Source organism: Carassius auratus, chromosome 29 (assembly GCF_003368295.1).
Source record: "Carassius auratus strain Wakin chromosome 29, ASM336829v1, whole genome shotgun sequence".
Lineage (NCBI taxonomy): Eukaryota > Metazoa > Chordata > Actinopteri > Cypriniformes > Cyprinidae > Carassius > Carassius auratus.
In genome coordinates this window covers 19934441-20056968 of record NC_039271.1, presented here as the reverse complement: position 1 = coordinate 20056968, position 122528 = coordinate 19934441, and the positions used below count along the sequence as shown (strand labels likewise).

Sequence of the window (122528 nt, the reverse complement as noted above, 5' to 3'; positions counted from 1 at the left end):
ACACCTGATCCAGCTAATCAAGGTCTTCAGGATTACTAGAAACTTCCAAGCAGGTGTGATTTGGAGCTGGTTGGAGCTAAACTCGGCAGAGCTGTGGCCCTCCAGGAATTGAGTTTGAGACCACTGCTTTATAGGTTAGCTCATTCTTTTAATGTATATGAATTCAGAGTGACCCAGACTACCACTGTATTAATATTCAAGGCATTTTACTGTATAGTTTTGGAGAAAACTAAAAGCAAATTCACCCAAAACATCAAAATCCATTGTTGCACTTACACTTTTTCCCATTTTCCAAAATTCATAAAAGGTGTTCCTTTATAGGTTAGCTCGTTCTTTCAAGTCATATGTATTCAGAGTGACCCCTACTATCACTGTATTAATATTCAAGGCATTTTACTGTATAGTTTTGGAGAAAACTAAAAGCAAATTCCCGCAAAACATCAATCTCCATTGTTGCACTTAAACTTTTTCCCATTTTCAAAAATTCATATAAAGTGTTCCTTTATAGGTTAGCTCATTCTTTTAATGTATATGAATTTAGAGTGAACCAGACTACCACTGTATTAATTATCAAGGGATTTTACTGTATAGTTTTGGAGAAAACTAAAAGCAAATTCACCCAAAACATCAAACTCCATTGTTGCACTAAAACTTTTTCCCATTTTCCAAAATTCATAAAAGGTGTTCCTTTATAGGTTAGCTCATTCTTTCAAGTCATATGTATTCAGAGTGACCCCTACTATCACTGTATTAATATTCAAGGCATTTTACTGTATAGTTTTGGAGAAAACTAAAAGCAAATTCACCCAAAACATCAAACTCCATTGTTGCACTTACACTTTTTCCCCTTTTCCAACATTCATAAAAAGGGTTGATTTATAGGTTAGCTCATTCTTTTAGGGTTGCTTTATTCTTTCAAATCATATGTATTCAGAGTGACCCATACTATCACTGGATTCATTTTCAAAGCAGAAGCAGAGTCCTGGAGAAGACCTAGGACACGCTGGAGGGACTATGTCTCCCGGCTGACCTGGAAGTGTGACGGTTGGGTTTAGGATAAACACACGGAGAGGACAGGATCCAATAGCAAGGTATGGGTTTTATTAACAGAAGGGTAAATACAAAATAAACAGTCTTGATAGACAAACAAACCAAAAGAGGGAACCGGATGAAACGGGAAACTCGGAGGAACGAGAAGGTAGGTGAAGTCTCGGGAGACGAGAGCATAGACACATAGGATAAGGACTCCATACAGACAACAGAGAAAGACAGCTCTATATAGGGAGACTAATGACAAAGGATTGTCAGCACCTGTGCGATTTAATTGGAGTGCAATTACTGTGACGACACGACCAGACTAGCGGAATTAAAGTGCCTATGGTGAAGTGCCTAAGGAGAAGTGAGCTCACTAGGGGACACCAACAGAGACTGACAGCGTGACAGGAAGAAGTGGCTTGGGAGAGGGAAGTCTGGGCGTCTCTGCTTAGACTGTTGCCCCCGCGACCCGGCCCCGTATAAGTGGAAGATGATGGATGGATGGATGGATGGATTTACATTTAGTCATTTTGTAGACGCTTTTATCCAAAGCGACTCACAATTTCGGGATACATAAAGTGATTCTTCTTAGAGGCAAACAGACACAGGAAGTGCTTGTAATACCAAGTTTTAGACATTGTTCAAATAAGTAAAAGCTAGAAAAAGAAGGAATAAATAGAGTTGTTGTTTTTTTTCGATGAAGCCAAGTAGTTTTGAAAGAGATGAGCTTTCAGCTGTCGCTTGAAAATTGTCAGGGATTCAGCATTCCTGATAGGGGTGGGATGATCATATTTTTTTTTTATTTTGACTGTATGGTTTTGAATAAGATTAATGGCAAAATCACTTAAAAAAAAAGTTCATTCTACCAGTTGCACCATTACCAATTTTCAAACACCCATAAGGTGGAAATAGGAAATACCCTCCTGATACACTCAACCTCTTCTTACATTTTAATTATTAGTGTCACATTTAATTAAGTTCAAATCTTAATTTTAACCATAGAAAATGATTAGGTTAATTACCTCTGAGAAGTCCTTATTTGTGTCCATGGTTTATAATTTTTAGTTAAATTTCTTATGTCTTTGCTTTTATAGCCCTGATGTTGTTGTATTGTTAATGGTGATTATGCTTGAAAAGCAATTATTTGTTTTGCTTTGTTTGTTTCCCATAATCATAAGTCTGTTGAATAGGTTTGCTTAGCTGCAATTTCTTGTTTCTCCTTACATGTAACTGATCGATTATAATTGTATTAAAACGGATTTTAGAATGATCAATCTCAATTAAAATCCATTGATACAACAAGATACAACAAGATTACACATGGTAAGCTAGGTGACAACACAAATTTTTTAATTTTTAATTTTACTAATCTTTATTTTATCATATTCTTTGTACTTTTATAAACATTATGCATTTTATATAAATACATGATATTTATATATATTATACATTTATTTGTGGGTTTTTTCTTCTTCTTTTTTTGCCTTTCTTGTTTTAGAAAACAACTTTGTGCATCTTAAGGAATAATAGCACTTTGGGCATACTGTTGTATATCCCATCAGACTGCACAACAGTGCCTAGTGTGGCTTCAACACCTGTGAACAATTATTGACTGTCTTCTGCACACTGATGCGTACACCTTAAATCATCTTCTCATATTAGGTTTTTGTTTCACTGCATAAAAAATTACATATTTGCATTTGTATCTGTGAAATGTCATAATATAGGTTAAATAATCCCTATCACATCTTATTTCGGTTTTTCAGTCTTGATGAAACTCTTGTTTAAGTTCCATTAGGTTGAATTGCAGCCGTCCGCACGTGGCTGTCGTGCTGTTTTGTGTTAATTTTATTATTAAAGCTTATTTTGAATGTCCGCTGGTTCCCGCCTCCTTCCCAAGATTCAGAAGCTTTTATAGTGTTACACTGGTGCCGAAACCTGGGAGGAAGGAGGGACGCGCTGCTGAAGATAACTTGTCGCTGTGGTGAGTCTGCGGTGCCATCGAGCAGGGCGAGGGAGTGTGCCGCCGTGGACGCTTGAGGGAGCGGAGGAGATGGCACCGTTCGCCAGGGGCCCGAGCCTGCTGCCATCCCCCGGAAAGGGGATGAGCAGAGAACGGGGACTCCTCCCGGCTGCCCAAAACTGGGAGAGCCGTCGCCATCCACTGGGCGGCGGAGGAGTGTCGTGCATTTTGTTGTTTTCGATGATTTTGCTTTTAGTTTTCTCAAGAACTATACAGTAAAATGCCTTATAAATGAATACAGCGATAGTTATGGTCACTCTGAATACATATGACTTGAAAGAATGAGCTAACCTATAAAGGAACACCTTTTTATGAATGTTGGAATAAGGGAATAAATGCAAGTGCAACAACTGAGTTTGATGTTTTTGGTGAATTTGCTTTTAGTCCTTTCAAACATTATACAGTAAAATAACTTGACAATGAATATATTGATAGTCAGGGTCACTCTGAATACATGTCCACTGAAAGAATGAGCTAACCTATAAAGGAAACCTTTTTATGAGTGTTGGAAAATGGGACACAGTGCAATTGCTAGGATGCATTTAGTTTTTTGGGGGGAATTTGATTTTAGTTTTCTCAAAAAATATACAGTAAAATGCCTTGAATATTAATACAGCGATAGTCAGGGTCACTCTGAATACATGTCCACTGAAGAAATGAGCTAACCTATAAAGCAAACCTTTTTATGAGTGTTGGAAAATGGGACAAACTACAATTGCTAGGATGCATTTTTTTAGAGTGAATTTGCTTTTAGTTTCTCAAAAACTATATAGTGAAATGCCTTGAATATTAATACAGTGATAGTCAGGGTCACTCTGAATACATATGACTCGAAAGAATGAGCTAACATATAAAGGAACACTTCTTTGTGTAGGAAACTGGGACAGTGCAATTGGTAGAATGCATTAAATATATATATATATATATATATATATTGTAACAAACAAATCTCCATATTCATCGGGAAGAAGGAGGCGGGAACCGGCGCACAATCAAAAAGCATTTTAATAATTCATAAATAAATACAAAACGGCGCACCAGCCCCTCACGGACGACTGGTGCGCACAAATAAAAGCCAAAACATAAAGTAATGTCCCAGGCCTGGTCCTCTCTCGTCCTTCACGGTCGTCGCTCCAGTTTTATATCCTTCCATCTCCTACGTGGGACTCGATACTAGCGGTGGGGCTCAGGTGTAGCTCATCTCCAATCACTACACCTGGCCTCACTCCTCATTCCCACGCCTCTCGGCCCCGCCCCACTCGCCACATACCCCCATCGCCCCTCGCAGGCCGGGGGGTACTCCCGAGACTGCGCTCTACTCCCCCCCCCCCTTCCCTCCGGGGGAGACCGCTCACGGGGACCTGCGGGAACCTGGGGGTAGGACAGACGAGGCGAGAGAAAAGGAGATGGAAGGAGGAGCGACAGGGACGAGAGAGGGGAGAGAGGAAAAAAAAAAAAAATCCGGTTCCCAGATGCACTGCTGCTCGGCCCTCCACCGGCTGGGTGATCTCCTCCGCGGTGCCCGGCGGTGGCACTGGACGGCCCTCGGCGGACGGCACGACACTCCTCCGCCGCCCGGTGGACGGCGACGGCTCCTCCGATTTTGGGCAGCGGCAGGAGTCCCCCGTTCCCTGCCCCTCCGGATTCCGTCACGGAGGCGGCAGGCTCCGGCCCCCTGGCGAACGGCGCCGACTCCTCCGCTCCCTCACGGACGGCAGCCGCCCCTCCTTGTCGTGGGCGGTCGGCAGCGAGCTCGCCCGTCCCCGGCAACTCGCTCCAGCCCACCGCCTCGAGCGTCCCTGGCGGCACATACCTCGCCAGCTCGAGGGCACCGCGGATTCACCACAGCGGCGAGGGATCTTCAGCAGTGCGTCCCTCCTTCTCCCGGGTTTCGGCACCACTGTAACAAACAAATCTCCATATTCATCGGGAAGAAGGAGGCGGGAACCGGCGCACAATCAAAACTCATTTTAATATTCAAAAGTAAATACAAAACGGCGCACCAGCCCCTCGCGGACGACTGGTGCGCATAAATAAAAAGCAAACATAAAATAATGTCCCAGGCCTGGTCCTCTCTCGTCCTTCACGGTCGTCACTCCAGTTTTATATCCTTCCATCTCCTACGTGGGACTCGAGACCGGCGGTGGGGCTCAGGTGTAGCTCATCTCCAATCACTACACCTGGCCTCACTCCTCGTTCCCACGCCTCTCGGCCCCGCCCCACTCGCCACATATATATATATAAATATAAATAAATATATATAAATATATATATATATATATATATATATATATATGTATATATATATATATATATGTATATATATATGTGTGTGTGTGTGTGTGTGTGTGTGTATATATATATATATATATATATATATATATATGCACATATACACACACACTGAAACATGAAAAAAAACAAAGAATGAAAATCATTAATATTGTAATTTATAATCTCTAATAAATGATTTAAAATGATTTATGTACAACACAAACGTTTATATACAATAATGAGTTAAAATAAGCGAAAGTATAAAGGAAACGTGTGTACGACAGCTTCTTTACATGCATTTTGACTGCTCTCAGCACCCGTACCGTAAGTGCATGATTACACGCGCAAAGGAAAAAAAAGTGCGGCTGGCTTGACCGTGTATTTTCAAAGCGCGGCTGGCTTGACCGCAGTGGAGAGCATAATGTGATTTCATCTGCGATACTTTGAGTAATCGCACGTGTGTGTGAAGCTACACCAAAGAGTAAGTTCATTTATTTCGTTATACTCTGTGTGTTTCGTGAATGTGTCTTTGTATGCTGTAAAACGCTCACTGTACATATTTCGCCGTTTGATACTGACATCCGACATGCATTGCCTATTAATGTCATAATACTGTTATAATATCTCATCTGTTCTGATTGATTACAGGCACACATCAGAGCAAACAAGTGAATAACCTGCACTAACCCGACTAACAGAGCTCTTATTTTATTTCATGTGTGAGACTATTTTTGGGTCGAGTAGTACTGCAGTGTTGAAATAAACCTCGAGGTCTACACGTACCTGTGGCCTGATTAAATGTATTCAAGTTAGTCTGTTGGAGTATCCTATTATAATGTTCTGTATAGCCAGTGTTTCTGTTATATATATATATATATATATATATATATATATATATTAGTGCTGTCAAAATTAGCGCGTTAACGCATTCGATTAATTTGAAATATTTAACGCGTTAAAAAAAAATAACGCAATTAACGCGGTTGCAGTTTTTTTTATTTCCAGTTGTGGCCTATGTGTGTTCAACGTGCAAAGAAATATGGATAAGACCAAGGAAGGACTTTTAGACGGAAAGTTTCAGTATAAAACTCTGCCGGATTACTCTTCAGTCTGCCACAAGAAACATTACTCTTCATTCAGTCTGCCACAAGAAACAGCAACATTAAAATCATGAACTCAAATGTCATTGTTTAAAAAACAAAAAAAAACATTGACTGTAACAGTGCGTAAATCAGACCTTTCTGTAACGCTAACGTTAATAAGCTTAAACAAAAATAAACGAAATAATTGTGTAGCGGAGTATTTTTTGTACACAGTGCCGCGAACTGTCAATCACTCCTGTGCGCGTGCATCACTGTCCTTGCAGCTGCAGCAACTTGCGCTCTCTCTCTTCATCAAGCTTTAAAACAAAAAGGGGACAAAAAGATCATATTGTTTTTGTGCATAGGCTATAGATTAATTAGATAAATGAATATCTAAATTTGTGCCTTGCCGTCTACGGTATTTTTTTAGAACTTAGAAAAAAGATGCTGCAGCCAATGAACCGCCAGCGGGGGCTGCAGGACGACTCAACCTCCGCAGACAGTTTTTAATGTTTATCAGACAATAAATACTCAAGATTTTGCTTTAGTGTATAACTCACAACGAGTTTCACACACCTTCTCCGGCCACGTTGAGTTGTTGACACTTAACAGTGGGAAAAGCGACACATGCGCTATTCACTTGTATAACTTAAGGGTGAATGGGTAATGTAGTTTCTGCTCTGGGTGGGATGAATTAGGAAGCTTGCATTGTGAAGGGCGCTCTGAAAATCGGCAGTGCAGGTGAAAGATTAAAACCTCTATTAAAACAGATGTCCAAATGAGCGTACCGATACGCTACAAGCACGTTCTGGGCGCACGGAGAGGTGGCGGTACGCTCAAGAGCTATATTTGGAAGTGGCAGTACTGAGTACCGGTGCATACTGGCCCACTTAAAGCACTGGCAATGACTATACTTTGGAATTTTTTTGCAGTCCACTTAGAATTCAACATGGAAATCATTTTTGTTTTTTATTGGCATTGATTGTTTTGAAATTCAAATGGTACTTACATGCCTGTGTTTTTATTTCTGTAATAAATATGGCTTTCAAGCCAACAGTTAATTTGGAGGATATTGATGGTTTATTGCAGGTATGTTGTTTACATGAGAAAATCTGTGTTACAAGTTAAACAAAAATTCCAATAAACAATCATATTTTGAATTTAAATAGTTTCTTTGTCTTGAGTTTACATTAATTATTTACATTTTACATTTACATATCCAAAAAGTTTCAGTCTTTTAATTGCGATTAATCGCGATTAATCGCGATTAATCGCGATTAATTTTAAAAAATTGTGCGATTAATTAGTTAATTTTTTTTAATCGATTGACAGCACTAATATATATATATATATATATATATAAGATACATACCTACTGAGAAGAACATGTTTTCTTGGAGTTAAAATGTTAATCATTTTGCATTGTTTTGAAAGTTGTCTTTTCAGTTTGAGTTATTCATAAAGAAATTACTTCTGTACTTGTCATAGTAATGTTTAATGAATGTAACTAATATTTATATAATCTACAATTGAATTTTTATGTTTTTAATTTGTTCAGAAGTGTCAAAATAAAAGACTAGAAGTTATTGACCTGGATTTCATGTTACTATTAACCGCGTCAGAGAACTGGGAACATGAAAGTGTGTTCTTAAATTACTGAAATATTAATCTCAGGAGGAGTCGGGAGAACTGGGTTTAGCCAAACCAAAGTGTTTGGGAATCGCAGTCCAACAATGTTGAAGATCAGAAATGGACTCAATTGTACAGTATGTATTCTTGTAAAATAAGAAAAACACGTTCGAAAAAGATTTTCAAATGTTAAACATGAGTAACACAACACTGTGGATCATGACATTTTGGATGCTTTCACACACCATTCTTAAAGGGATAGTTCACCCAAATATAAAAATTATGTCATTAATAACTCACCCTCATGTCGTTCCAAACCAGTAAGACCTCAGTTTATCTTCTGAACACAGTTTAAGATATTTTAGATTTAGTCCGAGAGCTCTCAGTCCCTCCACTGAAGCTGTCTGTACGGTCTACTGTCCATGTCCAGAAAGGTAAGAAAAACCTTTAAGCCCAATAAAGTGAAGACAATGCTAAGTAAAGTCGTAGTTTTTGCTTTTTTTGGACCAAGATGTATTTTTGATGCTTCAACAAATTCTAACTGACCCTCTGATGTCACATGGACTACTTTGATGATGTTTTTCTTACCTTTTATCTTTACTTAGCATTGTCTTCACTTTATTGGGCTTAAAGGTTTTTCTTATCTTTCTGGACATGGACAGTAGACCGTACACACAGCTTCAATGGAGGGACTGAGAGCTCTCGGACTAAATCTAAAATATCTTAAACTGTGTTCTGAAGATAAACAGAGGTCTTACTGGTTTGGAATGACATGAGGGTGAGTTATTAATGACATCATAATAATTTTTTGGTGAACCAACCCTTTAACCAAATGCATACATAAAATAAACACAATATTACAATGTATAGTTGCACAAAAGGCTTCAAATGCAGAAGCGAACTTAACTGTGCTGGTCGTGAAGGTGCAGCTCCGTTGTGAATGCACTCTTCCGGTAACAAGGCGCTGAAACACGGAACACAAAGATTCCATACCATTATTTAACAGTAATGTTCTTGATATATCATGACAGAATTGCCCTGCTCATGTTGCATTTCACTGTATTTAAAATTTTCAAAAAGATTCCAAATAAAATTTCAAGCAATTAGAAACTATCTTGGCAAACGTGTCTCTGTAGGAAATACTGCATTATTTATTGGCTTTAATATATCAACAACATTTTATAATCACTTCAATAGCGATAATATTAAAATTAACATTTATCGGCTGATTACCAATATGGTGGCTGATCTATTATGCATCCCTACAGAATATCTTTAAATCTTTTAATAGAATCACTTATAAATGCTAAAGCAGGAGTTTGTGTGTAGTTGTCTGATGGGAAAGTGATTCGGTACATATTAGATATTTTTTCTTCTGACAACAATTGAACAAAGTTTCTTGTGTGTTTAATGCTGACTGTGATACTTCACAACTCTAAACAGCGTTTGTGTTAACGTGACTAACTTTATGTATTTGAGTGAAGACAGCTTGTGATTTTTTTCTTCAATTATTACTCATTCGAAAATATTGTGCCTTATTATTTAATGCAATAATGCACAAAGCTTGTCAGTTGCTTTCAGTTATTTAGCTGAACAAAAACACTACGTAATGCTGCTTGATATCTGTTATCTACTTAATTCATTATTGTAAGCACAAACATGTTTTCCTGTCTACTGTTATTTTTCTAGTTATGTATCTGCTGATTAATCTAAAGTCTCACTCATTCACAGATATTGACTAACTTCCAAAATAAGCTTCCAAGTATAATGTCTGTTTGATTATCTCAGTTTTTGTGATTGTCAGTTTCATCTAGAGTCAGTGGACATCAAACTGTTCATATCCATCATGGATCAAACTCAGACATCTGGAGATAAAGATTTGTTTCCAGGAATCAGGTACTATGAGTAACACATTTAATGCTATAGAAAAACGTATGTTAAAATTATTCTCATAATGAAGAATTAAATATATCCTGTTTTAGTTCAGTTTATCAGAAGAGATCAGAAGTAGAGTCCAGCTGTGTGTCTATGAAGAGTGACGCGTCTATGATTGAGCCAATGAAGTTTAACAGTGGAGATTCACAACCTAAACTCAGGTGAAGCATCTGTATAAATATACGGTTATAGCATGGTATTTTATATTATCACATATCATCACAGTTAATTTCACTATTTTTGTATGAACACAGTGTATGACTTGATTCTAAATTCTTATTTAAAGTGAATTTAAAATAATTAATAATGATAGACGAATATATTTACATTTAATCATTTGGCAGATGCTTTTATCCAAAGTGACTTACAAAGGAGAACAATAGAAGCAATCAGACCAATAAGAGAACAACAACAGTATACAACTGCCATGACAAGTCTCAGTTAGTCTAGTACAGAACACCTAGCCTGAGTTTTTTTATTTAAGAATATGATAAGAAAATGTAAGTACTAGTATTAGTTGGTTAAGTGCTGGTGAAATAGATTCTATTCACAGAATTTAGATGTTTTTTGAAAATTATTAAACACTCAGTTGTTCAAATTGAGTTCGGGAGGTCATTCCACCAGCTGGGCAGAGTCCAGGAAATGGTCTGTGAGAGTGATTTTGAACATCTTTGGGATGGCACCCTAAGGCGTAAAACTTCTGGAGGGCACATAAACTAGTGAGTTTATGTATGTTGGTGCCATGTTAGTGGTCGTCGTGTAGGCAAGCATCAGTACCTTGAATTTGATTCAAGCGTCTACTGGTAGCAACTGTAACCATGATGAGGAGAGTAGTAACGTGAGCTTCTTTTGGCTCATATAAGACAACCCTCGCTGCTGCATTCTGGATCAGTTGCAGAGGCTTAAGTTGGGTGGCTTGTTCTGACAGGGTCTAAAAGGGTCTGGAAGGGTCTAATCTTCCTAATGTTGTATAAGGCAAATCTGCAGGACCGGGTCGTTGTAGCAATGTGGTCAGTGAAGCTTAACTGATGATCCATCACAAGTCCTAGAATTCTGGCTGTCCTCGAAGGAGTTATGGTTGACGAGCCCAGCTGTATAGAGAAGTTGTGATGAAACAAAGGGTTAGCTGGAACCACCAGCAGTTCTGTCTTAGTAAGGTTGAGCTGAAGGTGGTGGTCATTCATCCAGCTAAAAATGTCACTCAGACAGGCTGAAATGCAAGCAATTACCTTCGGGTCATTTGGTTGGAATGAGAAGTAGAGTTGAATGTCCTCAGCGTAGCAGTGATAAGAAAAGCCATTCTTCTGAATGACAGATCCTAATGAAGTCATGTAGATGAAGAAGAGAAGTGGTCCCAGTATGGAGCCTTGAGGAACCCCAGTAGCAAGTTGTTGTGACTTAGACACTTCACCCCTCCAAGACACCCCGTAGGATCAATCAGAAAGTTAGGACGTAAACCACAGGAGTGTGGTTCCAGAAATTCCATTCTTTCTGAGGGTGGACAGGAGAATCTGGTGATTAACGATGTCTAAAGCAGCAGACAGGTCCAGTGAGATGAGTACTGGGGATTTTGAAGCTGCTCTTGCCAGTCGCAGGGCTTCAGTAACCAAGAGCAGGGCCGTCTCAGTTGAGTGGCCACTTTTGAAGCCAGATTGGTTGCTGTCCAGGAGGTTGTTCTGTACAAGGAACATAGAGAACTGGTTGAACACAACTCACTCAAGCGTCTTTGCAATGAATTTAAGAAGGGATATTGGTCTGTAGTTTTCTAGAAGTGCTGGATTTAGAGATGGTTTCTTAAGCAGTGGGCTTAACTGAGCCTGCTTAAATGCTGAGAGAAATGTTCCAGAGTGAAGAGAGAAGTTGATAATGTGAGTAAGTGAAGGTATGACTGAACAAGAAATCGCTTGAAGGAGATGAGTGGGGATCGAATCAAGTGGACAAGTAGAAGGATGACTGGACAGGATAAGTTTAGAAACTTCCATCTCTGAGAGTGGAGAGAGGGAGGAGAGAGGGTGTGCATTAGTCGTTGTAAAGTTATCCTCCGTCTGTAGTGTGTAGAACTGGTCACTGATGGTTTTTGTCTTATTTGTGTAGAAAACTGCAAAGTTGCCAGCTGAGTCGATGGAGGAGGTGGTGGAGGAGGATTAAAAAGAGAAGAGAAAGCTTTGAAGAGTGTCCAATCATCACAACAGTTGATAAATTAATTGTGGTTGTATGATGTTTTTGCACTGAAGACATTTGCAGAGAAGAAAAAGTGGAGAGACTGATACACATTGAGGTGCCATTTTCTCTCTGCAGCCCTGAGTTTAGAGCGATGTTCATGGAGAACATCGGACAGCGAGGGGGCAGATGGGGCGGTGCGTGCTGGTCTACACAACAGTGGGCAAAAGTTGTCCAAGCAAGAGGTTAGAGTGGATCAAAGAGTGTCCGTAGCACCGTTCATGTCCAGAGATGAAAATGAGAGAGTGAAGGAAGTGAGGATGAAACCAAAGAAGATCGAGATGGAGAGGGTGAGCATAGGTTCCATCGAAAGGTGACCTGCGTTGGAGTGTGTGCCGCTTCAGGAGTAAGTGTTAGGTTAGCAGTAATGAGGAAGTGGTCTCAGGTTTGCAGTGGAGCAACTGAAGAGTTGTCTATGGAGCAACAGCATGTGTAGATGAGGTCCAGTTGGTTGCCTGATTTGTGAGTCCCTGTAGTAGACACTCACTTGAGATCATGAGGCGAGCAGAGTTTTGTAGTCAGCAGCTTAGGGTTTATCTAGGTGGATGTTGAAGTCACCAAGCAGTACCAGAGGAGTATCATCTTCAGGAAATTTTGATAGCAGCACATCCAACTTCTCCAAGACGTTTCCCAGTTGACCATGGGGACGATAAATGACCACAAACTGGATTTTAACAGGATGGGTTACAGTAATTGCATGTGATTCAAATGAACCGTTACCTGTAGGTGATGGTTGAAGATCAAATTTCCATTTTTTTGATATAAGGAGATCAGTACCTAATTTTTTACCTCATTTTTTTAGTCTCCAACAGACTAACTCTCACAGTCGTAAGAGGTGTTTGGGAACAAGTGAACTTAGTGGAGAGGGCTGTGGAAGTGGCAGTGTCTTCAGGTTTGATCCAAGTCTCAGTTAGTTCCATGAGGTTAAGTTTGGCAGGAGTGGCAATAGAAAAAACAAAATCTGCTTTGTTAACAGCAGACTGGCAGTTCCATCGACCAACTGAAATAGAGACTGTAATAGTAGAGGTCAAAGGGACAGGCCGTACATTTGTCGGTTAGGCCTTCCTTCGACATACATAGCGTGCTCTCAGAGTGTTAGTAGTGCTAGTAAAGGTCTGAAAGCACATAGTGACTACAAGTGACCTAAATAAGTACTTAATAACAAGCTATACAAAAATTTAAGAAAGTAGTGTAATGAGAAAACAAGGTAAAACGCTTACTAACTAATGTCCTTATCTGTTCTTTATCTTCTGACAAGGGCTTCCAAAACAGCTAATTAACCCTCTATGGTACGCAATATGATATCAGTGAGGAAAAAAATATTTGTTATGTTTTTCCTGCTTAAAATTGGACACTATAACAGTATCAATAAACATAATAATTATTTTTAAATTAATTTATTAATTAAAAGTTTGTTGCCTCAAGGCAACATTGTACCACAATGGACAAATTGAAACAATTGACATTTTCATGAAGAAATATATATATTTACTGAAATCATAATTTTCTTAAACTAAACACTTGAACAAACAGATTTATCAAGTTTTTAATGAATTACAGATTTCATATTTAATAAAAAGTAACATTTATAATCCAGCTATTATCCTCAGGCAACATTGTACCATCTGGGACACAAAACCATCATATCATCAAATTATGATATCAAAACATTACAATGGGTGTTGTTTCAAGTTAAAACATTAACAATCACCATAACATTATCCTAATATGAGCCTTATCCTAACAAGCATGCACATGTACACACACAAGGACCTACATGTACACAAGCACATACACACAAAATCTCCTTCCTCACTAATGGCACCTCACTGCTTGTGAAAGCTGAGGAAACAATTCCTCTCAACACATTTTGAGCACTGCACTTTTACAATGCCTGAACAACCTGGGTATTTGCATCTCCCCTTTCTTTCAACCCAAACAGGCCAATGACCAGTCTGAACAATGCGAACCAGCGTTGATGGTCGTGGATCTACAGGGGTTTTTGGATGCTTTTCAGGCGGTTCTTCCTCAGTGTGCGGTGATGGTCTCCCTCTTCTCTTCAAGGTCTTCTTCTCCATACAGAGACATTCTGCAACTTCAGCTTTGAATTTTGCAAGGCTGCTCACATCCTTTGGGGGGATGCCACGGTCTCTGCTGTCTCTCCGGTAGAGGAGCCACTAAGAGTACTCCCTAAGAGTAACCCCATTATAAATGGTCTCCTTTTCCTAAAAAGCCCCCCTTCCTTTCCTTTTCCTGTCCTATGTTACCACTAGCGCCTATGTCAGGCTGCATATTGCAAGGAGAGATACACCCAGTGTACACCTCAAAGTTGTAGACCATGCCACTGCTATCAGCAAGAACAAAGACTTTATATCCCCAGGGTTTTGGTTACTGTTTCATGGCGTGTTTCCCCATGAATGGGACAATTTGTTCATCCACACAAAGATTTTCATCAATTGGGATCCCTTGGAACTTCTCCAAGAGGGATGTCAGCAGTGGGTGCACCTTATACAGCTTGTCATAAGCTGGTTCTCCAATATACTTGTATTCAAACCTAGTATGCCTGGTATGGCCTTATGTGATTCCATTATGGTACAATGTTGCCTCAAGGCAACATGCAGTTTTATGTAATTTCCTTTGATATATTTGATGATATATAATGTAAAGTTTTTGAAAATACTTCTTTACTTACAAATGAAGGTGATTCAGATTTTTTGTAGCTGATTATCTGGACAGAATTTAGTGAAAAATGCCTTTTTCTTTGGAGAAAATATGGAGCCATGTGACGTGCACGTGTGCTGAAAGAGGGAACAAAATGGACCCATGTGGGTCATGTGACTATTCTTTTGCATTTTCAGTGGTTAAATACGAGTTCCCCTCCCCTTAGAGAGCACTGACCATTAACATTTTATTAAGTTTTTATATGAAAAAAGCTAAAATAGACTTTGTTGCCTGGAGGCAACACCGTACCATAGAGGGTTAAGTATATGTATATTTTTTAATATCCAGCAATTTAATGGATTATCTTTAATCTGCTCTGTTTTAGTTCAGTTTATCAGAAGAGATCAGAACCAGCGTCCAGCTGTGTGTCTATGAAGAGTGACGCATCTATGATTGAGCCAATGAAGTTTAACAGTGGAGATTCACAACCTGAACTCAGGTGAAGCATCTGTATAAATATATGATTATAGCATGGTATTTTATATCAGCATATATTATCACAGTTCATTTCACTATTTTTGTATGAACACAGTGTATGAACTAATTATAAAATCAAATAATTATCATAAAACTAATAGTTTTGTTATATGCAGTAATTTAATGGATTATCTTTAATCTGCTCTGTTTTAGTTCAGTTTATCAGAAGAGATCAGAACCAGTGTCCAGCTGTGTGTCTATGAAGAGTGACGCGTCTATGATTGAGCCAATGAAGTTTAACAGTGGAGATTCACAACCTGAACTCAGGTGAAGCATCTGTATAAATATATGGTTATAGCATGGTATTTTATATCATCATATATTATCATAGTTAATTTCACTATTTTTGTATGAACACAGTGTATGACTTGATTCTAAATTCTTATTTAAAGTGAATTTAAAATAATTAATAATGATAGACGAATATATTTACATTTAATCATTTGGCAGATGCTTTTATCCAAAGTGACTTACAAAGGAGAACAATAGAAGCAATCAGACCAATAAGAGAACAACAACAGTATACAACTGCCATGACAAGTCTCAGTTAGTCTAGTACAGAACACCTAGCCTGAGTTTTTTTATTTAAGAATATGATAAGAAAATGTAAGTACTAGTATTAGTTGGTTAAGTGCTGGTGAAATAGATTCTATTCACAGAATTTAGATGTTTTTTGAAAATTATTAAACACTCAGTTGTTCAAATTGAGTTCGGGAGGTCATTCCACCAGCTGGGCAGAGTCCAGGAAATGGTCTGTGAGAGTGATTTTGAACATCTTTGGGATGGCACCCTAAGGCGTCGTTCACTTGCAGAGCGCAAACTTCTGGAGGGCACATAAACTAGTGAGTTTATGTATGTTGGTGCCATGTTAGTGGTCGTCGTGTAGGCAAGCATCAGTACCTTGAATTTGATTCAAGCGTCTACTGGTAGCAACTGTAACCATGATGAGGAGAGTAGTAACGTGAGCTTCTTTTGGCTCATATAAGACAACCCTCGCTGCTGCATTCTGGATCAGTTGCAGAGGCTTAAGTTGGGTGGCTTGTTCTGACAGGGTCTAAAAGGGTCTAGAAGGGTCTAATCTTCCTAATGTTGTATAAGGCAAATTTGCAGGACCGGGTCGTTGTAGCAATGTGGTCAGTGAAGCTTAACTGATGATCCATCACAAGTCCTAGAATTCTGGCTGTCCTGGAAGGAGTTATGGTTGACGAACCCAGCTGTATAGAGAAGTTGTGATGAAACAAAGGGTTAGCTGGAACCACCAGCAGTTCTGTCTTAGTAAGGTTGAGCTGAAGGTGGTGGTCATTCATCCAGCTAAAAATGTCACTCAGACAGGCTGAAATGCAAGCAATTACCTTCGGGTCATTTGGTTGGAATGAGAAGTAGAGTTGAATGTCCTCAGCGTAGCAGTGATAAGAAAAGCCATTCTTCTGAATGACAGATCCTAATGAAGTCATGTAGATTAAGAAGAGAAGTGGTCCCAGTATGGAGCCTTGAGGAACCCCAGTAGCAAGTTGTTGTGACTTAGACACTTCACCCCTCCAAGACACCCTGTAGGATCTATCAGAAAGTTAGTAAAACCACAGGAGTGTGGTTCCAGAGATTCCATTCTTTCTGAGGGTGGACAGGAGAATCTGGTGATTAACGATGTCTAAAGCAGCAGACAGGTCCAGTGAGATGAGTACTGGGGATTTTGAAGCTGCTCTTGCCAGTCGCAGGGCTTCAGTAACCAAGAGCAGGGCAGTCTCAGTTGAGTGGCCACTTTTGAAGCCAGATTGGCTGCTGTCCAGGAGGTTGTTCTGTACAAGGAACATAGAGAACTGGTTGAACACAACTCACTCAAGCGTCTTTGCAATGAATTTAAGAAGGGATATTGGTCTGTAGTTTTCTAGAATTGCTGGATTTAGAGATGGTTTCTTAAGCAGTGGGCTTAACTGAGCCTGCTTAAATGCTGAGAGAAATGTTCCAGAGTGAAGAGAGAAGTTGATAATGTGAGTAAGTGAAGGTATGACTGAACAAGAAATCGCTTGAAGGAGATGAGTGGGGATCGAATCAAGTGGACAAGTAGAAGGATGACTGGACAGGATAAGTTTAGAAACTTCCATCTCTGAGAGTGGAGAGAGGGAGGAGAGAGGGTGTGCATTAGTCATTGTAAAGTTATCCTCCGTCTGTAGTGTGTAGAACTGGTCACTGATGGTTTTTGTCTTATTTGTGTAGAAAACTGCAAAGTTGCCAGCTGAGTCGATGGAGGAGGTGGTGGAGGAGGATTAAAAAGAGAAGAGAAAGCTTTGAAGAGTGTCCAATCATCACAACAGTTGATAAATTAATTGTGGTTGTATGATGTTTTTGCACTGAAGACATTTGCAGAGAAGAAAAAGAGGAGAGACTGATACACATTGAGGTGCCATTTTCTCTCTGCAGCCCTGAGTTTAGAGCGATGTTCATGGAGAACATCGGACAGCGAGGGGGCAGATGGGGCGGTGCGTGCTGGTCTACACAACAGTGGGCAAAAGTTGTCCAAGCAAGAGGTTAGAGTGGATCAAAGAGTGTCCGTAGCACCGTTCATGTCCAGAGATGAAAAATGAGAGAGTGAAGGAAGTGAGGATGAAACCAAAGAAGATAGGCGAGATGGAGAGGGTGAGCATAGGTTCCATCGAAAGGTGACCTGCGTTGGAGTGTGTGCCGCTTCAGGAGTAAGTGTTAGGTTAGCAGTAATGAGGAAGTGGTCTCAGGTGTGCAGTGGAGCAACTGAAGAGTTGTCTATGGAGCAACAGCATGTGTAGATGAGGTCCAGTTGGTTGCCTGATTTGTGAGTCCCTGTAGTAGACACTCACTTGAGATCATGAGGCGAGCAGAGTTTTGTAGTCAGCAGCTTAGGGTTTATCTAGGTGGATGTTGAAGTCACCAAGCAGTACCAGAGGAGTATCATCTTCAGGAAATTTTGATAGCAGCACATCCAACTTCTCCAAGACGTTTCCCAGTTGACCATGGGGACGATAAATGACCACAAACTGGATTTTAACAGGATGGGTTACAGTAATTGCATGTGATTCAAATGAACCGTTACCTGTAGGTGATGGTTGAAGATCAAATTTCCATTTTTTTGATATAAGGAGATCAGTACCTAATTTTTTACCTCATTTTTTTAGTCTCCAACAGACTAACTCTCACAGTCGTAAGAGGTGTTTGGGAACAAGTGAACTTAGTGGAGAGGGCTGTGGAAGTGGCAGTGTCTTCAGGTTTGATCCAAGTCTCAGTTAGTTCCATGAGGTTAAGTCCAGCAGGAGTGGCAATAGAAAAAACTAAATCTGCTTTGTTAACAGCAGACTGGCAGTTCCATCGACCAACTGAAATAGAGACTGTAATAGTAGAGGTCAAAGGGACAGGCCGTACATTTGTCGGTTAGGCTTCCTTCGACATACATAGCGTGCTCTCAGAGTGTTAGTAGTGCTAGTAAAGGTCTGAAAGCACATAGTGACTACAAGTGACCTAAATAAGTACTTAATAACAAGCTATACAAAAATTTAAGAAAGTAGTGTAATGAGAAAACAAGGTAAAACGCTTACTAACTAATGTCCTTATCTGTTCTTTATCTTCTGACAAGGGCTTCCAAAACAGCTAATTAACCCTCTATGGTACGCAATATGATATCAGTGAGGAAAAAAATATTTGTTATGTTTTTCCTGCTTAAAATTGGACACTATAACAGTATCAATAAACATAATAATTCTTTTTAAATTAATTTATTAATTAAAATTTGTTGCCTCAAGGCAACATTGTACCACAATGGACAAATTGAAACAATTGACATTTTCATGAAGAAATATATATATTTACTGAAATCATAATTTTCTTAAACTAAACACTTGAACAAACAGATTTATCAAGTTTTTAATGAATTACAGATTTCATATTTAATAAAAAGTAACATTTATAATCCAGCTATTATCCTCAGGCAACATTTGTACCATCTGGGACACAAAACCATCATATCATCAAATTATGATATCAAAACATTACAATGGGTGTTGTTTCAAGTTAAAACATTAACAATCACCATAACATTATCCTAATATGAGCCTTATCCTAACAAGCATGCACATGTACACACACAAGGACCTACATGTACATAAGCACATACACACAAAATCTCCTTCCTCACTAATGGCACCTCACTGCTTGTGAAAGCTGAGGAAACAATTCCTCTCAACACATTTTGAGCACTGCACTTTTACAATGCCTGAACAACCTGGGTATTTGCATCTCCCCTTTCTTTCAACCCAAACAGGCCAATGACCAGTCTGAACAATGCGAACCAGCGTTGATGGTCGTGGTTCTACAGGGGTTTTTGGATGCTTTTCAGGCGGTTCTTCCTCAGTGTGCTGTGATGGTCTCCCTCTTCTCTTCAAGGTCTTCTTCTCCATACAGAGACATCCTGCAACTTCAGCTTTGAATTTTGCAAGGCTGCTCACATCCTTTGGGGGGATGCCACGGTCTCTGCTGTCTCTCCGGTAGAGGAGCCACGAAGAGTACTCCCTAAGAGTAACCCCATTATAAATGGTCTCCTTTTCCTAAAAAGCCCCCCTTCCTTTCCTTTTCCTGTCCTATGTTACCACTAGCGCCTATGTCAGGCTGCATATTGCAAGGAGAGATACACCCAGTGTACACCTCAAAGTTGTAGACCATGCCACTGCTATCAGCAAGAACAAAGACTTTATATCCCCAGGGTTTTGGTTACTGTTTCATGGCGTGATTCCCCATGAATGGGACAATTTGTTCATCCACACAAAGATTTTCATCAATTGGGATCCCTTGGAACTTCTCCAAGAGGGATGTCAGCAGTGGGTGCACCTTATACAGCTTGTCATAAGCTGGTTCTCCAATATACTTGTATTCAAACCTAGTATGCCTGGTATGGCCTTATGTGATTCCATTATGGTACAATGTTGCCTCAAGGCAACATGCAGTTTTATGTAATTTCCTTTGATATATTTGATGATATATAATGTAAAGTTTTTGAAAATACTTCTTTACTTACAAATGAAGGTGATTCAGATTTTTTGTAGCTGATTATCTGGACAGAATTTAGTGAAAAATGCCTTTTTCTTTGGAGAAAATATGGAGCCATGTGACGTGCACGTGTGCTGAAAGAGGGAACAAAATGGACCCATGTGGGTCATGTGACTATTCTTTTGCATTTTCAGTGGTTAAATACGAGTTCCCCTCCCCTTAGAGAGCACTGACCATTAACATTTTATTAAGTTTTTATATGAAAAAAGCTAAAATAGACTTTGTTGCCTGGAGGCAACACCGTACCATAGAGGGTTAAGTATATGTATATTTTTTAATATCCAGCAATTTAATGGATTATCTTTAATCTGCTCATTTTTAGTTCAGTTTATCAGAAGAGATCAGAACCAGTGTCCAGCTGTGTGTCTATGAAGAGTGACGCGTCTATGATTGAGCCAATGAAGTTTAACAGTGGAGATTCACAACCTAAACTCAGGTGAAGCATCTGTATAAATATATGATTATAGCATGGTATTTTATATCAGCATATATTATCACAGTTCATTTCACTATTTTTGTATGAACACATTATAAAATCAAATAATTATCATAAAACTAATAGTTTTGTTATATGCAGTAATTTAATGGATTATCTTTAATCTGCTCTGTTTTAGTTCAGTTTATCAGAAGAGATCAGAACCAGTGTCCAGCTGTGTGTCTATGAAGAGTGACGCGTCTATGATTGAGCCAATGAAGTTTAACAGTGGAGATTTACAACCTAAACTCAGGTGAAGCATCTGTATAAATATATGATTATAGCATGGTATTTTATATTATCACATATCATCACAATTCAGTCAAGTTTTTTGGATACAGACATAACAAAAAACCTTTGTGCACTTATAAAATAAAGATAACAAACAAGGTGTGCTGTCTGCAGCCTGTCTGCGCTGATCTTCATTTACAAACACGTCATTAAAATGAAGTGTAACTCAGTGAATACTCAACGAAGAGACATGAGAGAGATATCTATAGAAAGCCTGAAATGTCTACTTTTAAACTAAACAAGTGCTGCCAAAAACAGATATTCTGTGATAAAGTAATCCATATGAAAACAACGTGATATCTGTTTTTCATGTCTCCCTTCGTGACCACGCCCCCGCGCTGAACGCGCTATTCAGATTCAAACTGAAGCGCGCGGCTTGAATACACCCACACAGAAGAAAGAGCAGCGAGACTGTTCTTCAAGTTTTTATTTTATTTTACTGTTTGCTTCGCGATGAGAGGAATAAGACATAATTCACCCCAAAAAGATGTGATGTGGTTGAGGATTTAAGAAATGGATTTCCTCAGAAAAAAGAATGAAGCACTTTATTCAGCAGAGATCATAAACATGAGTAAGTCTCTTTTTATTTATTTACTTGTACTAGTTTTCACATAACGTTTAAACATTTTACTAGTTAGACTTTTCCCAAATACTTTTTCCAAACTATAATTCCTGACTAAATGTATAATCAAGTGAAACATTATGAAGTCTCAATAACAATATACAATACTATACCATTCAAAAGCTTGATGTAAATAATATAAATGTGACAAATAGAGATAACTCTAACAAATGTAAAAACAATGCAGTTCTTTCAATTTATTCCCCCTAAAAAATATTCTGAGCTCTTTTCAACATTAATGATAAAAAAATAATAACGATGATAACAAATGGGTTTTTTTTTTGCTAGAAAATAAGATTGTTAAAAGGATTTCTGAAGGATTGTGTTACTGGAGTAAGGATGGCAAAAAATTTTTTTGATTTGATTGAGCTTTGAAAATAAACGGTTTAACTGCTCCCCCAAGTGGATATTAAATTATGTTGTGGGATAATTAAATATATTCTTAATAAACTACAAACATAAAATTATATACTTTTATTTTGTTCTCACATTCTTTCTTGTAACTCCTCACCCACAGTTGCTCAGCTGACTGAGGCTCATTATGCAGCTCATTATGCAGGGCTTTGTCTTCTCAGGTGTAAATAATGATATTCATGATAGTTGACGCCTACTCCCATATGACTTACCAACAAAAAGTGTCTTAGAAATTTAAAATCAATATAATTGTTTTCTGTGAGTGAGTAAACAAGATGATTTTCACATAATTTAGAAAGAAAAATTCTAGGCTACAAGCTCCAGTTCTCAACAATCCCGGGAAACAATGTTATGTATGTGTTTTATGGTCTTATTCGAGTGATTTAACATTTTTAGTTTTTCCACTAACCACGCATAACATTTTTCTCAAAAATACAATCATGTACATGCATGCATTTCACATATTATTATAGCCCAGTTTGTGCTGATTACGGTGATATTAGACTTTACCCATTTAAAATATAAGAAACTGAAAAAAGCACAAATATCAGGACATGACAAAACTTCTCCAGGCCCCAAAAATACCCTTAGACTCCAGAGGGTTAATGGATTATCTTTATTCTGCTCTGTTTTAGCTCAGTTCATCAGAAGAGATCAGAAGTAGAGCCCAGCTGTGTGTCAATGAAGTTTAACAGTGGAGATTCACAACCTAAACTCAGGTGAAGCATCTGTATAAATATATGATTATAGCATGGTATTTTATATTATCATATATTAATCACAGTTCATTTCACTATTTTTGTATGAACACAATGTATGACATTGTTACGACCCTGTTTAGGGACCAACATAAGAAAGCCATTCTAAAGGCAACAAACACCACAGTGGCCAGGGCAAAAGTTTAAGTTTTATAACAGGTAAAATTAATAACAAAAACAGGAAAACAGCAAAAGTGTATAACAAACGAATCCTAAATAAGGACTGGTGAGCTAACTAATTTAAGTTACCACTAACACAAGAATCAAGGAAACTTCCTATTTCCCGAGGAAGAAATCAAACAGCAAAGGTCTTCCGGGTCAGCTCACTTACCCATGCTTTCTATGTACTCTGTGGTAACTAAACAGTCAGTCTCTCACCATCCTTAAACAAAAGAGAACGCGAAACAAGACTAAACACAAAATGGAGTTTCCTGGGCAAGTCTCCATTGAAGTGCAGCCGCTCTTAAATAGGTAGAGGCTTCAGGTGTTTGTAATGGTCTCCGCCCACATCCAATTAGAAGCTGGACTCAGGAAAGGAAAAAGAAAAAGAGCAGGGCCTCGTAACACCCCCACCCTTAAAACATTAAATATAATTTAATCAAATTATTTTTTATGAATTGAATACTCCAACTATAAATGGAAAAATCCAACACAGTCAAATAAAATTTAAATTGTGTATTGGGACATTTGGTCTAAGATGTGTCAAATCTTCGAAGTCATACTCACTTGGCAGTTGCTTGGACAGCTCAAATAATGGTGCAGGCAGGAAATGTGTCTGGACAGTTCATAGACCTCTCATCAGTACTGTAACAGAAATGAGTCGAACCAGACAAATTAAAGAGTCCATCAAAGCTGTGCTTTGAAACACGAGCCGAATTCCTCAGGAAGTCATAAATCAGTTCTACTGCCACAAGAACCAAGCAAGATGACCAACCAACTTGTTCACACAACAGCTTTCAACATTAACACCACTAGAACAATTATTTACAATTTCAATTCGAAGAAGAGAAATTTGGTGTCAAATTTGTTGTTCGTAATTGAAATGCAACGCTGGACATCACATGGAAACCCATGAGTTAAACACTTCCATTGACTTCCCCAACCTAGCAGAACCAGACTGAAATTCCTAAGGGGGGGGGGGGGGGGTGGGTGGGGGGGGCTTTAAACCTCTGTCTCTACAGAACATCCCTATGTCATGAGAATGGCAAAGAAACTGCTTTTTGTACATGGACCAGAATAAACTCAAAAAGACTTATAAATCAATCATTCCATCGCTTAACTCCATATTCATTTATATGTAACCAACACATTCGACTATCATGTATAATCACTTATTGTTTATGTCTTTTGATAACTAAAAGGGTATATAGTCATGTCTAGTATTGATATAATCGAATCTGCTTGCTTGATATTATCCAGACAATAATTTATTTGTCCCATGTATCATATTCTTGTAATAGGAATCATGTCCAAAATTAAACCCTGCAAGGCAGGAAAATTCGGACCACATGCTTGGTAAGATAAACAAATGATTTATGATACCCCCGAGCCAAGACAATATCTGATTGGTCAAGACAACATTTGAGGTGTGGCCAACAGGCCACTTTAAATACCTAGGACACCATGAAATCTGGCTTTTAGTCTGCTTTTAGTCTCTAGATATGTTTCTGCTATTAGCCATGTATGTTGCCATCACTATTCTTTGAGCGCAGTTGCAGCGTGCTTCAGCCTGCACGCATTCTGCTAGCCACGATGAGAAGGAACACAACCTTGTCTCGTCAAACTTTATTTCTTTTCTTTTCCGTTTGAAAGTTTCGTGTTCTGAGTTAAGTTTTGTAACGTTGAGTCTCCAACGCCTGACCTCGGGTGCCCGTTCAACTTCAACCAGCGCACACGACTCTGCACTTTCAGCCAACGCCCAACAACCACGGGCTTTCCAAGACGTCACTTCAGAGACTGAACTTCCAGCCAATCGACGACCTCGGGATAGCCCTTTCACAGAGACTCCTTTTTCACAGGAGACGCAATAACTTTACCTCCAGACTCTGGCATTTGTGCTGGTGTATCTAATATAATTTTAACCTCATTGAGGAACTCCGTGTGAGCGTTCATTAAGTGATTGATGGTTGTTCATGTCTATGCAATTTAACGTATTGCTGTATACTTGGGTATCCATATTTCCATTCTCTTAATCTCATTTTTCCCTAACTTTCGATCTTCCTGCAACTTGTATGAATGTGTGAGTGCGTGCGTTTATGTGTTAGATTAGTTTATATGTCTTAGATTTATCTAATAAAGCCTTATTCATATTGAAAAGAGAAGTATCTTGTGTTTTGTGCTTACAAGTTAATGTCTTAAACTGCCGATCTTGTTACTGTGCTAATTGATAGTGTTTCACTATAGTTTGGATATTAGTATCCAGCGCAGATTTGATGTTAAACGGCTCGTTCACTGAATCGCAGGGCGTCTTGGTGACCAGCCGTGAAACAGCGATTCTGTTCAAATTCCCTTTAAAATCTTAAATTATTCCCTTTGAGCTAAATTGACCCGTTTCCGTTACAGTACTCTTAGCAGACAAGGGACTATATTAAGACTCGGGTTTAGCCAGAACCTTACCTCCTGCTAAAAATAAGACACGCACTCAACAAGTTGTTCAGGCCTGACCCAGCAACTCCAGACACCAAAAAGGACTTAATCTCATAAAATCTTAACAAGGACTTTGTGTCAGAGCCCTTTTTACTTTCAAACTCAAAAAGATGGCGGTCTAGGTAAGAAGATACACACTAGAACTAAGGTTTAGAATGGTGCTTCCAAAACCTGCCGTTCACTCAAGAACATTGCCAGGAAAGCAATTCTTAAATTCCTCAAGAATTACCTTCTCTCCTAGAGGAGCAAAATCTGTAGGACTCATGGTATCTTCGAATTGCAGTTTTAACAGCCTCAATCCAAAATCTGGTCAGAAGGGAAAGAAAAACTTGAGCCACCAGTTAAAATGCATTGAAGCAGTAAGGTCCATACACACTTAGCCCAACAAAGTTACAACTACACGTTCAAAATGAGTATAGTTTTTCTAATATTCTTCTATGAAGGGAAGGACCAAACAAATGTTTACAGACAGCGAAGTCCTCACTAGCTCAATTGTTACAGGCGGTTTGACTATTACTGCTCAAAGTTGTAATTTTTCAAAAGCAGGAGTTATCCCGCTCTCCTGCTCCAATTTTCCTGACTCCAGTTCTAACCTTCTCAGCTCAGTCAATTGCAATTTGTTTTTCCTTTAACCTCCATTTCTTCGAGTTAAAGTTCCTTCACGTCGAGACTTCAACAAAGGAGTCTTTATGCAAATCAAACTGCAAAACATTTTTGAAGCAGCATCACCCGAAGATTCCTTTTGATCCAATATAGATCAACTTTGTCTCATGGTAGCCTTAACTACCAAAAATACAGTTTTATCAGAATCCGCAATTTGCTTAAGTTCTGCTTTCCAACGTCTATTACTTTACTAATGAAGGAGACTGCAAAAAAAAAAAAAAAAAAAAAACCTTCTCCAAATCCTCCATAAAACTTGTCTCTACAAAAGGTAGTAAGAACCTAGTGTAAAATACAGATAAGCAAATACAAGAACTTTACCCCATGAAACACCTACAACCCATGGCCACTCAAAAGTAGTTTCCACAAAAAGAACGGCTAAAATTGGTCAAAACCCACCTTTCAAACTACTAAATGCAACCAAAGAACATGCCCAAAGTACTGTAGCCATGCATCAAATACAAAAGCATGAAACAGTACAAAAACAAAAGTAGAAATGCAATACACAGAAGCATACTACAAACAAGCAAAAATAGCAATGCATCAACTTACAAAGCAAGCGACACGACACAAGTAGAATTGCCTCAATCTCTTAAAGAAAACTACAAAACACAAAAGTAGCATTGCATAAATATAAATATCACAAAGCATTCTACAAAACTATAGCAATTTATGTTATGACCCTGTTTAGGGACCAACATAAGAAAGCCATTCTAAAGGCAACAAACACAACAGTGGCCAGGGCAAAAGTTTAAGTTTTATTACACAGGTAAAATTAATAACAAAAACAGGAAAACAGCAAAAGTGTATAACAAATGAATCCTAAATAAGGACTGGTTTAACTAATTTAAACTACCACTAACTCAAGAGTCAAGAAAGCTTCCCATCTCCCGAGGAAGAAATCAAACAGCAAAAGTCTTCCAGGTCAGCTCACTTACCCATGCTTTCTATGTACTCTGTGGTAACTAAACAGTCAGTCTCTCACCATCCTTAAACAAAAGAGACCGCGAAACAAGATTAAACACAAGAGTTCCCAGGGCAAATCTCCATTGAAGTCCCAGCCGCTCTTAGATAGGTAGAGGCTTCAGGTGTTTGTAATGGTCTCCGCCCACATCCAATTAGCAGCTGGACTCAGGAAAGGAAAAAGAAAAAGAGCAGGGGCTCACAACAGACATGATTATAAAATCTTATTTAAAGTGAATTTAAAATAATGAATAATGATAGATGAATATATTTACATTTAATCATTTGGCAGATGCTTTTATCCAAAGCGACTTACAAATGAGAACAACAGAAGCAATCAGACCAATAAGAGAACAACAACAAAGTCAAAGTCACCTTTATTTTATAGCACTTTAAACAAAATGCATTGCGTCAAAGAAACTGAACAACATTCATTTAGAAAACAGTGCCTCAATAATGCATAATGATATTTAAAGGGATTTTATCATTGAATTCAGTTATGTCATCTCTGTTCAGTTTAAATAGTGTCTGTGCATTCATTTGCAAACAAGTCAATGATATCGCTGTAGATGAAGTTACCCCATCGAAGCAAGCCAGAGTCGACAGCGGCAAGTACCCGAAACTCCATCGGTGACAGAATGGAGAAAAAAACTGGGGGCCAGTTCTCCTCTGACCAGACGAAACCAGTAGTTCAATTCCAGGCTGCAGCAAAGTCAGATTGTGCAGATTGTCATCTGTTTCCTGTGGTCTTGTTCTGGTGCTCCTCTGAGACAAGGTCTTTACAGGGGATCTGTATCTGGGGCTCTAGTTGTCCTGGTCTCCGCTGTCTTTCAGGGCAGTAGAGGTCCTTTCTAGGTGCTGATCCACCATCTGGTCTGGATACGTACTGGATCCGGGTGACTGCAGTGATCCTCTGATCTGGATACAGACTGGATCTGGTGGCTACGGTGACCTCGGAATAAGAGAGAAACAGACAAATATTTGTGTAGATGCCATTCTTCTAATGATGTAGCAAGTACATAGGGTGTTATGTGAAGTGTTTCCGGTTCCGGTTTACCTAATTAATGCAGCCTAAAAATCCTTTAACGGATTTGGATATTAAAAGCATATTAGTATGTTATGTGTATGCCAGGTTAAAGAGATGGGTCTTTAATCTAGATTTAAACTGCAAGAGTGTGTCTGCCTCCCGAACAATGTTAGGTAGGTTATTCCAGAGTTTAGGCGCCAAATGAACAACAGTATTCAACTGCCATGACAAGTCTCAGTTAGTCTAGTACAGAACACCTAGCCAGAGTTTTTTTGTTTTGTTCACCTAGCCAGAGATTTTGTTTTTAAGAATATGATAAGAAAAGGTAAGTACTAGTTGGTTAAGTGCTGGTAAAAAAAAAATATTTAGAAGTTTTTTAAAAACACTCAGTTGTTCAAATTGAGTTCGGGAGGTCATTCCACCAGATGGGCAGAGTCCAGGAAATGGTCCGTGAGAGTTATTTTGAACATCTTTGGGATGGCACCCTAAGGCGTCGTTCAATTGCAGAGCATAAACTTCTGGAGGGCACATAAACTAGTGAGTTTATGTATGTTGGTGCCGTGTCAGTGCTCATCTTGTAGGCAAGCATCAGTACCTTGAATTTGATTTGAGCGGCTACTGGTAGCCATTGTAACCTGATAAGGGTGGGAAGTAACGTGAGCTGTTTTGGCTCATTGAAGACAACCCCTTGCTGCTGCATTCTGGATCAGTTGCATAGGCTTAAGTTGGGTGGCTTGCTCTGACAGGAAGGGTCTAATCTTCCTAATGTTGTATGAGGCAAATCTGCAGGACCGGGTCATTGTAGCTATGTGGTCAGTGAAGCTTAACTGATGATCCATCACAAGTCCTAGAATTCTGGCTGTCCTGGAAGGAGTTATGGTGGACGAACCCAGCTGTATAGAGAAGTTGTGATGAAACGAAGGGTTAGCTGGAACCACCAGCAGTTCTGTCTTAGTAAGGTTGAGCTGAAGGTGGTGGTCATTCATCCAGCTAAAAATGTCACTCAGACAGGCGGAAATTCAAGCAATTACCTTCGGGTCATTTGGTTGGAATGAGAAGTAGAGTTGAGTGTCATCAGCGTAGCAGTGATAAGAAAAGCCATTCTTCTGAATGACAGATCCTAATGAAGTCATGTAGATGGAGAAGAGAAGTGGTCCCAGTATGGAGCCTTGAGGAACCCCAGTAGCAAGTTGTTGTGACTTAGACACTTCACCCCTCCAAGACACCCCGTAGGATCAATCAGAAAGTTAGGACGTAAACCACAGGAGTGTGGTTCCAGAAATTCCATTCTTTCTGAGGGTGGACAGGAGAATTTGGTGTTTAACGATGTCTAAAGCAGCAGACAGGTCCAGTGAGATGAGTACTGGGGATTTTGAAGCTGCTCTTGCCAGTCGCAGGGCTTCAGTAACCAAGAGCAGGGCAGTCTCAGTTGAGTGGCCACTTTTGAAGCCAGATTGGTTGCTGTCCAGGAGGTTGTTCTGTACAAGGAACATAGAGAACTGGTTGAACACAACTCACTCAAGCGTCTTTGCAATGAATTTAAGAAGGGATATTGGTCTGTAGTTTTCTAGAAGTGCTGGATTTAGAGATGGTTTCTTAAGCAGTGGGCTTAACTGAGCCTGCTTAAATGCTGAGAGAAATGTTCCAGAGTGAAGAGAGAAGTTGATAATGTGAGTAAGTGAAGGTATGACTGAACAAGAAATCGCTTGAAGGAGATGAGTGGGGATCGAATCAAGTGGACAAGTAGTAGGATGACTGGACAGGATAAGTTTAGAAACTTCCATCTCTGAGAGTAGAGAGAGGGAGGAGAGAGGGTGTGCATTAGTCGTTGTAAAGTTATCCTCCGTCTGTAGTGTGTAGAACTGGTCACTGATGGTTCTTGTCTTATTTGTGAAGAAAACTGCAAAGTTGCCAGCTGTAAGAGTCAACTGAGGAGGAGGTAGAGGCAGATTAAGAAGAGAAGAGAAGAGAAAGCTTTGAAGAATGTCCAAGCATCACAACAGTTGTTAATTTAGTTGTGGTCGTATGATGTTTTTGCAGTGAAGACATTTGCAGAGAAGAAAAAGAGGAGAGACTGATACCCATTGAGGTGCCATTTTCTCTCTGCAGCCCTGAGTTTAGAGCGATGTTCATGGAGAACATCGGACAGCGAGGGGGCAGATGGGGTGGTGCATGCTGGTCTACACAACAGTGGGCAAAAGTTGTCCAAGCAAGAGTTTAGAGTGGATCAAAGAGTGTCCGTAGCACTGTTCCATGTCCAGAGATGAAAATGAGATAGTGAAGGAAGTGAGGATGAAACCAAAGAAGATCGAGATGGAGAGGGTGAGCATAGGTTCCATCGAAAAGGTGACCTGCGTTGGAGTGTGTGCCGCTTCAGGAGTAAGTGTTAGGTTAGCAGTAATGAGGAAGTGGTCTCAGGTGTGCAGTGGAGCAACTGAAGAGTTGTCTATGGAGCAACAGCATGTGTAGATGAGGTCCATTTGGTTGCCTGATTTGTGAGTCCCTGTAGTAGACACTCACTTGAGATCAAGAGGCGAGCAGAGTTTTGAAGTCAGCAGCCTAGGGTTTATCTAGGTGGATGTTGATGTCACCAAGCAATACCAGAGGAGTATCATCTTCAGGAAATTTTGATAGCAGCACATCCAACTCCTAACCAAGAAGTTTCCCAGTTGACCATGGGGACGATAAATGACCACAAAGTGGATTTTAATATTGCAAGTAACAAGTAATTGCATGTAATTCAAATGAACCGTTACCTGTAGGTGATGGTTAAAGATTCAATTCAAGTTTATTTGTATAGTGCTTTTTAAAAAAACAAATCGTTACAAAGCAACTTTACAGAAAATTATGTTTCTGCAATATTTAGTAGTAGCTAGTTGTTTGTGCACATTTGACATAATTTCAGGAAAAAAATAATAATAATACAAGACGTAGTCAGCTAGACGATGAACTATCAATATTATTAATTAAGTTATTACATGATTCAGTCACACATTTAGCAATAATTGTTAGTTCTGTTTGTTGATTCAGGGTTAGCATCATCTGGGGTCCTCTGAGGGGTCAGCATCATCTCTTCTCAGGTTTTCTGGATCCAGAGTTGAGCTTGTGTAAATCCTAGTTACCATGGGATGTGAATCCCGTGGCGAAACATAGAAACAAAATACAGACATCATTAGCATAGCTGCTGATCCAACAAATTAAAATTAGTTTAACCCAAGCTAAAGAATAAAAATGCACCTTTGACCAGATGCAACTACATTTACAATTAAAAAGATACATTATTCGAATGCTTGGCGAAAGAGATGTGTTTTTAATCTCGATTTAAACAGAGAGAGTGTGTCTGAACCCCGAACATTATCAGGAAGGCTATTCCAGAGTTTGGGAGCCAAATGTGAGAAAGCTCTACCTCCTTTAGTGGACTTTGCTATCCTAGGAACGACCAAAAGCGTTTTTTGAACTTAGGGTGCGTGATGGGTTGTAGCGTGGTAGAAGGCTAGTTAGGTATGCAGGAGCTAAACCATTTAGGGCCTTATAGGTAAGTAATGATAATTTGTAACTGATACGGAACTTAATAGGTGGCCAGTGCAGAGACTGTAAAATCGGGGTAATATGATCATATTTTCTTGACCTCGTAAGGACTCTAGCTGCTGCATTTTGGACGACCTGTAGCTTGTTTATTGATGAAGCAGGACAACCACCTAGAAGTGCATTACAATAGTCCAGTCTAGAGGTCATAAATGCATGAACTAGCTTTTCTGCATCAGAAACAGATAACATGTTTCGTAGCTTGGCAATTTTTCTAAGATGGAAGAATGCAGTTTTTGTGACATTGGAAATATGATTTTCAAAAGACAAATTGCTGTCTAATATAACACCCAGATTTCTGACTGTAGAGGAAGTAACAGTACATCCGTCTAGTTGCAAATTGTAATCTACAAGATTCTGTGTAGTGTTTTTTGGTCCAATAATTAGTATCTCTGTCTTACCTGAATTTAATTAGAGAAAATTATTTGTCATCCAATCTTTTACATTTTTAAAACACTCTGTTAGCTTAGATAATTGGGAAGTTTCATCTGGTCTCGTTGAGATATATAGCTGAGTGTCATCAGCATAACAGTGGAAGCTAATTCCGTATTTTCTAATAATATTACCAAGGGGCAACATGTATATTGAAAATAGAAGGGGACCTAGGACGGATCCTTGTGGCACTCCATATTTTACTGATGATAAATGAGATGACTCCCCATTTAAGTAAACAAAATGGTAGCGATCGGACAGGTAGAATCTAAACCATCTTAGAGCCTGCCCTTGAATACCTGTATAGTTTTGTAATCGATCTATGAGTATGTCATGATCTATGGTGTCGAACGCAGCACTAAGGTCAAGTAAGACTAGAAATGAGATACAGCCTTGGTCTGAAATTCTTCATACAGATCATTTTTATGCAGGAAGGTGCTCAATTGAGCAGACACAACTTTTTCTAAAATTTTAGACATAAATGGAAGATTTGAAATTGGCCTATAATTTGCCAGTACACTAGGATCTAGTTTTGGTTTCTTAATAAGAGGCTTGATAACCGCCAGCATGAATGGTTTTGGGACGTGACCTAAAGATAACGACGAGTTAATGATATTGAGAAGCGGTTCTTCGGCTACAGGTAACAGCTCTTTAAGTAATTTAGTGGGTACAGGATCTAATAAACATGTTGTTGGTTTAGATACAGTGATAAGTTTATTTAGCTCTTCCTGTCCTATGGTTGTAAAGCACTGCAGTTTATCTTTGGGTGCGATGGATGAAACTGAAGTGTTAGATGATGTAGAATCTACATTCGCTATTGCATTTCTAACGATATCTATTTTATCAGTGAAGAAATTCATAAAGTCATTGCTATTTAACGTTGGTGGAATATTTGAATCAGGTGGCGTTTGGTAATTTGTTAACTTAGCCACTGTGCTAAATAAAAACCTTGGATGGTTTTGGTTATTTTCAATGAGTTTGTGGATATGCTCTGCCCTAGCAGTTTTTAGAGCCTGTCTATAGCTGGACATACTGTTTTTCCATGCAATTCTAAAAACTTCTAAGTTAGTTTTTCTTCATTTGCGTTCAAGACTACGAGTTACTTTCTTGAGATAGTGAGTATTAATGTTATACCATGGTACAGTACGTTTTTCTCTAACTTTTTTCAATTTGATGGGGGCAACAGCTTCTAATGTATTAGAGAAAATAGTGCCCATGTTATCAGTAATTTCGTCTAATTCATGTGTATTTTTGGGTACACATAGCAGTTGGGATAGATCAGGCAGGTTATTTGCGAATCTTTCTTTGGTGGCTGGAACAATAGTTCTGCCCAGACGGTATCGCTGCGACATATAGTTAATATCAGTTATACGCAGCATGCACGATACAAGGAAATGGTCTGTAATATCATCACTTTGAGGTACAATATCTATAGCAGTAAGATTAATTCCATGCGATATAATTAAGTCTAGTGTATGATTAAAACGATGAGTGGGCCCGGTGACATTTTGCTTGACTCCAAAGGAGTTTATTAGGTCAGTAAATGCAAGTCCTAATGTATAATTTGCATTATCAATGTGGATATTAAAATCTCCCATGATTAGCGCCTTATCAACTGTAACTAGAAGGTCTGAGAGGAAATCTGCAAATTCTTTTAGGAATTCTGTATACGGCCCAGGTGGTCTATACACAATAGCCAGAGCAAGAGATACATTAGATTTCTTTTGCATGTCTGACAGAGTAACATTTAGCAGAAGTATTTCAAAAGAGTTAAACCTGTATCCTGTTTTCAGAGTAACATTGAGAATATCACTATATATTGTTGACCAGTCTGACGGGGCTCATGCTTATAACAGTAGTTTGGTGGAGTAGACTCATTTAGACCAAAATAATCATTTGGTTTTAGCCAGGTTTCAGTCAAGCAGAGTAAATCAAAACTATTATCTGTGATCATTTCATTTACAATAACTGCTTTTGGTGTGAGTGATCTAATATTTATGAGCCCAAACTTAAAAAAAAAAAAAAATTCTGGTTTAATTACGATAAGATTTTTTCTAGATCCTATATTATATTTATATTTTGACCTCACTATTCGGGGAACAGACACAGTCTTGATAGTTTTTACAGCGCAAGTACTTTTAGCATTTAAGCGGGTGGAACAAAACTCATCATAATGGTTATTTGAGAATTGTCTTACTAGTCACATGGAGCGAAGTGTCCTGGAGATGTTGTCAGAGAGAAGCTCCGCTCCGATTTTGCTGGGGTGTAATCCATCAGCGCGAAACAGTCTAGGACGCTCCCAGAAAAGATTCCAGTTATTAACAAATAGCAGTTTCTGTTCTTTACACCATGACAACAACCATTCATTTAAAGCAAAAAGTCTACTGAACCTTTCGTGTCCTCGTCAAAACGTGGGCAGTGGTCCTGACACGACGATCGTCGCCGCGGGCGTCGTGCTGCGAACCGTCTCGATCAGGCTCCTGAAGTCCCTCTTCAGCGTCTCCGTCTGCCGCAGCGTGGTGTCGTTAACCCCGGCGTGAAGCACGACCGCTCTGGGGCTCTCGTCGTCCTTCAGGATCACGGGTATCTGCGCAGAAACATCGAGAACACGAGCACCAGGCAAACAATGAGTGTGCACTTTACCTTCGGCTAACATAGCACTTACGTGTCGGACGATGGAATCTCCGATGATCACAGCGTCGCGTACTGTCTCGCGGAGGGGAGCGAAGCGGTTCTGGAGGAAGATCTCGAAGGCAGGAGGGGGAGAGGTCGTCGCCCCCGGGACCCGGCTCGTGTCCTCTGCTGTGGATGCACCCAGGGTCCGTGGTGTCCCGGCGTCGCAGTGAAGGACATCTGGGAAGATCGCGTCCTGGGTGCACCGGGCCTGAGCAGAGAAACACACGGAGTAGACGTGGTGGGACTGTTAACAGCACGCTGTATACTTACTATACTATACTATACTATACTTACTAAAGATCAAATTTCAATTTTTTTTATGTATGTGTGGGAACAAGTGAACTTAGTGGAGAGGGCTGTGGATCCAAGTCTCAGTTAGTTCCATGAGGTTAAGTCCGGCATGAGTGGCAATAGAAAAAACAAAATCTGCTTTGTTAACAGCAGACTGGCAGTTCCATCGACCAACTGAAATAGAGACTGTAATAGTAGAGGTCAAAGGGACAGGCCTTAGATTTGTCGGTTAGGCCTTCCTTCGACATACATTGCGTGCTCTCCAAATGTTAGTAGTGCTAGTAGAGGTCTGAAAGCACATAGTGACTACAAGTGACCTAAATAAGTACTTAACAAGCGATACAAAAAGTAAAGAAAGTAGTCGAATGAGAAAAAAAGGCAAAACGCTTACAAACTAATGTCCTTATCTGTTCTTTATCTTCTGAAAATGGCTTCCAAAACAGCTAATTAAGTATATGTATATTTTTTAATATACAACAGTATAATTAATTATCTTTAATCTGCTCATTTTTAGTTCAGTTCATCAGAAGAGATCAGAACCAGTGTCCAGCTGTGTGTCTATGAAGAGTGACGCATCTATGATTGAGCCAATGAAGTTTAACAGTGGAGATTCACAACCTGAACTCAGGTGAAGCATCTGTATAATATATATATATACAGATGCTATATATGCTATAATATATGATTATAGCATGGTATTTTATATTATCATATATTATCACAGTTCATTTCACAATTTTTATAAGAACACAGTGTATGACTTGATTATAAAATCTTATTTAAAGTTAATTTGATAATGATGAACTAATAGTTTTGTTATATCAATCAATCACCTTTATTTATATAGTGCTTTAAACAAAATACATTGCGTCAAAGCACTGAACAACATTCATTTGGAAAACAGTGTCTCAATAATGCAAAATGATAGTTAAAGGCAGTTCATCATTGAATTCAGTTATGTCATCTCTGTTCAGTTGAAATAGTGTCTGTTTTTATTTGCAATCAAGTCAATGATATCTTTTATTTGCAATCAAGTCAATGATATCGCTGTAGATGAAGTGACCCCCAACTAAGCAAGCCAGAGGCGACAGCGGCAAGGAACCGAAACTCCATCGGTGACAGAATGTGATCCTCTCTGATCTGGATACAGACTGGATCTGGTGGCCACGGTGATCTCGGAATAAGAGAGAAACAGACAAATATTAGCGTAGATGCCATTCTTCTAATTATGTAGAAAGTACGGTGTTATGTGAAGTGTTTCCGGTTCCGGTTTACCTAATTAATACAGCCTAAAAATCCTTTAACGGATTTGGATATTAAAAGCACATTATTATGTTATGTGTATGCCAGGTTAAAGAGATGGGTCTTTAATCTAGATTTAAACTGCAAGAGTGTGTCTGCCTCCCAAACAATGTTAGTTTTGAGAACGTAGCGGACGTAGAGGAGTATAATGTAAAAGGAGCTCATTCAAATACTGAGGTGCTAAACCATTCAGGGCTTTATAAGTAATAAGCAATATTTTAAAATCTATACGATGTTTGATAGGGAGCCAGTGCAGTGTGGACAGGACCGGGATAATATGGTCATACTTCCTGGTTCTAGTAAGAACTCTTGCTGCTGCATTTTGGACTAGTTGTAGTTTGTTTACCAAGCGTGCAGAACAACCACCCAATAAAGCATTACAATAGTCTAACCTTGAAGTCATAAATGCATGGATTAACATTTCTGCATTTGACATTGAGAGCATAAGCCGTAATTTAGATATATTTTTGAGATGGAAAAATGCAGTTTTACAAATGCTAGAAACGTGGCTTTCTAAGGAAAGATTGCGATCAAGTAGCACACCTAGGTTCCTAACTGATGACGAAGAATTGACAGAGATACCATCAAGTCTTAGTGTTCTAGGTTATTACAAGCAGAGTTTTTAGGCCCTATGATTAACACCTCTGTTTTTTCTGAATTTAGCAGTAAGATATTACTCGTCATCCAATTTTTTATATCGACTATGCATTCCATTAGTTTTTCAAATTGGTGTGTTTCACCGGGCTGCAAGGAAATATAGAGCTGCGTATCATCAGCATAACAGTGAAAGCTAACACCATGTTTCCTGATGATATCTCCCAAGGGTAACATATAAAGCGTGAAGAGTAGCGGCCCTAGTACTGAGCCTTGAGGTACTCCATACTGCACTTGTGATCGATATGATACATCTTCATTCACTGCTACGAACTGATGGCGGTCATATAAGTACGATTTAAACCATGCTAATGCACTTCCACTGATGCCAACAAAGTGTTCAAGTCTATGCAAAAGAATGTTGTGGTCAATTGTGTCAAATGCAGCACTAAGATCCAATAAAACTAATAGAGAATAAACCTACGATCAGATGATAAGAGCAGATCATTTGTAACTCTAAGGAGAGCAGTTTCAGTACTATGATACGGTCTAAATCCTGACTGGAAATCCTCACATATACCATTTTTCTCTAAGAAGGAATATAATTGTGAGGATACCACCTTTTCTAGTATCTTGGACAGAAAAGGGAGATTCGAGATTGGTCTATAATTAACAAGTTCTCTAGGGTCAAGTTGTGGCTTTTTTATGAGAGGCTTAATAACAGCCAGTTTGAAGGTTTTGGGGACATATCCTAATGACAATGAGGAATTAATAATAGTCAGAAGAGGACTTATGACTTCTGGAAGCACCTCTTTTAGGAGCTTAGATGGTATGGGGTCTAACATACATGTTGTAGGTTTAGATGATTTAACAAGTTTATACAATTCTTCCTCTCCTATAGTAGAGAGTGAGTGGAACTGTTCCTCAGGGGGTCTATAGTGCACTGTCTGATGTGATACTGTAGCTGACGACTGAATGGTTGCAATTTTATCTCTAATAGTATCGATTTTAGAAGTAAAGTAGTTCATAAAGTCATTACTGTTGTGGTGTTGGGAAATGTCAACACTTGTTGAGGCTTTATTTTTCTTTAATTTAGCCACTGTATTGAATAAATACCTGGGGTTATGTTTGTTTGCTTCTAAAAGAGAAGAAAAGTAATCAGAACTAGCAGTTTTTAATGCTTTTCTATAGGATATGCTACTTTCCCGCCAAGCAATACGAAATACCTCTAGTTTTGTTTTCCTCCAGCTGCGCTCCATTTTTCGGGCTGCTCTAAACTGTTTTCCTTAACCTTCCTTAAGCGTAAAGGAGCAACTGCATTTAAAGTGCTAGAAAAGAGAGAGAATCCATAGTTTCTGTTACATCATCAAGTTGTTCTGAGGTTTTGGATATGCTAAGGAATTCGGATACATCAGGAAGATAACTTAAATATCCAGTAATTTAATGGATTATCTTTAATCTGCTCTGTTTTAGTTCAGTTCATCAGAAGAGATCAGAAGTAGAGCCCAGCTGTGTGTCTATGAAGAGTGACGCGTCTATGATTGAGCCAATGAAGTTTAACAGTGGAGATTCACAACCTAAACTGAGGTGAAGCATTTGTATAAATATATGATTGTAGCATGGTATTTTATATTATCATATATTATCACAGTTCATTTCACAATTTTTGTATGAACACATTGTATGACTTGATTATAAAATCTTATTTATAGTTAATTTGATCAAGGTAAACTAATAGTTTTGTTATATGTAGTAATTTAATGGATTATCTTTAATCTGCTCTGTTTTAGCTCAGTTCATCAGAAGAGATCAGAAGTAGAGCCCAACTGTGTGTCTATGAAGAGTGACGCGTCTATGATTGAGCCAATGAAGTTTAACAGTGGAGATTCACAACCTAAACTCAGGTGAAGCATCTGTATAAATATATGATTATAGCATGGTATTTTATATCATCATATATTATCACAGTTCATTTCACTATTTTTGTAAGAACACCGTGTATGTAATCTTAATTAAAATCTTATTTAAAGTGAATTTGATAATGATAAACTAATAGTTTTGTTATATACTATAATGAAACCGTGAAATCTTGTACTGATGACGCTATTGAGAGTTTGCGAGGATGTTTTGTCTGTACCATATGGAATGTTTTTATGGATTCATCTGCTGATATTGATGAAATTAATGATGTGGTCAGTTCCTGGGTAACTTATTGTGTCGGTTATCTCCGAAAATAAGATATATACATGAAGATATATCCAAATAATAAGCCATGGGTGATCACCATTCTTAAGGGTCTGTTGATTAAGAAAAGAGTCCTGGTCCAGCTGGAATAAGTGGTAGGGTCCTGAAACAATGTGCTGAAGAATTTGGTCCTATTTTTATTTATATTTCTAATTGGTCTTTTGAGGTTCAGTATGTACCAAAACTTTGGAAAGAGTCTATTATTATTCCAGTTGCAAAAAATAATTTTCCTAAAGGCTTGACAGATTATAGACATGTTTCCTTGACCTCGCTTATAATGGAGGTATTTGAGAAATTAGTAAAAGTGGTACAAATGGAACAAACTACACCATTTCTCGAACCGATGCAATTTGCCTATAGGGCAGAAAGAGGTGTGCAGGATGCAACACTGACTTTATTGGACCTGTTGTACAAACATCTGGAGAGTAGTAGTAACCATGCAAGGTTATTATTTGTAGATTTTATGTCTGCGTTCAACATCCTTTTCCATGGATAACATAAGTCAGAAACAAACTCTTCTACAGGTTGATTCCCCCACATTTAGGGCTTAGATGACCCCCCACCCCGGTCATCCTCAGGCATTTGTTTCCCCCATTCTATGGCCCAATGATCTTCTCAGGTCATTCTCAGACATCTGTCCCCCCCAGGTGTCGCCCTTCTGCACCCACACGGCTCCATGAACCAACTGTTACCCATTACTCTCAGGCCCTAAACCCATCACACGGTGTCCACTCAGCAATTCGAACAAAACACATGCATATATGGTCATGCAAAAGCAATGTAAATGAATTTTTCCACCACAATTTCCCCCTTTTTATCATTCATTGATCACTAAAACATAAAACAAATTAATTACTACTGGTTCTTCTTTCACTACACAATTAACATTATATGTGCTCTGGAAGCTGGGCTAAATGAATAAACACTGTTATTGCATTTCTGACATAAGACAGACCCTCAGTCACCTCACAGATACAAGACAATTAAAAAATCAAATATTCAAATGAAAGAAAACAAACATAATTCAATTAAAGCAAACTTAAGTCATAACATCACATTTATTCTCTTCATCTCTAATTTTCGCATAAATGATCAATCTCTTAAGTTTTCAAAAGAAGTAAGATAATATGCTAACACTTTTTGTTTGGGTACAGACCATATTTTAAGCAAGCAAACAGTATAGATTTAGATGGGCCTGAACATTACTTATCATTCTCAAAGAAAATATCATAGGTCTCATTCATTTAACAAATTTCACAGTAGCTTCCGCTACTGTATGTCTCTTCATCAGTAGTTTTCTCCCTACACAAATTCATGAGAATGTCTTCATTGTACATAGTCATTTTTAACCATTTGATGTGAAATGCTAGACTTCACCAGTCTCTGTGCTGAAAAATACATGGTAGGCATAATAGCAGCAAAAATCCTATGGCTACAATTGGTAATACAGTGTTGCCCAGCCAATATCCCCACCCTTCCCACATTCTGTCAGCCATTCTGCCTTTAAATTGTGTGTGCGCTCAGGCTCTTTTACGACCACTGTAGTCTGGAATATGAAAACAACACGATGTACCCAACTATGATGCTGATATTCTTACAGCCTTTCTCTCTCTCTGCTAGACTTCTATGGGCCTCGGTTGAGCACCCAACTGTGATGTCAATATCTGTTCACTTGAGTGCAGGATGCTTCTATGCTGTTTTTCAGTCTTGACCTTGCTCTTCCTACTGATGGGATGCTTGATGTTTATGCTGGATTCTGGCCTTTGTTGATGTGTGTGTCTTGAGATTTCTATTCCCTCCGCTCCTCCTCTTGAGATGCAGGTGGGAGTTTTTGGCAGTGGCTGGCCTGGATCTATGTTGCTCTCTCTGCTACCTTCACAGCCGTGTGAGTGGTCAGAAGCACCTGGAACGGTCCCAGCCTTCCAGCTATTTTTCCTCAGATCTCGTATCACCACAAAATCTCATGGTTTCAGCAACCTTCCCCTGAGCAGCTTTTTGTAACGACTGATCACAGGAAACGAGAGATCCAAATACAGTGTGTTTAATGGGGTAATCCATCGCACCCAAACATAAACTGCAGTGCTTTACAACCATAGGACAGGAGGAGCTAAATAAACTTATCACTGTATCTAAACCAACAACATGTTTATTAGATCCTGTACCCACTAAATTACTGAAAGAGCTGTTACCTGTAGCCGAAGAACCGCTTCTCAATATCATAAACTCGTCGTTATCTTTAGGACACGTCCCAAAACCATTCAAGCTGGCGGTTATCAAGCCTCTTATTAAGAAACCAAAACTAGATCCTAGTGTACTGGCAAATTATAGGCCTATTTCAAATCTTCCATTTATGTCTAAAATTTTAGAAAAAGTTGTGTCTGCTCAATTGAGCACCTTCCTGCATAAAAATGATCTGTATGAAGAATTTCAGTCAGGTTTTAGGCCCCACCATAGCACAGAAACTGCACTTGTTAAAATTACAAATGACCTGCTCCTTGCGTCAGACCAAGGCTGCATCTCATTTCTAGTCTTACTTGATCTTAGTGCTGCGTTTGACACCATAGATCATGACATACTCATAGATCGATTACAAAACTATACAGGTATTCAAGGGCAGGCTCTAAGATGGTTTAGATCCTACCTGTCCGATCGCTACCATTTTGTTTACTTAAATGGGGAGTCATCTCATTTATCATCAGTAAAATATGGAGTGCCACAAGGATCCGTCCTAGGTCCCCTTCTATTTTCAATATACATGTTGCCCCTTGGTAATATTATTAGAAAATACGGAATTAGCTTCCACTGTTATGCTGATGATACTCAGCTTTATATATCAACGAGACCAGATGAAACTTCCCAATTATCTAAGCTAACAGATTGTGTTAAAAATGTAAAAGATTGGATGACAAAGAATTTTCTCCAATTAAATTCGGATAAGACGGAGATATTAATTATTGGACCAAAAAACACTACACAGAATCTTGTAGATTACAATCTGCAACTAGACGGATGTACTGTTACTTCCTCTACAGTCAGAAATCTGGGTGTTATATTAGACAGCAATTTGTCTTTTGAAAATCATATTTCCAATGTTACAAAAATTGCATTCTTCCATCTTAGAAACATTTCCAAGCTACGAAACATGTTATCTGTTTCTGATGCAGAAAAGCTAGTTCATGCATTCATGACCTCTAGACTGGACTATTGTAATGCACTTCTAGGTGGTTGTCCTGCTTCTTCAATAAACAAGCTACAGGTCGTCCAAAATGCAGCAGCGAGAGTCCTTACGAGGTCAAGAAAATATGATCATATTACCCCAATTTTACAGTCTCTGCACTGGCTACCTATTAAGTTCCGCATCAGTTACAAATTATCATTACTTACCTATAAGGCCCTAAATGGTTTAGCTCCAGCGTACCTAACTAGCCTTCTACCACGTTACAACCCATCACGCACCCTAAGGTCACAAAACGCTGGACTTTTGGTAGTTCCTAGGATAGCAAAGTCCACTAAAGGAGGTAGAGCCTTCTCACATTTGGCTCCCAAACTCTGGAATAGCCTTCCTGATAATGTTCGGGGTTCAGACACACTCTCTTTGTTTAAATCTAGATTAAAAACACATCTCTTTCGCCAAGCATTCGAATAATGTATCTTTTTAATTGTGAGTGTAGTTGCATCTGATCAAAGGTGCATTTTTATTCATTAGCTTGGGTTAAACTAATTTTACTTTGTTGGATCAGCAGCTATGCTAATGATGTCTGTATTTTGTTTCTATGTTTTGCCACGGGATTCACATCCCGTGGTAACTAGGATTTACACAAGCTCCAGTCTGGATCCAGAACACCTGAGAAGAGATGATGCTGACCCTCAGAGGACCTCAGATGATGCTAACCCTGAATGAACAAACAGAACTAACAATTATTCCTAAATGTGTGACTTAATCATATAATAACTTAATTAATAATATTGATAGTTCATCGTCTAGCTGACTACGTCTTGTATTATTATTATTTTTTAGTTTTTCTAAAATCCTGTCAAATGTGCACAAACTACTAGCTACTACTAAATATTGTAGAAACATAATTTTCTGTAAAGTTGCTTTGTAACGATTTGTTTTGTAAAAAGCGCTATACAAATAAACTTGAATTGAATTGAATTGAATAATGGGGTAATCCAAAATTCAAATCCAAAAACAGGCAAGAGGTCAATAACAAGAAGAACAGTCCTAAACAAGAACAAAAAACAAGAAAAACACTACGGGACATGAGAAAGCTGGGTGACAGAAAACAAGGACTCAGAATCAGAAAGAGCTTTATTTCCAAGTATGTTTGCGCATACAAGGAATTTGTTTTAGTGACATAAGCTTCCAGTACACAGAGATACCAACACACAGACAAAAAAAAAATGTAGGCAAATAAATAAGTGTATAAACAATTGTGCTATAAATGATAATGGAATAGGATTGAATAAGATGCAGGGATGTACTAGGATGGAGGGGTAACAAATAAATATAAGGATATTGCACTTTTGTTTGCATAAGCATAAGTGGGGAACATTTAACTATTCATGAGGTAGATTGCCTGGGGGAAGAAACTGTTTTTGTGCCTTGCTGTTCTGGTATTTGCGGCTCTGAGGCGCCAGCCAGATGGAAAAAGTTCAAAAATGGGGTGACTTGGATGTGAGGGATCCAGAGTGATTTTATGAGCCCTTTTCCTCACTCTGGATGTATACAGTTCTTGAAGGGTGGGCAGGGGAGCACCAATAATCCTTTCAGCAGTCCGAACAGTTCTCTGTAGTCTTCTGATGTCCGATTTTGTTGCTGAGCCAAACCAGACAGTTATAGAAGTACACAGTACAGACTCAATGACGGCTGAGTAGAACTGTTTCAGCAGCTCCTGTGGCAAGTTAAACTTCCTCAGCTGGCGAAGGAAATACAACCTTTGTTGGGCCTTTTTAACAATGGAGTCAATGTGATTGTCTCACTTCAGGTCCTGAGAGATGGTGGTTCCCAGGAATCTGAATGACTCCACTGCAGTCACAGTGCTGTTCATGATGGTGAGTGGGGAAAGTGCAGGGGGGTTCTCCTAAAGTCCACGATCATCTCCACTGTTTTGAGCGTGTTCAGCTCCAGGTTGTTAAGACTGCACCAGATAGCCAGCTGCTCAACCTCTTGTCTGTAAGCAGACTCATCACTGTCCTGGATGAGGCCGATGACTGTAGTGTCATCTGCAAACTTCAGGAGCTTGACAGAGGGGTCTTTAGAGGTGCAGTCATTGGTGTACAGGGAGAAGAGCAGAGGGGAGAGAACACATCCCTGAGGGGCGCCAGTGTTGGTGGTGCAGCTGTTTGACATGAATTTCCCCAGTCTCACTAACTGTTGCCTATCTGTCAGAAAGCTGGTGATCCACCGACAGATAGAGCTAGGAACAGAGAGCTGGGTCAGTTTGGTCTGGAGGGTTGTTGGGATGATGGTGTTAAAAGCCGAACTAAAGTCCACAAACAGGATCCTCACATAAGTCCCTGTTTTGTCCAGATGTTGCAGGATGAAGTGCAATCCTATGTTGATTGCATCATCCACGAACCTGTTTGCTCTGTAAGCAAACTGCAGGGGGTCCAGTAAGGGTCCAGTGATGTCCTTCAGATAACCCAGAACCAGTTTTTCAAATGACTTCATGACGACAGACGTTAGAGCCACAGGCCTGTAGTCGTTAAGTCCTGTTATCTTGGGTTTCTTTGGGATGGGGATTATGGTGGAGCGTTTGAAGCAGGAAGGTACTTCACACAACTCCAGGGATCTGTTGAAGATCTGTGAAAAGATGGGGGCCAGCTGGTCAGCACAGATTTTCAGACAGGCTGGTGTAACACCATCTGGGCCTGGTGCTTTTCTTCTTTTGTTCTTCTTGAAGACCTGGCGCACATCATCTTCACAGATTTGAAGAGCAGTAGGTGTGGAACGGGGGATTGCAGGAGGTGTTAATGGTTGTGTAGGGAGATGGTCAGAATGGGTGTTGGGGGTTTCAAATCTGCAATAAAACTCATTCAGGTCATTAGCAAGCCGTTGATTAGCCTCAGTGCAAGGGGATGGTGTCTTGTCAATCAATCAATCAATCACCTTTATTCATATAGTGCTTTAAACAAAATACATTGCGCCAAAGCACTGAACAACATTCATTTGGAAAACAGTGTCTCAATAATGCAAAATGATAGTTAAAGGCAGTTCATCATTGAATTCAGTTATGTCATCTCTGTTCAGATGAAATAGTGTCTGTTTTTATTTGCAATCAAGTCAATGATATCGCTGTAGATGAAGTGACTCCAACTAAGCAAGCCAGAGGCGACAGCGGCAAGGAACCGAAACTCCATCGGTGACAGAATGGAGAAAAAACCTTGGGAGAAACCAGGCTCAGTTGGGGGGCCAGTTCTCCTCTGACCAGACGAAACCAGTAGTTCAATTCCAGGCTGCAGCAAAGTCAGATTGTGCAGAAGAATCATCTGTTTCCTGTGGTCTTGTCCTGGTGCTCCTCTGAGACAAGGTCTTTACAGGGGATCTGTATCTGGGGCTCTAGTTGTCCTGGTCTCCGCTGTCTTTCAGGGATGTAGAGGTCCTTTCTAGGAGCTGATCCACCATCTGGTCTGGATACGTACTGGATCCGGGTGACTGCAGTGACCCTCTGATTTGGATACAGACTGGATCGGGTGGCTACGGTGACCTCGGAACAAGAGAGAAACAGACAAATATTAGCATAGATGCCATTCTTCTAATGATGTAGCAAGTACATAGGGTGTTATGGGAAGTGTTCCGGTTCCAGTTTACCTAATTAATGCAGTCTAAAAATCCTTTAACAGATTTGGATATTAAAAGCATATTATTATGTTATGTGTATGCCAGGTTAAAGAGATGGGTCTTTAATCTAGATTTAAACTGCAAGAGTGTGTCTGCCTCCCGAACAATCTTAGGTAGGTTATTCCAGAGTTTAGGCGCCGAATAGGAAAAGGATCTGCCGCCCGCAGTTGATTTTGATATTCTAGGTATTATCAAATTATCAAATTGAGAGTTTTGAGAACGTAGCGGACGTAGAGGAGTATAATGTAAAAGGAGCTCATTCAAATACTGAGGTGCTAAACCATTCAGGGCTTTATAAGTAATAAGCAGTATTTTAAAATCTATACGATGTTTGATAGGGAGCCAGTGCAGTGTGGACAGGACCGGGCTAATATGGTCATACTTCCTGGTTCTAGTAAGAACTCTTGCTGCTGCATTTTGGACTAGCTGTAGTTTGTTTACCAAGCGTGCAGAACAACCACCCAATAAAGCATTACAACAGTCTAACCTTGAAGTCATAAATGCATGGATTAACATTTCTGCATTTGACATTGAGAGCATAGGCCGTAATTTAGATATATTTTTGAGATGGAAAAATGCAGTTTTACAAATGCTAGAAACGTGGCTTTGTAAAGAAAGATTGCGATCAAGTAGCACACCTAGGTTCCTAACTGATGACGAAGAATTGACAGAGCAACCATCAAGTCTTAGACAGTGTTCTAGGTTATTACAAGCAGAGTTTTTAGGTCCTATTATTAACACCTCTGTTTTTTCTGAATTTAGCAGTAAGAAAGTCTTGTAGTTTGTGATGGCTCTTAGACCTCTCCACACTGAAGTTGAGTCATTGGAAGTAAACTAGTCTTCCAACTTTTTAGCGGAAAAAAAAGTAAGACATTAGACAACACAGAAGACATTTATTTGCACTAACTCAACATGTCATGCTCACACACCTCTGTTGATGGCAGCTGTTGTTTATCCCCTTCCATTCCCATAAATGGTGGTTTACCAAAGAGATTTTCAAAAGGGCTCAGGTTTACCCTGGATTGGTTTCTAATCATCATGTACACGAGAACGAATGGGAGTGCCTTGACCCATGTGAGTCGTTTTTCTCACAACACTTAGCCAATTTATTTTTATTGTAGCATTTTCCCATTCAATATCGCCTCCGCTGGTGGCGTGATAGGTGCAATGTGTTCACATATCAATTCCCAGAAACTTACCCTCTTGTTTTATTGCCTCATTGACAAAAGGTGTTCCATTATCTGAACTGATTTTTCATGGGATTCCCCATCTCGGGACTATTTCAGTCAGCAGAGCCTTTGCTACTTCTGCTGCATCCTGTTTGGATGTTGGGAAGACCTCTACCTATTTGACCACATGTCCACAAATACCAAACAATATTTCTTCCCTTCACATGGGGACATTCAATGAACTCCATTTGTAGATATTCAAAAGGCCTTGTCTGGGCTGGCTGGGATACCTGAGACATTTTTGTGCCTCTGTAGCAGACTTCAAGTTGTAACCACAGGACACCATGGAAACACGATCACTCAACGACTAAAGTGATGATACTCTGTTATTTATTCACCTTAAACAGAGAAGTGAGGCACAATTAGGGACATTCGAGAAGGCCTAACGTTACTCTCTAATTCCTCCGCTTCCCTGTCTGCATACACCATGCGCCTGAGCGTGAACCCTTAAAGGAGAAGTGATATAGTTTACATAGGTGTCCCACTAATTAAAGCCCCACATAGAACAATTGATAGGAACTCTTGATCGGAACCATTGAAACAGTACATTGAAAACAAGTTTTGCTGAAGTTAACAGTATATACTACATTTCTTATTACACAAAAAAAAATTAAATAAAAAAAAATAAAAAAAAAAACTCAAATGCCTAAATTGACTGGCTACACCTCTTGCTACATTATGTGTGGTACAAATGACACATCTTTTACAAAAATGTTCTGCATAAATTGTGAATTGTAAAACACGATTCTTTCATTTGCACTGAATCATTCCCCCTTTCGATGCGTGGTCTTCCCCATGCATTGACTTTGCATAGTGAGGAAAGAAGTGTTTTGGTAAACTAGCTTTGCTCATCCATACTCCATTCACCACCTCACAGCCACACTGCTTCCATTTATCTCTGTCTTGCCCCGAGGCAAATGTTTGCATGTCCTGTAAAGATGGAGAAATGTCAGGGTTATTTTCAGATAACAGAGTACACCCTGTAGCTACAGAATCTTTGTTGTTATGCGCTGCGCATTTACAAATGGCTATTTTTTTGGCAGCAAAATAGCATCTAGGAAATCTACTCTAATGAGTAACCCCACATGCATACCGTGAATCTTTGTAAATTGCGACGCATTTTTCTGTCATTCGTTTGCATGCTTCTGATAATGCCACAAGCTCAACTGCTTGTACCGAATAATTTGATCGCAGTGATTTAGAAGCCCCGGCATCAAATTCAGTTGTTATCGCATAACCAACCTTATTCAGGCCTGGTTGTGGATCTTAAAAAGCTGAGCCATCCACAAAAAGGATATTTTAACAGTTTCAAGTGGCACGTCAGAAAGGTCTGGATGTGGCGTACACACTTGTTCAAGTGCTGTTAAACAACAATGATGCTCTTCCCCATCCTCTTATGTTGGAAGGAGAGTAGCAAGGTTGTGCATCGCTTAACAGTGATATTAGACATATCAAGCAAGATAGTGTGATATCTTAACCAGCGAGCTGTTGATAAGTGTGATGTTTTTTGTTCTTGCAAATCATGGACACTGCGTGAGGCACCATCAATGTCAAGTCAGAGTAACATACAAATTCTCTAGACGCCATACCAGCCCGTTTAGCAGCTGCCACCGCCTTCAGACAGTGTGGCAGGCCTGCTGCAACTGGGTCTAATTTACTGGAAAAATATGCCACAGGTCTCAGTTTGTCTCCATGATGTTGCAACAATACAGAAGTCATGAACACATTTTTCTCATCTACCATCTGAACAAAAGGTTTTGTTGGTGTTGACAAACCCAGAGTTGGCGCAACTGACAGCTGAACTTTCATGTTCAAAAATGCCTCTTCTGCTTTCTCTGTCCACTTCAACCCCTTCGCTGTTGTTAGGACTCTCAGAGGCTGCTCAAAAATCGCATGATTTGGAATAAATGTTCTATAGACTCTTGGAGAACTACAATATCCCTGACTCATTCTAGTGAAACTAGAAAGCAGTACCCTTTGCCCTCAAATTCGGGAAAAATCAGAGTGCGTACTGGGGAATAATTGCATGGCACTATTATTCCCTCTCTTAATAGAGACTCAAACACAGATTTTATACCAAGAATAGCCTCTGATTTTAGAGACATTAACACGGTCTGTAATCTTGGAGAGTGATAAGTGAGGCACAGAATCTTCTGCCATTGAGTAAAACTGATGCTGTTTTTCCTTCAGACAAACTGAAACTGCACACATATTTTCTGTCCAAAACATTTTCTCAAAACTCAAAGTTTCTTCTTTTTTCTCCCCCAAACCAGTCTTTTTCATACTGGTCACCTCATTCCACTACAACATGTGACATGTAATGCAATTTGTCAGGCAACATAATTTCTTTGTCAAATGGTTTGGTTAGATTTTTTTGTCAGTTCACACATCATTTCAACCCAATCAGAATGTATAATGTGCCATTCATATGCCCATTTTGGTTCTGCTTGCAGGCAGCAAACCTGCTCCCGCTCTGCCACTCGGACACCCCAAAAGTCTGCAAGCAGTATCAAATTTAGTTTGCACAATTAATCTCTCCCCATCAAAGGCACTGGACATGCTGGAGTGTAAAGAAAAGCATGTCTCAGCACCTCACCCCCTTCTGTTTTACAATTCAGAGGCACTGTGAATCTTACACAAATTACATGCCCTGATGCAGAAATTGACTCATTAGTTTTGCCTTTTAATTGTGGTTGGCACGGCAAGTCACATGGTCGTGTAGCTGACCTTGAAGCCCCAGAAACAATTAAAAACTCAATCACTATCCCCTCTACTAGCATAGGATATTTAGGCATTTTCATAAAGGCCTAAGTACATTTTACATTATCGTTTTACATTTTAAATTTATCAGAATGTGCAACAAAAATGTTCATTGCTGAGAATTGAAGGAAACTGTTGCCACATCAAGACATAACACATATAACATACAACATATAACATTAAATAAGAGTAAAACATATTAAAATACCAAAAACCTACATCATAAAAATGTACATATATCATATTCTTGATTTTTCTGGTTCTCCGGACAACCCTTTGCCCAATGACAATCCCTTTTACACAGTCTGCATCTGGTGCACTTGTATGTTGCATGTTCAATAGTCTCGCATATCCAACAACCCCATCTCTCAGATTTTCTTTCATTTTCACTCGGAGATTTTACTCCTGGTCTTTTTCCTCTTCCCCCTTTCGTTTGCTGGTTTCGCTGCGCAGAATACCTCCAGGCTTTGACACTGCATGCAATATCGCAAGCTGCCACTCTTTGTCAGTGTTGGCTTTAACTCTTTTCTTCTTCGCTGTCTGAATCTCTTGTACATGCAAAGCATGTGCTACAACAGCAGATAGCTATCCACTTTTCCATTGACTGGTCTTTACCGCTTCCGCAATTTCAGGTCTCAGTCCATTCAAAAACCAGCTCTGCAGATGACACTCCGATGTGTCAGGCTGATTTCCTCGCTCATCTGGTTCCTCTAACCCGCTGTGTTTGTTGAAAATCAGATACAGGCAGTTGTAATAGTTCTGAACAAACTCATCTCTGCTCTGGCAGCAGTTGCCAATCTTCGCTGTGTCCACACGTGCTGGGAATGCTATTTTTATACCGTCAGCCAGCTCTTCAACAGCTTTCTTTGCAGTGTACATTATCATGATGTCCCCATTCACAGTGTTCTCTCCGACATTCTCCTTTCTGAAGCTTTCCACCCACTTTATGCCCGCTCGTAGCCCCCAGTTTCAATGCCAGCAGCCTTCTCAGTTTGTGGACAGTAGGGCTGAATTCTTGGCAGAAGGTGACTAATTCAGTAGAAAATATATCACCTGTGATATCACAAGTGAGCCATCGCATCACAGTTTGTTCGCATTTCTCACACATATGTTTCACGCAACACCCTTTTTGCCTCTCGCTTCCATCTTCTACTGATTCCTTCACAGCTTTTAATCTCTTAACACTCAACATTCCCTCTTTTGTAAAAGCATGGTATTTAATTAATTTCATCATATCTTGCATGCATTTCTGGCCATATACCTTTTTCATTTGCCAATATACTGGTGTATCATATTCAACGAGCTTGCTCTGAGACTTTCCCATATTTGCTGTTTCCTTCTATGTGGATACCTTTTTGTGCACCTATAATCTGTCAGACATCTCTAACAGATCTAACTTTTCTGCCTAAGCCGGCGAGGCAGAGCACTTCCTGCACTTGAACTAATACCTGCACAGTCATAATTACCCTCTAGAAATATGTTAACCGCTTGCATGTGATCTCAACTTCTTGCTACGAAATATCTGGATCGTCTTGATCTCAATTTCTAACTCAATTTCAATGCCAAATTCATGCCAGTTGCAGCAGTTTCAATTCCCCCCTAGAAATTTATTAACTATGTCGTAGTATTCTCACAGTCACATTCCCCTGGAATCTTGATTGTGCTTCCCACAGAGAAGGACCCACCATTATGGTTTGTCCCTTTTTAATTTAATTCCAATCCCAAATTTCAAAAGATTATGATCTGTCTCTTACCTGAGAGTACTTTTGACACCCAGGTTCTTTTATGATTCCAGTCATGTCCCCTACGAGCCTTGGCGGTCGGTCCCTCTCTCCCTCAAATCTAATTGGGGTTAGGGCTGAACTTCTATTGTTCAGGATTATCAGTCACCATCCGCTCACAGGTCCAGAAGACACATCCAATGAATCCCACATTCTGACACCAAATTGTTGGGGCAAAATCAGGATATAAATTCTTAAAGGGTTAGTTCAGCCCAAAAAAATCTGTCATTAATAACTCACCTTCATGTCGTTCATATCTGTGTTGACTTCATGGTCATATCATCGTATTATTTACTACCATGCGACCTACAAAAGTTTACCTCTAACCTCTAACTAAAAAACCTCTAACTAGCTTGCTCTATTCTTTTTTTATTCTATCTGTTTTCTTTTTATTTATTATAGTATTTAAAATCCCATGCTACATGTACTGTGTTAACCTAACTGAGACTTGTTATAGCACTTAAATATCTTTGCTCTTTTTGGTGTTTTTGATTACTTCCACTGTCTTCTGTAAATCGCTTTGGATAAAAGCGTCTGCTAAATGAATAAATGTAAATGTAATCTAGATTAAAGCTGCAATAGTGTGTTTGACTCCTGAACTATGTTAGGTAGGTTATTCCAGAGTTTAGGTGCCAAATAAGAACTCTTGCTGCTGCATTTTGGACTAGCTGTAGTTTGTTTACTAAGCGTGCAGAACAATTACCCAATAAAGCATTACAATAGTCTAACCTTGAAGTCATAAATGCATGGATTAACATTCCTGCATTTGACATTGAGAGCATAGGCCGTAATTTAGATAAATTTTTGAGATGGAAAAATGCAGTTTTACAAATGCTAGAAACGTGGCTTTCTAAGGAAAGATTGCGATCAAACAGCACACCTAGGTTCCTAACTGATGACGAAGAATTGACAGAGCAGCCATCAAGTCTTAGTGTTAAAATTAATCTAGATTAAAATGGCTCATTGTAATTCTGCCGACGGCATTCAGAATATGTGTGTTACCCAAATAAAATTTACAAACAGTAAGTCTTTGAGAAGGGGTTTATCAAGCTCGGTGGTGCATTGGAAAAGGGGCTCATCTCCTGTTTCCAAAATGCATCACAAAGTGCTTGAAAAAGCTGTAAACTAATTCCACATTGCACAAGGTGCAAACAACTTTACGCCTGTTTCACACATACTCCGTCTGCAGTGCGTATGCGTTGCATATTTTTTTACGCACCCATGTTAACGGATTCCAGTTGCGTTCCAGGAGCGTTGTGTATGCAGCAGTGCAGTGATCATTTACCTACCGAGTAGCGAACTGCAAACGCGTCCTGTGTGAAAGCACATCGAGTCCGTGCTGCACCACATACGTAACACACACGGACTGCATACGCACTGCAGATGGAGTATGTGTGAAACAGGCGTGAGCAGGTCTGTAGCTGGGGTCAGAGGGGACCCGGTGAAGGTTGTACCAGTGAGCCCTGTTTGAAATTGTTTAATTTGTACGTTCATTTATTTTTATTTATTTGTGCTATTTACACAATGTTTATGTTTTTTTCAAGTTTGTACGTGTCAAGGTACAGAAACCAAATAATTAAATGTAAAATAGCACTGGATAGTCTTCAATGAAAGAAATTAAATATACAATCAAACCTACATTTATTCAGACACCTTCAACATTTCTCACATTATTACAGTTTTGCTATATATATATATATATATATATATATATATATATATATATATCAAAAATTATATCTGGTGTCTGTAGTAATTCAAGTAATTCAGTAAAGAGCAGTGAGTGATTTTCTTTCATTTTCTTGGATTAACATTACAGCAGCTAGTAGCTAACCTAGGCACGGTCACTTTAAGAGATGATGAACGCATCCAATATAATAAACATCCCATTTTTTTCCTCAACTGTTTACTTTCACTTAAGAAAAAACTGACTGCATAATTTCCAAGGTGGATATTTTGACATATTTGTTATGTATTTGTCGGCACAAGAGCAAAAATAAGGAAATTCGATGTTCAAGTGTTTTGAGACGCCTTTTTCTGCATGAGCCTGAACGTGTGACGATTGTGCATTATAGAAACACAAGGAGAGGGAGAGATCCAATTGCTGGTAGTTTATTTAACAGTCCAAGGAGACAAACAAAACAAAAGAGGAAACCGGAAGGAACGGAATGGGAACTCGGAGGACGAGAAGGCAAGGGTAAGTCTCGGGAGACGAGAACATTAGTAACACGAAGGGTAAGGACTCCATACAAACAACAGGGAAAGACAGGTATTTATAAGGAGACTAATGATAATAGATTGCCTGCACCTGTGTGATTAACTGGAGTGCAATTACTGTGAAGACAGGACCAGACTAGAGGAATTATAGTGCCTATGGTGAAGTGCCTAAGGAGAAGTGAGCTCACTAGTGGACAACCCAGGAAAACAGAGAATGACAGCTTGAAATTACCCCCTCCTCCACGGAGCAGCTGCCAGATGCTCCACCTGAAACCAAGGGAAAACCAACAGATATAGAAGCTAGGAGGGAGGTGGAGCGGCGGAGGACTAGGAGGAGGGACGGAAGGCCAGGTCCGAAGAAGAAAACAGACAGAAAAACAAAAGAAAACTTCACTAGACTCTGAAAGGTCAACGGTGACTAGCCATGTCTCTGGAAAGTCCATGGTAGCTAATCCTGACTCTGGAAGGTCAAAGGTGACTAACCCTGACTCTGGAAGTTCAATGGTGACTAACCCTGACTCCGGAAGGTCAACAGTGATTAACCCTGACTCTGGAGGGTCCATGAACACCTGACTCGACTCTGGAGGGGGTCAACCAGAAACTGACTCAACTCTGGAAAGTAAACGGGCACCTGACTCGACTCTGGAAGGTCAACAGGAATCTGACTCAACTCAGAAAAGCCCACTGTAACTGCCTTCCTCTGCACTGGCTCCAGGCTGGCCATCTTGTGCAGTGGTGCTGGCTCCACAGACGTGACGTGAACAGTCCTGGGAATCTCTAGGATTTTTGACAGCCTGGAGAAATAATCCAAAAGTCTTTTTGCTGCCATCTTGGGCGTTGGCGCTGAGCTGGCGGCCGTCTTGCACTGTGGCGCTGGACTGGTGGCCACTTTGTGCTCTGGCTCTGTGCTGGTGTCCATCTTGCCTCCTGGCATTGGGTTGGCAGCCATCTTGTGCTGTGGCGCTGGATTAGAGGCTATCTTGTGCTTTGGCGCCGAGCTGGCGGAATCCTGCACGGTGGCGCTGGACTGGTGGCCACCCTGTGCTTTGGTGCTGTGCTGGCATCCATCTTGCCCCTTGGCGCTGGGTTGGCAGCCATCTTGTGCTGTGGCGCTGGACTGGCGGCCATCTTGTGCATTGGCGCTGAGCTAGCAGCCATCCTGCACTGTGGCGCTGGGTTGGCGGCCATTTTGTGCAGCGGCACTGGACTGGCGGCCATCTTGCACAGCAGCGCTGACTCAGCCGATTTGCGTCACCTCTCTCCTCTCTGTTCATAATGGGGAAATGGCGGCTCTCAACCGAACCCCGGGTCAACGGGAGCCCACAGTGACCTCCTCTCGACTGCTTACTCCGGAGTGACCTCCCCTGGTTCCACGGAACACAACCTGGGGAGTACCCTCAAAACCATTTCTCTCCCGCTTGATGGCTGGGGAGGAAATTGGAGCAGACATACCTCTGGATCTCAATGATGGAGTCCTTCTGTGACGATCGTGCACTATAGAAACACAAGGAGAGGGAGAGATCCAATTGATGGTAGTTTATTTAAGAAAAAGGGTAATTCAAAATAAACAGTCCAAGGTGACAAACAAAACAAAAGAGAAAACCGGAAGGAACGGAATGGGAACTCAATGGGAATGGGAAGGCAAGGGTAAGTATCGGGAGATGAGAACATTAGTAACACGAAGGGTAAGGACTCCATACAAACAACGGGTAAAGACAGGTATTTATAAGGAGACTAATGACAATAGAATGCCTGACTCTAGTCAGTACCAGACTAGAGGAATTATAGTGCCTATGGTGAAGTTTCTAAGGAGAAGTGAGCTCACTAGTGGACACCCAGGAAAACAGAGACTGACAGCGTGACAGAACACCAGAACCCAGCAGTGCTGAATTGGGCTCTTTCACATCTTTTTTTTTTATTCAAACTGCGATTTGTATTTGTTCGTTCAGGTGCAGGAGGGACTTCGAGGAGAACTTCGCAGAAGAGAGCTTGGTTCAGTGTAGCTGTCTGTAATATGCGGCTCTCTCTCGTGCACACAGAACACAGTGGGCGAGTAACCAGCTACTCTGTTCAGCTTTTCCTCGTCTTGTGTTTGGATGCTTTAATGTTTAAATCGCCAAGCGGTAAGGCTTAAAAACACGTGAAAAAGATTAGCTTTCATGACGGTGCACAGCAGTGGCCCTTTAACTGTCCTGAGCATCTTTTTAGGCTGGCCTCAGCCAGTCGGTTATATAGAATATCAAGGTGAAAGTCATCATAGTTTGCTTAGTACAGACCCAGCTCCCAACCCAACTTTGAGAATAGATTAACAGCGTTTTTTTTTTTTTCGCCCGATAAAAGTCTCACGTTAACGCAGCACGTTAACGCCGATAACTGCCCAGCACTAACATATATATATATATATATATATATATATATATATATATATATATATATAAATATATATATATATATATACAACACGTATGTTAGGATGTTGTTTGTTGACTTCAGTTCAGCATTTAACACCGTCATTCCCTCCAAGCTGACCACAAAACTTGGAGACCTGGACATCAACACCTCCCTCTGCAACTGGATTATGGACTTTCTGACCAACAGGCCTCAGCATGTTCGGTCAGGTCACACCCACTCCACCACCATCACACTTAACACTGGCGTACCACAGGGCTGTGTGCTGAGCCCATTCCTCTACTCCCTTTACACCCACGACTGCAAGCCTGTGCATGGATCCAACTCCATCATTAAGTTTGCAGATGACACCACGGTGAATGGCCTCATCAGTGACAACGATGAGACTGCCTACAGGGAAGAGGTACAGCACCTGGCCACATGGTGCGCTGACAATAATAACCTCCTTAACACCAATAAGACCAAGGAGCTCATTGTGGACTTCAGGAAGAAGAATGGAAGCACGCATGACCCCATCCACATTAACGGGCTGGCTGTTGAACGTGTCTCCAGCTTCAAGTTCCTGGGAACCACCATCTCGGAGGAACTGTCCTGGGCCACAAACACCTCCAGCCTGGTCAAGAAGGCTCACCAGCGCCTTTTCTTCCTCAGGACACTGAAGAAGAACCAGCTGTCTTCATCCATCCTGGTGAACTTCTACCGGTGTGCGATCGAGAGCATCCTGACCAGTTGCACCACAGTCTGGTATGGGAACTACTCAGTGGCTGACCGCAAGGCACTGCAGAGGGTGGTGAAAACTGCCCAGCGCATCACAGGGACACCACTTCCTGCTCTTGTGGACATCCAGAGGAAACGCTGTCTACGTCAAGCTCGCAGCATTCTCAAGGATTCCTCTCACCCTGACCACGAAGTGTTTAACCTCCTCCCCTCCGGAAGGCGTTTCAGGAGCCTCCGAACAAGGACCACAAGATTCAGGAACAGCTTTTTCCCTAAAGCTGTCTCCTTGCTGAACTCTGCCCTCTGACACCCCTCAACACCCCCCACACCACACATAGACTCCTCCCCCTCTTCAACACTCTGATTTATTTATTTATTCACAACAAGCAAAAACAGTAACTTGTTATTACTTGCACTACTGTCTGTTCATCCAGGAACACTGTATAATCCATTTGCACATTGTAATATTTTCTATGCACTTTACTGTCCATTGCAATACTGTAAATTATGTTCATAATTCTGCATATAGTGTACATACACTTTTACATAGCCCATCTGTATAGTATGTTCATAGTACACCTATCTGTATATCGTGCTTATAGTATTTAATATCTGTAAATTATGTCCATAATACTTACCTGTATAGTTATTGTACATATTATAGACCTTTATTCTGTACTTACTGCTTATTGCACTTCTGGTTAGATGCTAACTGCATTTCGTTGCCTTGTACCTACATGTGCAGTGACAATAAAGTTGAATCTAATCTAATCTAATCTAATATGCCTTATTCTTATTTACTGTTTAATAACAATAACATTCATATGATCCTTTGTGTAATGGTCTTCTTAAAATTTTTGATGAGTAGATTGTAGCCTAAGACTATCCTACATTTTGAAATTAACTCACTGTAAATGTCCCAGTCTAATTAATTTACTCAAACAGTACAGTAGGTGGACAACCAAAATGGGGATTACCGCCGCACATACTGCCGCCACCGGCCGCGGCGGTAACTGTAATTCAGTTGCATGTTTAAATAATTTGGGAAACTACCGCCAGGTGGCGCAAAGGGACGGATTAAATCCCACTGCCACCAGCTTACATTCCAGAGATGGGAAAACAACTGCCTACATTCAAACAGAAAAGAGAGAAAATTCCTCCTGTTGGATCTACTTGTTGAATAAAATGCTGCAAACTTCTACAAACGATTGTGATTCTTGAAACAAAGTTACTTGCTAGACTTCCAAAACAGACGGAACACACAGCAGACCGTCGTCATGGACCTTCTCAGCATACAGCCGGTGAGTCCCTTGAATCTTCTGAATCTCAACAGTTTATACCAAGTGTAGAGGAACAACCCGAAACCGATCGCCACACTAATCGATGGCACAAACAGAGCAAGACCCAAAGGAACACTGCTGCTGTATCTTCCTGTACCCCAGATACGACTATGACAAGGCTTGTAAATACTGGTATTCTACCTCCCCCTATACATCTTGAGAACAGATTTGAAGCATTAATGAATGTGGGTGAGGAATCCCAAATTTGATTAAACATGGATCGGATCAGCCAGCAGCTAACACAGCAACTAACAGGCACTCAAGGTCGAGCTGACAGCAGCATACAGCTCAGCGCACAGCCGAGCCAAGGACTCTGATAGTGTGTGACTCTATTATCAGAAATATCAGTAGCAGGACTACAACAACATGCTGCCTTCCTCAAGCAACGGTCTCTGATGTGAACAAGGAACTTAAGAACATTCTGATGAAGCACAAGACTGCAAATCAAATCATCATCCATGTGGGAAAGAATGATATTCGGAAAGAGCAGTCAGAACTCCTTAAGAAGGACTTCAGTGAACTCATTGAAACACTTTGAAAAAGTTAATCAGTCGTTCATCAGTGGACCACTCCCAGCAAGGGGAACAAATATGTTTTCACGGATGCTTGGGCTGAACACATGGTGTGATGGGAGGAGCACACGACAGACACAGTGGCCGTGGCGTCAGGCCTCAGAGAGGCTTTTATTAACAGAAAATCAAAATAACGGGATAAAGATGGCCAAAGGGGAAGAGTGTCCAAAACAACAGGGAATCTGGTGTCCTTGTCGTACTGCAGGGTTCGTGTGGGTCGGGCAGTGTTCATGGAGGAAGGGTCTAGGTAAGGGGTGGAGTCCAGTGGCCGAACACACTCCCCTATTCGGTCTTGGGCACGAGGGGCGGGCGCTTCCATCACTCTCGTTCGTGAGTGACTTGTCCAGCGCCCCTCCTCTCACACACTTTTTTAACTGGATTGCCTCCACCCAGACAAACTTGGTGCTAGAGTGTTTAAGAACAATATCTGCTTCTCCCTCCGACATCCTTCAGCAGAGTTTGTCAATCTCGGGTCCGAGTCATCATGTGGTTGACATATCCCACAAGGACACCGATAACTTGATAACGATGCAGCCAAAACAAGCACTGCTGATGGACACTATCCCGGCTGAGCCCTTCCCACAGAGCTCCGCACAGACATACTTTGATGTATCAAAAGAGCTAGATTCAGCACCTATGGATGACTTTTTGGAAAAAAGCCAGGGATGCCAAGACAACATATCACAGCCACCGGAAACACCAGAGTCACAGCCCATCTCACCAGACACATTATACCTCTCTCCGGCATCTCCACTTCTGTGCTTTTCACAGAAAATGGAGGAACTGGTGTATGCTGGGACTGAACTCTCTCTCTCATTTGCTGCAAGCCCCCAGATATAAAAAAAAAAACGGCGGACCCCCAACCACCAAAGCCTGTGGGCCCTGCTCCTGTGAGAGCTCTCTGACGGCTGCCACAACGCCAGGGCCAGACCCTCAATCTGCTGAAGGTGAACCAAAAACTGATATGAGCTCTCAATGATACGTGTCTGGTATTTGCTATAATAGCAGCAACATTTACAAATGTTTACAGAACAAGTGGGAACCCAGTGTGCCTGTAGCTTTCTCTATTTCAGTTTTATCACGTAATAGAAAGTCTAAGGCCATCTCAAGCCGAAGGGCAAACTCATCTAATCTGCGGCCTATTATGCATCAAACTAAGATTGATGTAAAGACACAAAGCACAGCCATCAAGTTAACATCTTTAACCCCTTTGCGTGCAAACATCGCTGACGGCCCCAGTTTATTATTGTTTCACTTTCACAGCAAGTTAAACATCACTGTCTTACTTCATCTGGACAAACTGTGCATCAACTGAAAGTGTAAAGACTCTAGCTTCGATATTTGACCAATATTTTGATAAAACATTGTTGCAGTGACAGATATTTAGTGATTTATGTCAGGAGTGCAAAATAATAAATCCGTATTATGCCACATTTTGAATAGAAATTCCCAACTCACTCATATTCAGTCATGTCAGCAGCGGTTTATTTGTGTTCACATAGACTCACTGAACAGCGTCAATAAGGATTTATAGACCAAAGATGCATATCTGCGGAGATATATGGATATATTTACTGATGTTTACTTCATATTTCTTCAGACAGAATCGTCATTTCTATTCATATTCCACGGATTTACGCGATCTGATGATAAACAGCCTCTCCCAGCGATCTGTGTTTGCGTGCAGTGGTCACAGCTCGTGCGGTGTGTGACTCAGACTCTGATTGGGCCTTTCCAGTGTCAATCTGAGAGTGTCATATCTGGACACCGCCCCATCGTGTCACATGCTTCCTGCACACTTCCTGGTAGTTATCTGGCCAAAACAACACTGAAACACCTCTGTACACACAAAATATCCAAATAATAAACCCGCGATTACGATAGTAAAGCTTGGTATGATAATTTCTTGAGATCTGGGGCGTTTTTATAAAAAAAATCGAAAATGTACATCGGAAATGCTAACTTGTGCACCGATGAAAAAGGCTACAAATAACATATTTTTACAACAGTAAACGACCAAATTCCACCCCTGATCGCTAAAGGAAGTTATTATAAACACTCGATCGGGGTTTAAAGTGAGTTTTGAGTAAAAGTGTACTAATAATTTCATAAATTGTCTGATGTAGCTTGATGCTAACGTTAGCACCAATGCTACTAATAGCAGGTGCTTTTCTTCTTCATAATGCATTTTTGTCTCAATAATTCACGTAAGGTCGTAAGAAAATGTTTTGTTGTATTTTTATAGTAAGACTTTTCATAAATAAGGGCTAAATGCAAAGAGAGACTGAAGTGAGATCGCTGCTTTGTTGCTTTGTAAAGCCTGAAAAACCATAATCAAGGCTAATAAAGGTGGAATAAAAACAAAGGAATAATAATAAAAGAATAATGCGGATAATGTGTCATACCTGGCGGAGGTGTGAAAGACTCACTTGGTGAGAACAATACAATCATGAATGGGGAGTCTTTCAAAGCCAACACACACACAAAATACACAGAAGAGTTTACATGTGAGATCTTACTGAGATGACAAGGGCCATAAATCAATCTGATTAGCCTTCTCTAAAAACACACATGACATCGCCTTAGAAAATATTTAATAAAATTCACAGTTTTACAGATTAGATTAAGAAATTTTTAAAGAAGTTTTGGAAGACTTGTGGCCTTAGCTACACTGTGTTTTCAAACTCATTTCCTACATCAACATTTTTTTAAATACATTTAAAACATATGTTTTTAATATTTTTATTTTTGTTTTTATGTTTGAGCTTATATATCTCTATTATCATAACAGTCTGAGTGATTCTGATTCCTGAACAGTAAACTTTAAAGTGTCAGCTTTGTGAACAAATGTTGATTATGTATCTAGTCAGAAAGAATCATGAGCAGAAACCTTTTTATTTTGGGTATGTAATTTTGGTCTCCATGCCAAAAAAGGGGGGTTACTATTTAGGGGTTAAACATTCATTCATTAAAAAAGAAATAATTTCTAATCAATGGCTTTATAACCACAAACAATCTGGATTTTATGTTTCTAAACGAAACATGGCTTGAAGACAGCTGCAATGCAACAATCCTCAATGAAGCAGCCCCTCCTAACTTTACTTACATGAGTGTCTGCAGGACTGTTAGGAGAGGTGGAGGTGTAGCTGCTCTATTTAAAGATGTCTCTCAATGCTAGCAAGTGTCATTTGGTCAGTACTTGTCTTTTGAATATCTATGGATTGTGCTGAAAGGTGCTCCATGCATTCTGTTTATTATTGTAGCCCCCTTAACACTTTACGCTGAACCTGATAAGGGCCTGAGTTCAAGATTACAATTGATCCTTTGTCTAGCTATTTCTGAGGGAAATTATATTATGAAATGAAAGGTATTATGACATTAATTAGGTCTGTGCAAAAAATTTAATGCGATTTTCATGCGCATCTCATCAGTAAAGATGCTCCTGTAATTAGAATTAATGCGATTTTCATGCGCATCTCATCAGTAAAGATGCTCCTGTAAATAGAAGTATATCTCCAGCACATGCGTTCAGATCAGGGTTGCCAGGTTTTCACAACACACTTGCCAAAACTAGTTCAAAACTAGCCCAATTGTGTTTCCAGGATAAAAATTGCTTCCCGGGGTTAAAATATAATATATTTGGCAGGGTTGCCTTGGTAAAATTTGCATTTTAGTGGCTAAATATCACGTTATTGGTATTGGGGTTACAAGAACCGCGGACATGAAAAACAATCGCAGACTTGGCAACATTGGTTCAGGTGGAGCGGCAGTTACTACACAGAGCCGTAGTCTACCGACAACTAACACAAAATCTTTTTAAAAATCGACAAAGAATCGCCTGCGATTTTAACATCGATTTTGTGTAGATTGTAAGTGAATTACGGCTCTGTGTAGTGAATGCCAACCAGTGTTGCCAAGTCTGAGGTTGTTTTTTCATGTCAGCTGGTCAAACCGACCCCAATACAAATAACGTGATATTTAGCCCCTTAAATGCGAAATTTCCCAAGGCAACCCTATCAAAAAACTTATATTTAACCCCGGGAAGCAATTTTTATCGGTGAACCTCCTGGAAACGTTTTCGACTTGTACATTACATGTCACGCCCTGACGTCAAATGTCGTTACGGGATCTTTACGGGTTTTGTGTGTGACAGCACGCACATATCCCGGGTAATCACTGGCAGTGTGAATGTGTAAAATCTAGCAACCCGGGAACAATTGCCGGAACACTTTACCCATGTATTTGCAGGAATGGCAATGTGAAAGGGGCTTCTGATTACTTCTGTATTTTCTTTGATATTTTGATCTCTGCTACAACTGAATCTAGATCTGTCTCTGTCAGAAGGAGATGCATTAATGAGAACACAAGTGTGCTGTTTATGGAGGCTATATCTTTAACACCAAGCATTTCTGCAGACTCTCCTTGATTCCTTTAACTCAAAAGTTAAGAATGTTATTGATGATATTGCTCCAATAATAGTCAGAAAACAAACAGACAGAAATCAGTTTGGAGAAGATCAACAACAGTTCAGACTATGAAAAGACAATGCAGAAAAACCGAGCGGATGTTGCGGAAGACAAAGCTTGAAATTCACTATAGCATCTATAAAGACAGCATTTATGCTTTTAATGTGAAACTAGCCACAGCTAGACAAAAGCTCTTCTCAAACCTAATAAACAATAACTTAACACTCCAAGTGAAATGCTCTCAGACAGCAAATGCAATGAGTTTGCTTCCTTCTTTTCTGAGAAGATCATCAATATCAGGAAGGCAATTAGCACACCCTCAAGTAATGCAGAGGTCAGACAGATTAGGCAACAATATCAAAAAGATACTATGTCTATTTTTGAAGCAATTGATAGTGGTGAACGCCTCACTTCTTTCTGGGACATTTCCAAACTCCTTAAAAACTGCTTTTGTTATGCCCCTCCTGAAAAAGAGCAATCTTGATAACACCATTTTGAGCAATTTTAGACCAATATCTAATCTTCGTTATCAATATCAGATCTCAGTGCTGCATTTGACACTGTCGATCATAACATACTACTAGAGAGACTGGAAAACTGGGTCGGGCTTTCTGGGATGGTACTGAAATGTTTCAGGTCATACTTAGAAGGGAGAGGTTATTATGTGAGTCTAGGACTAAGTCTAAGTGGACATCCATGACATGCGGAGTCCCACAAGGGTCAATTCTTGCACTGCTCTTGTTTAGCCTGTATATGCTTCCAATAAGTCAAATAATGAGAAAGAACCAAATTGCCTATCACAGCTATGCTGATGATACCCAGATCTACCTAGCCTTAATGACTACAAATGACTGCAGCCCTGTTGACTTCCTCTGCCAATGCATTGATGAAATTAATAGTTGGATGAGCCAGAACGTTCCTCAGTTAAACAAGTCATTGCATTTGGAAACAAAGATGAAGTGTTCAAGGTGAATGCATACCTTGACTCTAGGTGTCAAACAACTAAAAATCAAGTCAGGAATCTTGGTGTGATTCTGGAGACAGACCTTAGTTTCAGTAGTTATGTCAAAGCAGTAACTTATTTTAAAGGTTGTAAATAATTGCAGTAAGGTATTGGGTGTGATATTGCCTGAGTTGTCAGATTTGTTTGATATTCAGGTGATAAAGAAAGTGCAACACATTATATCTGATGCTTCTCATCCCTCTTTATGATTCATTTCAGACCCTCCCTTCATGATCTTTGTACAGGGTCCATTTAGCCAAGACTAATAGGTTCAAATTTTAGTTTGTTCCATATGCGATTAAGGTGTTTGATTTAAATAGGAAGAGGTAGAAAAATGTATACATTTTTATATTTTCCCAATGTGCTATTAATGTTGTGTATGTGTTTGTCTTGTATGTGGTGTTATCATGCTGCAGAACAAATTTCCCCATGGGGGACAATAAAGTTTTTACTATTAAAATTACAGTTTAATGGATTATCTTCATCTGTCCTGTTCTAGTTCAGTTTATCAGAACAGATCAAAAGTAGAGCCCAGCTGTGTGTCTATGAAGAGTGACGCATCTATGATTGAGCCAATGAAATTTAACAGTGGAGATTTACAACCTAAACTCAGGTGAAGCATCTGTATAAATATATGATTATAGCATGGTATTTTATATTGTCATATAATCACAATTCAGATCACTATTTTTGTATGAACACAGTGTATTAACTAATAATTAAATCATATTTAAAGTGATTTTTTTTTATAATGATAAACTAATAGTTTTGTTATATCCAGTTATTAAATGGATTATCTTTAATCTGCTCTGTTTTAGTTCAGTTCATCAGAACAGATCAGAAGTATGGCCCAGATCTGTGTCTATGAAGAGTGACGCATCTATGATTGAGCCAATGAAATTTAACAGTGGAGATTCACAACCTAAACTCAGGTGAAGCATCTGTATAAATATATGATTATAGCATGGTATTTTATATTGACATATTATCACAATTCATTTCACTATTTTTGGATAATGATGTCACAGTTATGTACTTCTGTTCTTAGTGATTTTCAGTATTTGGTCATGTTCCTTTTCTTGTTTTGTAAATTAATTACCCCTACACCTGTTTCTCTTTCCCACTGATTACATTCCCAATATTTAAAAATCTGTGTTATCCATTTTTGCTTTGTCTGCTATTGATGTTAGATTATTAGGGGCCAAGCACCGAAGGTTACCTATTGTAATCGTCTGCGTTATTATTATTCTTCTTCCGCCGCACGTCTATGGCAGCCCATAGAACCAATTGCGGAAAAGTTGTATAATTTGGCACACTGATAGAGGACAGTCCCAACATTAACTGTAGCAAATTTGAAGTCTCTAACTCCTACTCTCTAGCGCCACCACTTGTCCAAACTTTCAATGTTTGTATGCTAATAACTTTTGATCCGTAAGCCAGAAAATGGACATTCTTTTTTCCTCTGAATCCGTGGCTCATGGCAAGTCGAATGAAACCTAAATTCAAAAATCACAAGGTTTAATTTTTTAGCTATTTTGGATTGTTCGAAAAACTTACTTTTTCGAACTCGTCCTAGACGGTTAGTCCGATTTTCACGAAAATTGGCTCAGACCATCTTCAGATAATGCTGGCTAAAAGTTATGTAATTCAAGTTGATTCGTCTAACCGTTCTCGAATGACACGTGAAAAAATATGACGAAAAGCACGCAAAAATACACGTGAGGCTATATCTCGGCAACGGTTTGGCGTATTGAGACCAAACTTGGTGTGTGTTATAATTAGCATGACCTGAGACTACCTGCAGTGTTTCGACACAGCGCCACCTAGTGGTCAGGAGATATGAAAAATGCATATTTTCACTTATAACTTCTGAATGGTTTGGCCAAAAATTTGTTGACACACAACTTGTCTCTTTAGATTCAGTGAATCATGTCGAGTCGAATGATATCAAATTTTCCGGTGTCGGCCATTTAAGTCGTCTGCCATTTTGAATTATGTTTCAAAATGCTGTATTTTTTGAACGCAGCATCGTATCGTTTCGCAAATAATTACAAAAATATTCGGCTCCATGCCCTGAAGGTACTCAAAAAGTTTGGTGGCAGTGCCTCCTTGTGGTCAATAGTTATAATTAAATATCACATAAATGCTAATAACTTTTGAATAAATTAGACTATTAAAATTAAAATAGTCTCCATACACTCTTTGGGTCATGCCGAGAGCATTGATACCAATTATGCGAAAATTTGACATACTTCCTGTCCGCCATTTTGATTAATGTTGAAAACCTACTTTTTCGAACTCCTCCTAGTCCATTTGTACGATTTTCACCAAATATAACGTGGATCATCATCAGACCATGCTGACAAAAAGTTATGGATTTCGTATCGATACACGAAACGGTTCTCATTTAGCGCATCAACGAATTTGCTGGAAGGGTGCCAAAATGCATTTGAGGCTGTCTCTCTGCAACGCTTTGACATATTTGCACCAAACTTTGTACGTGTCATCGACACCTCACTCTGACCATGCCACATAAATTTGGTAATAGCGCCACCTATTGGTCAAGAGTAATAAACCATTAATTACCCATGAATAATTACACATAAAAATGCTAATAACTGTTTAATGCATTAGCCTATTTCAACGAAACTGGTCTCAAAATATTCCCTGGCTTATGCCGAAAATATAGATACCAAATATGTCAGGTTAAGCTGAACTTCCTGTCCGCCATTTTGATTTATGTTGAAAACATACTTTTTTGAACTCCTCATCAGCCATTAGTCCAATTTTCACCAAAATTTAATCAGATGATCTTCAGACTATGCTGACTCAAAGTTATGGATTTTGAGTCGATAGACAAAACCGTTTTCGCATACCACATCGACGAATTTGAGGCACAATGAGAAAATGACACTTGAGGCTGTATCCCTGGAATTCTTTGGCATATTGACACCAAACTTTGTGTGTGTCATTTAAAAGTCACACAGAGTACACCAAATTGATTTTATAACAGTGCCACCTATTGGTTAAGCTTGATAAGCCAAGTAATCATGTTACTAGAGGTGATATTATGATTTTTTTTAGCCATTTCAATTACAATAATTTCTGTTATTGCTCATTAATGTATTTGGTGTGATTCTTCATGCGATGCTTAGCTCCTATATTTGCTGTTGGAGTGCTTGGCCCCGTAATTGCTGCTTGCAGCTATATTTTGTATTTGTGTTTGGATGTGCCCTTTTTTCTCCTGTGGTTCATTAAAAAACTATTTTGATATCTCCTTTGTCATGCGTTTGCCTTATATACCAACACGTGTGACAAAATGGCAGATCTAAAAAGTGAGTCACTCTGTGTTTTTTATTACACCAGCGTGAGCAGGCAGTGTAAGGCACACTTACAAGCGAACGGTCCCAAAGAGGATTTTGCCGCTTTCGTGGAGTGGGTGCTAGAGAATAACAGATCACCGTTTCACCATCTGCCCCACTGAGGACGATATCTCCAGCCCCAATCCCGAACCAGAGACCAGCAAGCCGTCATCCCACTGCGCGGAAGTCCTGTCTGAGCTCACTGCAGATGGAGAGCCTGAGCCTGCCGCCACTGAGCTGATCATCGCCATGGAGCCTGAGCCTTCAGCATTGTCTGACCAAGTGCATGAGCTGGCAGCATTGTCCGTCCATTGGTTCTGCCCACTCCTGATTCTCCTGTGCCTCTGCTGGTTCCACCCAGCCCTGGATCTCCTGCATCTGGTGGCCTGGTGGTTAGAGAGTTTGACTCCTAACCCTAGGGTTGTGGGTTCGAGTCTTGGGCTGGCAATATCACTGAACCCCCAACTGCTCCCCGGGCACGGCAGCATAAATGGCTGCCCACGGCTCCAGGTGTGTGTCCATGGTTTGTGTGTGTTCACTGCTGTGTGTGTGCACTTTGGATGGGTTAAATGCAGAGCACAAATTCTGAGTATGGGTCATTAAACTTGGCTGTATGTCATGTCATTGGTTCCACCCAGCCCAAGTCCTTTTGTGTTCTCTCCCAGCCTCCCTAGCCCACCTCCTCTTAAACCAGCCAGTTCCTTAACCATATCTCCACTGGTGCCTGTCAGTCCCTCAGCTCACCCTTAGTCAGTGCCATCTGCGCTCTTTTATCTGCCTCGGGACTTCCAGTCTCCAGCTCCGCCTTGGAGTGAGGATCTCCTGTATCCACCTCCAGCCTCAGAGCCCTGGACTCTACCTCGGTCCGTTGACCCATCGGCTCTGCCTTGGCACTTAGCTCCCTCATCTCCACTGTGGCCTTTCACCCCACCAGCTCCACCGGGCTCCCTCATCCCTCTAGCTCCACCTTGGTCAGTCATCAACCATCTGCTGCCTCGGGACTCCACTCCTCTTGTTTCACCTCATTACTCCATTCCTCTGTCTCTGTCAGGCTCCTCCTTCCCTCCAGCTCCACCTACAATCCTCAGCTCCTCTGGCTCGGCAGCGGTCTTCCGGAGCATCGCCTCCACCTTGGTTGCCTGTGCCTTCTTCACCAACTTGGCCCTACTGGATCCTCAGTGTCACCCAATATTCTCCATCTGTTCAGCTCCATCCTGGGCTCCTTATCGATCAGTGCAGTCTCCATCAGTTGGCCCTCTGGTGTGGTCTGCTCTTACTCCACCATGGCTCCTCCTGCCATTGACTCCACCGTTGGCCACCATTCTGGCTGGCCTCTGGAGATCCATCTGGCTCCTCCTGCTCTGGGCTCCTCCCTCCATCCACTCCAACCTGGAACTATGGTCAATGCTCCCTCTCCATTGCCTGCCCTACGCCCGCCTCCAGAACCCCCACCCTCCCTCCTCTGGACTATTTCTGTCGGGGGAGGGACACACCATTCTGGGAGGGGGCAAACTGTCACAGTTATGGACTTCTGTTTTCACAATTTCAATTCAGTCCACTATTTTTGTATGGACACAGTGTATGAAATGATTATAAAATATGATTTAAATTTATTTTGACAATGATAAACTAATAGTTTTGTTATATGCAGTAATTTAATGGATTATCTTTAATCTGCTCTGTTTTAGTTCAGTTCATCAGAGGAGATCAGAAGTATGGCCCAGCTGTGTGTTTATGAAGAGTGACGCATCTATGATTGAGCCAATGAAGTTTAACAGTGGAGATTTACAACCTAAACTCAGGTGAAGCATCTGTATAAATATATGATTATAGCATGGTATCTTATACTATCATATATTATCGCAGTTCAGTTTACTATTTTTGTTTTGTAACACAGTGTATGAAATGATTATAAAATCTTATTTAAAATGAATTTGATAATAAACAAGTAGTTTTGTTTTATCCAATAATTTAATGTATTATATTTAATCTGCTGTGTTTTAGTTCAGTTCAGTTCAAAAATAGCGTAGGAAACGCATGATATGTAGCGGCAGATTTATGTGATCCAAGCTGCCCAAAATATGAGAATTCTTTAATTTTATGCTCTAAGCTAATGCATTAGCATTATGGCTTGGCCTGTCAGTGGCTTTAACAGATGATGCGTGTGTGTCCTCAGCGCAAAAACTTTCAGTTTACGGCATATCCTTATGTATTAATGTAACTAATTACCGCGAGGATTCCCATTTTTGCACATAGTCCCATCCTGACAGTCTGTGTTGAGTTTTAAACTTTACTGAATGAGTGTCGGTCACGGCGGGCACATCAACCATGTGGAAAACAGACTAATAATAATCATTGCGAAAACATTCACTATGCTGAACAATATCTGTTTTTGAAAGTTAAATTTAGTGCCTGAATATAAATATCAGGCACTTCATATCCATCTTTTTACAATTACAATATGTGACTGTGGTCAAAGGGAAAGTGTTTTCCTGTAGAACTTTACTCTTATCTATTGGTTACCACTGAGTTTGTGATTTTTAAAAATTTTTAATCATATTTATTAGATTTACTCATTCTCATTTTTTCCAAAAGAAATCAAAAGAATTTCTACGTAAGGTTAGCAAACCAGGGAGATTTTACATTTATTTTAAATGACGTGAACAAAGTTGATTCAACATGATTTTAGCATACATACCTGACGTAGATGGGGCAACAACCAGAGACGAGCTAGCTAGGCAGTCGATACACATAATGCACTTTTGAAAGATGCTTTGACAGATTCCTTATGTTTGCGCCCTTACATTTAAATATTGTTTTGCACTTATGACAACGAGGGTTGTCAGCATTAACTCTAGTGAAGTATAACCACACTGGAACATTTTGCTCTCTTCGCCATCGTCACTCTTTGTATTAAGCGGGAGTTTTCGTACTGCTATGCGTGTACCGCGCTCGTTCTTGTTGTGTGAGTGTGTGTGTTTGTGTGTATGTGTGACTTACAGACAGCCTCCGTGGCGCGCATGTGAGTTCTTGCAGATCTCACAGAAAAAAAGTCTTAATAATATCGCAAATTAGAAATGTTTGGTGAGATAAAATGTGCACCATAACATTAAGCAAAACTCTTCGCCATCGTCACTCTTTATTATTAAGCAGGAGTTTACGTACAGTTAATGCATGTGCGTGCGCTCGTTGTGGTGTGTGTGTGTGACTGACAGACAGCCTCCACGGCGCGCATGAGAGTTCACGCAGATCTCACGGACAAACGTCTTTATATGATCGCACATTAGATATGTTTGGCGAGATTAAATGTGCACGACAAATCATTTCAAATTTGTTTCTTGAACATGACAATTAGTTCACTGTACTAAAATGGCCTCCACAGTCACCAGATCTCAACCCAATAGAGCATCTTTGGGATGTGGTGGAACCTGTTGAGATTTTTCAGCTAACCAATTATTCCTCTAATAAACAAAGCTTTTATACCACACTTGTCATAATCAGAGCTTATTTTGTAAATAAATAAATTCAAAACAAATAGACTCAAAACAGCATTTGAAAGGTGCTGTGACCAAAACAGACAATACATTTTCCCAGAGCATTCAGTGATGTCACTAAACGGTGACGCCAAGCATCGTTCACTATCTATCATATGTCTATCATAATCTTTAAAAAAAAGAACCTGGCTATGTGTTCTGTACTAGACTAACTGAGACTTTTCATAGCACTTGTATACTCTTGTTGGTCTAATTGCTTCTATTGTTCTCATTTGTAAGTCGCTTTGGATAAAAGCATCTGCTAAATGATTAAATGTAAATGTAAATGTTCAGAAGTTTCTGCATGGACCTAACTAGCTTAGGGCACAGGTTTTCAAGCCCTGGGACAAAATTGGGTGCTTTTAAGGAAAATGAATAGCCTATATAATGGGCCTAACAAAAATAACAATTTGTTTGCAATAAGACAAAATTATTGTCTTTCGTTGTCTTCTTTCTGTTGGTTTGCTTTATTTTACAAGAGCAAAAATCTTCTATTTTTATTGTTAGTGTGCACAAATTAAAGTTAATACTTTTGTGGATTATATCTTACTCCAAAATTTTTCTTTCTTTTTTTTTATGTGTCAGCTGTTTCGATCGCACTGGCACCTGCCGTTCATGTATTCTAGCAATTCAAACTTACATTGCAGTTCATTATCAAAATTAAATACATTCAACCAAACATATAAAAGGTTACACTGGGCAGTTTAAATTTGGATTTGGATCACATAAGAGAGATTGGTGTTAACTCTTTAATAACAAAAGATAGACATGAGTAATTAACAACTATTAATGAGTACCATAAATTAAATGGGAATAAAGTTCATAAGATGTATAAAATGCAAGATATTATTTGGGGTGTTGCAATGTCAGAGCTACATTATCTGGAAAGCCTATTATGCATCAAACAAATACATAAAAGATTTGCTTTAAAATGTGATCAGCTATATAATATCAAATGTAAATGAGAATAATCGTATACTGATAATATCTAACAATGCCAAGGTCTCTGGAAGAGGTTTGGATAAGTGTGATCCAGTGAGCAGTCCGGCAGCAGTGACTTCATCCGCTGGTTGTGCTGGTATCATTGCAGGGGAAAAGAGCAGGAATCTGTTTTTACAGCCTTGAACATGGGACTCAGACTCAGTACAAGGGGTGTCTTTTGGGAAGGTACATTTATCTCTTTTCGATGGGGAGGAGATTGCAATCTGATGGCATTGGACAGTTTGCTTATGTTAGTCCACCAAGATCCAAGTGCTCTACACTACATATGGATACTGTGAGAACATGCCTGTTTGTACCCACTTGTCCATAATTACTACATATTTACCATATATATTCACATTAGTAAGCACAGTAAATTATCTAATTTGTTACCATGTATGGGCACTACCTGTAAGTGACTGCTCTTACCCACACTTGTCTGTATGTACAAATTAATTACCATGCATGTACGACTTTTAAGTACAGCCAGTCTTATTTGTTACCATTTACATACACTTCAGCTAAGTACCTTGTTACCACTCATTTGCCTGTAGGTAAAATATATTTCCCATATATGTACCAGGGAAATACAAGTACTGTAAAACTCAATGCTACCACTATATTTATGCAGCTCTGCAAGTGACACCTGCTGGCAGAGAAGGAATTAGATTTTTCAGTAAAAACCCATCTATAAACCCGACACTGTACAAATTGTGAGTAAAAAAAGGAAGGGAATAATTTACAAATATCATAAACTTGTATTCCTGTAGCTCAAGTGGCAGTGCGCTATGAAGCGCAAGGTTGGGGGTTTGATTCCCCGGGAACACATGACCAAAAATTTGTAGCCCGAATGCACTGTAAGTCGCTTTGGATAAAAGAGTCTGCTAAATGCATACTTATACAAACTTAGATTTTATTAAAAATAAATGCAGGTTGCATGAGTGTGTGTGCATGGGCAGTTTACACATCTGGAAAGGCACCATCAATTCTGAAAGGTATATCCCAGTTCTAGAACAACATATGCTCCCATCCAGACGTTGTCTCTTTCAGGGAATAGCTTCCATTTTCCAACATGACAATGCTAGTGCGACCTCCTGTGGGGGCTGCTCCGGGAGTATGGGGTACGGGGCCGTCTGTTAAGGGCTGTCAGGTCCCTGTATGACTGGAGCAGGAGCTTGGTTCACATTGTCGGCTGTAAGTCAGACTTGTTCCTAGTGCATGTTGGACTCCAGCAGGGCTGCCCTTTATCACCTGTCCTGTTCATTACTTTTATGGACAAGATTTCTAGTCATAGCCAGGGGACGGAGGGTGTCCGGTTTGGGACCACAGGATTTCATCTCTGCTTTTTGCAGATGATGTTGTAATTTTGGCTTCATCGGGCCAGGACCTTCAGAATGCACTGGGATGTTTGCATTCGAGTGTGAAGCGGCTGGGATGAGAATCAGCACCTCAAAGTCCAAGGCCATGGTTCTCAGCTGGAAAAGGGTGGCATGTCCTCTTCAGGTTGGTGAAGAGCTCCTGCCTCAAGTGGAGGAGTTCAAGTATCTTGGGGTCTTGTTCACAAGTTAGGGAAGGATGGAGCAGGAGATTGACAGGCAGATAGGTGCAGCTTCTGCAGTGATGTGGTCGATGTACATGTCTGTCATGGTAAAGAAGGAGCTGAGATGCAAGGGGAAGATCTCCATTTTCCGGGCAATCTACGTTCCTACTCTCACCTATGGTCATGAGCTGTGGGTCATGGCCGAAAAGACAAGAACCCGGATACAGGCAGCCTAAATGAGCTTTCTCTGCAGGGTGGAGGAGCTCAGAGTAGAGCCGCTGCTCTTCCACATCGAGAGGAGCCAGCTGAGGTTGATCTGTTCTGTTCTGGATGCCTCCTGCATGCCTTCCTGGGAAAATTGTTAAACAAAAAAAAATTTATATGTGAAGTGCTGTTCTTAAAATCTAATTATAGACCTTTAAAAACCATTTTAAGCAGAATTATGTACAATTATTTAAACTAGTGGTGGACCGTTATTGCCGTTAACGTGCTGCGTTAACGGAAGACTCTTATCGGGCGGGAAAAAAATATCGCCGTTAATCTATTCTCAAAGTTGGGTTGGGAACTGGGTCTATAATAAGCAAGCTATGATGACTTTCACCTTGATATTTTATATAACTGACTGGCTGAGGCCAGCCCAACGGACAGCGACACTGAACTGAGCTCTCTTCTGCGAAGTTCTCCTTAAAGTCCCTCCTGCACCGGAACGAACAAATACAAATCGCAGTTTGAAACAAACAACAAGATGTGAAAAAGCCCGATTCAGTGCTCGCGGTGTTCTGGTGTTCAGGGCTCACGCAGAGAAGGCTTCTCGAGACGCTAAAAATAAGCATTTTCAAGTGTTTAGATCAATACACTTGACCATCGAATTTGCTTATTTTTGCTCTAGTGCCAACAAATACATACGAAATATGTCAAAATAACCAACCTGAAAATTATGTTGGAAAAACTGTCAGTTACTTCTTAAGTGAACAGTTGAGGGGAAAAAATGGGATGTGTATTATATTGGATGCGTTCATCGTCTCTTAAAGTGACCGCGCCTAATTTAGCTACTGGCTGCTGTAATGTTAATCCAAGACAATGAAAATGAAAATCACTCACTGCTCTTGACTACTTTGTAGTTTTAACAGTCAAACCAAAAATTATTCAGACACCAGATATATTTTTTGATATATATATATAGCAAAACTGTAATAATGTGAGAAATGTTGAAGGTGTCTGCATAAATGTAGGTTTCATTGTATATTTCATTTTTACATTGAAGACTATCCAGTGCTTTTTTACATTTAATTATTTAGTTTCTGTACCTTGACTCCTACAAACTTGAAAAAACCTTAAACTTTGTGTAAATAGCACAAATAAATAAAAATAAACGAACATACAAATTAGACAACTTCAAACAGGGCCCACTGGTACAACCTTCGCCGGGTCCCCACTTGTGTAATGTGGAATTAGTTTACAGCTTTTTCAAGCAGTTTGTGATGCATTTTGGAAACAGGAGATGTACATTTCTAATGCACCATCTAGCTTGATAAACCCCTTCTCAAAGACTTACTGTTTGTCAATTTTATTTGGGTAACACACATATTCTGAATGCCGTCGGCACAATTCGAATGAGCCATTTTAATCTAGATTAATCTAGATTAATTTAAAGATAACAGTGAGATTAATCTAGGTTAAAAAAATTAATCTATGCCCACCTCTAATTTAAACCTGTATCCTGTTTTCTGGGTAACATTGAGAATATCACTATATATTGTTGAAACACCTCCCCCACGACCAGTTTGATGGTGCTCATGTTTATAATAGTAGTTTGGTGTAATTGGTATACTTACCCCGGATTTGTTTCTCATCACTGTCAAAGTTGCTCATCCCTAGCATGGACTTTACGGTTTAATCTCTCTCTGTTTTAGATCACTTAATCAGAAGAGATCAGAAGCAGAGTCCAGCTGTGTGTCTATGAAGAGTGATGTGTTTATGATTGATCCAATAAAGTTTAACAGTGGAAATTCACAACTTGGTCTCAGGTATAGCATTTCTGTAAGAAATATGATCTGGGCCCGTATTCAAAAAACTTTATCTTAGGGAAACTCTTATCTAAGAGTTTTTACTAAATCGCAGTAAAGGTTTTTAGCTAGGAGTTTTCTCTTAAAACCTATTCACAAAGCTCCTGAGACAAACTTGTTGTAAGGAATTGAGAGAAGTCTTAAACTCTTAAGAGGGCGTGACCCAGATGGGAGTGAGCTTTAGTGGGGTGGTGTAACGGAGACCAGCGTGGAGGTGCTGGACAGGTAAACTTCACTCCCCTGATCTCAAGAGACGTACTAGTGACTGACACTAGAGGCTGCAAAAAAAAAAAAAAAATGCTGTTTCTTCTGAGGGAGATTGCCAGTAACTGCCATTTTAGTTTGTGGCTTGATCTTAGCAATTTGTTTTCTTCACTGCTACTAACCTTTCACAGGTTTAGGAGCTAGTTTTAGAGCTAAAATGCTGAAATACTCTTAGAGCCCAAATTTAGGAGTCATAAATTTAGGATTTCCGCGCCCATTATTTTTTATATTTTCTCTTAAATCGATGAGTTGTGAGCCACTTAAAATGTTTTGTGAATATGAGCCATGAACATATTAAACAGCATATATACAACATTTTGCTGATTAACACATGTCGATGTAATATGTCATTTTTATTTTACAGGCATGAAATCTTCAACACATTTAGATCAAATCTGTTAAAGAAGTTTGCGTGTCTGTATGAGGGAACAGCAATGCAGGGAAACCCAACACTGCTGAATGAGATCTACACAGAGCTCTACATCACAGAGAGTGAGAGTGGAGAGATCAGTAATGAACATGAGCTGAGACAGATTGAGACACAATCCAGGAGAGCAGCAACAGAGGACACAGCCATCAAATGCAGTGACATCTTTAGACCTTTACCTGGACAAGACAAAGCCATCAGAACTGTGCTGACAAAGGGAGTTGCTGGCATTGGGAAAACAGTCTCTGTGCAGAAGTTCATCCTGGACTGGGCTGAAGGGAAAGAGAATCAGGACGTCCAGCTCATATTTCCACTTCCTTTCAGAGAAATCAACTTGATGAACAAAACACTCAGTCTTTCAGATCTTCTTCATGTGTTTTTCCCTGAAACTAAAGAAATGGAAATATCCAGTGATGAATATAAAGTGCTGTTCATCTTTGATGGTCTGGATGAGTGTCGTCTGTCTCTGGACTTTAAGAGTAAAGTGAAACTGTGTAAAATATCTGAATCAGCCTCAGTGGACGAGCTGCTGATGAACCTCATTGTGGGGAATCTGCTTCCCTCTGCTCTCATCTGGATCACCTCCAGACCAGCAGCAGCTGATCTCATCCCCTCTGAGTGTGTCCATCGAGTGACAGAGGTACGAGGCTTCAATCAGCCACAGAAGGAGGAATACTTCAGGAAGAGAATCAGTGATCAGAGTCTGGCCGACAGGATCATCTCACACCTGAAGTCATCAAGGAGCCTCTACATCATGTGCCACATCCCAGTGTTCTGCTGGATCTCAGCCGCTGTTCTGGAGAAGATGTTGAGTCCAACAGAGAGTGGAGAGATTCCCAAGACTCTCACTCAGATGTACACACACTTCCTGATCCTTCAGACCAACATTAAACATGAGAAGGACTATGAGAAGAATGTGTCAAGTAACGACATGATCCTCAAACTGGGGAAACTGGCTTTCCAGCAGCTTGTGAAAGGAAACCTGATCTTCTACGAGGAAGATCTGAGAGAGTGTGGCATTGATGTGACAGAAGCAGCAGTGTACTCAGGATTGTGCACTCAGATCTTCAGAGAGGAATTAGGCTTGTATCAGAGGAAAGTCTTCTGCTTTGTTCATCTGAGCCTTCAGGAACATCTAGCGGCTCTGTATGTGCACCTATCCTTTACAATGAAGAAAATCAATGTGTTTGACCAAACCAAACAAAGTTTGTTGTCTAAATTCTTAAACTGGATGAAGTCATTATCCGAGTTGCATCAGAGAGCTGTGGATGAGGCTTTACAGAGTAAGAACGGACATCTGGATCTTTTCCTGCGTTTTCTTCTGGGTCTTTCGGTGGAGTCCAATCAGACTCTCTTACAAAAACTACTGAAACAGACAGGAAGCTGCTCATACAACAAGGAGAAAACACTTGAGTACATCAAACAGAAGATCGGAGAGAATTGCATTCCAGAGAAATCCATCAATCTGTTTCACTGTCTGAATGAACTGGGTGACGATTCACTGATGCAGGAGATCCAAGATTATCTGAAATCTGGAAAAATAAGAAAAGCCCAACTCTCCACTTCACAGTGGTCAGCTCTGGTTTATGTGTTGCTGACATCAGAGCAGAAGATGGATGTGTTTGATGTGAAAAAGTTTAGTGGAACAAAACATATAGCAGATGAAGTTCTTCAGAATCTGTTACCTGTGGTTAAAGAATCCACATCCGTTCAGTAAGTAACACTGAAAACAATCACTCCACTGTCAAAGCATGACCACATTTATGATTCTAGCATATGCTTTCTTACCAAAGTAACACAATGGTTAAAATCTCAGAGAACCACACTTCTGGCCTTGAACAGGAGAAGTGTGTGAGATATTCTTACTAAAGCATCTGAGGTGGTTTTTGTGTGTCTGTGTGAGAGCTGATGATTGTAGAGCTCAGTGTGGAAGATAAAGGATTGAGTGTGAGGGAAGTCAAAACTAACAGCTTATAGATCTGAACTCTTTGTCCTATGTTTAAATTAATGTTTTACTGTCTGAATGAATATTTTCTTTTTTTTTTCATATTATTAAATTAGTTTATTCTTTAATAACTTTATATAACAGACAATGGACAGTGAAAGACTGACCCAGATTTACCCAAAGAGCTAAATTTCATCTGCTATCCCTGAGCAGGATGTAATCAAAACACATTATGTAGCAAAAACACCAAAGTATTACCATATGTTATGTTCCCCTTTTTAATTTAGGGGCCGGGAAGAAGAAACTGAGGGTTTGTGAAAGTACCTTACCTAGCATTAAAATAAATTAAGCAAGACAAACATTTCCCTTAATCCCTCTCTTGTCAAACACATAGATTTTTAGATTAAAGGGCATCCTCCTCCCTACAATTGGTCTCACAATAAAAATAGGTGACAATAGACTCATTTTTTACCATATTTCAAATGTAGCTTAAACTGTTGTAGGTAGGTAGGACACTGTCTAATATCATTTGGTAAATTATTCCAATTAATAAAATCTAACAGAAAAAATGAATGACCAAAATCAGGGACTCTAAACCGTGCTGCACAATCACCTCTCAATGAAGCTCTTGTTTGTCTTATATTTTCTGTACATGAAGAAACAAATTCTTTCAGGGGTGAAGGTACAAGGAAATTCCAAATCTTCTTTATTAAGAGTGTGCAAAAATTAGAATAAACACTTTTGTGGATTGTATCATACACCAAAAAGGATTTTATGTCTCACAAATCATGCATCACACAATGTAGGCAGCACAATCTTAACAACCTGCACATTTTGCCTATGTCTACTAATACACTACTTTCTTTTTCTATTGGTCTCCTTTAAATAAAGCCGATTTTATCACTTCTATTATTAGTTATTCTAAGCTTAATCTCATGGCCCTGACAAGAGACTTGGATCAAACCAGAAGACAGTGCTATGCCTGCAGCACTCTCCAATAATTTAATTTAACTGGAAGAGATGGAGGTACTGGTCTGCTTATCTCAAATGATTGAAAATGTAATCCTTTAACATCTTTGGGTATCAAAAGTTCCTTTGAATCCCATTCAGTTACTGTTATAAACCCTCTTAAAATACATTTTGTAGTTGTCTATCAACCCCAAGGACCACTAGGTAACTTTTTGGATGAATTAGATGTGCTGCTCTCAACCTTTCCTGAGGATGGTACTACCCTAGTTATGCTTGGAGATTTCAACATCCATCTAGATATACCTCTGTCTTCTGATTTCCACCCTATGCTTGCTTCTTTAGATCTCAACCGAGTATCAATTACTGCTACCCACAAATCAGACAATACACGACACTGCTCTACTGATCATGTATAGGTTACTCCACTGCACACCTCGGATCACTTCCTCCTCCCTCTTAACCTCAACATGGTCCCTGGCACATCACTCACCCCTCCACATGTCATATTTTGAAGTAACCTACACTCACTCTACCCTCCCGGCTATCTGCAATGTTTTTTATCTTCACTTCTTTCCCCTTAACTGTTTGCATCTTTGGATAACAACAACATTACACACTAACTAAAGTTTAAAACATGGGATCACGAAGAAGGGGACCTTTAACACATCCCTCCACACTGGTCTTTTCCCTCATCATTTAGACGGGCTTGTATAACTCCACTACTTAAGAAACCCACTCTCAACCCATCTCTTTTAGTGAACTACAGACCAGTTTCCCTTCTTCTTTCATTGCAAAAACACCTTAACGAGCTGTGTTCAAGTCTCTGCATTTCTCACAAAGAACAAGATCCTTGACCGCAACCAGTCTGGCTTCAGAAGTGGACATTCAACTGAGACCGCCTTGCTCTAAATTGTTAAAGCTCTAAGACTGGCAAGAGCAGAATCCAAATCTTCAATACTTATCCTGCTTGATCTATCCGTTGCTTTAGACATGGTTAAACACCGGATTCTCCTGTCAACCCTACTGGCAAAGGGCATCTCAGGAACCACACTCCAGTGATTTTAGTCTTACCTGTCAGATAGGTCCTTTTAAAGTAACTTGGAGAGGTGAGGTGTCCAAGTCACAACATCTAACTACTGCCCGCCTCAGGGCTCAGTTCTTGGACCACATCTCTTCTCTGTCTACATGACATCATAAGGTTCTGCCATTCAGAAACATGGCATTTCATACCACTGCTATTCTGATGACACTCAACTCTAGCTCTCATTCCATCCTGATGATCCGATGGTAGCTATTCGTATCTCAGCTTGTCTAACTGACATTTCTTCCTGGATGATGGACCATCACCTTCCACTCAAACTTGCCAAGACAGAATTGCTTGTGATTCCAGCAAACCCATCGTTTCATCACAATTTCAACATCAAGTTGGGCACATCAATCATAACTCCTTCAAAAAAAAAAAAATTGGAGTAATGATTGATGATCAGCTGACTTCGCAGACCACATTGCTAAAACTGTCCTGCAGATTTGCGTAATTAAACATCAGGAAGATCAGGCCCTTTCTTTTGGAAAATGCTGCACAACTCCTTGTTCAAGCTCTTGTTCTGTCCAGGCTGGACTATTGCAATGCTTTCTTGGCAGGTCTTCCAGGTCTAATTTTTAATGAGCCGATAAGAATACACGTCACACTTCTGTTTATTAATTTGCACTGGCTACCAGTAGCTGTTTGCAAATAAATTCAAGGTATTGATGTTTGCCTACAAAACCACCACTGGCTCTGCACCTATTTACCTAAATACATTACTTCAGACTTACGTGTCCTCTAGAAGCTTGCTTTCTCCAAGTAAACGTTGCTTGATTGTACCATCCCAAAAAAGCACAAAGTCACTTTTATGGACTTTTAAATTAAATGTTCCCTCCTGGTGGAATGACCTGCGCAACTCAATCCAAGCAGCTTAGTCCTTAGCCATCTTCAAGAATTGGCTTAAAACTCATTTCTTCCATTTTTATTTGACCCTCTTATTTGAACTTTAGCACTCACTATTCTAATTTTATTCATAAAAAATACATTAAAAAATCTTTCTACCTTTCTAATCTTTTTGCATTCTATTTTCTTTTCATTTATTATACTATTATTTAAAAAAGGACCTCTAACACTAGCTTTCTCCATTCTTTTTCTATTCTATCGGTTTTCTTTTTATTTATAATATTATTTAAAATCTCTCGTGTATTGCGTTTAAGCTAACTGAGACTTGTTATAGCACTTATATATCATTGCTCTTTTGTTGTTTTGATTGCTTATATTGTCCTCATTTCTAAGACATTTTGGGTAAAAGCGTCTGCTAAATGACTAAATGTATTGAATGAAACTAATCTCAGCTGTTCAATGGCACTGATGCCTCAAGCGCACACATCCCACATATTCCAACAATTAAAACTTACATCGCAGTCTGTTCATTATCAAAATAAAATAGTCAACCAAACATATAAAAGTTTACACACATTTTGCAGCATTAGCGTTAATGATTAATTGATTAATTGAATGTTAATTTAAACTAAAAAACAATCATATCTGTTGAGTTTCTTTTCAAATAGATTTAAAATATATTTATATAAAGCAGAGCTATTCAGTTAAAGTTCCAAGAGGTCTGTGGCCTCATTTATAACTATAATTATTTGTGTATTTTTCCATTTCCAATCTGTAAGAATGCGAGGAAGAGAGCTCAGTCTAATGTTTGCGAATATACAGTAGAGGCAGCTTTTGTGCGTGCACTTTGTGTGTGTGTGTGTATGTGTACGCGTGCAGCACAGAAAACAGTTATTTTTTGTCTTCTTGCAGATTAACCTTTTGAAATCCTAATAAATGTACGGGATTCGAAGCAGAATCAAAATGTAAATTTATTACAAGTTATTTGATTCCTGACCTTACACATCTGATCTGATTTCTGAATATCCCAACCCTCCTACTAAATTATTACATTCTTGCAAACAAAAAAACCTACATGATGATCTGGGCACCAGGAATGCTTTGTTAAAAAATTATAAAATATACAAAGAGTTAAAATAGTCATCAGAGACAAAATACAGTGGCTTCTGATAATATTTTTATCAAAAGAAAGGAAGAAATCATCAATTGAGGCCAATTTGATATGAACATATGATGATCAGATCAGATGTTTTATCAAACCACAGAAGGTGGCCAACCAAAATCTGTCTAACTTTGTTTGCCAATTACAGAAAATCCTGAGATTGCTAGAAATGCAGTATTTACAATGAATTACGATGCGAATAAGTGATGATGTGCTGATGGCCCCTTATACAGATTGTAATAACACAAATGTGCCAAAGGAAAAAATCCACTCTTTCTATTCATATAGACGCGTTCACTTTGATAGCCGTGATCATAAAGTAATAACGAGCTGATTTGGGCTGATTTGCACTCAAACAGATGGTAATCATGCAGATACATTCACATTGAAAATAAAACACACACTCACATATATAAAATTTTTTGAAAAATAAAGCAAACAAAGAAAAAGGCGATCGTTATAAGTTCCGCATCCATCAGCTGAAAGGTGCATCAGAGCGCGCCACAAGGGAGTGCCAAATTCAAATAAATGTATCTTTCGCCTATTTTTCATTCATTAATTTTTTCGGTGGATAACCTCATTCTGTTTGGGACACTGTATGCTGCAAAACCATGCCATTTTTTTACTACCAAGACGCAGTTTCCGACCGTGAGTTATTCCATAACGGACGCAAACAGTTCTGTCGCTGAAGAACTGAAACGTAAACAAAGGAATTATGATCCATATTACAACGTTATTGCTTCGTTGGACTAAACGTGCTTCATGAGATGTCGTTCAGTGCCCCCTTACCTTCCTAACTGAACCGGAATTTACAGCTGTGGATGTGTTTATGACTCGTTATTACGACGAATCTGGTATGTACAGCGTTTCCATTGCTCATACATTGCTTGTATGTGTACTGCTTACACTTGTAGCAAATACAGTCTTCATAAGCTTTCCATTGAAAAACAGCAATCTGTCGTCGACGCTTGAGGCTTAGATCTTTATAATGATGCATAGTTTGTCATGATTAAATTTGTCCCGTTTCATTTAATTTATTCATAAACACTGACACGTGCGAGTTGAAAGGCTTTCAAAAATGAGGGCGTCGGGGTGCTGGCTAAGAGGTTAAGTTCCACAACAAATCTTTTACATTTATCAGATGTATTCGGTGATTACTGAATTTACTTCAACTGTTTTACTATAGTGAAAGGTTTTTACAAGTCAACTGTGCTCCAGATCATAAACCCTACCAGATAAACACATTAATATCATTGATTGTTTTCTTCTCCATACAGGGTATGTGTATGTAATCTTACACCTCAATCCTGTGAAAGATTGTTTTCAGCTTTACAATCCTCAAACTCTGTCCTGAGAGAGCTGGACCTGCGTGACAGTTACCTGGGTGATTCAAAAATGAAGATGCTTTCTGATGGACTGAAGAGTCCAAACTGTCAACTGCAGATACTGAGGTTTAAGTTTGAAAAACTTGATTTATTTTTGTATTACATTAATTGCTGAAAATCCCACAAAGATTTATTTTTTATCCAATCACTTTGTTTTTCTTTTTCAGACTTTCCTTATGTGATCTTACTGCTCAGTCTTGTGAGGGTTTGTCTTCAGCTCTACAATCCTCAAACTCTGTCATGAGAGAGCTCGACCTGAGTAACAATGACCTGCAGGATTCTGGAGTGGAGCTGCTTTCTCATGGACTGAAGAGTCCAAACTGTCATCTGCAGATACTGAGGTTTGAGTTTTAAATATTTGATACATTTTTTGTATCTAATTATTAAAATTCACTTTGCTAAGATTTATTTTGTAACCTATTACTTTTTCTTTATTTTTCAGACTTCCCATTTGTAATCTCAATGCTCAGTCTTGTGAGAGTTTGTCTTCAGCTCTACAATCCTCAAACTCTCTCCTGAGAGAGCTCGACCTAAGTAACAATGACTTGAGGGATTCAGGAGTGGAGCTGCTTTCTCATGGACTGAAGAGTCCAAACTGTCAGCTGCAGATACTGAGGTTTGAGTTTTAAATGTTCAATTTTTTTTTATTACATTACTAAAATTCACACTTTTAAGAATTATTTTGTATCCAATTATTTTCTTTTTCTTTTTCAGACTTTCCTTATGTAATCTCACTGATCAGTCTTGTGAGAGTCTGTTTTCAGCTCTACAATCTTCAAACTCTGTTCTGAGAGAGCTGGACCTGAGTAACAATGAGCTGAAAGATTCAGGAGTGAAGCTGCTTTCTCATGGACTGAAGAGTCCAAACTGTCAGCTGCAGATTCTGAGGTAAATTGTTTTTGATTAAATCAATAAAACTGCTTAGTGTGATCATCATATTATAAAGCTTGTAATGTAATTTTATGAACATACAGCACAACACCGTGTTTATTTGCATGCAAGCGCCTCATGATCAGGTGTTTTCGGTGTTTCTGAGTGTCTCATTTGACAGTAAATGTTGCTCCACATGAACTCCATTTCATGGATGTAAAAATGCAACAAGCATCTAATATATTTCCAACCTTGTTTTATTTTTATTGCTTGTCAGGGTCAGAATGATTGGGTTGACTATTAGACAATTGAGGAAGACCAGGCTTAAAAAAATGAACTTTTTAAACATTTTGTCATCTAAACTAACTAATGGGTACATTATGAAGGTCAGCAGAGCAGCACGAAGAACATCATATTTTGAGGGGTCACTTTGTTTGTACAGTTGGAGGGGAACATGTACTGGATCAAAGTGATAAAATAAACGTAGTTTTGAGTTAATCGCATAGATTACATCAAATCATTATCCAGAAGATTGAAATTTGTGTATTTAAGCTGTAAATAAATATGTCAGCTATACGCATTATGAGTCATTTTCTCCTGATAACCCCCGAAAAGAACTTAAATTACACTTCCAGTTTTGATCATACAGATAAGAGCAATACATCAATCAAATCTGTAAAGGGTCTACTTTTTTTTTGATACAGACATAATAACAACAAAACGTTGTGGACTTAAAAAATAAAGATAACAAACAAGGTGTGCTGTCTACAGCCTTTGTCTGCGCTGATCTTCATTTACAAACAAGTCATTAAAATGAACTGTAACTCAGTGAATACTCAACGAAGAGACATGAGAGAGATATCTATAGAAAGCGTGACATGTCTACTTTTATGTGATGTGGTTGAGGATTTGAGAAATGGATTTCCTCAGAAAAAAAAGAATGAAGCAGAAATCATAAACATGAGTAATTCTCTTTTTATTTATTTATATACTTGTACTAGTTTTCACATAACGTGTATACATTTTACTAGTTAGACTTTTTCCAAACTATAATTCCTGACTAAGTGTATAATCAAGTGAAATATTGTGAAGTTTAAATAACATTATACAATACTATACCATTCAAAAGCTTGATGTAAATAATATAAATGTAACAAATAAATTTAACTGTAACAAATGTATTGTAACAAATTGTGTTCTTTAATTTATCCCCCTAAAAAACCTGAAAAATATTCTCAGCTCTTTTCAACATTAATAAATAATAATGATAAAAATAATGATAATAATAACAATAAAAAAAAATTCTTTTTGTAGAAAATAAGATTATAAAAGGATTTCTGAATGACTGTGTGACTGGAGTAATGATGCAAAAAAGCTGTTTGAAAATTATGCAAAAAGCTAGTTTAAAGTCAGCTTTGATTGTTCTAAAAAACTGTTTAACTGCCCCCCCCCAAATGGATATTAAATTATGTTGTGGGATAATTATATAGATTTGTTTTGTCCTCACATTCTTTCTTGTAACTCCTCCCTCACAGTGGAACAGCTGACTGAAAGGCTTATTATGCAGCTCATTATGCAGCTCATTATGCAGGGCTTTGTCTTCTCAGGTGTGAATCACAATGATATTCATGATAGTTGACGCCTACTCGCATATGACTTGTCACACACCTGGACTCATTTAATGTGTTTTTGCCCGTGACCCAGTTTCTGTCTTTCCGTGTTTGATTAGTTCCCAGGTGTGTCCATTATCTTCCTCATGTGTTCCATGTCCCTGTTAATTTAATGATTCCATCCACCTGTGTTTCCCCAATTATCTGTTGTACATAAGCCTTGTCCTTCAGTTCTGTTTTGTCAGGTCTTCTCACTTGTGCTCACTTGTTACTCACTTGTGACCACTGGCTACTTACGTGTGTCTACCTCTGTGCTCCATGTTGGATATCCCCTGTGTTGGATATATTAAAAGCCTTATTCCGTTTATCCTCGACTCCGTATTCCTTCAGGCAGCGTAAAACCGTGACAGAAGACCCGACCTAATAAGAGAAAATAGAAAACTGCGTGTTCTTCCCTCCGTTTTGTTTTTGTGTTTTCAAAGTCTTTTCTTTTCTTAGTGTTTCTATGGATCCCCTCTATCGTCCCGAATTCCTCATCCTTCTGCTGAAGCAGGAAGAACGCTCTCTCGAGGACCACACCAGATGGTTTCTCCTATTAGCTAATGCCACCAGCTACCCGGACGGCGCGCTCTGCACCTTCTACAACACCAGCCTGAACTCCAAATGCAGAGCGTTGTCGTTCGAAGATGGTCCTCGAGAGGATTTCGCCGCATACGTGGAGTGGACTCTGGCGAGAAATGGCTCATCTCTCACCATCTGCCCCATAGAGGACCTCGCCAGCCCCACTCCCGACCCAGAGACCAGCCAGCCACCATCTCGCCGCACGGAGCCAGAGCCCACCGCAGCCGCAGAGCCCGAGCCATCCACTGACAGGGAGCCGGATCTCGAGAGCGCGACTGACCAGGTGTGTGAGCCGGCAACACTGTGCATCGTGGGAGTCCTCGTGGAGATCGAGGGCGTGGAGGAAAGCCCTGCCCACACTCCTGCGACTGAGGGTGAGCTATATGCAGTCTCTGAAGATCATATGGAGCAAGTTCTGGATCTGATGGACTGGTCTATGGAGGTAATCCCTAATTTTCCTGTTTCCCCGCTGGTTCCGTCCAGCCCTGATTCCCCTGTATACCCTCTCAGTCTCCCACTCCTACCTCCTCCAGTCATTTCCTCTGCTCCATTTCCGCTGGTTCCGCCCAGCCCTGAGTTTTCTGTTTCTCCGCTGGTTACGCCCAGCCCTGAGTTTTCTGTTTCTCCGCTGGTTACGCCCAGCCCTGAGTTTTCTGTTTCTCCGCTGGTTACGCCCAGCCCTGAGTTTTCTGTTTCTCCGCTGGTTCCGCCCAGCTCTGAATCTTCTGTGTCTCCGCTGGTTCCGCCCAGCTCTGAATCTTCTGTGTCTCCGCTGGTTCCGCCCAGCTCTGAATCTTCTGTGTCTCCGCTGGTTCCGCCCAGCTCTGAATCTTCTGTGTCTCCGCTGGTTCCGCCCAGCTCTGAATCTTCTGTGTCTCCGCTGGTTCCGCCCAGCTCTGAATTTTCTGTGTCTCCGCTGGTTCCGCCCAGCCATGATTTTTCTGTTTCACCACTGGTTCCACCCAGCCCTGAATCTTCTGTGTCTCCTGCATTCCCTCCCAGCCTCCCTCTCCCACCTCCTCCCAAACCTGCTGGTCCTTCTGCTCCACTTCCGCTGGTTCCATCCAGCCCTGATCCTCCTGTCGTTCCCCCCATCCTTCTCCTCTCTCCTCCTCCTAGACCAGCCAGTTCCTCGTCATCCCTGCTGGTGCCAGTCAGTCCCGCAGCTCACCCTCAGTCCGCGCCATCGGGGCGCGGTGGTTCGCCGCTGGACTGCCAGTCTCCAGCTCCGCCTTGGCGTGTTAAGGCCCTGTCTCCGCCTCCAGCCTCCGAGCCCTGGACTCCTCCTCGGTCCTTCGACCCAGCGGCTCCGCCTTGGCTCTTAGCTCCCTCGTCTCCACCGTGGCCTGTCATCCCAATTGCTCCACCCGGCTCCCTCGTCCCTCCGGCTCCACCTTGGTCAGTCGTCGACCATCCGCCGCCTCGGGACTCCACTCCTCTGGTTCCACCTCGTCACTCCATCCCTCCGGCTCTGTCAGGCTCCTCCTTCCCTCCGGTTCCACCTCCATCCTCGGTCACTCCGGCTCCACAGCGGTCTGCCAGGACCCCGCCTCTGCCTTGGTCGCCTGAGCCTTCAGCTCCACCTAGGCCCTCCGGATCCTCGACGTCACCCTGGCTCTGCGGCTGTGCTGCTCCATCTTGGGCTCCTCACCCACCGGTGCAGTCTCCGCCTGTCGGCCCCCTGGTGTCGTCGACCCTTCCTTCACCATGGCTCCTCCCGCCGTCGACCCCACCTTGGATCTCCGTCCTGGCTGGTCTCTGGTGGACCATCTGGCTCCTCCTGCTCCTGTCTCCTCCCTGGCTCCTTCCTCCGTCGTCTCCTCCCTGGCTCCTCCTTCTGTGGTCCCTGTCTGCTGGCCCCCTCCTGGAAGTCCGTCCTCCACCGGAACCTCCTCCCAAGTTCCCACCTACGCCCCCCCCTGTTGTTTCTACGGTGCGAGGACGCACCTACCGGGAGGGGGGAGTACTGTCACACACCTGGACTCATTTAATGTGTTTTTGCCCGTGACCCAGTTTCTGTCTTTCCGTGTTTGATTAGTTCCCAGGTGTGTCCATTATCTTCCTCATGTGTTCCATGTCCCTGTTAATTTAATGATTCCATCCACCTGTGTTTCCCCAATTATCTGTTGTACATAAGCCTTGTCCTTCAGTTCTGTTTTGTCGGGTCTTCTCACTTGTGCTCACTTGTTACTCACTTGTGACCACTGGCTACTTACGTGTGTCTACCTCTGTGCTCCATGTTGGATATCCCCTGTGTTGGATATATTAAAAGCCTTATTCCGTTTATCCTCGACTCCGTATTCCTTCAGGCAGCGTAAAACCGTGACATGACTTTTACCAACCAAAAGTGTCTTAGAAAATTTAAATCAATATGTTTTTTCTGTGAGTAAACAAGATAATTTTCACATAATTTAGAAAGACAAATTCTAGGCTACAAGCTCCAGTTCTCAAAAATCCCGGGAACCATTGTTCTTTATGTGTTTTATGGCCTTATTCAAGTGTTTTAACTTTTTTAGTTTTTCACTAACCACTCACAATATTTTTTTTTCTCAAAAACACAATCATGTACATACAGTATTGTTCAAAATAATAGCAGTACAATGTGACTAACCAGAATAATCAAGGTTTTTCGTATATTTTTTATTGCTACGTGGCAAACAAGTTACCAGTAGGTTCAGTAGATTCTCAGAAAACAAATGAGACCCAGCATTCATGATATGCACGCTTTTAAGGCTGTGCAATTGGGCAATTAGTTGAATTAGTTGAAAGGGGTGTGTTCAAAAAAATAGCAGTGTGGCATTCAATCACTGAGGTCATCAATTTTGTGAAGAAACCGGTGTGAATCAGGTGGCCCCTATTTAAGGATGAAGCCAACACTTGTTGAACATGCATTTGAAAGCTGAGGAAAATGGGTCGTTCAAGACATTGTTCAGAAGAACAGCGTACTTTGATTAAAAAGTTGATTAGAGAGGGGAAAACCTATAAAGAGGTGCTAAAAATGATAGGCTGTTCAGCTAAAATGATCTCCAATGCCTTAAAATGGAGAGCAAAACCAGAGAGACGTGGAAGAAAACGGAAGACAACCATCAAAATGGATAGAAGAATAACCAGAATGGCAAAGGCTCAGCCAATGATCACCTCCAGGATGATCAAAGACAGTCTGGAGTTACCTGTAAGTACTGTGACAGTTAGAAGACGTCTGTGTGAAGCTAATCTATTTTCAAGAATCCCCCGCAAAGTCCCTCTGTTAAAAAAAAGGCATGTGCAGAAGAGGTTACAATTTGCCAAAGAACACATCAACTGGCCTAAAGAGAAATGGAGGAACATTTTGTGGACTGATGAGAGTAAAATTGTTCTTTTTGGGTCCAAGGGCCACAGGCAGTTTGTGAGACGACCCCCAAACTCTGAATTCAAGCCACAGTACACAGTGAAGACAGTGAAGCATGGAGGTGCAAGCATCATGATATGGGCATGTTTCTCCTACTATGGTGTTGGGCCTATTTATCGCATACCAGGGATCATGGATCAGTTTGCATATGTTAAAATACTTGAAGAGGTCATGTTGCCCTATGCTGAAGAGGACATGCCCTTGAAATGGTTGTTTCAACAAGACAATGACCCAAAACACACTAGTAAACGGGCAAAGTCTTGGTTCCAAGCCAACAAAATTAATGTTATGGAGTGGCCAGCCCAATCTCCAGACCTTAATCCAATTGAGAACTTGTGGGGTGATATCAAAAATGCTGTTTCTGAAGCAAAAACAAGAAATGTGAATGAATTGTGGAATGTTGTTAAAGAATCATGGAGTGGAATAACAGCTGAGAGGTGCCACAAGTTGGTTGACTCCATGCCACACAGATGTCAAGCAGTTTTAAAAAACTGTGGTCATACAACTAAATATTAGTTTAGTGATTCACAGGATTGCTAAATCCCAGAAAAAAAAAATGTTTGTACAAAATAGTTTTGAGTTTGTACAGTCAAAGGTAGACACTGCTATTTTTTTGAACACACCCCTTTCAACTAATTGCCCAATTGCACAGCCTTAAGAGCGTGCATATCATGAATGCTGGGTCTTGTTTGTTTTCTGACAATCTACTGAACCTACTGGTAACTTGTTTGCCACGTAGCAATAAAAAATATACTAAAAACCTTGATTATTCTGGTTAGTCACATTGTACTGCTATTATTTCGAACAATACTGTACATGCTGCTCACATATTATTATAGCCCAGTTTGTGCTGATTACAGTGAGATTAGGATTTACCCATTTATATATTTATAAGAAACTGAAAAAAGCACAAATGTCAGGGCATGACAAAACTTCTCCATGCCCCAAAAATACCTTTAGACTCCAGAGGGTTAAACTACACATTCCAGACAATATATATATATTTTTTGATTATTCAAATGTTTTGTTGTACATTCTAGTTAGAGGCTCAGCGGTTTTGTTTAAATGTGCATACATTAATGAAAACACATACAAAATGAGCCTATTAATAGAACGGTCTTTCTCCATTCTCAGACAATATAAGTGCTCATGGCTATAAATACACTGTAAATGTTTCCACTGATTACTGATTGTTTGCTGGGTTGGTAATATTATATAGGTCTACTAATAAGTAAGGGGGGCCCAAAAATAGTTTTGCTTATGTCAGGATAAGATTAATAGATTAATAAAATAATTTCAGCCCTGGTAACAACTCTGAAAAAGATATTATCTCCTAACTTGTAAACCGTAAACCTTTCTACTCACCGTGGGAGTTTTCCTTGTTCATTTTTGTCAATGTTTACATCCCTCTGGATGCCTGTGTGAGCCCAGCACTGCAAGCTAGCTTAACAAATAACTGTAATGGCGCAATAGTACCCAGACTCTATTTTAATCATTCTTGGAGATTTTAACAAAACTAAATCTTTCCCGTGAACTGCCAAAATACAAACAGCACATTACATGTCCCACCAGAGAGAGTAATATATTGGATCACTGTTAAATCACAATATAAGATGCATATCATTCCGTCCTATGGGCAGCTTTGGGACTCTGATCACCATCTAGTTTATCTTATACCAACCTGCAGCTTCCTCATACCAAAGATGATGCTTACAGAAGGATACAATTTTGTATAACAAGGCCAGAAACAGACTGACAAAGATCAGTGGCTAAAATAACTATTCTGAAAAGCTAGGACCCCGCCGAAGTCTAGGAAAGCTTCTGGTCCAGGTGGTGTTTTACCTGCCTGTCTAAAGCTTTGCACTGACCAACTGCACAGATCTTCAACAGATCACTGGAGCTGTGTGAAGTTCCATGCTTCTTCAAACTCAACACCATCATTCCAGTCACCAAAATCACTGGACTTAACTTTACTCTCACGTCTGTGGTCATGAAGTTATTTGAGAGACTGGTCTTGGCTTTACTGAAGGACATCACTAGACCCTTGCTTGATGATGCAGTCGACATGCATTACATCCTGCAACACCTCGTCAGACTTGGGAATTATGATAGGATCTTATTTGTGACTTATTTATTTGTGATTTATGACTTCAGTTCTGCCTTCAATACTATCATACATAACCTTTCTCTCAGACAAACTGACCCAGATCTCTGAGCCCACCTCAATCTGTCCGTGGATAACCAGCTTCCTGACAGACAGGCAACAGCTACTGAGGCTAGGCAAACTCACATTCTAGGCTCTCACAATCAGCACTGGCACCCCTCAGTGTTGTGTGCTCTCGCCACTGCTCTTCTGAAGTGGGACAATCATATAGACTTTATTGCTAAAAAGGCCCAGCAGAGGTTGTACTTCCTTTACCAGCTGAGAAAGTTCGACCTGTAACAGAAGCTGCTGAAACAGTTATACTCGGCTGTCAGGACCGGGGCTCGAACTTGGGTCTCTGATGCCTGAGTCTTAATTTCTAGCGCTGAGCCACAGGAGGTAGTTGAACCCAATAGTCAGACGCCTTGTAAACTTAACTCAGAAGAGTTTATTCAACAAAAACAGCAAAAGGGAACAAAATATACTTTGTATAGAGTTAGGATATAAAACAGGAAAATCCTCAGACCAGAACGGGTCAAAAATAGTAAAATAGTCTCCAAAACAAAAACTCAGAGAAAAAACTGCAAAACTATTCACAGGAAAACAATTCAAAAAATACTTTCAAAGAATAGATCTTGGAACTAGAGCAGACTTACGGCAGCAACTTGCTTAGGAACAATAATAACCAAGCAAAGATACAAAGGAAGTGATCAGCTTAAATAGACAGCCCAGAATGAGAAACATGTGAAAACAATTACACTGATTACAAAAGGCACAATGTTGACGTGAGTGCACATTGGGGACCTCTAGTGGCCAAAATTACACATTGCAAAACAAAGGTTCTGACACTCGGCTATCACTGAGTCTGTCCTGTGTACATTGATAACTGTCTGGTTTAATTCAGCCCCCAAATCAGACATCAAGAGACTACAGTTGGCAGTCCAGATTTCTGAGAGGATTATTGGTTTCCCCCGCCCAATCTCAAAGATTGAGGAAAATGGCTGGTAAACACACTTTGGAACCCATTCACCCTGCACACTCTCTCTTCAAACTGTTGCCTTCTGGTTGGCACTACAGAGCACTGACCACTAGTAAGGCATAAGAACAGTTTTTGGTAACACTTTATAGCAAAGTTCAGAAATAAGTCATTTCTAAATTATTAGTTGATGAACTAATAATTTACAAAAGATTACTATAGATTCATAAATGATTAATAAGTAATTAGATAACATTTTAGTGATGTTTTATTAATTCAGTTGTAAGTCATTAGTTAATGATGAACGTATCATTTACAAACCAGGACTACACATAAATACATAACAAGTGGTATGCTAACGATTAAAAAATATGTTGTAAGTTATCTTAAAAAAGTTATAATTAAATTAATCAAACAGATAATTAGTAGATTGTTTATGTTATTAGTTGATGAATAAATGATACAAATGATGAATAAGCCATTAATTAAATCCATTAGTAAATTATATACAGACAGACCAAAAGTTTGGACACACGTTCTCATTCAAAGAGTTTCCACACATGTGGAATTATATATGGAATTATATACATAACAAAAAAGTGTGGAACAACGGAAAATCATATTCTAGGTTCTTCAAAGTAGCCACCTTTTGCTTTGATTACAGCTTTGCACACTCTTGGCATTCTCTTGATGAGCTTCAAGAGGTAGTCACCTGAGATGGTCTTCCAACAGTCTTGAAGGAGTTCCCCGAGAGATGCTTAGCACTTGTTGGCCCTTTTGCCTTCTGTCTGCGGTCCAGCTCACCCCTAAACCATCTGGATTGGGTTCAGGTCCGGTGACTGTGGAGGCCAGCTCATCTGGAGCAGCACCCCATCACTCTCCTTCTTGCTCAAATAGCCCTTGATGCCTTCAGTGTGACGCTACAATTTTCATAGTCATGAAAATAAAGAAAACTTTGAAAAAGAAGGTGTGTCCAAACTTTTGGTCTGTACTGTATATGATTTATTGATGAAGTTGTAAGTTGGTCTGTGTTCAAAAGCACAAACATGCAGGTATACTAAAGCACTATACTGTGTGGAGTGTGTGGAATCTAGTGATAAAGTGAACCTCTCACCCACTTTTACCTTCCACTGCAGCTCACATATCATGTAAATCATTAGCATACCACTTATTAATCATTTATGAACATATAGTCATGTTTTGTAAATGATTCGTTCATCATTACCTAATAACTTGTAAGTGACTTATAACTGAACTAATAAATCATTACTAAAATATTAACTTATTACTTATCATTTATGAATGTATAGTCATGTTTTGTAAATGATTAGTTCATCATTATCTAATAATTTATAACTGATTTATAAATAACTCATAATGGAACGTTATTATAAAGTATTACCCATTTTTCCCCGCAGGCCATATTCAGCTGTGCAAGGTAACCTACTTTATATTATGCAATCCTTCTGACCCATTGTCTTCTCTTCTGGGTCTGTTGTGAGTGCGTTCACAACACTGCAGTGATGCTGTTAACGTATTAGGCCGGGTTCACACCGCAAGCTGCTGCAGAGCAGAAGCAGCGCATATTTTTTTCGGTGCCTATGTTAACAGATGAGAGCGTTCACACCGCACGCAGAGGCTGCGCGGCAGAGCGTTGCAGAAGCAGAGCAGAAGCAGCAGTGCCGCAATCGTTTCGGCGCTGGGTCTATTTTTGCACCGCTGCTGACGCTCAGTTAAAGTGTAAGTATACCTTTGATGGAAAAAAATAAATATGATTTCACACAAAAAGTGCTCTAAATGCACAAAATAAGCACATCTAGGGTGTTTTAACAAGAACTGGAGTATGTTAGGAAAGAAAATTAATATAAAAAATATGTATAGAAGATAAAGTGACAATGGTCATGGCCAAAATACACATGTACTGAAACGAAAAAGGAATTTTGCCCAAAATTTGCATTAATGATATCTACTGTGTTTTTAGCGAATTACATAAAAAATGTATGATATTTAAAAAAAAAAAATATATATATATATATATATATATATATATATAATTTTTTCTTTTTACAAAATCTGTCAAAGTACTACAGTTATATACAAAAACAACTTTAAATAATTTATATTGTTAGTTTATCCTTAGAGATATATTTATTATTAGTAGTAGTAGGCGTATTCTTATAAATAGGCCTATATATTGGCAGAAGAATGGATGTCGTGCTGACATGCTGACAATCATAAACAACAGCACATGGTGTCACAGGCGGTGGTCTTCAGAGTGCCCCTGGAAAGACAATAATGGACTATACTCGTCTCATCGTGGAAGTTGAGAAATATCAAGTTCTTTATGATCCACACAATGTACTTTACAAAGACTTGCAGGAGAAGGAAAAAGCATGAAGTTGCAGCGGCTCATATTACAGATGGTAAGTAATTGTATAGTGTTTTTGACGCTTTCGCTGGCACACGAGCAAACAACTCAATATTTGATTCAAAACTGATTCAACTGGAACCATTTATTTACAATTTCTAAATTACGCATAAGCACACAAATAACAAAAGCAGGTGATATGCATATATAATAAACAAGATGAGCAGGAAGTCAAGGCTGTGAACCATTTACAATACACAGAATTTAAAATACCGTATATTAAATTGGTTTTCAGGTTGTCCTTTGCTAAACGTGCTTGCAAACAAACCCAGTGACAAGATGGTAATATGCACCAAGTTCTCTCATACGTTGGTTAATAGGATGAACCCAAAGTCTGCGTCTTTTTCATAATCTCCTTAATAACAAATATAGCGCAATGGCCTTTCTTCTATTAACAACACATACTGCACGGAAAATAAAGACAGCAAAACAAAGATGCAACAAAAGTTACAATTAAATTATTAATTAAAATATTTAAATGTATTTTAAATGGAAATAAAGCAATGCGAACATTATAGAGTACTCCCATTATAGAGTACTCTGTCCATAATCCGCTGTTCAGTTGCGCGCTGCCTCCACTGCCGGTGTGAAAGCAAAATAGGCGCGCACTGCTTCTGCTCTGCCTACCTGCTGCTAACGCGCTGCTTTCGCTCTGCTGCAGCTTGCGGTGTGAACCCGGCCTTATGCTGCTGATGTGTTATCTTTGTTATTGGGAAAAAACACCAGGAAATATGTCAGAAGCGTCGTACATAAGCAGCATCATGAACGCTCTCACAAAAGACCCAGAAGACAATACTGAATAAAGTCATAATTTTAGTTATTTTTGGACCAAAATGTATTTTTGATTCTTCAAAAAATTCTAACTGACCCTCTGATGTCACATGGACTACTTCGATGATGTTTTTTTTACCTTTCTGTACAGTATATCGTACATACATTTTCAATGGAGGAACAGAAAGCTCTCGCACTAAATCTAAAATATCTTAAACTGTGCTCTGAAGATGAACTGAGGTCTTACAGGTTTGGAACGACATGAGGTTGAGTCATTATTGAAAATTTTCATTTTTGGCTGAACTATCCCATTAACTTATTCTCACAAGGTCATCACTGGTGTTCACGTGAATAGAAACACCAGTGACAATTGTTATTACAAAATGCATTTTACAAGTACAAAACCCAAACGCTACAAACAAACCACACTGCAAATCATGTTATACCCTCTAAAAAATCCATTATAAAATTTGGTTATATCAGTGAACTCAACAGAAGTCTTGCATGAAATTATAAGACAAGTAAGAGTATTTCTGATAACTAAAAAGAAACAGCAGACTTGCCATGTGCCTTTCTTGGTGTATCAACAAAACATTGAATTGTCTAAATGTCAAACATCATGCGGACCATTGTTGTGTTTGTAGATTGTCTGGCTGTATGGTGACAGAAGAAGGCTGTGGTTATGTGTCTTCAGCTCTGAGTTCAAACCCCTCACATCTGAGAGAGCTGGATCTGAGCTACAATCACCCAGGAGATTCAGGAGTCAAGCTGCTCTATGAAAAACTTGAGGATCCAAATTGCTCACTGGATAAATTCAAGTATGTTGAGTATGTTATTACAAGCATAAACTGGGCTCTAGACTCATCTTCCTACTGGTCACAATGCTGTGACTAATTTTCTAAGTTGCTTGCACCAGCACGAGTTGGTCGCACTTTTTTGCTTCAACATGGGATTAGTCAATGCATGCTGATGTTTTTCAAAGACAACAGGCTTTTCAAAATGAATTTTTTTTTTTAAATGAATTTCCCTGTCAGTGACAGTGCTTGCATTTTTTTGCGTCTTTTACTTAACATTTACATTTCGCCTGAAAATCTAATCCTTCATCCACCATTGTTTCCTGAGCATTCGCATCATTTTGCCATGTGCACCTTTGCACTTCTGCTGACATGGCAAGTATAAACCAGGCTATACACCCGAAGCACTCACACTGAAAGCACCTCTCTTAGTCTCTTCACGTAATCAGTAAAATCTGATGCTGCACTGTGCTGCGCCTCTGCAGTGTGCGCTTTATGGAGCAGAGAAGAATGGACCATACACTCACACAAATGTGACCACGTCAAATTTTAGTTCGCACTTTCTAAAATTGGTCACATATGAAACCATTTTGATCTGCAGCTTGAACTTTGTGTCAGCTTCACATCAACCTAACTACATCGTCACTGCAGTTGTAGACGTGAGATCTATTCACACTAGAACCGTTTGGAGCATTGGCTCCAAAGCTACATTTTTTTATACATTTTGTTTATAAATTACCAACGTACAACGTGTACATGTAAATGGTAAACAGCAAACACGACCAACAAAACAGCCCAATCATGTTGTTTTAATCATACTTTGATATAAAACATGCTGTATAATGTTTTGTATGATACATTGTGGATAAAAAAACTCACAGTTAATAATTTGCTAATAAAATGTAACGCATTTCAATATGCAATACATTTAGACTCTTTTGTTATTCTGTAATTTTTTTAACAGGAAAGATAGCTACTCCTATCCATGACATACAGAAAAATATAGCCTATATACAGTATTGTTCAAAATAATAGCAGTACAGTGTAACTAACCAGAATAATCAAGGTTTTTCGTATATTTTTTTATTGCTACGTGGCAAACAAGTTACCAGTAGGTTCAGTAGATTCTCAGAAAACAAATGAGACCCAGCATTCATGATATGCACGCTCTTAAAGCTGTGCAATTGGGCAATTAGTTGAATTAGTTGAAAGGGGTGTGTTCAAAAAAATAGCAGTGTGGCATTCAATCACTGAGGTCATCAATTTTGTGAAGAAACAGGTGTGAATCAGGTGGCCCCTATTTAAGGATGAAGCCAACACTTGTTGAACATGCATTTGAAAGCTGAGGAAAATGGGTCGTTCAAGACATTGTTCATAAGAACAGCGTACTTTGATTTAAAGTTGATTAGAGAGGGGAAAACCTATAAAGAGGTGCAAAAAATGATAGGCTGTTCAGCTAAAATGATCTCCAATGCCTTAAAATGGAGAGCAAAACCAGAGAGACGTGGAAGAAAACGGAAGACAACCATCAAAATGGATAGAAGAATAACCAGAATGGCAAAGGCTCAGCCAATGATCACCTCCAGGATGATCAAAGACAGTCTGGAGTTACCTGTAAGTACTGTGACAGTTAGAAGACGTCTGTGTGAAGCTAATCTATTTTCAAGAATCCCCCGCAAAGTCCCTCTGTTAAAAAAAAGGCATGTGCAGAAGAGGTTACAATTTGCCAAAGAACACATCAACTGGCCTAAAGAGAAATGGAGGAACATTTTGTGGACTGATGAGAGTAAAATTGTTCTTTTTGGGTCCAAGGGCCACAGGCAGTTTGTGAGACGACCCCCAAACTCTGAATTCAAGCCACAGTACACAGTGAAGACAGTGAAGCATGGAGGTGCAAGCATCATGATATGGGCATGTTTCTCCTACTATGGTGTTGGGCCTATTTATCGCATACCAGGGATCATGGATCAGTTTGCATATGTTAAAATACTTGAAGAGGTCATGTTGCCCTATGCTGAAGAGGACATGCCCTTGAAATGGTTGTTTCAACAAGACAATGACCCAAAACACACTAGTAAACGGGCAAAGTCTTGGTTCCAAACCAACAAAATTAATGTTATGGAGTGGCCAGCCCAATCTCCAGACCTTAATCCAATTGAGAACTTGTGGGGTGATATCAAAAATGCTGTTTCTGAAGCAAAACCAAGAAATGTGAATGAATTGTGGAATGTTGTTAAAGAATCATGGAGTGGAATAACAGCTGAGAGGTGCCACAAGTTGGTTGACTCCATGCCACACAGATGTCAAGCAGTTTTAAAAAACTGTGGTCATACAACTAAATATTAGTTTAGTGATTCACAGGATTGCTAAATCCCAGAAAAAAAAAATGTTTGTACAAAATAGTTTTGAGTTTGTACAGTCAAAGGTAGACACTGCTATTTTTTTGAACACACCCCTTTCAACTAATTGCCCAATTGCACAGCCTTAAGAGCGTGCATATCATGAATGCTGGGTTTTGTTTGTTTTCTGACAATCTACTGAACCTACTGGTAACTTGTTTGCCACGTAGCAATAAAAAATATACTAAAAACCTTGATTATTCTGGTTAGTCACATTGTACTGCTATTATTTTGAACAATACTGTATCTGTCTATGAATAAAAAAAAATCAGCATTTATATTAGTTTTGTTAACCCTCTGGAGTCTAAGAGTATTTTGGGGGCCTGGAGAAGTTTTGTCATGGCCTGACATTTGTGCTTTTTTACAGTTTCTTATACACATCTAAATGGCTAAAGTCTAATCTCACTGTAATCATCACAAACTTGGCTATAATAATATGTGAGCAGCATGTATGTACATGATTGTGTTTTTGAAAAAAAATGTTATGCGTGGTTAGTGAAAATCTAAAAATGTTAAAGGTCCCGGTTTTCATGCTTTTTTGAAGCTTTGTGTTCATGTTTCGCGTGTAAAAAAAAAAAAGTATTTTTCAAACAATTCGCAATTCAGTGTTTTTCACTGTTTTGTTTCACTGTCATAAAAACGGGCTGATGACTTCCTTGTTCTATAAAGTCCATCCTTCAGAAATATGTTAAGAGTTCTGATTGCGCCAGCAGTTCCTTTTTTGTGATTCGACACCAGCTTAAAGCACGCTGCCCTCCTGGAAACACGATTGTGCTAGAACGCACATGCTAGAGATGTACTTATGATCACAGGAGCGTTTTTACTGACGAGATGCGCATGAAAATCATGTTTGATTTTTTTGCACAGCCCTAACATCTAGTTAACAAAGCTAAACAGTGTTGCCCTTTGTGTAATAAGTTACAGAAACTGTTAAACGCACCAACTTAAATAATACAATTCATTTACCAGTTGTGGTCCATAAACAACGCCTTCACCAGACAAAGAGGGAACTGCTCCATCTTTCAAGAATAATATTTGTGCGAGTTCGGCATTAAACTGATTGAGATCGAGGAAGCTGTCCTCAGCAAAATGTGCTGCACATAGTTTTACATGTGGATTATAGTTTTCGGGAACCGAGTAAAACATAAATTGTAACCGTTAATCTCCAAGTACAGCATCCCTGGGAAGCTTAAACAAAGGTGATTTGACTCCAAAATGAAAAAAAACAGCAACAAGACCTCGTCCCCTTTTTTGTGTATTCTTGTGGGCGGAGGTTAGTCAAAAAACTGGTAACAATATGGTGATCCGTGGTCCTGAGGGCAGAAATACAAGGGCACAGGTTAGTGTTACACAAGGGTAAGTATAAGTTACGTCTGGTAAACAGTGAGGTGTCAGGAGGCAAGTTCCTGAAACCAGGTGTTAACTGCAAGGACTTCAGATGGCTCACCGGACCAGGGGAACAGAGGAGGTTGATAGCCTATGACACATTGGAAACGGGTAAGGTCGGTGGATGACTGTTGGAGTGAATTTTGTGCATATTCTTCCCAGCTTATGTACCGGTTCCATAGGTTTGGTTTTGATGGAAAAAGGATCGAAGGAAGCGACTGACATCTTGAATCTTGCGTTCTGTCTGTCCATTGGTCTGGGGGTGATAGCCGGAAGTGAGACTTATAGTGACATTAAGGAGTGAGAAGAATGCCCGCCACACCCTTGAGATGAATTGGGGTCCTCGATCCGACACAATGGGTTTATTTACCCTTGGATGACCTGTTCCTATGGAGGAGTGTGCATGGAAGATAAGGGTTCTACGATGGTCTTTGGATACGTACACTTTCCCAGGTGGGCATGCAGGTGGGATGGGTTGTTGTTATGCTTGTTCGCGGAGCATTTCATCCCACTGGATTAACAAATAACCTGGTGGGCAAGATGGGTTCTGGTTCGTCAGGGATTTCCTCAAAGGCGTGGAGGCGGGACAGAGTATCAGCTCAGGTATTCTTGGATCCGGGACGATAAGCTATCTTGAAGTGGAATTGGGAAAGAATAGGGCCCACCTGGCCCGATGAGGCTTGAGTCTCTTGGCCTCTTTCAGATATTTAAGGTTTTTGTGATCAGTTAGCATGAGAAATGGTTGCCTGGCCCCCTCCAACCAGTGCCTCCACTCTTCAAGTGCCAGTTTTACTGCAAGGAGTTCTCTGTTGTCAATGTCATAGTTTCTCTCTGCTGGAGACAATTTCTTGGAGAAATAAGCACATAGCATAGTTTTGGCCGCATTCTTTGAATATTTGGACAGGATGGCTTGAGGCGGTGGTTGTTGAGGCATCCACTTCCACGATGAACTTCTTCTCTGGGTCTGGGTGTTGAAGTAGTGGGTGTTCGGTTCTTTAAGAATATCCCCACCGAACGGGGCGTCAGGAGAGGACACGTTGTTACAACTCGTAGTGGATTTTATTTATTCTTGGTTCATTTTTAATTACAGTTGATTAGTCCACAAATATCAGCAGCAGGTTATAAACCGGTGGCGCATCTCTCCTGACGAGACAACATGCCAAAATGAATACTCGCTCCCACTTATAGCCCGCGCTCATTCATTACTGGATTTAACACACCTGTTTGGGATTTGACTGGTCCATGCTTCAATCAGGTAAGTGAAACCTCCCACCTATTATCCTGCGTTACATTATGAACACCCGTGACATATTGAACGCAACACCTCCCACTTGACCGACTGATCATGTGATTTAAGGCGGTCACAGGCAAAACATTACACCACATAATATATACATTTTTTTTTTTTCTTCATGAAGAATAGGACACCATTGTCATTGTTCAGACACCTCCCCTGACAGATGTGTGGTGTTCTGCCAGGTTTGGTCATATGGGGTATGTACTCTTGGTGGTGCAAGTGGTGGTGAAGGCAGCATAGAAGCATACCAACCAGTGAAAAAAAAAAAAAAAAAAAAGAGAGAAAGAGAGAGAGAGAAAGAGGTATCCTGAGGTAATGCCTTCAGAATTGGGGTTTGGGTGTTTAGGCAGTGCCTGGAGAACTGGTGGGCAAAGAGACGAGGTCTAGGAGTCACTGGTCTTCCACAGGGATGAGGACTACCAGTCTCCTCACGTCTCGCCGTAGAATGACTGACGTCAACTGCTGAGTATTCCTCTTCAGTTGCCCAACTATAAGGGAGGCAGGGGGGCCTGCACACGTCTTAACGTCTGCGTCTCTCACAAGTCCTTTCTTGTCAGGGTACACAGCCTGGATCCGTCCGAGGCGAAATTGCCCTTGCAGTGCGTTTTGATCAGCAATCCAAACAATGTCACCTATCGCTACATTTCTTTGGGTCTGGTGCCACTTTGGGCGAATGAATAAGTTAGGTCCGGCCAGTTCACTCCACTTCTTCCAGAACATATCCACACCAATCTGGATGGATCTGAAACGGCGCCAGGGATGGGTGCACAAGTCAATTCCTCCTGTATCTCCCCCTTGCCTGGTCCTCCCGAGAAGCAGAGTATTGGGGGTCAAATACTCTATAGAGTCTTCTTGTTCTTGTGCCCTAGCGTCAATCGGCCTTTCATTTGTGAGGTTAGCTGCCTGGTAGAAGAGGGTTTGGAGCTCACCCCAGGTGAGCGAGCTTGTTGTCCCTCCGAGGCTAGTGAGAGCCCTATTTATGAGCTTAACTGCAGCTTCCGCAGACCCGTTGCGATGAGGTGCGTCAGCCGGATGAAAGTTCCATGCCCACACTGTCCCATTCTTGGCGGCTTTGTCCTCTATGGATGCTTCCCGTAAGGTAGCTAAGTACCTATGCAAATCTTGTAGGGCAGGTTTAGCTCCAATGAAATTGGTTCCTCTATCTGACCACAATTTTCTGGGATTGCCTCTCAATGCTACAAAGCGGGAGTAAGTTTGGAGAAAGCTTTCAGATAATTGGTCCTCAACGAGGTCCACATGGACTGCCCTTGATGCCATGCAACAGAATACTATGCCCCAAACATTTTTTCCTGTTCTTTTCTTGACAGCATCCTTGATTTCAAAGGGGCCAAAGAGGTCTAGTGTGGTATACTCAAATGGGTTAGCACGCTGTGAGCGTTCTGGCGGCAGATCACTCATCATCTGCTGGCACATCTTCCCTTTCAGTTTGCGACATGTAATACAGTTGTTTGCAACTTTCTTTACTATCCTCCGACCTTGCACAATCCATGCCTTCCTCCTGGTGCGCAGAAGCGTGGCAGCAACACCTTCATGGTTCTCGTCATGAGCTTCTCTTGACAGTAGTGTTGCGAGCCATGAACGAAATGGAATTAAAGGAACAGCTGTTCCATCTTCTTTCCAGGACTGGATTCGTCCTCCACAGAGAAGGATTCCTGTGCTCTCGTCTTTGTGGACCTTTAAGCGGTTCAGTGTTGAGTCCAGGAACTGACTGCCATCTTGGGCTGCGAGGACCAGGTCTTGGAAAGCTTGCGCTCTCTCCTCAGTTGACAAGATAGAGCAGTTTGCCTCCCACTTTGATGAGTCAGGTGCCTGGCATTTTCTCAGCCAGGTTTCTGCAGCCCTTCGAGTCCAGGCTATGGAACCACACAGCTTAGACAGAGAACTGAAGCGTTGAGGTTTCACAAGGCGTACCAAACCAATCGCCCAGGGCCTTCTCTGTCTGTCTGCCACTGATGTTGCACCCGGGACAGCTGGTGATGTTGATCTACCGTTGACTCCATGTCTGAGGTCTGCCTTGATGTCAGGCCCGTTAAGGTCAGTTCTTTCTTTTGACTGGGCCCTGGTAATCACAGCTGAGAAGGCTTTCCGCTGAAGTTTTCCCACATCTTCAGCAGCAGAGGGTGTAATCTCACTGGCCATCTTCATAGGCCAGTCGGTCTTAGGCCATTTCAGGAACTCAGGGCCTTGCTGCCATTCTGACCCTTCATCAAGTTCCTCCGGAGTTGCACCTCTGGTTAGAATGTCAGCAATGTTTCGTCTGCCTTCAATCCACCTCCAATCTTCCACATGTCCGGCTTTCTGAATCTCACCGATTCGATTTGCAAAAAAGGTCTGGAAGCCGCAGCTGTCCTTTTGGATGGCTGCCAGGATTGTTTGGCTGTCCACAAAGTGAATCCATTGCTTAACTTTAATGTGGCAGTGCTTCTCAAAATACTTTTTTAGGCGGGTAGCGAAGACCGCGCCACAGAGTTCTGCTTTGATCACATCTCCTTTTTGGTCGAGAGGGGTGAGTTTAACCTTGGATTCCACCAACTTCATTACAACCTTGTCTTGGTTCTCCCACCGCAGGTAGAGTACGGCTCCATAGGAGGATTCGCTTCCATCTGAGAACGTGATCCCTGTCGGTGGGCCTATGGCTCCAGGAGGCGTGAGGCTTCTCTCAAACCTTACCTGGCCAAGTCTCACAAATTCTTCAAAGAGCGTTATTGCGGCTTCTCTAAGTTTCAGTGAGAGAGGGGCATCCCATGTTTCTTTAAATAGGTTGTCCTTGCCAGCTTCCTGGAATGATTCTCGTACCAACATCACTCCCCTCTGTTTGGCTGGTGAGGCAAGACCAACCGGGTCGTATAATGCGGCAATCTGGCTAAGAAGTATGCGTCGGGTAAGGGGATTTGGTGTTCCTTCCCTGACATCCTCCATGCTCAGATTAAATCCTGTCCTCATTTTCCCTCTTTTCTTAGAGAACTTGATAGAAGTTAGCAACCGGAGCTTGTCTGTCTCAGGTTCATAACCGACCCCAAGCGCTTTGTTCTCCCCATCATGCATTTGGTTGGGCAGTACGAGGGTCGTGGGTACAGTTGTTTCAGAAGGGGCTCCACTCCTCCCACTTTGGCGTGACAGAACCCATGGTTTCAGGAAGAAGCCTCCCGCTCTCAAAATCTCCTCCACCCCTTTGGTGATCCTCTCCAGAGTCTTGAGGTCATCATGTGAGGTCAGGATGTCATCCACATAGCTGTCCTCAGTCAGAGCTCGCCGTTCTTCAATCATATCAGCAAACTGAGGAAGGTTGGCTGTCTCTTTCATTGCAACTTGGGCAATACATCCTGCTGGTTTATCGCCAATATTTACTCTGACGACTGCAAACTCCTCAATGTTGTCCTCAGGGTAGTCTCTCCAGAGAAAGCGGTGGAGGTGAACTTCATCATCTTTCAGCCACACTGAGTTATACATCTTTTTTACATCACCCAGTGCGGCATGGAGTCCACTCCTGAACCTCAGAAGGACACCTCTGATGGGATTGAGTACATCAGGACCCTTGTGAAGGAGATCATTTAGACTTATGCCTCGGAACTCTTGGCTACTATTCCACACAATTCTCACAGGGGTTGAGGAGGAGTGAGGGTTCGGTGCAACCAGATGGCTGATGTACCATTTAGGTCCTTCCCAGTTGTTAATTTCCTCCCTTGTGAGTTTTGCAGCAGCCCCTCTTGAAACCATTTCATGTATTTGTTCTTTGTATGCAGCCTTCCACACAGGATCTTTCTCCAGACGTTTCTCAGTGTTTCTGAAGGTCGCCTCCACTGCCTGCCGATTGTTTGGCAGTGCTGTGAGGTCTGTCTTCCAGGGATAAGCTGCGTCCCAGTGGGGAGAGTTGCTGTGTTTGTCCGCCAGCACGTATGTTAGGCATTCTTTTATCTTTTCCAGGTCCCGCTCTTCCTTAAGGGTCATTTCTTTTCCTCCAGGGGGGCACCTACCACACTTGCAGCCACCACATTGAGGACTGCACGCAGCTCCGATGCTGTCCCACCTGAACCACTCGAAGACGTCTTTGTTGGCTGTTGCTGTGCTCCGGACAAGCGCATTTCCTTCCTCTTCCCGAGGTATGATGGTCTCTTTATACGCCATCGAGGCTGATCTCATGGTTCTCGCAAGGTGAGTCTCGGAGCAGTACACGGCCATGTCAACTGTCTCAATGAGATCGGGATGGGTTCCCCCAACGGTCTTTCCTAGGGGACCGTCCCAGAGAACGAGGTCTTCCACAATCCTGATTGGCTGGGGAACAAGACGACCTTCCCGATGACTGATAAGAAGGTCAATCTTTGTGGGACGGACCAGTTCGTCTCTGGGTACATTTGGGAAAAACTTCTGCAGTTGCTCGGCAGTGACTGATTGAGTCACTTCGGCGATGTTTTCCAGGCCATAGCAGAGAATTCTATGCTCTGCCACTTTTCCCTTGGATGTCTTCACCTTCAGCCGCAGGGAATATCTTTTGGTCAGGACAGTCTTCTTCATTCCCCCGATTCCATGGACTATAAGCCTGATGTTCTCACCGCACAGTCCAAGTTGATCGGCAGTTTCATTGGTGATATAATTGGTATCAGATGCGAGGTCGATTAGGGAGCCAATAAGGCAACCCGAGTTTGTCGTCACTTCCATCAGCATCATCACCACTGGATGTTCTTGCAGTGCATCTCCAGTCTTGGCACATACAGTTGATGATATTTTGTTTGAGAATGCATTCTTGTATTTCTCTCTTTGTTCTGGAGTAAGTTCTGACAGAAACTACTCTTGTTTGTTGGTTAGGCCAAGTTTCTTTCCTCCAATTTTTATGGTACTCTGCTCCTCACTGCTGTAGTCCTTCTTTGGAGTCGGTAGCTTAGGACACAGAAGGTAATTGTGGTCCGACACCCCTCCTTTCCGACAGTCTACTTTTGGGCAGAGGTATCTGGGTGTGCATCCTTTACCATCCTTGGGGTGGGGCCTCAAACACTTGGAGCACAACCCTAGCTTCTTCACATGGGCCCTTTTTCTTAAGAGATCTTGCTCCCTGAAGATCTTGCACGCAAATAGCTTGCCAGCATGGGAGTCATCTTCACAGACAGTACAGCTGGGATAATCGTCCTTCTGACCTGCTGTGGATTTAGTAAAAGCCTTCCTCCCTCTCTTATCTGGGTAGTCTGCAGCACCCTTTTCCACAGGGCCTTTGTCCACAGGGCTTGGCTCCAACTGATCCAATTCCTCAAGAATCTCCTCTTGCCTTTTCAAGAATCCTAGGAGGCAATCAAAATGATACTTTGGAGAGAACCTGTTTGCTGGGTCAGTTTTGTGCATAATCCACTCCTTCTTGAGTGAACTGGGAAGCTTGCTTTCAAGAGATTGAGCAACAACACGGTTCTTCACGGCATCCTCTTCACCAAGAATCTGGAGGTTGTACAGTGCTCTTTCAACAGCCTGGATCAGTTCAATGGTTCTTCTTGGATTGTTTCCTTTAACAGGGGGAAGAGACTGGACTTCGCTGGTGATCATTAGGACTATTTTTGCTTTGTTCCCGTATTTGCTGTCCAGCAGCCTGAACATATCGTCGGCGGATCCACAGCTAGATAGGACGAGATCCTTCTTGACCTTTTCATGGAGACTATTTAATAAGTGGAACTTTTTTATACATTCCACACCTTGTGGGTTACCCAATTCTTGTAGGTCCTCCCACTCAGTCTTCCAGCGGTAATAGTCCCGCATGTCACCAGAGAAAGTCGGTAGCCGTGCTCTTTCAAGGCTGATTTGAGGATTGAGATTAAAGTTTCCTTTGGTCCTTTCCGGGCTGCTCTGCTGTGAGAGGGGCCATGTGTTCATGTTCAATGCCCCCGCATACGTTTTGGGCTTCAGCTGGCGATCGGCAGATATGTCAGGGAGAGAGATGAAAGGAGCATCTCGTATCGGATCACCAACCGTGCTGCTTTCATCTTCCAGGTTTCTTTCTCTACCCTTCACTTGGTCTGCTTCGTCCTCCTCCAGTTTGTCAGACAACGCCAGGACCCTCTTCTTTAGTGTCTTGTGGCGTGTCCTGAGATCTAATGCCCTCGAACCAGGAACCAACTCCTTCCACTCTACTAGCATTTCTCTGAGTTCAATGACCTCTCTCTCAAAACCTCTATTTCTTAGCCTGCGGTCCTTGACTGACTTCCGAGGGTTAACTTCCTCTTCCTCTGCCTGAGTGATGGCCGACTCAGCTGTTTTGACCTGCTTAAAAAACACCTCCTCTGCATAGCTGGTCCAAAAGGTTTCCTGGGTGGCATTCTTTACCTCGAGGAACCTGTTCTCACACTCCGCTGTCTTTCCATCAATTTGGTTTGCAGATTCTATGACCTCCTCATCCGTTGACTCTCTCAGGGCTTCAGCATACTCATGTCCCGCATCTATGACTTTAAAAAAGTCTGTCCTGAAAATCTTCCATTCACTGAGAACTTCAGTCGGTTCCAAGAGTCCCGGTTTGGTGAGAGTATGAGCCCTTTTGGTGAATGAAGCCTGTGCTCTTGATCGCACTCTTTTAAGCTTTTCCAAGTCTGCCATTGTTACTCCCTTTGTGTTGACTGGAGAGACGTCAATGTGCACACGAGCTCCTTTATCCTTGATCAACGGGCAGTTTAATTAATGATAAACTTGGGGTCAGTCAAAGAAGTGAGAGGCCAGCTGATCCTGGGTTGATTGAGCTTCCTTAATGAAGCAGTCCGTGGCTGTTTTTTGCTGCATTCAATCCAGTGCAGTGGGCCGCGGTTTATAACTGTTTGGTTCTTTAAGAATATCCCCACCGAACGGGGCGTCAGGAGAGGACACGTTGTTACAACTCGTAGTGGATTTTATTTATTCTTGGTTCATTTTTAATTACAGTTGATTAGTCCACAAATATCAGCAGCAGGTTATAAACCGGTGACGCATCTCTCCTGACGAGACAACATGCCAAAATGAATACTTGCTCCCACTTATAGCCCGCGCTCATTCATTACTGGATTTAACACACCTGTTTGGGATTTGACTGGTCCATGCTTCAATCAGGTAAGTGAAACCTCCCACCTATTATCCTGCGTTACATTACGAACACCCGTGACATAGTGAACGCAACAGTGGGACTGTTGTAAAAGGAGTCTTTAAGGCTTGGAAGGCCTGCTCAGCTTCGTAGTTCCACTAAAGGGTCTTTGGTTTTCCCTTTAGGAGTGAAAAGTGAGAGGTGCGGTAATCATACTATACTGATGAATAAAGCAGCGATAAAAGTTGGCGAAACCCAGGAAACTCTGAAGCTCCTTGATGGACTTGGGAGTTGGCCATGAAGTGATCACTTGGGTTTTATGGTCATCCATCTTCAACACTTTGTGGAATTGTTTTAAGGCTTCTTCTACGTATTCCTTCATGGTCTTTTGTTCAGGGATGGATAGGGAGTAAATTTGCCCCTTTGGAATGGTTTCTCCAGGGACTAGATCGATCGCGCAATGTCAAGGGCGATGTGGCGTAAACTTGGAGGCTGCTAGGGGGTTGAAGACATCTGCAAAAGAGGCGTAACAAGATGGAACATTGACAGACAAGTTTTCCTAGGGACTCTCAATTGACGTGGAATTTATTTACATGAAGACAGGATGGTCATCGACAGATGGTGAGGAATGTGTTAATTGATTGATATGGCAGTCACAGCCCCACTTTAGTATTTTCCCCGTGGTCCAATCTATGAAAGGCTGGTGCTAGATCAACCAAGGGTGGCCTATTATCAGTTCAGCGCGGCTATTAGTGAGTATGAATGGTGTGAATTGTTATTGGTGATTATGCTCAACACACAGAGGGTGATTGGTGCTATTTGAGATGTCACGTACCCTTTATTTATCATCTCTCCTGTCACTGCGTAGAAGGAGTATGGCTTCGGAGTTCTAGTCCTTTGGAGACGATGGGTCTTAACTAACTTCCCTGAAATGAAATTTCTAGCTGATCTGGAGTCAACAATGGTGGTAGCCTACATATAGAAACCTTTAAACTTCAGATTCACACAGATGTTTAGTGGGATTGATACTGAGGGTTGGGGAAGAACCGAACTCACCACTAACCGTGGAGGGCGAGATGGACAGGTGCGTATGAAATGTTCACCACATCCGCAGTACAGACACAGTTTAAGCTCTCGCCAACGATTTTGTTCCCCCTGGGATAAACGTTGGGATTCTACTTGCATCTTTTCTGGCTGTGGCTCAGGAGTTTTCTCAGGTACATTTCGGCGAGGAGCGTTATCCATATGGTTCCCGATAGCAGGACTGGGACCTCAGGTGAACCCGGAAAGCTTGTTGCATGAATTTTTCTAACCCCAGATTGTCATCATATATGGGGAGTTGGAGTCAGAGTATAGGGTTTAAACCTCGTCGATACACTGTAAGAAGAGCCTTTTCATTCCATCCACTCATTGCAACCAAAGTACGAGATTCAAGGGAATACTCTGAGACGGTCTTTTTACCTTGTTGCAGGTTTAAGAGCTGATCACTGACCAAAGAATCCCCCATCAGTCGCCCAAACACTTCCTTGAAATAAGCGATAAAATTCTTTAAGGATGAGGTGATTGTGGATTCCTGAAACCATAGCGCTTCGGCCTATCTCAGTGCTGGTCCGGACAATTGCGTAGGGTATTGGTGTGCATGCTGCTCAAGTGCAAGTGAACATTGTAGTAAAAACCTATTGCAATCTTCCTCCCGACCGGAGAAGGGTGCTAGTCGTTAGCCTGAACTTGCCATATACACCAACGTGGAAGCGGGATTAGCGGAAGCGCTGTCTTTCGGCTGCGCAGAATTCACACTTTCGGTGTTGGTCAAGCCTTCTGTCAGGATATACACAGGAGACCGAGGTAGGTGAATTCAGTTCAGTGTCTTCATTTAGTTATGCAAGTGCTGAGTGAATACTTCGTCTTGTAGTGCTCAGTGAGTGCTTCATGTCTTCAAGTGCGAGCAGTATGATAACACAGGGGATCGGAATAGTAGGCAGGTGAGCATGTTTGATTCAGGAGTGTCAAAGCCACAGTCACAGATCGCTCACGTATGTTCTCTTCCTTCACAGAGGCTGAAGACAGTACCAGCTTGGGATATACGCGGGAGACTACAGAGATAGTCGAATCACTGGTGACAATACGGTGATCCCTGGTCCTGAGCGCAGCAGAACAAGGACACAGGTTAGTGTTACACAGGGGTAAGTATACGTTATGACTGGGAAACAGTGAGATGTCAGGAGGCAAGTGCGAAGAGACTGTTCCTGTTGGAGGCTTGACAGAGAACTGATGTTATGGTGAGTGTTTTATAGTGCCTTAATTGGATCCTTAATGCGGGGCAGGTGTGGCTGGTTAGTACTCAGGGGAACGTGAGCATTGTGGATTGGTTGGAACCAGGCTTGCCAGATCCCTGACACTAACATGAATATCATTGTGATTTACACCTGAGAAGACAAAGGCCTGCATAATGAGCCTTTCAGTCAGCTGTGTCACTGAGAGGGAGGAGTTGCAAGAAAGAATGTGAGGAAAAAATAAATCTATATAATTTTATGTTTGTAGTTTTAGAATACATTTAATTATACCACAACACAATTTAACATCCACTTGCGAGTGCAGCTAAACAGTTTATTAGGAACAATCAAAGCTTACTTTCAAACTTATTTTTTTACATCATTACTCCAGTCACCAATCCTTCAGAAATCCTTTTAACAAACGTATTTTCTACAAAAAAAACATTTATTTTTATTATTATTATAATTATTATTAATGTTGAAAAGAGCTGAAAATATTTTTTCAGGTTTTTTAGGGTGGATAAATTGAAAGAACAACATTGTTTGTTACTTTTGTTACAGTTACATTTATTTGTTTCATTTATATTATTTAAATCAAGCTTTTCAATTGTATATTATAGTATATTGTTATTGCAACTTTACAATATTTCACTTGATTATACATTTAGTCAGGATTTATAGTTTGGAAAAAGTTTTTGGAAAAAGTCTAACTAGTAAAATGTTTACAGGTTATGTGAAAACTAGTACAAGTAAATAAATAAATAAAAAGAGACTTACTCATTTTTATGATCTCTGCTGAATAAAGCAATTCATTATTTTTTTCTGAGGAAATCCAAATCTCAAATCCTCAGCCACTTCAAATTTTTGGTGGGTGAATTATGTCTTATTCTTCTCATCGCGAAGCAAACAGTAAAATAAAAAAAGTCTCATTAGAAGATAATGAAGGGAGACGTGAAAAACTGACATCACGTTGTTTTTATATGGATTACTTTATCACAGAATATCTGTTTTCAGTAGCTTGTTTAGTTTAAAATGCTTTCTGTAGATATCTCTCTCATGTCTCTTCGTTGAGTATTCACAGAGTTACAGTTCATTTTAATGACGTGTTTGTAAATGAAGATCAGCGCAGACAAAGGCTGCAGACAGCACACCTTGTTTGTTATCTTTATTTTATAAGTGCACAAAATTTTGTTGTTCTTATATCTGTATACAAAAAAAGTAGACCCTTTACAGATTCGATTGATGTATTGCTCTTATCTATACGATCAAAACTGAAAGTGTAATTTAAGTTATTTTCGGGGTTATCAGGAGAAAATGACTCATGATTATCTCCGCGTTAATCGACTCCAGAGGGTTAATATTAGTATTAATGATATCAATAACATAATAATTAATAATATCAACAAAACTATTAATTATATCAAGGTTATTTTATTAATATTATTTTAGTTTAGTTTTTCCATTTTAATTAAAATGTGAATACATTTGTATTAATTTATTCCTATTATCTAATTAAAAATAAAAAGTGAATTAATAAAACATAACATTTTACCTAAAACAATAGAAGTAAAATGAAGGGACATATAAATAAAACGTCCTCACAATTTAAAGTCTTTAATCAACAAACTGCACAAATTATGTAAATCAGTGATTCATTGCTAGTGCAGTTAGCTTCATTAAACTTCTTATTTATAATAGCAAAGATAAAATAAAAAATATCTGTATTGTGATTATTAATATAGTTATTAACCCCTTACTAGTAACCCCCCTTTTTTGGCATGGAGACCGAAATTACATACCCAAAATAAAAAGGTTTCTGCTCATGATTCTTTCTGACTAGATACATAATCAACCTTTGTTCACAAAGCTGACACTTTAAAGTTTACTGTTCAGGAATCAGAATCACTCAGACTGTTATGATAATAGAGATATATAAGCTCAAACATAAAAACAAAAATAAAAATATTAAAAACATATGTTTTAAATGTATTTTAAAAAATGTTGATGTAGGAAATGAGTTTGAAAACACAGTGTAGCTAAGGCCACAAGTCTTCCAAGACTTCATAAAAAATGTCATAATCGAATCTGTAAAACTGTGAATTTTATGAAATATTTTCTAAGGCCATGTCATGTGTGTTTTTAGAGAAGGCTAATCAGATTGATTTATGGCCCTTGTCATCTCTGTAAGATCTCACATGTAAACATTGATGTGTGTTTTATATGTGTGTTTCACTGTTGAAAACTGCCCGTTTCATGATTGTATTGTTCTCACCAAACGGTTCTTTCACACCTCCGCCAAGTATGACACATTATCCGCATTATTCTTTTATCATTATTCTTTTGTTTTTATTCCACCTTTATTAGCCTTGATTGTGGTTTTTCAGGCTTTACAAAGCAACAAAGCAGCGATCTCACTTCAGTCTCTCTTTGCATTTAGCCCTTATTTATTAAAAGTCTTAATATAAAAATACAACAAAACATTTTCTTACGACCTTACGTGAATTATTGAGACAAAAATGCATTATGAAGAAGAAAAGCACCTGCTATTAGTAGCATTGGTGCTAACGTTAGCATCAAGCTACATCTGACAATTTATGAAATTATTAGTACACTTTTACTCAAAACTCACTTTAAACCCCGATCGAGTGTTTATAATAACTTCCTTTAGCGATCAGGGGTGGAATTTGGTCGTTTACTGTTGTAAAAATATGTTATTTGTAGCCTTTTTCATCATGAAACTCTAAGATTGACGTTTGAAAGACCCAATCAGAGTCTGAGTCACACACCGCACGAGCTGTGACTACTGCACGCACACACAGATCGCTGGGAGAGGGTGTTTATCATCTGATCGCGTAAATCCGTGGAAAATGAATAGAAATGACGATTCTGTCTGAAGAAATATGAAGTAAACATCAGTAAATATATCCATATATCTCCGCAGATATGCATCTTTGGTCTAAAAATCCTTATTGATGCTGTTCAGTGAGTCTTTGTGAACACAAATAAACCGCTCTTGATGTGACTGAATACGAGTGAGTTGTGAATTTCTATTCAAAATGTGGCATAATACGGATTTATTATTTTGCACTCCTGACATAAATCACTAAATATCTGTCACTGTAACAATGTTTTATCAAAATATTGGTCAAATATCGAAGCTTGAGTCTTTAAACTTTCCATTGATGCACAGTTTGTCCACATGAAGTAAGACAGTGATGTTTAATGTGCTGTGAAAGTGAAACAATAATAAACAATAATAAACTGGGGCCGTCAGCGATGTTTGCACGTAAAGGGGTTAATAAGTAAAAATTGAGGACTTCACTCTACTGACTTCAAATGGATGTGGGTAATTTTTTGTCCGATGCCAACAAATCATAAATCATTTTGAAGGTCTTTTAATGGAGAATCCCTTTTTTATATTGTTCTTTGTGACTTGTTTTGTCAGCATAGGTCACAGTATTCTCAAGAGTAAGCACATGTGGGGGCATCAATGTTTCAGGTAGTATGGCAAGTCTAAACAGATGAACTGGAGATGGGTCACAAATGAAAGAACATGTAATGGACAACCAAAAATCGGATGTAGGCAACAAATCAGAATTGGGCATCAAGACCTGCAGTGTAAATGAGGTCTTAGTGGCATTATAAAAAGTAGGTCTATGTGTTGTCTTTTGATTCTTCTCCTGTATGCATGTTTTACGCGCAGAAAATGTCTTTGGGCTTATATGTCCTGATGCTTTCCCCTGGTGAGTTCCCTGATTAATTGTTTTTTTTTCACAGTTGCAGATTAGTCTAAATACATGTCTGTTATTAGGGATGTGTATGCATAAATAACGAGCACAGGTAGCATAAAGTTACAATAGTCTAAGAATCTTGCTTAATAAGTAAGGAACTTTATTGTGGGTTCTTTTTAATTATATTTGTATTTCTAGCTAGCTGCCTTTTCGTTGAACTATACAAACTTTTTGCATTAGCACTAATGAGAACATTCTTTGTTCGACCGGTTGTGAAGCATGTGTGTCAAACACGGCAAGAATTGGCTAAAATAACCTCTGCAGGTAACGTCACTGATAAAGTGCACCTGCAGGTTATAAATAGACATGAAATGGAAACATCCTCAGGTTACCCCTTTGTCTGAAGAGACGTCAGGACACGTCGACAGTGCGGCATTGAGGTGCAGCATCTCGTTCCCGCTTCTTCAGGGAACAGGGTTACAGTCAAATAACCCGAGACATTCCCTATCAAAAGCTACTCTCCATGCTGCGCTCAATAGCGCTAATGGTAACTAGAATACCAACGCCGCCGCAATGTAAGTGTCTGGAACCCCAAGGTTGTGTAGTGTGTGCGCACAAACATCGAACAGGTCTCAGACATGACCCTGGGATGTGGAGTAGCATTGACATCCAAACTATAGAATCTGACAAATGAGAGCGGAAAGGAACAACCTACCGCATCACACACTTGCTGCAAGGGCGCACCTCTTGCTCAAGCCATTGAAGATGCAACCCAACTGGTTGAATGGGCACTAACTCCTAGAGGCGAAGTTTGACCACGCGCCTCGTAGGCTAGGGCAATAGCAACCCTCACCCAATGTGAAACTGTTTGCCTGGTGGCAGCTGCACCCTTGACTGCGGCCCCCACGGCACATGAAAAGCTGCTCTGACTTATGCCACTGGCTAATGCGGAGCAAGTAAATCTGAAGAGCACATACTGGACACAGTAAGTGAAGTCTTTTCTGCTCCGGTGTTGTAAATGGCGGAGGACAGAAATATTTGGAAATGAGTAGGATGGACATCCAAAATATAGAACCTGACAAATGTGTGCGTAGAGGACCAACCTACCGCATCACACACTTGAGCTGGAGCATCCCTCACCCAATATGAAACTGTTTGCCTGGAGGCAGCCACCCCCACCCAATAACCTACCAGCCAGCCCCTCGAGCACTACGGCTAAATCCCCTGAAGGGGCCGTAGCTCTAGTGGGTGCCTCAACCTCTGAGCCCCATGAATGAAGTGGGCGACCAGAGGGTGCTTCCCCACAGAAACCCAGTCAATCAAAACATGGCAAGCCAGACTAGCGGCCATGTAAGTTCTGAGAGTACTAGGGCATGTGCCTGAGGACAATTTCTCTTGCAGGAACTCCTGTACTGAAACATTTTGGCAGTGAGCTGGGTCTGCATAGTGTCATGCACCAGCCCTCAAAAACACTCCATATGAGGGCATAAGTTATTCTAGTGGAGGGAGTCCTAGCACTTAGAATAGTCTCTATTACTGTGGCTGGAAGGCCAGCATCTCTAGTTGGTCCCCCTCAGGGGCCATACGTGAAGGTTCCACAGCTCAGGCCGGGAATGAAGTACTGTCCCCTGTGCCTGAGAGAAGATCTCTCCTGACTGGAATCGCCCATGGCGAGCCTTCGAGGAAGGATATTCGATCTGAGAACCAAACTCAGGTCGGCCAACGGGATGCTATCAGTAAGAGGCGAGACCCCTGTCGACGGACCTTGGCCAGGACTCCCGGGAGCAGAGCAATCGGAGGAAAGGCATAAAGACGCAGTCTGGGCCTCACATGGGCCATAGCGTCCAGACCCAGGGGAGCTGGATGAGTCAGAGGGATGTAGAGGGGACATTGTGCCATTTCCAACTTGATTTCCTGTGAAGCACAGAGGTCCACTTCTGCTACTTGAAATCTTTCCCAGATTTGACTACTTAGGGGTGGAGTTTCCATTTCCCGTGTTTTACAGCTTGTCTGGACAACAAGTCTGCTCCCACATTCAAATGCCCAGGAATGTAAATCGCCCTGAGGGACAGGAACTAGTCCTGTGCCCAAAGCAGAACCTGGTGCGCTAACTCTTTCGAGTGGCATGACTGCAGTCCACCCTGGCAATTTACGTAAGAGACTACAGATTTGTTGTCCACCCGCACTAGGACATGGTAGCCTCATCAACTGCAATTGATGTGCCAATTCGAGAAGTGGACCTCTCCCGATCCCTTGGGCTGGACAGCCAGCTAAGGCCGCTCCCCAGCCCATGAGGGAAGCGTCTGTCTTTAGCATTTTGTGATGACAATAAAGACCTAGAGTGGGACCCAAAGTCAGAAACCGTGGTCTGAACCACATAGATAGTGTACAAAGCCCCTGGCGTGAACCCTTGTTTGCCACTGGGGATTGGCCCTTGGATGAAATCCCCTGGCTCTGAACCACAACTGAAACGATCTCATGCAGGAGGCCCAAAGGTATCACCGTGGATGCAGCTGCCATGAGACCTGAACAGTGACTTTCTGACCTAACTTGATGTTCTTTATGGTGTTAAGAATGGATTTGACGCATGCAGGAGACAGCTGTGCCTGCATTGTGATCGAATCCCATACCACACCCAAATACGTTGTCCTCTGAGCCGGAGAGAGAACGCTTTTCTTGGCGTTGACACTCAACCCCAGAGATTCGAGATGAGCTAGGACGACATGCTGATGTCGAAGCGCAAGCTCTTGAAACTGGGTCAGATTCAGCCAGTCGTTTATATTCATTTAAAATGTGGATGCCCTGGAGTCGTAGAGGAGCCAGAGCTGCATCCATGAATTTCGTTTAAGTGTGGGATAACCAAGTTAGGCTGAATGGAAGAACCTGATACTGGTAAGCTTCGCCCCCGAAAACGAACCTAAGGGACCTCCTGAGTTGTGGCAATATTTCAAAATGAAAATACACGTCCATTAGAACGTACTTTAGTCCAGCTCTATCTGCAGCTGCCATGTGTTACAAGCTGCTCCCCAGTCTTATGAGGGGGCGCACAACTTGCCACACTATATATTTGAAGGAGCTGGATCTGGTCGGGACTGTTTATTTATTTATTTATTTTTGACAGCCCTGACACTTGAGCATAGTGAGTGAGAAACATATTAAAAGTCTCCTCATGGTACTCAGACTTTTTAGATCAGCCTGATATGCCTGCAGAACCCATGGTGTGCAGGGCAGCACTAGTCTGACCCACAGCATGAAATACGTTCCATCCATAGATGTTGCTACAGTGTATATATATATATATATTTATGTTATTCATCATCATCATCATCATTTCATCATAATTTTTTTAAAATATTTTTATTTAAATTATGTTGCTCCAATAGGGGAGAGATAGCAGCTAGCATCTCTCTCACCAATGAAGTCATAATGTACAAAATCTAACTTTAAGGCTTTAATCTGGTCACTGCACGAGTACCTAGTAACTCCTCATGTGCTTATAATTACGAGAGGAGCGCTAGGAGAGAGCACTCTCAATGTCCATTTCAACAGGAGCTAGAGCTACAGCAGCCCCTTTCCAATCTGAAGAAGTGCCTGGGAACATTTCGTAGGTGGGTACAAGAACCGTCCTATCTTCTAGATCGGAGCGCGATCTTAATGAGCGGGAAGCAGCTTGTTCCTCGTGAGAGCAAAGAGCCTAGCGCGGATATGAAGTGAACCGCGGTGCTTACAACTGCCACTCTAGAACGCAAAGGCAGCCTCTTTTTTTTCAAACAATAAACATGCGATTTCTCTTCAGAGATCGGCCATGGAGAGCGAGGCATGCATCTCTTATAGAGTCAGCAACAAAAGTTAGAACTTTCTGTTTCCTTTTTTAATTCTCAACATACTTCCTTTTAAACTAATACTTTCATCAGCGTGACACACACACACAATGCGGTCTCTGAAGACAAAGAAACCTGAGGATGTTTCCGTTTCACGTCTATTTATAACCTGCAGGTGCACGTTATCAGTGACGTCACCTGCCGAGGTTATTTAAGCCAATTCTTGGCGTGTTTGACACACATGCTTCATGCTTCAGTCGAACAAAGAATGTTCTCATTAGCACTATTGAGCACAGCATCGAGAGTAGCTTTTGATAGGGAACTTAGTACTACGCCCAAACAAAATCACAATTTTTTCGATATTAACCGCAAATTTTGAACATTACTTGTTCAGAATTTTGGCTTTGATTTTCCAGCAGCTTTAAAGTAAAACATGTTTTGTAAAATATATATTTTATATAAAATATAAATATTCCAATTCGTATGTATCATATTTTCATAAAATTAAACTTCTATAATTTTTTGTTATATAATCTTTATAACTGAAATCTGTGGACCAAAAAATTCAAAATTTATAACAGTTTAAGTTGGAAATTTAATTTTCATGTCTTTGCTCAAAAAGTGGAACCGACAGTTAACAGGTTAAGAAAATCTAAACACAGTATAATCTTTCTGTCAGTGTTTTTCCTGTAAACTATTTATCAAGAGTTTAAGTTTCTTAAGTAAATTTTATGATGCATGAATATGTGTCACGGATCCCATCAGCCCAACAATATCCACACCTCTCCAATCTCAATCAGCAGAATGATGAGCACATCACCAGTTACCTGATTGAACTGCTATTTACCTGTTCCCTCATGTCAAGGATGGACAAAATGTTTATAAGATAAAAAAAATGTATGCGTATACAGCTCAAAATTTCTCTGTATAAACGGGGCCTAAAAAACGCACCTCACTGCTGGAGTTTCTTCAAGCTCTTGTGAAGTGCAGGATGAAATGTTACTGGTGCAGAATCTCTGTGCTTTAGAGCAGTCCAGTCTCTGAGAAATCAAAGAAGTGAGAAAATGCTGAGCAGATTCAGAGATTTATTTTCTGTTCTCTTGTTATTTGCTGTGAAATTTAGTTATCAGTGAGAGATTGAGTCTGAAAGACTATGAGCTGTCAACCCTGTTGCTAGTGCTGTTCTAGCATCTTTAGCAATTTGCTTGCATTATAATATTGCTAGTGTGTTTACAACATGGGTTAACTTGTTGCTTTATCTTAATCTCTTCACAATCATCAGAATATGATTTGATCAAACACTCTGTGAATGTTTACTGACTGAATGTGACTTTGTTTTCTAGTGTGGATCATGGTGGAGAATCCAGGATTATAGCAGGACTAAAGAAATGTACGTCTATACACACTCAAACATACACACACACACCGAGCTGTAGTGATTGTTGTTGTTATTAATGTCTCTGTCTTTGTGTTCAGATGCCTGTATTTTCACACTGGATCCAAACACCACACACACTCAACTCATTCTGTCTGAGGAGAACAGAAATGTGACACGTGTGGATGAGGATCAGCCATATCCCGATCATCCAGACAGATTTGATTGTTTGTATCAGGTGTTGTGTAGAGAGAGTGTGTGTGGACGCTGTTACTGGGAGATTGAGTGGAGTGGAGACAGAAGTGTGTCTATATCAGTATCATATAAGAGTATCAGCAGGAAGGGAGATGGTGATGCATGTTGGTTTGGATACAATGATCATTCCTGGAGTTTGATCTGTTCCCGCTCCAAATACTCATTCAGACACAATAACATACAGAATGATCTCTCTGTGAAGCCCATCATCAGCAGTAGAATAGGAGTGTATGTGGATCACGGAGCAGGAATTCTGTCCTTCTACAGCATCTCTGACACAATGAGCCTCATCCACACAGTCCTGACCACATTCACTCAGCCGCTCTATCCTGGGTTTAGGATTACTTATACTGCATCATCAGTGAAACTGTGTTCATGAATCAGAAGAGACTGACGAGAGATTCTACCCATAATGCTTTGAAATGCATGATAGATCAGTATCAATGAGAGGTTATAGAGTCTCTTCATGACATTAATACTGCAACTGAACTTCTGTGACAGAAATAAAACTCAGAATAAATGTCATGAGTCATATCTGTGATTTTCTCATTTGTGTTGATGCAGATGAGTTTTTACTGTAGAGTCCACATCATTTGTATTATTACTGTGAAAATAACCTTTCATTTAAAAGTACCTTTCACAAACAAGATCCTCAATAAACAAGTTACAGGTAGTCCAAAATGCAAGATTCAAGATTTTATACAAGTTATTTGGCATAAAGCAAGCAGCAAAATGTAGGACTAGCAGTGAAATATAGGAAAACATTAACCACCCTGAATTCGAAGAGGCTTAGCCAAATGTACAACTCAGTTAGTGCACAATAAGAGTCAATGCAGTGGCTAGAGTCGTTACGAGGTCAAGAAAATATGACCTTATTACCCCAATTCTAAAGTCTCTGCCGCCTGTATAGTGTCTTATCTGAATTGGTGCAGAGATACAGATTTTCCAACTTGCTCAATCTTCCCAGTTACGGTGGTGACTGCTTTCAGATCTAGAATCTGAGGCG

The 122528-nt window shown here is 40.4% G+C and overlaps 1 protein-coding gene across 10 annotated transcripts; it reads left to right on the top strand.

Annotated features, from left to right (window-relative positions):
- Positions 1-5567: 5567 nt before the first annotated feature.
- Positions 5568-122043, top strand: LOC113048323 (NACHT, LRR and PYD domains-containing protein 12-like). Of its 10 annotated transcripts, none has more exons than XM_026210079.1 (23): positions 5570-5813; positions 9848-9939; positions 10026-10139; positions 15245-15358; positions 15550-15663; positions 20786-20899; positions 21078-21191; positions 22901-22984; positions 35818-35931; positions 38673-38786; positions 38990-39103; positions 65281-65394; positions 65600-65713; positions 69832-69945; positions 76111-76224; positions 76892-78667; positions 84235-84408; positions 84510-84683; positions 84785-84958; positions 85057-85230; positions 97794-97967; positions 121236-121282; positions 121369-122043. In XM_026210079.1, the coding sequence occupies exons 2-23, from the start codon at positions 9890-9892 to the stop codon at positions 121899-121901; spliced, it is 4728 nt and encodes a 1575-aa protein (XP_026065864.1). In that variant the 5' UTR covers positions 5570-5813; positions 9848-9889; the 3' UTR covers positions 121902-122043. The 10 variants fall into 10 exon arrangements, with proteins under 10 accessions (XP_026065874.1, XP_026065867.1, XP_026065868.1 ...); XM_026210080.1 differs by having other exon boundaries at positions 9832-9939; XM_026210082.1 differs by lacking the exon at positions 10026-10139 and having other exon boundaries at positions 5569-5813.
- The last annotated feature ends 485 nt before the right edge of the window (positions 122044-122528 follow it).

Excerpts from the sequence above, each read along its gene's own strand:
- LOC113048323 (XM_026210079.1), top strand. The coding sequence starts at position 9,890 with ATGGATCAAACTCAGACATCTGGAGATAAAGATTTGTTTCCAGGAATC. Across the intron at positions 20,900-21,077 it reads GATTCACAACCTAAACTCAG|TTCAGTTTATCAGAAGAGAT; the intron begins GTGAAGCATCTG and ends GCTCTGTTTTAG. Across the intron at positions 84,959-85,056 it reads TGTCAGCTGCAGATACTGAG|ACTTTCCTTATGTAATCTCA; the intron begins GTTTGAGTTTTA and ends TTTCTTTTTCAG.